The sequence below is a fragment of the Azolla caroliniana genome, unplaced genomic scaffold (genome assembly GCF_043228905.1).
Source record: "Azolla caroliniana isolate FFs.n. ecotype wild unplaced genomic scaffold, voAzoCaro1.0.p SCAF_20, whole genome shotgun sequence".
NCBI lineage: Eukaryota > Viridiplantae > Streptophyta > Polypodiopsida > Salviniales > Salviniaceae > Azolla > Azolla caroliniana.
In genome coordinates, this window is record NW_028230455.1 from 3,463,209 (window position 1) to 3,607,387 (window position 144,179).

At 44.6% G+C, this 144,179-nt stretch overlaps 4 protein-coding genes across 4 annotated transcripts; 3 read left to right on the forward strand and 1 right to left on the reverse strand.

The window, feature by feature from the left end:
- The first annotated feature begins 62,545 nt into the window (after nucleotides 1-62,545).
- Nucleotides 62,546-64,637, forward strand: LOC147850812 (pentatricopeptide repeat-containing protein At4g13650-like). The gene has a single exon (XM_087335852.1). The coding sequence runs from the start codon at nucleotides 62,561-62,563 to the stop codon at nucleotides 64,529-64,531; it is 1,971 nt and encodes a 656-aa protein (XP_087191978.1). The 5' UTR covers nucleotides 62,546-62,560; the 3' UTR covers nucleotides 64,532-64,637.
- Nucleotides 64,638-69,991: 5,354 nt separating this feature from the next.
- LOC147850813 (peroxidase 29-like) lies at nucleotides 69,992-77,865 on the forward strand. Its single transcript, XM_087335942.1, has 3 exons — nucleotides 69,992-70,268; nucleotides 71,780-72,137; nucleotides 77,228-77,865. The coding sequence occupies exons 1-3, from the start codon at nucleotides 70,017-70,019 to the stop codon at nucleotides 77,614-77,616; spliced, it is 999 nt and encodes a 332-aa protein (XP_087192068.1). The 5' UTR covers nucleotides 69,992-70,016; the 3' UTR covers nucleotides 77,617-77,865.
- A 6,956-nt stretch (nucleotides 77,866-84,821) lies between these two features.
- Nucleotides 84,822-86,967, forward strand: HDA08 (histone deacetylase 8). Its single transcript, XM_087336076.1, has 3 exons — nucleotides 84,822-85,251; nucleotides 85,418-86,007; nucleotides 86,491-86,967. The coding sequence occupies exons 1-3, from the start codon at nucleotides 85,002-85,004 to the stop codon at nucleotides 86,794-86,796; spliced, it is 1,146 nt and encodes a 381-aa protein (XP_087192202.1). The 5' UTR covers nucleotides 84,822-85,001; the 3' UTR covers nucleotides 86,797-86,967.
- A 3,320-nt stretch (nucleotides 86,968-90,287) lies between these two features.
- On the reverse strand, nucleotides 90,288-92,905 carry LOC147850815 (uncharacterized). The gene is made up of 2 exons (XM_087335934.1): nucleotides 91,325-92,905; nucleotides 90,288-91,294 (listed from the first exon to the last, which is right to left on the reverse strand). Exons 1-2 carry the CDS (start codon nucleotides 92,888-92,890, stop codon nucleotides 90,575-90,577), a joined length of 2,286 nt encoding a protein of 761 aa, XP_087192060.1. The 5' UTR covers nucleotides 92,891-92,905; the 3' UTR covers nucleotides 90,288-90,574.
- Nucleotides 92,906-144,179: the final 51,274 nt, after the last annotated feature.

A 144,179-nucleotide genomic window follows, 5' to 3' on the forward strand; every position in this document is an offset into this window, starting at 1 on the left:
ATCTACTGGTTTATTCAAAGACCCAAGAAGAACATGATTCTCATGTACTATTAGTACTAAAACGACTTCGAGAACATGGTCTGTATGCAAAGCTAGAAAAATGTAGTTTCGGGTGCAACCAAGTGGAATTTCTCGGCTATATCATTTCGTCAGAAGGCATCTCCATGGACCCAACTAAGGTCAAAATGGTGGTAGAATGGCAGACTCCGCGTTCGGTACGGGATGTGCAATGCTTCTTAGGCTTTGCCAATTTTTACTGGAAGTTCATACAAGATTAGTCAAAGATCGTTCTACCTCTCACACAACTTACCAGGAAGGGACAACCGTTCATCTGGTCTGAAGAAACGGACATGGATTTCGAGAGTCTTAAAAAAGCATTTACATCGGCTCCAATTCTAGCTCATGTCGATCCGGAGAAACCATTCATTATCGAAGCTGACGCATCGGATTTTGCATTGGGGAGCATTCGGTCACAACAGGGGAATGATGAAAAGCTACATCCTGTGGCTTTTCACTCACGCAAGTTTGATGCCGCCGAAATCAACTACGAAATTCATGATAAGGAGCTATTGGCAATAGTGGATTCTTTTATGCAATGGAGGCATTTTCTGGAGGGATCCTCTCATCCAGTCACCGTATTTAGTGACCACAAGAATCTTGCCTACTTTCAGGATGCTCGTGTGCTGAATCGACGTCAAGCTCGGTGGGCCCACTTCCTCACGCGTTTCGACTTCAAAATTACATATCGTCCGGGGAGGCACCAAGGGAAGGCAGATGCATTATCACGGCGTTCGTATCTAGCACCCCGTCCTGGCAAGCCAGCTTTCGATAACCAAAAACAAGTCATCTTGGGACCGGCACGACTACAAGCAACACAAATCTTTGACATGCCTATGGATTCCCGCGTTATCGATACCATACGTGAAGACTTGAAGACAGATGCGTTCGCCCAAGCTATACTAGCACAAATTGATCCCTCTCGAGCGTCGTGTTCACAGTCGCAACCACCAGGTACGGACTATCGACAATTCAAATACCATGATGGATTACTCTTCTTTAAAGAACTTTTGTATGTTCCTAATGGTTCTTGCCGCCTTCGAGTAGTACAAAACTGTCATGACACATATACAGTTGGGCATTTTGGCAGTACTAAAACATTACATTTAGTACAACGATCATTCTGGTGGCCCTGTATGCGACAATTTGTCGAGGATTTTGTTCGGACTTGTGATACATGTTGCAGAGCGAAAATGCCAAGGCATCATCCATATGGTTTATTAGAACCATTACCAATTCCAAGCAAGCCGTGGCAATCCATTGCTCTAGACTTCATCACAGATCTTCCAGTCTCTAAGGGGTTCAATGCAATTCTAACGGTGGTCGATCGATATACGAAGATGGCTCATTTCTTGCCATGTACTAAGGAGATCTCTAGTGAAGACACTGCCGAAATTGTCATGCGTGAAGTATGTCGGCATCATGGACTCCCCGATAGTATCATCAGCGACCGTGGACTCCAGTTCGTGTCAAAATTCTGGAAGCACCTTTTTAACATGCTCAAGGTCACTTGTAACCTCTCTTCCGGCTACCACCCACAAACTGACGGCCAAGGTGAACGAACAAATCAAACGTTGGAGCAGTATCTACGGTGCTTTCTCAGCTATCATCAGGACGACTGGGCAGATATTCTCCACTTCGCCGAATTTGCCTATAACAACTCTATCCACGCATCCACTAAAGTTACGCCATTTTATGCTTATACGGGATGTCACCCCCGGTGGAGTGTACTTGAAACCCCAGAGGTGTCCACAAATCCGTGCGCGGAGGATCGTTTGAAGCGGTTACGCAAGATACAAGCGGATTTATCTACTCATCTCCAGCAAGCTCAACAAACACACAAGGTCTACGCGGATCGTCATCGACTTCCATCTAGTTTTAATATTGGAGATTGGGTGTGGCTGCTACGACGACACATCAAGACTACTCGCCCATGTCAGAAGTTGGATTATCGGTGATTAGGTCCTTTCCGTATTATTGGAAAGATTAATGATGTCGATTTTCGTCTCTATCTACCTCCTCAACTTCGGATACATCCGGTGTTTCATAGTTCTCTCTTCGAACCCTACCACGAGAGCACCATCCCAGAACGTCTTATCCAACCTCCACCCCCGATCGAGCTTGAAGATGGGCCGGAGTACGAGGTTGCCGCCATCCTTGATTCCAAGATTGTTCGCAACAAGCTCTACTATCTAGTCGATTGGCTAGGCTATAGTCCCAGCGAACGTACTTGGGAACCGATCGAGAATGTAACCAATGCTCGTGCTCTTCTTGAAGACTTCCATCGTCAATATCCACACAAACCGGGTCCTCAATCCAAGACGACTCGTGACGCTCGTCGTTTTAAAGGGGGGATAGTGTCATGATATGGCAAGACTCGAACCCATGACCTTAGGTTATATGGGTCGAGCTCTTGACCATTAGACCATCTATTGTAATACGTAGGATATTATTTTCATTTACATTTTATTATAGGAAATTAGTGTATATTCCAGATTTCTCTGGAACATTCTAGAAGCTTCAGGATTACTCCTGAAAACACTATAAAAGAGGGCACTAGGCATTATGTTGAACCAAATTGGTTCAACGCCAGTCTTAAGCCTTTTAGCCGCCGTTGTATATTCTCTTCATATAATAAATATCTTTCTTATCATCACTCTCTCTCTCTCTCTCTCTCTCTTTCTCTCTGTCTCACTCACTTCTCCCTTCTCTCGAAGAAGTTCACACCTCTCGTAGTACTACTCCTTCGTTTAGTACTGATTCCTTCTCTGTCTCAGTACTGTCATGACACAAGGTAGGAATTTGTGTATTGCGTGGAACGTAGTGGCTTAGAGCGTGTTCACTAAAGGCGTAAAACTGGAGACGGCTACAACCAAGCTCCTAATGTGCGTAACCACGCAACACGTATTCACCTTACACGCTTACGCTTATACAATCCCATAGAGACAACAGAGACGAGACAAGAGATAAGAGACAGAAATCAGAGAAGACAGAAACTATATTAAACGACTGTGCTCAGAATTGCGCCAGCTCTTTACAATGTTCATATGCCCTTTATATACACAGGGCCTAGTCGGTTACGCTTCCCGCGTGAACCCTTAGATGCGTTACTTCAACGCTTCTATTATAATTAATATGCTTCTTTATCATGCGTTATTTACGTTTGTCCTCTTATGGTGGACAACACCTAACACGTTTGTGGGACAGTGCCTTGGCACGTCGGACCCCTCCTCCCTTTACTCGTCTTCCAAAATATCGAGGATATTTTGCTCTGGCCACTCATCGTTACTTGTCGTGATTGGGGCGCCTTAACGTGGTTGGGCTCGTCATTTTGTGGTTCAACCGGCGCTTCCGCCTGTAGTCTCTCCGTGGGTGGTTCCGACCGTATCTCTTCTTGTACTACTTCCTCCGTAGTGATTGTCATGGCTGGGATTGTGTTGTTGGGTACGGTTGTCGTAGTAACCTCTGGAGTGCCTACCTTTTTGGTCGGGGTCTCGTTCTGCTCCACGGAGTCACTATCCTGTGGGATTGTGTTGTTGGGTACGGTCGTCGTAATCACCTCCGGAGTGCCTGCATGTTCAGTCGGGATCTCATCCTGCTCCGCAGAGTCACTATCCTATAAGGTGATGGCTTTGCCTTCTTCATCTCTTCCATCCTTTGATGTTCACTTTCGATGTCACATAGATGGCGGAACACTTCTTCTTGACTTTTACCGAAGTCTTCCAAAAGTTGTGCCATTTCTTTAGTGTGATGATTGGCCAATGTTTGGTAATCCTGCATAAGTTCTTCGCGCACTGTAGCGATGCTTTCTTCGCTTAGTTTATAGAAACCTTTCCCCTCCTTACGCCGACTTTCCCAGCTTGCTCTATAAGCGTGGAGTTCCGCTGCCTGCCCTGCCCATCCGGCCCATCCTTTATCTAATGCGGCTTGTAGTTGGGCCGTAAACCGTTCATGCTTTGTTTGGAGGAGGGTGCGTATATGATCCATGCTCCAAGTCGTGCGGGCCTGTAAGTCCTCCAGAGCCTTCTTGAGGTTCTCAATTTTCCACTTGTTGGTCACCGCTGCTTCTTCATAATGCGTCTTCATTTGGGGCCATATTTTCGACTCCTTGTCATGGAGCTCCTCTACTCGGCCCATCTCGTTGTTGAGGCGAATTTCGACATCCCGATGGAGTTGGCGCTCGTTGTCGATTTGTTCGTCATACCACTCGCGCTTTTTCTGGGCCGCTTCTCGTAATGCCAAAATGATGTTATCTTTTCTGGTTCCTTCTTCGTGAAGCTTGTCCCTCTCTCCTTTGTTCGGCCATGTGATGCTATTTCGATGTTGAGCTTGTCCTGAATCATCTTAGCCGCCTTGCATCCTTTTTCTTGGATGTCCCCCTCTCTGTCTGACCATTGCCAGAGTTTTGATCGAAGGCGGTCAATCTCCTTTTCGGCTAGTTGTGTAGCCTTTTTAGCCTTTGCCACCATTTCTACTTGAACCTCTACCTCCTCCCGTAGAGTCGTCACTTTGGTGTCGTGGGAGGTAGTACTCGGAGGGTGTTGCATAGTAGTCGCGTTATTCTCCAATTGTGTGATGCACTCCTATGCCTTATTTAATTGGTCTTGGGTTATTTTGACGGTTTTCCACACATTTTTATTCTTAATCGCCAGGTCTTTGGCGCCCAGACTGACCCTTTTCAACTCCCTATGGACCTCCACTAAGGTAGCAGTTAGTAGAGGGAGTTCGATTCTGACACAGAGGACCTCCGTGTTGCGCTTCCTACCAACTTTTGCTAGTGGTTCTTCATCCTCACAGTCCACCGTCTGTGTTAGTGCATGCTCAATCATTTGTTGTTAGGCATGCTCCTCGACCATTCGCTGGGACACTTTTATCTGTTGTGTCACAAGGAATTACATAAGTTCGTATGTCGTACCAAATTGCAACAATGTGTTGAACTCATGGGCCGTTGTCGCGTTGTTACGCGCGTGCGTGGAGAAAGGCGGGACCACGGGGGTCTTGGACGAGAGAGTGATGGAGCGTAGGGATTCGTGCTTCACTGTTTCTAGGGCATCCCAGAAACACACCGGAAGCAACCGAAGGGAGAGAGAGAGAGAGAGAGAGGGAGAGAGGGAGAGCGTGCTTAACACCGACTCTCGCACACGCACACGCACACGCACACGCACACGCAGCTCAACCCGACTCACGCCTTATGTACAGAAAACCCAGGAGAGGGTAAACACCTGACGCCAACAACGACGCGAATATACACAGACAAACATAAACGTATATGTATGTATATATATATGAAGAATACATTCCCGGCTTCGAGCCGGACTGAGGTAGGTTACAGTAGTCGTCTGCTGCCAAGCCGCCGTCGGGGAGCTCTCAGCTCGTCGCGCCGAGCGGGGTCTTGCACAAGAGGCCTAACCAAAGCAAACCCTAAGCAAAACACGAAGGAGAGAGAAGAAGAACCTAACTCTAAACCTAACGGTATACCCTCTAATGCAAAATGGGCAACCCTTTTAAAAAGGGCGTTCCCTTCCTTTTATAGAACAAGGAAAGGGAGGCATTACAATGCGGGACAAATCCCGACTTACATGGGATCACGACCCACGACCGGATCACGCTCCACCCGTATCGGAATGCCGATCTCCACGTGTCGTGTCCGTCCTCGGCCTTCCCACATGCCGTCTCCCATCCGTATTCGCTGGCATCATGCCAGGACTCCTCGGTACCGCCATCCATCTCCTCGGTCTTATATGGGCATACGGGCCCGAATGCCGAGTTCTCCTGAATTGGGTCCGTGGGCTTTTGTCCGCTCCTTCCCCGTATCGTCTCGCCGGTGATTCTTGGCCTTTCGCCGCCGCCTTCCTCCGCTTGGGACTCACGTGGGCACTCGGGCCCGACTGCCATCGCCTCGGGAGTAAGTGTGGGAAGACACAAAGAATCGCCCGTCCGTTTTACGCCCTTGTCCGTAGCCACCGGCTCTCCGTGGTCAGCGGTCGTCTTCTTACCGATCGCGCAAGCCCTGTCTGGGCTTGCTTCTCCAATGACTGGGATCTCGCCCTGTTTCACATCACAATGCATGTGAGCTAAGTCGCATGGAAGCAATGGTTCGAATGGCAGATAACGGTATGGGCTCTAACATGTATGGATGTGTACGATTTCCCCGTTCCGCAAAGAATATGGTTTTGTAGTTAGGTGCAACATGTGTAGTATAATGTGTGAAGCGTGAGCCTCCACATTTGTCCCATGTCATGATACATTGGCGTTGCAAAAATGCCTCATTTACAGAGGAATCTAATGATGCATCATGAAGCAAGTGTCTCGCATCCCATCTACCAAACCATTTTTCTGTATCTTGCATCCAACCGGAACACAAAATTTTGCTTTTATGCGTCTTTTGGATCTTTTTGCTTGCTTCCCACGCAATTCTAGGAAGTCGATGTGAGGGACTTTTTTGAACCTTAAGCATGTATTCAACAACCCTTTCCATGGCCATGATCTCAATGGGAAGCGATCCCATCTCAAGGAGGAGGAGGGTGTAGGGCGTTTGTTTCTTAACTTGTAGAAACTTGGTAAGAAAATGCTTTTGGACATTTTCAAACTCTTTCCACATAGACTTAGGGATGCTACCGCCCCATACTTCCACCCCATAGAGAAGAACTGGTGTCACCAAAGTGTCAAAAAGATATTTCTTGAGGACCCAACACTTAATATCTCCAAGATTGCATGTGTTCTCAAATGCATAGTATGCTCGTTTGCCCGCCTCTAAGCGGCGTGTAGCACATTCATTCCATCTATGATTTGAAGGAACTTCAAGGCCAAGATATTTGAAGCTTTCCACACATTCAAGTGGCTCATTGTTGTACATAATGCATGGTTTATCTCTTTTTTGGCTCTTCACAAGCATAATCTTTGTTTTAGAGCTATTGACACTTAATTTAGTATGCATGCAAAATTTTTCCAATGCCTTCGTAAGCTTTTGTGCATCTCCTAAAGTATTTGCAAAAAGCACTACGTCATCTGCATATAGCAAAAGCATAATCACAACATTCCCAATGGCAACTTCTTCAACACATTCTTCCTTTGCAAACTTGGTAACCATTTCTTCCAATTCATCAATGCATAGACCAAATAGTGTTGGTGAGAGTGGGCATCCTTGCTTAACACCAATAGTGCTTTTGAAAAAATCTGAAAGTTTATCTCTCATGCGCACACAACATATCACCTTCTCATAAATTCGGGAAATTGCAAGCATATATTCACTTGGCACCTCAAGTTCTTCCATTCGCCTCCAAAGATGCTCACGAGGTACCATATCAAAAGGTTTCTTGAAGTCTACAAAGCAACAATATAAACCTTTACCTCTAAGGCGACTTTCCTCCATTAATACTCGAAGGGTGATAAGGTGATCAATGGTGCTATGGTGTTTCCGAAAGCCAGCTTGTCCATAAGCTCTCTTACCACTTTTTTCAGCCCATACACTTATCTTTGATTCCATTATACATCCAAATAGTTTTGCCATTAATGAGCCAACCATGATGGTTCGATAGTTGTTTACATTATTTATATCTCCACCTTTATGTAAAGGTTTGATCCAATTTGTAGTCCAATCGTACGGCATACCATGTTGCAATGCATCATTAAACATATCGCTTATCCATATATGTGCTTCCTTTCCCGTCCATTTGAGCATTTCAGCCTTTATACATTGAAGATCGCTTGCCTTTCGAGAGGCCAATTTCTTAAGTCCTATGCATATATCTTCAATTGTAAAGAAGGAAGGCATATGTGAAAGAGAACCATAACACATCATCTTTCCGGCAAGAGATAACTCATATAAATTCTTACAATGCATAGACAAGTCGTGAAGAGTTAAGTCACCATAACTCTCAACACGTTTTCCCTTTAGATTTCCCCAAAATTTAGCACATGCATGTGCTTTCTCTTGCGTTTGGATAAATTGTTGAGTAACTTCCCATATTCTTCTCTTTCTTTGAATAAGCCTTTTATACTCATGCAAATGCTTTTGGTAATTCTCTTTATCCTTAACTACATCCAAAACCATAAGGCACTTTCGAGCTTCACGACATTCTTTATCAAACCATTTTTTCCTAAGTTTCTTGGTGCATTTCCAAGATGTGCGGTTGGTCGAAAAACATTTGTTTGTACATGAGAGAATGACTTTCTTGAAAGCTTCCCATTTGCATTCTAGTGTGGCACCATGTTGTATCTTTGTCATTTGTAACATATCCTCAACCATCTTGGAATACATGGGTGCTCGATTAAGGTTCATGCTCAAGTGCGGTTGTTTATTATCTTCAATAGCCTTCTCACAATCAAACCTATGCATACATTTGAGATCAATACATAAAGGCCTATGATCTGATTCCAGTGTCCATTCACCAAGTGAGAATTTATGTATACGATCCAAAATACCTTCGGAAAGTAGCACATAATCAATCACACTATTTCCGTTGTATTTTCTACATGTAAAACCATTAGTGTTGGGCCATAAGGAAATACCATTTGCAATAAGCAATCCGGTACTATTGCACATTTGTAGGAGTAACTTCCCAAATTGGTCCGGATCTTTTTCATCGCTAGAAGAGCGGTTATACATTTGCATATCCTCTTGCATCCTTGAGATATGTGGCATGAAAGATTCTTGTGAATCAAGTTGGAAACTTCTTGTACGAGCATTCATGTCACCAAAGACAATAACTTCCCCTTTGGATTTGAAATAAGCAATATCATCTTCTAGATTGGCAAACGGTTGATCTTTATCCAAACAAGCATAAAAGTTAGAATCTTGATGAGGAATGTAACATCCAACAACAAAAGTGGGCAAATCATTAGGTGTTTCTATTTTGAGCCATATGTAGCATTTATTTTCATCATTTTTTATGATTGACACATATTTCTCTGTTTCCTTCTTAATCAAACATGCCACCCCTCCTTGTCCTCTTCTTTGTCTTGGATTTTTCTTCCATATCAAAGAGTGTACATTATAGTTTCCTAAACCTTGAATCCTTTGAGTATCATGCTCCCATGTTTCAACAAGAAGTGTGATATCCGAGTCATTGGTGAACTCCTCTATGCCAAATCCCGCATTCCATGGGTATCCATTGCAATTCCAAAAGCATAGTCGTAAAAGGCGTGGGTTAGTCTCATAGATCACGTGTCCCTATTTGCCTACATTTCCATCTTTAGGCACATCCTTAACCTTGTTTTTCAATCTTTCTTCATATGCTTTACGACGAGCATTTTGTTGTGAGATAGTACGATCTTCACTCACAAAGCATTGTGTACCTTTGAGGTATACCCAACTATTTTCGAGTATGATCCGCCGCTTTGTATCATCTGTCATTGTGCATACAATAGGCCTTTCTCCGGAGCGAGTAACACCATGTTTCCCAACTCGGTGTGCCCCATATACATTCACATCTGACATCCCATAATGCATGCTAAAAAATTCACCAATGGCCTTTCCAAGGGATGCGGGTGTTTCCATACTCTCTTCTTTAATCCCACGGACGACAATGTTCTTTGATCGTCGTTCGCGTTCTTTCAATTCTCGGACATCTATGCTTTCTATATTCTTCTCTTGATGCATCACATGCATATTATATGAGTTTGATAACACATCCCCACCACATACATCGGCCCATGACTTCGTTGTACATACATTTTTCATCTCACTTACATCCCGCCTCATTGTATCCAATTTTTCTTCTTTTAATGCTTCCTTTAACTCAATCTTGTTAAGGCGCTCATTTGTTTCAAATGAAGCTCTTTTACATTCTTGAATCTCTTCTTGAAGTTTTGCAACCACTTGTTTAAGACTTTCATTCTCAATGACAACACTTTGGAGCTTAGTATTCTCTTTCATTAACATCCTAATCTCTTCACCTTGCTTGTTTATGGTTTCTTGAAGAGAAATCAAGTGACTCATAAGCATTTTGTCCATTGCATTAGAATCGAGATTTGTTGGTGATCTCGGCTCATTATCAATCATACCCCCAAACTTTGCGGCGGTTTTACGAGTATTTGCCATTGTAGGGACAAACCGTACGGGAAAAGAGAGACAAAGAGGGAAGGAGAGAGAATGTACCTTTCACTCGATTTAGGGCTTCAAAATCTACCTTCCGTTTGAGGAACCGTGGGGCAAAGATGGCTGCGGATGAAAATGCTCATAACTTCTCGCCACGGTAACGGAATTCAGTAAATGAACATTCTTTAGAAAGCTCTCTCAAAGAGCTTTCCAACGAGCTATAGAACGTAGAAAACGATGGCCGAAGTGAACTTACAGAGAGCTTTGAAAGAGAGAGAGAGAGAGAGAGAGGGGTACAAGTGATGAGAGTGGTCGGCTATGCACACTTTGCCCTAAACAAGTTCGCGAGTCTGAGTATCACACTTTGATACAATGCTCTGCCTTTGACCATATTCGACCATGCTTTCCACATCTCTTCGATCGAGCCCAATCTTTGCATGAATTCCTCTCACAACCACAATGTGCACTCTCGATTGCAACATTCATTGGTAAAGTTCTTGAACATCGAGAGTCACTACTCACTTTCACACGTATCACGTGAAATGTAATATTTTTGGTCTCATAGGTCATATTTGATCTCCGAAGACGATAATATAATCTATCTATCTATCTATCTCGGGATGACACACCCGAAACCGCTGGTCCCAACGTTCCAGTTCCGCGATCGGTATCTCGGCCTCGTCCTTGGTCGTTCTATCTCCGCAAGTCGAGAGGGCGTTTTATTCTGCACCCTCTCCCGTGGTACCATCGTACCGATCTTCCGCCGTCGCGTGGGGCAAGTCCGTCTCCTTGGTCTCAGCTTCCGGCCTTGATCTTCCCTCTTCCTCGAGCATCGCTTTGAGAGCTGTGTACGCCTCCACAATCCTGGCCCCAACGCCGATCCTTGCCAACTCCCTTTTCCGTTCGGCCTCTTCCTGCTGTGATGGCACGCCGTCGCGTACCTTCCTCGTAGCCTTCTCGGCTCGCTCGTTGTCTAGCCGTTGGCACACCCTTCCGACCTTCGCCCAGTCCTCCGTAAGCCCATTCGCTCCATCAGCGTCTTCGAGTTCAATCCCGATGGCTTCCCGTTCCGCTCGGTCGATCGACCTGACGAACAATAGGACCTTGTCTGCCCCCACCAAACCTTGTTCCCGCTCCGGGAGCCGAGCAAGCCGCCGCTCGAACTCTCGGAACGCCTTCGTTGCACCCCGATGGGTTTTTGCCGTTGCTACCCACTGGTCGAAATCGTGTTGTCCCCGGCTCTTTCGCCGTGCTCCGTATGCCTTCAAGAGCGCCTCTTCGAAGGCCTCCCACGAACTATGAGCCTCACAGAGCTCCTTCACTTCCGCATGCATTCGGACAGCTACGACCCGACGAAAGAACTCCAGCCTCAACGCCTTGTCTACGCCACGCTCCTCCATTTCCGTGTTGTAGGCTTCTAGGTAAGATGGGACTTTGTCCCCGTTGAAACGGCCGACTCTTTCGACCACTCGCTCAACCGCTTGTTGCGCTGCTTCTCGCCTCATCACCACTCGTGCCGACTCCAACACCACTTCGGCCACCATCTCCGCAAGGTCGTCGTCTTCCGACTCCATCCTCCCTTGCCGCCTTTCACGTCTGGTTCACCAAATATGTCACGTTGTTACGCGCGTGCGTGGAGAAAGGCGGGACCACAGGGGTCTTGGACGAGAGAGTGATGGAGCGTAGGGAGTCGTGCTTCACTGTTTCTGGGGCATCCCAGAAACACACCGGAAGCAACCGAAGAGAGAGAGAGAGAGAGAGAGAGAGAGAGAGAGAGAGAGAGAGAGAGAGAGAGAGAGAGAGAGAGTGCTTAACACCAACTCACGCACACGCAGCTCAACCCGACTCACGCCGTATGTACAGAAAACGCAGGAGAGGGTAAACACCCGACGCCAACAACGACGCGAATATACACAGACAAACATAAACGTATATGTATGTATATATATATGAAGAATACATTCCCGGCTTCGAGCCGGACTGAGGTAGGTTACAGAAGTCGTCTGCTGCCAAGCCGCCGTCGGGGAGCTCTCAGCTCGTCGCGCCGAGCGGGGTCTTGCACAAGAGGCCTAACCAAAGCAAACCCTAAGCAAAACACGAAGGAGAGAGAAGAAGAACCAAACTCTAAACCTAACGGTATACCCTCTAATGCAAAATGGGCAACCCTTTTATAAAGGGCGTTCCCTTCCTTTTATAGAACAAGGAAAGGGAGGCATTACAATGCGGGACAAATCCCGATTTACATGGGATCGTCTGTCCCGACTTAACTACTCTTCGGCGCCATAAAGGCGCCCTCGACATTCACACTAAATGTACACGGGTGCGTACACACGCTGCACCCCGCCGATGTAGCCAATGTTTCCCGGTTTCCACCTTTGGCCGAAATTCTTCACGACACCGTATCCGGAATGTCCGAATAGTTTAACACTTCACTTTCCGCCATGAGCACAACTTTACTACATTGTGATTGTACGGTTATGATCGGCCGTGGCACGTGAATGAGTTCCAATGTGGAAGTGGGTTCCGTGGGGGCGAAATCTTCGACCCGCACAGTTGTATCTTTTACCAGTCCGCACCCGTCCTTCCTGTCCAGTCGTCAACACTTAGGCCTAGGACTGCCTCGATTCGGCTCTTGCTCATCCTGCTTGGCCGTAGTTGGCGCTTCCGCGGAGTCGACATGGTTAGTCTATAGCTCCTCTTGTGTCGGAGTTACTTCGGTGGTGGAAGGGTTCGGTTCTTCCTCCCATTCCATTTCGCGGACCGAGGTGGAGGCGTGGGTCTGGTTGTGTCCAGGGCGGGAAGTCCTCGGGGAGGGAACAGTACGGTTAAGTACTATTGTATTGTTGAACGCAGCTTTTTCCCAGCCTGAAATGCGTGAAGGCCTTCCCTTAGCATTGGGCCCGTGATTACCCCCTAGTCGACAGAGCGGCCTTCAAATGTGTCAATGACGATGCCGGCTTTCTACTTTGGCATCTGGTAGGCGTTTACGTGGACACAACCGACTTCCAACAAGAACTTCGCTACCTCCTGAAAAAAGGAATTCGGGATATCCTTTGTCCTATACACCTTGGTGGAGGTTGAATACTCTCCGAAATATTTCTCCAAGGCTTATGTGGGGGGAATTTCGAAGTGTTTTATGCCTGTTGCGGTCAAGTCCTGTCAGGAACTCAACGCTCCTTATGTGCAACGCTCGGCCACAACCGAGCTTCTTTTCATACACAGAAAATGGGAAACAAATGCACGACACAAAGGAGAGAAAAAAAAAGGTAGACAGGATGTTTACGTGGAAAACCCAAACTGCGGGAAAAAACCACGGCAGCCCACAGGCTGCAAACTATCACTATATTGGAATGTACAAACAGTGAGTTCACGGAGGCAACGACCTCGTGCTCACGATCTTCGCCACAGGTGGCGGTTACAACACAGGCAACGACCTCGTTCTCTCACTCTCTCTCTCTGTACAGTTACGCACACTAATCTCATGCAAAAATAGGAAAAAATGACAACAACAACAAAAAAGTTTGCCCTAAGTCATATTATACTAATATGACTTTTCGGCTATTTACAAATATAGCCTCGATGAACTCTCAGAAAACATATTTACGAATATGTCTCTTCATCCGGTTCATACCGGGTCTGCACCATCCGGCTATCCGTAGCCGAGTACTCCTCATCCGGCTCTCCGTAGCCAGGTACTCCTCATCCGGTCTTCACCGAGTCTGTATCATCCGGCTCTCCGTAGCCGGGTACTCCTCATACGGTTTCGGCCTCGGCACTGTTCATCTCCCTTCCCATCCGGAGGGACCTGTCTCCCAACAAACTCCCCCTTCACTCCGACATGGGGTGTCTTACCAGTCTGATCCTCTTCCGGCATGCGTCCAGCTTGTCGGGTGTCAGCACTTTGGTCAGCATATCTGACCCGTTCTCGGCCGTGTGGATCTTCGTCAGTGCGAACTCCTGGTCCTCTACTCTTTCCCGGATCCAGTGATATCTCCGTTGGATATGCTTCGTCCGGGAATGGTAGGCCGCATTCTTAGCAAGGTGGTTGGCACTTTGACTGTCGCAATAGAGTCGGTATTCATCTTGCCGGATACCGAGCTCTCCGATGAAGTCCTTCATCCATAAGATTTCCTTGCCGGCTTCCACAGCTGCCATGTACTCCGCCTCCGTGGTTGACAATGCAACCGTCTTCTGCAGCCTCGACTGCCACGAAACACCTCCCCCTGCATACGTCATTACATACCCGGATGTAGACCGGCTGGTATCCACATCAGCCGACATGTCCGAATCGGTGAAGCCGTCCAGTTGAGGTTTTCCGGAGCCGAATCGGAGACACATATTTGAAGTGCCCTTCAAATACCGGAGTATCCATTTGACCGCGTTCTAGTGCTCCTTGCCGGGATTGCTCATGAACCGGCTCACCACTCCGACTGCGTATCCTATATCCAGTTGGGTACACACCATTGCGTACATCAAGCTCCCGACGGCAGAGGCATATGGAATCTGTTGGGATTACGGTCCCTTCGGATGGGATGGTCAGATATCGGAGATGAATGCCGACCAGCCCGGTTTCGGTTTCGGAACCGGATGATGAAGACCCCGACTTCGGAGCCGGATGACGAATGTACCCGGAGAGAGATCCGGATGCAGGGACATATCCGTGAATATGTCCGCTAAGGGCCCCTGAGGCTATAGTTGTAAATAGCCCCAAAGTCATATATGTATAAATATGACTTAGGGCAAATAGTTTTGAAGCTGCTAATCATTTTTCTGTTTTTCCACTCAAGAGGAGTGAAGAGGGAGCAGCCGTGAGAGAGAGAGAGAGAGATAGAGCGTGAGAGAGGAAGAGGACTACGCCTCTGTGTATTTCCGCCGCCTGTGGCGAGGACAGCGAGCTCAAGATCGTCGCCTTGCAGCTCGCCATTGTGTACTTCTCTTTGTATAGTGTTGGTTTGGAGTCTCGTACTCCCGTGGTTTTTCCCATCTAGGGTTTTCCACGTTAATCCCTGTGTATACGTGTGTTTCTCTCTGTGGTTCCTATTTTCTGCTGCATTGATTCGCGATTACTCGGTTGTGGCCGAGTGGTGAAGGTCAATCGAAGCGTCGATTCCCAACAAACTGGTATCAGAGCGGGTTGCTGCAGAAAATGGAAGGCGGCGGCAGCGGGCAGCCGGGGATGATGGTGCTGACTGCGCAGAATTACGCCGACTGGAAGATCAAGATGGAGGATCTTCTGATTGTTCGGGACCTGTACGAACCGATTGACAGGTCGGAAATACCGAAAGGGGTACTTGAGTCGGAATGGAGGCTTCTGAACCGGAAAGCCGTTGCAACCATTCGGCAATACGTCGACGTGAGCGTTCTACAACATGTGGCGAACGACACCAACGCATATGAGATGTGGCGGAAGCTGTCGAGCCTCTACGAGAGGAAGAATGCGTTGAACCGGACCTCCCTGATGAGGAAGATAGTGAATCTCAAGTACCGGGACGGCGAGAGTATGGTGGAACACGTAAGCACGTTCATGGGATTCGTGAATCAGCTTGCGGCGATCAAGTTCCCGTTGGAGGATGCAATGCAAGCCATCATCCTGATGTGTACATTGCCGGAAAGCTGGGAGAACTTGGTGGTGACTCTCAGCACCTCCTGCACCGAAGACAACTTGTCCTTACAAACGGTAAAGACAAGTATTTTGAACGAAGAAGCGCGTCGGAGAGACAAAGAACCGGCCTCCGACTCGAAGGCGCTGCTTACCGAATCGGATCGGGGAAGACAATGGAACCGGAGTCCGCAAAGACGGGAGAATCGGGGACCCGGTCGCAGTCAAGAGGAAGGCCCACATGCTTCCACTGTGGTAAACCGGGGCACTTCCGAAAGAATTGTCGGCATTACCGAAAAGACAACGGAGCCGACGACACCGATTCAAAGAAGTCACCGGAGAGAAACGGTGCATACCGGGGAGCCACGGACCGGAGAGGTTCGGATCGGCGAGGGCAGGACCGGAAAGGAACAACGGCACTCGCGGCAAGTGAGGAAGAAATCATGCTCATCACCGAAGAAGGTGAACTAAACGTTGCCGGCGATGAGACGACCTGGGTGGTCGATTCCGGAGCATCGTTCCACCTGACCCCGGAGAGAAGATACTTCTCATCCTACACAGCCGGTGAGCATGGCTGTGTTCGGATGGGAAATGAAGGTACGTGTCGGATTGCCGGCATAGGAGACGTGTGGTTGACAACCCCGACCGGATGCAAAATGCTGCTGAAGGATGTCCGACACGTTCCGGAGGTTCGATTGAACCTGATTTCGGCCGGGAGGCTAGACGATGAAGGCTACGCAGGTAGCATCCGGAACGGCGTAATGAAGTTCAGCAAGGGGAGCCTGATAGTGGCTCGGGCCCGGAAAGACAACACACTGTACCTGATGAATGCCCGGTTATGTCCGGAAGAACTGAATGTGGCAGCCGACACTGCCGGTGAGCTGTGGCACAAAAGACTGTGCCACATGAGTGAGAAGGGGATGAAGAGGCTTGCAGAAGACAACCTTATCCCAGTGAAGCATGTGCACCTGGAGAAGTGCACCGATTGCCTGGCCGGTAAGCAGAACCGAACCTCCTTCCACTCAAGGCCACCGACGAGACGTAGCGCACCATTGGAGTTGGTGCACACTGACGTGTGTCAGGTAGAGACGAAGTCACATGGCGGAGCCCAGTACTTCGTAACATTCATCGATGATCATAGCCGAAAACTGTGGACGGCACCGATGAAGACAAAGGACCAAGTGTTGTGCGTCTTCAAAGAACTCCACGCGAGAGTGGAAAGGGAATCCGGCAAGAAGCTGAAAGCGATACGAGCGGATAACGGAGGGGAATACCGGGGGCAGTTCGCGGAGTACTGTCGCTCGAAGGGAATCCGACTCGAGTTTACTGTGCCGAAGACGCCGGAACTGAACGGGCTGGCCGAGAGGATGAACCGGACCATAATGGAGAGGGTCCGGAGTATGCTGGCGCATGCGAAATTACCCAAGGGATTTTGGGCTGAGGCAATGTCGACGGCGACATATGTGATAAACAGATCACCCTCAGTACCTTTGGACGGAGACACGCCGCAGAGAGTGTGGACCGGTAGGGAAGTATCCTACCGGCATCTGAAGGTGTTCGGGTGTCTCGCATACGTGCATGTGGCAAAGGACCGGAGAGGAAAGCTAGATCCAAAGACCCGGCCATGCATATTCCTCGGTTACGGCGACGACGAGTTCGGCTACCGAGTATGGGACCCGGTCGACAAGAAGATATTCAGGAGTCGAGACATCATCTTCATGGAGGACGAGACCCTCGCCGACTGGGAGTCGGAGAAGAAGATGAAGAGCTCCAAGTCGACCGGTGAGGATCAACTCTACGAGGAGCAGTCCCGACCGGCAAGGGACCGGTTAGCACTCGAGGATCCGGCCGAAGACGGTGAAGAAACAGAACCGGCCGAAGAAGATGAAAATGATACCGGAACCGGCCCCGATCCCGAAATGGATTCGGATGAAGAAGAATCGGAAGAACCGGTTACCGAAGCTCCGGAACGGAGATATCCTCTAAGAGAGAGAAGGGCCCCCCGGAGATTTCCGGATCCAGAGCACGTGCTGCTAACCGACGAGGGGGAGCCGGAGAGCTTTGAAGAAGCAAAGCACGACACCCAGAGCCGCAGGTGGTTGAGTGCCATGCAGGACGAGATGGATTCCCTGCATGAGAACCACACATATGAACTTGTGGAGTTGCCGAAAGGAAAGCGGGCACTTCGAAACAAGTGGGTGTTCAAGCTGAAACCGGGAGATGCCGGAAACCCCCCGAGATACAAAGCCAGGATCGTGGTGAAGGGGTTTCAGCAGAAGAAGGGCGTCGACTTCGACGAGATATTTGCCCCGTTAGTGAAGATGACCTCCATCCGGACGGTGCTGAGCATAGCGGCAAGCATGGACCTCGAGGTAGAACAGATGGACGTGAAGACGGCATTCCTTCACGGTGACCTCGATGAAGAGATCTACATGCAGCAACCGGAAGGATTCGAGAAGAAAGGGAAGGAGCACCTGGTATGCCGGTTGAAGAAGAGCCTTTACGGACTGAAGCAGGCTCCCCGGCAATGGTACCGGAAATTCGACTCCTTCATGACCGACGAAGGGTACCTCAAAACGCAGTCCGACCACTGCGTGTTTGTGAAGAAGTTTGAAGGAGGAGACTTCCTAATACTCCTCCTGTACGTGGACGACATGTTGATCGTCGGACGGGACCAGGTCAAGATACGGATGCTGAAGAAGGCTCTTCACCGAACCTTCTCAATGAAGGACTTGGGTCCGGCGAGGCAAATACTAGGGATGCACATCATCCGGGACCGGAAGAAGAAGCAGTTGTGGCTGTCACAGGAGAAGTACGTGACGAAGGTGCTTCACCGCTTCAACATGTCGGAAGCAAGACCGGTCGGATCGACCCTCCCGGCTAACTGCAAGCTGTCCAACAAGCAAAGTCCCAAGACAAAGGCTGAAAAGGAGGATATGATGAAAGTGCCGTATGCCTCAGCCGTCGGGAGCTTGATGTACGCCATGGTGTGTACGAGACCGGACATCGGATATGCAGTCGGAGTGGTGAGCCGGTACATGAGCAATCCCGGCAAAGAGCATTGGAACGCGGCCAAGTGGATACTCCGATACCTGAAGGGCACGGCAAATGTGTGCCTCCGATTCGGCTCCGGTAAGCCCGAACTCGACGGCTTTACCGATTCGGATATGTCGGCTGATGCAGATACCAGCCGGTCCACATCAGGGTATGTGATGACGTATGCAGGGGGAGCTGTTTCATGGCAGTCGAGGCTGCAAAAGACGGTTGCGTTGTCAACCACGGAGGCGGAGTACATGGCGGCTGTTGAAGCCGGCAAGGAAATAATATGGATGAAGGACTTCATTAGAGAGCTCGGCATCCGGCAGGAGGAGTACCGACTCTACTGCGACAGTCAGAGTGCAATCCACCTTGCGAAGAACGCGGCCTATCACTCCCGGACGAAGCACATCCAGCGAAGATATCACTGGATCCGGGAAAGGATAGAAGACAAGGAGTTCGTGCTGACGAAGATCCACACGGACGAGAACGGGTCGGATATGCTGACCAAGGTGCTCACACCCGACAAGCTGGAAGCATGCCGGAAGAGGATCGGATTGGAAATACATCCCATGCCGAAGTGAAGGGGGAGTTTGTTGGGATTACGGTCCCTTCGGATGGGATGGTCGGATATCGGAGATGAATGCCGACCAGCCCGGTTTCGGTTTCGGAACCGGATGATGAAGACCCCGACTTCGGAGCCGGATGACGAATGTACCCGGAGAGAGATCCGGATGCAGGGACATATCCGTGAATATGTCCGCTAAGGGCCCCTGAGGCTATAGTTGTAAATAGCCCCAAAGTCATATATGTATAAATATGACTTAGGGCAAATAGTTTTGAAGCTGCTAATCATTTTTCTGTTTTTCCACTCAAGAGGAGTGAAGAGGGAGCAGCCGTGAGAGAGAGAGAGAGAGATAGAGCGTGAGAGAGGAAGAGGACTACGCCTCTGTGTATTTCCGCCGCCTGTGGCGAGGACAGCGAGCTCAAGGTCGTCGCCTTGCAGCTCGCCATTGTGTACTTCTCTTTGTATAGTGTTGGTTTGGAGTCTCGTACTCCCGTGGTTTTTCCCATCTAGGGTTTTCCACGTTAATCCCTGTGTATACGTGTGTTTCTCTCTGTGGTTCCTATTTTCTGCTGCATTGATTCGCGATTACTCGGTTGTGGCCGAGTGGTGAAGGTCAATCGAAGCGTCGATTCCCAACATAATCTTCATCATATCCGCCTTCTCTGCTTTCGTCTTCGGGCTTTGCTTACCGGATAGCCTGCAGTTTGCCGGAAGTGTCGATCCGACCGGTTTCGCCTCTGACATGTTGAACCGGTGAAGCACCTTTGTCACATACTTCTCCTGTGATAGCCATAATTGCTTCACTGACCGGTCCCGAATGATGTGCATCCCCAACATCTGTCTTGCCGGACCCAAGTCTTTCATTGAGAAGGTCCGGTTGAGAGCCTTCTTCAGCATCCGTATTTTGACTTGGTCCCGTACGACGATCAACATGTCATCCACGTACAGAAGGAGTATTAGGAAGTCGCCTCCTTCGAACTTCTTCACAAACACACAATGATCGGCCTGTGTCTTGTGGTACCCTTGATCGGTCATGAAGGAGTCGAACTTCCAGTACCATTGCCGGGGGGCCTGCTTCAACCCGTAGAAGCTCTTCTTCAGCCGGCAAACCAGGTGCTCCTTCCCTTTCTCCACAAATCCTTCCGGTTGCTGCATGTAGATCTCCTCTTCGACGTCGCCGTGAAGGAATGGCGTCTTCATGTCCAGCTACTCTACCTCAAGGTCCATGCTTACCACTATACTCAGCACCGTCCGGATGGAGATCATCTTTACTACCGGGGCAAATATCTCGTCGAAGTCCACGCCCTTCTTCTGCTGGAACCCCTTCACCACGATCCTGGCTTTGTATCTCGGGGGGTTCCCGGCATCTCCCGGTTTCAACTTGTACACCCACTTGTTACGGAGTGCCCGCTTTCCCTTCGGCAACTCCACCAATTCGTACGTATGGTTCTCATGCAGGGAATCCATCTCATCTTGCATGGCACTTAACCATTTTCGGTTGTGGGTGTTATGCTTCGCTTCTTCGAAGCTTTCCGGCTCCCCCTCATCGGTCAGCAGAACATGCTCTGCATCCGGAAATCTCTGGGGGGGCGTTCTCTCTCTGAGAGGATATCTACGTCTTCGGGCTTCGGTAACCGGCTCCTCCATTCGCTCTTCATCCGAATCCGATTCGGGGTCTTGGCCGGTTCCGGTTTCAGCTTCCTCTACTTCTTCTTCTGCCGGTTCGGTATCCTCACCGTATCCGGCTGGTTCTTCGAGTGCTAACCGGTCTCTCGCCGGCTGGGTTTGATCATCGTAGAGTCGATCCTTACCGGTCGACTCAGAGTTCATTATCTTCTTCTCCGACTCCCAGTCGGCGAGCGTCTTGTCCTCCATGAAGATAATATCTCGACTCCGGAATACCTTCTTGTCGACCGGGTCCCACACTCGGTAGCCAAACTCATCGTCACCGTAACCGAGGAATATGCATGGCCGGGTCTTTGGATCTAACTTTCCTCTCCGGTCCTTTGCTACATGCACGTACGCGAGACACCCGAACACCTTCAGATGCCAGTAGGAGACTTCCTTACCGGTCCATACTCTCTGTGGCGTGTCTCCGTCCAAGGGTACTGAGGGTGATCTTTTTATCACGTATGTCGTCGTCGACAATGCCTCAGCCCCAAACTTCTTGGGTAGTTTTGCATGCGCTAGCATACTCCGGACCCTCTCCATTATGGTCCAGTTCATCCTCTCGGACAGTCCGTTTAGTTCCGGCGTCTTCGGCACGGTAAATTCGAGCCAGATTCCCTTCGAGCGGCAGTACTCCTCGAACTGCGCCCGGTATTCTCCTCCGTTATCTGCTTGAACCGCCTTCAGCTTCCCGCTGGTTTCTCTTTCCACTCTCGCGTGGAGCTCTTTGAAGACAGATAGCACCTGATCCTTCGTCTTCAATGGTGTGGCCCACAGCTTCCGGCTGTGGTCATCTATGAACGTCACGAAGTACTGCGCTCCGGCATGTGACTTCGTGTCTACTTGACACACATCCGTATGCACCAACTCCAGTGGTGCATTACGTCTCATCGGGGGCCTTGGTCGGAAGGACGTCCGGTTTTGTTTACCGGCCAGACAGTCAGTGCACTTCTCCAAGTGCACGTTCTTCACTGGAATGAGGTTGTCGTCTGCAAGCCTCTTCATCCCCTTCTCGCTCATATGACACAGTCTCTTGTGCCACAGCTCACCGGCAGTGTCGGATGCCACGTTCACTTCTTCCGGGCATAACCGGGCATTCATCAGGTACAGTGTGTTGACCTTCCGGGCCCGAGCCACAATCAGGCTCCCTTTGCTAAACTTCATGACACCGTTCCGGATGCTACCCGTGTAGCCTTCATCATCTAGCCGACCGGCTGATATCAGGTTCAGACGAACCTCCGGAACGTGTCGGACATCCTTCAGCAGCAACTTGCATCCGGTTGGTGTTGACAGGCACACGTCTCCTATGCCGACAATTCGGCATGTACCTTCATTCCCCATCCGGACACAGCCGTGGTCACCGGCTGAGTAGGATGAGAAGCATTTCCGGTCTGGGGTAAGGTGGAACGATGCTCCGGAGTCTACCACCCAGGTCATCTCGTCGCCGGCAAGGTTTATCTCACTCTCCTCGGTGAGGAGCATCAACTCTTCTTCACTTCCCGCGATTGCCGTCGTTCCCTTCCGGTCCGCCCCCTTCCGGTCTTTACCGTTCCAATCCGGGGTCCGCTTCGAATCGGTACCGTCGGTTTCCTTGTCTTTACAGAAGTGCCGACAGTTCTTCTGGAAGTGTCCCGGCTTGCCGCAATAGAAGCAAGTGGGCCACCCCCTTGACTTTGACCGTGTCCCCGACTTCTCCCGGTTCTAGGGACTACGGTTTCTATGTCTTCCGCGTTCCGACTCGGTAAGGAGCGCTTTGGAGTCGGAGCTCGTATCCTTATCTTTCCGACGTGCCTCCTCATCTAGCAAGCTCGACTTTACTCTTGCTAGGGATAACGGCTTTCCTTCCGGCCCGGCGTTGCCCAAAGTGACAACCAACGTCTCCCAGCTATCCGGGAGGTAACCGAGCAGGAGTAGCGCTAGTACCTCATCGGCGAGAGGTACTTCCAATGAAGTTGCCTGGTGGATCAGCCCCTGGAAGGCATTCATGTGCTCCGCCATGCTGGAGCCATCTTGGTACCGGAGTCTTACTAGCTTCCGGAATACCGACACCTGATTGACAACATTTTTGTTCTGAAACATTATGCCGATCTTCTCCTAGAGCTCATGAGCCTTGCTCTCTTCATTGAAGTTGTTGTATAGGCTCATGTCGATGAAGCACCGTATGTACGTCGTTGTCTTCATGTGCATCACCTCCCATATTGTGGCATCAATCTTGTCCGGTCTCTTGTCCCCGAACTGAACCGGTAGCCAAAGATCTTTAACCACGAGCATGTCTCTCATCTTCGACTTCCACACTGAATAGTTGGAGCCAGTGAGCTTGAACATGCCGCCAAACGATTCGTCCATTTTCTGTGTTGTTTCACTCTGATACCACTTGTTAGGAACTCAACGCTCCTTATGCGCACCGCTCGGCCACAACCGAGCTTCTTTTCATACACAGAAAACGGGAAACAAAGGAGAGAAAAAAAAAGGTAGACATGATGTTTACGTTGTCGTGAAGAATGTGCTTCACGATATAAAAATGAGCTTAAATGTTGTATTTAATAATATTTGAGAGACTTGAACCCACATCCTTATATACAATGTACATATTTGTAAAAGTGTGTAATAAATGTGCTTCATGATATAAGAATGAAGCTATATATCGTATTAAGTAAAATTGAAGGACTTGAACCCTCAACCGTGTATACCAAGCACCAAGCATACACCACTAAGCTAGGTTAGTTATTTTAGAATACATTTTCATCATTATACTTATCTCATATCTATTTTCATACATAGCCATCATTCATCACATTCAATGCATGTGCGCCAAATGGCGATCATGCATTACATGTAACTCATGCATTGCATGCATGCCATGCTCCCATACATTACCATATGCATGGCAACACTTATATAAAGAGGGGAAAGGGAAAACAAGGAAGGAATCAAGAGAGAGTGAGAAAATAATATAATCAATTAAAGAAGACTAGCTCATTGGGTGGAGAACCTCTCGTTTCGAAGTTGAGGTCGTGGGTTCAAATCAAGGGTCGATAGAGAATGTGTTCAGTTTGCGATCGAGGATTGTAAAGTTGGTAAATTATTATATTTTTAATATACATCATGTTTATATTGTTAGGAACAGTGCTCGGCCACAACCGAGGAATAGGATCAACTCTCAGAAAACAGGAAATATAAAATGCACGAAGACAATAGAGAGAAGAGTACACAGGATGTTTTACGTGGAAAACCCTAAATGGGAAAAAACCACGGGAGTCCTCAGACTCCAACTATCACTATAAGCAGAGATGTACAATGGTGAGGCTACAAAGCAACAACCTTGAGCTCACTGTCTTCGCCACAGGCGGCGGTAGTACACAGAGGCAACGACCTCTTCGTCTCTCTCTCACTCTCTCTCTCTCTCGGCTGCTCTCTTCACTCTTGCACACATAAGAGTGAACAATACACAGTAGGCAACAACATACGTCCAGCAACACTAAACAGTTTGCCCTAAGTCATATTCATACACATATGACTTTCGGACTATTTACAAGTATAGCCTCAAAGGGCTCTTGGAAAACATATTCACAAATATGTCCCCGCATCCGGATCTCTCTCTCCGGGTACTTTTATCATCCGGCTCCGTAGCCGGGGTCTTCATCATCCGGTTCCGTAACCGGGTTCTCTTCATCCTCTGGTTCCGTAACCGTAACCAGGCTTACCGTCATTCATCTCCGGACATCCGACCATCCCATCCGGAGGGACCGTAATCCCAACAAACTCCCCCTTCACTTCGGCATGGGATGTCTCTCCAATCCAATCCTCTTCCGGCATGCTTCCAGCTTGTCGGGTGTGAGCACCTTGGTCAGCATATCCGACCCGTTCTCGTCCGTGTGGATCTTCGTCAGCACGAGCTCCTTGTCTTCTATCCTTTCCCGGATCCAGTGGTATCTACGCTGGATGTGTTTCGTCCGGGAATGGTAGGCCGCGTTCTTCGCAAGGTGGATGGCACTCTGACTGTCGCAGTAGAGCCGGTACTCCTCCTGCCGGATACCGAGCTCTCCAATGAAGTCCTTCATCCATATTATTTCCTTGCCGGCTTCAACAGCCGCCATGTACTCCGCCTCCGTGGTTGACAACGCAATCGTCTTCTGCAGCCTCGACTGCCATGAAACAGCTCCCCCTGCATACGTCATCACATACCCTGATGTGGACCGGCTGGTATCTGCATCAGCCGACATATCCGAATCGGTAAAGCCGTCGAGTTCGGGCTTACCGGAGCCGAATCGGAGGCACACGTTTGTCGTGCCCTTCAGGTATCGGAGTATCCACTTGGCCGCGTTCCAGTGCTCTTTGCCGGGATTACTCATATACCGGCTCACCACTCCGACTGCGTATCCAATGTCCGGTCGGGTACAAACCATTGCGTACATCAAGATTCCGACGGCAGAGGCATATGGTATCTTCATCATATCCTCCTTTTCAACCTTTGTTTTGGGACTTTGCTTGCCGGATAACTTGCAGTTTGCCGGGAGGGTCGACCCGACCGGTCTTGCTTCCGACATGTTGAACCGTTGAAGCACCTTTGTCACGTACTTCTCCTGTGACAGCCACAACTGCTTCTTCCTCTGGTCCCGGATGATGTGCATCCCTAGTATTTGCCTCGCCGGACCCAGGTCCTTCATTGAGAAGGTTCGGTGAAGAACCTTCTTCAGCATCCGTATCTTGACCTGGTCCCGTCCGACGATCAACATGTCGTCCACGTACAGGAGGAGTATTAGCAAGTCTCCTCCTTCGAACTTCTTTACAAATACGCAGTGATCAGCCTGCGTTTTGTGGTACCCTTCGTCGGTCATGAAGTAGTCGAACTTCCGGTACCATTGCCGAGAAGCCTGCTTCAGTCCGTAAAGGCTCTTCTTCAACCGGCATACCAGGTGCTCCTTCCCTTTCTTCTCGAATCCTTCCGGTTGCTGCATGTAGATCTCTTCTTCGAGGTCACCGTGAAGGAATGCCGTCTTCACGTCCATCTGTTCTACCTCAAAGTCCATGCTTGCCGCTATGCTCAGCACCGTCCGGATGGAGGTCATCTTCACTACCGGGGCAAATATCTCGTCGAAGTCGACGCCCTTCTTCTGCTGAAACCCCTTCACCACGATCCTGGCTTTGTATCTCGGGGGGTTTCCGGCATCTCCCGGTTTCAGCTTGAACACCCACTTGTTTCGTAGTGCCCGTTTTCCTTTCGGCAACTCCACAAGTTCATATGTGTGGTTCTCATGCAGGGAATCCATCTCGTCCTGCATGGCACTCAACCACTTGCGGCTCTGGGTGTCATGCTTTGCTTCTTCAAAGCTCTCCGGCTCCCCCTCGTCGGTCAGCAACACGTGCTCTGGGTCCGGAAATCTTCGGGGGACCCTTCTCTCTCTGAGAGGATATCTCCATTCCGGAGCTTCGGTAACCGGCTCCTCCGTTTTCTCTTCATCCGAATCCATTTCGGGATCGGGGCTGGTTCCGGTATCAGTTTCATCTTCCTCGGCCGGTTCTGTTTCTTCACCGTCTTCGGCCGGATCCTCGAGTGCTAACCGGTCCCTTGCCGGTCGGGACTGCTCCTCGTAGAGTTGATTCTCACCGGTCGACTTGGAGCTCTTCATCTTCTTCTCCGACTCCCAGTCGGCGAGTGTCTTGTCCTCCATGAAGATGATATCTCGACTCCTGAATATCTTCTTGTCGACCGGGTCCCATACTCGGTAGCCGAACTCGTCGTCGCCGTAACCAAGGAATATGCATGGCCGGGTCTTTGGATCTAACTTTCCTCTCCGGTCCTTTGCCACATGCACGTATGCGAGACACCCAAACACCTTCAGATGCCGGTAGGACACTTCCTTACCGGACCACACTCTCTGTGGCGTGTCTCCATCCAGGGGTACTGAAGGTGATCTATTTATCACATATGTCGCCGTCGACATTGCCTCAGCCCAAAATCCCTTGGGTAATTTCGCATGTGCTAACATACTCCGGACCCTCTCCATTATGGTCCGGTTCATCCTCTCGGCCAGCCCGTTCAGTTCCGGCGTCTTCGGCACAGTAAACTCGAGCCGGATTCCCATCGAACGGCAATACTCCTCGAATTGCCCTCGGTATTCTCCTCCGTTATCCGCTCGTAGTGCTTTCAGCTTCTTGCCGGATTCTCTTTCCACTCTCGCGTGGAGTTCTTTGAAAACGGACAATACTTGGTCCTTTGTCTTCAATGGTGCCGTCCACAGCTTCTCGCTGTGGTCATCAATGAATGTCACGAAGTACTGGGCTCCGCCATGTGACTTCGTTTCTACTTGACACACGTCAGTGTGCACCAACTCCAATGGTGCGCTACGTCTCGTCGGTGGCCTTGAGTGGAAGGAGGTTCGGTTCTGCTTACCGGCCAGACAGTCGGTACACTTCCCCAGGTGTACGTGCTTTACCGGTATCAGGTTGTCTTCGGCAAGTCTCTTCATCCCCTTCTCGCTCATGTGGCACAGTTTCTTGTGCCACAGCTCACCGGCAGTGTCAGCTGCCACGTTCAGCTCCTCCGGACATAGCTGGGAATTCATCAGGTACAGTGTGTTGACCTTCCGGGCCCGAGCCACTATCAGGCTCCCTTTACTGAACTTCATGACACCGTTCCGGATGCTACCCGTGTAGCCTTCATCGTCTAGCCTCCCGGCCGAAATCAGGTTCAATCGAACCTCCGGAACGTGTCGGACATCCTTCAGCAGCATCTTGCATCCGGTTGATGTCATCAGCCACACGTCTCCTATGCCGACAATCCGGCATGTACCTTCATTTCCCATCCGGACACAGCCGTGCTCACCGGCTGTGTAGGATGAGAAGTATTTCTTCTCCGGGGTCAGGTGGAACGACGCTCCGGAATCGACCACCCAGGTCATCTCTTCACCGGCAAGGTTCAGCTCCCTCTCTTCGGTAATGAGCATTATCTCTTCTTCACTTGCCGCGAGTGCCGTCGTTCCTTTCCGGTCCTGCCCTCGCCGATCCGGACCTCTCCGGTCCGTGGCTCCCCGGTATGCACCGTTTCGCTCCGGTGACTTCTTCGAATCGGTACCGTCGGTTCCGTTGTCTTTCCGAAAATGCCGACAGTTCTTCTGGAAGTGCCCCGGCTTCCCACAGTAGAATCACGTAGGTCTTCCCCTCGACTGCGACCGTGTCCCCGACTTCTCCCGTCTTTGCGGACTCCGGTTCCGTTGTCTTCCCCGTTCCGATTCGGTAAGCAGCGCCTTCGAGTCGGAGGCCGGTTCTTTATCTCTCCGACGCGCTTCTTCATTTAAAATGCTTGTCTTTACCGTTTGTAGAGACAAGTTATCTTCGGTGCAGGAGGTGCTGAGAGTCACCACCAAGTTCTCCCAGCTTTCCGGCAATGTACACATCAGAATGATGGCTTGCATTGCATCCTCCAACGGGAACTTGATCGCCGCAAGCTGGTTCACGAATCCCATGAACGTGCTCACGTGTTCCACCATATTCTCGCCGTCCCGGTACTTGAGGTTCACTATCTTCCTCATCAGGGAGGTCCGGTTCAACGCATTCTTCCTCTCATAGAGGCCCGACAGCTTCTTCCACATCTCATATGCGTTGGTGTCATTCGCCACATGTTGCAGAACACTTACATCTACATATTGCCGGATCGTCGCTACGGCTTTCCGGTTCAGGAGCTTCCACTCCGACTCTATTACCCCCTTGGGTATCTCGGCATTGTCGATCGGTTCGTACAGGTCTCGGACGATGAGAAGGTCTTCCATCTTTATCTTCCAGTCGGCGTAGTTCTGTGAGTTCAACACCATCATGCCCGGAGGCCCACTACCGCCGCCTTCCATTTTCTGTGTTAACCGTGCTCTGATACCAGTTTGTTAGGAACAGTGCTCGGCCACAACCGAGGAATAGGATCAACTCTCAGAAAACAGGAAATATAAAATGCACGAAGACAATAGAGAGAAGAGTACACAGGATGTTTTACGTGGAAAACCCTGAATGGGAAAAAACCACGGGAGTCCTCAGACTCCAACTATCACTATAAGCAGAGATGTACAATGGTGAGGCTACAAAGCAACAACCTTGAGCTCACTGTCTTCGCCACAGGCGGCGGTAGTACACAGAGGCAACGACCTCTTCGTCTCTCTCTCACTCTCTCTCTCTCTCGGCTGCTCTCTTCACTCTTGCACACATAAGAGTGAACAATACACAGTAGGCAACAACATACGTCCAGCAACACTAAACAGTTTGCCCTAAGTCATATTCATACACATATGACTTTCGGACTATTTACAAGTATAGCCTCAAAGGGCTCTTGGAAAACATATTCACAAATATGTCCCCGCATCCGGATCTCTCTCTCCGGGTACTTTCATCATCCGGCTCCGTAGCCGGGGTCTTCATCATCCGATTCCGTAACCGGGTTCTCTTCATCCTCTGGTTCCGTAACCGTAACCAGGCTTACCGTCATTCATCTCCGGACATCCGACCATCCCATCCGGAGGGACCGTAATCCCAACATATATCATATACTCTTGTTCCTTGAATCATACTTTGTCTCAATCTTCTTTCTAGAATCATCTCTCTCTCTCGCACACACAGACACACATTACTCGTAACTCTTCTTCTTACTATCCTTAACCACTCTATCATCACCATACAAGCCTTATTAAAAGTTAAGTTTCTTCAACTCCCCTTAACCTTAGTCCCCGCGACTTCGCCGCACGAACCACAACTACCCCGACACATTTGGTGAACCCGACGTGAAGGCGACAACAAGGGAAAATGGAGGAGCAAATGAGGCTTATGTGTATGATGGTGGAACGAATGATGCGAGAGCAAGGGATGACGGAAAGCATCGACAAAGCCGTCGACAATATTCTTGCTCAAGTAGGAATCTTCGAAGGTATAAATTTAACAAAATTTCTGAAGATTTACAATGAAGAAATGCTTAAACGTGGTGTCGACGAAGCTGCAAAAATTAATAGCTTTAGTCGAGTCGGTGCGATTGGGCTACAAGAGAGGATCCAAGAGCTCCAAAGGGAGAATCAGACATGGACAACGTTCGAAAGAGCATTACTCAATGAATACAACCTCAACGATATGTCAAGGATGACAAGGCGAGCTTTCATGGATTGGGTAGAGTCTAATAAACATTTAAGTGTTTTGGAAGTATTAAAACAGTTTTCTGAAATATTTGAGCAACTAAATGTTAAAGATAGAAATATAATAGTGCCAGATAAAGTAATATTGTTTCTACAAGATACTAATATTAAAGACAGGAGGGACTTGGGAATGCTTTTAGAAGATCAGAATAGTCCAAGTGGACTTACCGAAGACTGGGAGGAGGTGAAAAGGGCGTGCGCTCATTTCTGCAAAAGAAAGTTATGGTTTATGGAGTTGCCCGACAGAAATGATGAAGAAACAGGGAACGAGTCGGGAGAAAAGAAAGTAGAAGAATCACTCTTACACGAATTGGTGAAAGGTATGAAAGACTTGTCGATCAAAGTGACGAAGCTAGAATCGGGACAAAGCTCGACTTCATCAAGTCAGGGAGGTGGAATGGTCCGAAGGTGTATGTGGTGTGATAGTATGGACCACCAGAAGAAAGATTTTCAAGAGCATAGGGATGCTCTTAATCATAATAAAATCTACTATCAAGATGGCAAGATTCACTCGACAGAGACTCGACAACCACTTCAACTCAACTTCGGGCGAGGAGGAATGAAAAAGCTAATGGAAGATGCCGAGAGAGAAACGACTCAAGCGATACAATCCGTGGCAACCTTAGGACTGCGCGTAGAAGACTCATATGGTGGATCTGGCTTTTGGCAAGATGTGATGGATTATGCAAGAAAAGGGAAGGTTCGAGTGGATGAATTAAAAAGAGCGGGAGATGAAATACGAAACTTCACTGGATGGAATGATCCAGTAGACGCGTTATCAGCATTCGCCCAAGTGAATGCACAAGATGTGCTAGTGGAAGAGAAGCAGAAGAGAGCTAAGGAAGCTGATCCGACAAAGAGACATGAGACACGAGAACAGAAGAGAAGGGACATGGAAAAGGGTGCTACTGAGCCGAAGGAAGCTGATAAAGTAAAAGGAAAGACAGGCCCATCTTTCAAGCTTGCCTCAGACATAGAAACTACGACGGATATAAAAAAGGTACTAGAAACAAGAATACTGAATAGTAAGGTAGAATTTACTTTAAGAGAAGTGTTGGGTATAGCAAAGAAATAATTTCATGAAGTTATCATAGATATTATTAGAAGGAAGAGACAGGTGACAGAGGAAATTACGGGAGGGTGTGCAACAACACTCCAAGATTTGTATGGTGGCACCATCAATGCTGCAAGTGTAAAAAACCAGAATGATGTTGGCGTCCATGAAGGGGATAGGAGTCACTATACAAGGGACCATTGGGCTCGAGCAACAACGGAGGCACCTGCAAAAATTGGGGAGCAGCAAATTCCATGTATTGCTTTGATTGATCATGGATCCGAGATTAACATGATGTCATCAGAATTTTACGCTCGAGGACGGTGGCCGATCGACAAGAATCATGGGTGGAAAATAAGAGCTGCCACAGAGACTACGGAGGATCTATTTGGAGCATGTCCTAGTGTGAAGGTAACAATTGGTGATGTGTCGGTGAATCAAAATTTCTTTGTGCAGGATCGATCAACCTACCCCATCATCCTTGGTCAGCCCTACATCACTGCAGTGAGGATGGAAACAAAGGTTATTGATGATGGTTCGGCTTTCGCGAGAATCAAGAGTCAAGATGGAAGAAAGACTGTCCAATTCTTAACCGTGAGGCCCAACCATGAAAGAAACAAAGAATGCTTGAGGGAACATCCAATTCAAGATATGGATGAAGAGTTTTCCCAGGATTTTTAGATAGGGCTTTTACAGGTAGGGGCTGTGATAGCCCGAACATAAAAGAAAACCCCATAAATAATAATGTAAATAAAGATATTCCTTGTACAATCTCATCTAATGGTGCTACTTTTATACTAAAAGTAAATAATAATAAAATACAAAATGCTTTCGAGTACTTTAAGTGTTCTGGATTAATAGAGGATGATGAAGAAATTCAGGATATGTTTGAAGAATTAAGTTTTGAAGATACAATAACTCATTTGGAAGCAATGGAAGAAGACAACGAAATCCAAGTTCCTGTCCATTCAATCAAGATGTACGAGGTCATTGAAGAAGTTGCTCGAAAGGATCATGAAGCACATGTACTAACAAAATACAAGACAGTGGAGAAGAAGGTTCGTCCTATTGCTGCTCCACTTCAAGGGGATAGTGAAAAGGAAATCAAAGAAGCAGCCACAGAGCCAATGATCAGAGACCCACGAAAGGTAGGACATGTGTTTACTCCGGAAACAATACAAGGGATGAAAATAGGAGGGGGTGACTTCCTATTACCCGCTGAAGAAAAGCAGTTCAGGGAGATGTTAAAAAGGCATGGAAAGGCGTTTGCATTCCAACCAGAGGAAATAGGGTGTGTGGATCCAGAAATTGTGGAGCCCATGGTTATATTCACTATCCCTCATATTCCATGGAACTTTAAGCCAATACCCATGCCTAGGGCTAGAATCCCTCAACTATTAGAACTTTTGAAAGAAAAGATAAGGATGGGTATCTTAGAACCATCGAATGCTCCTTACTCGAGTCAATGGTTCACTATGTTAAAGAAAGATGGGCGACTCCGATTTATCCAAGATATGCAACCCGTGAATAAGGTAACAATCCGAAACTCGGGAGTAGGGCCAATTGTGGATGAGTTTGCTGAGATGTTTGCAGGAAGAGCTATATATTCAATGGGAGACCTTTATTCTGGGTATGATCAATTTCAACTTGCTATCAAAAGTCGAGATATAACTTCTATCAAGACACCTATAGGGTTAGTACGGATGTGCACCTTGCCGCAAGGAGCGACCAACTCAGTGGCGCATATGATGAATGGAATGAACAAGGTACTTCGTGATTTTATTCCTCATATTACAATGCCTTTTCTAGATGATGTTCCAATTAAGGGATGCAAGGAGGAAGAGAAGAACGAGGAATTGGACGAAAGTGGTTGCCGTCAATTTGTTGCTTATCATATCAAGGATTGTGAGAAGGTGCTATCAAGGATGGAAGAAGTGCATTTAACCTTATCAGGGGTGAAGTCAATATTTGGGGCAAAAGAGATATTAATAGTTGGTCATATGTGTGGCCCATATGGGAGAAAGTCATCCCCAACCAAGGTCAATGCAATTCAAAATATGCAAGAGGAATGTACATCCGTCTCAGAAGTACGAAGGTTTCTGGGGGTATGTGTTTTTTACTGTAAATGGATTCCGCATTATGCCCATTAATCTGAACCTTTATATAGACTCCTAAGAAAAGGAGAGATATTTGAATGGAGTGAAGAGCATTCAGAGGCAATGAAGAAATTGAAGTACTACTTAGCACAAGCTCCACCATTAAAGCAACCTGACTACACCCGACCCATATATCTCACAGTAGACTCTAGTCCCATTGGAATTGGATGGGTGATAAGCCAACAAGATGGGGAAGAAAGGTATCTGGTCCGATTCGGAGCAAAGGTTCTTAGTGGCCGACAAAGAAAATATGCACAGGTGAAAAGAGAGCAATGGGGGATAGTAACAGCAGTAAAGACAGACAAAGATTACTTAATTGGTGCTGAAGTAATAATAGAAACAGATTGTTTGCCTATTCTTGGTATCATAGCTAATTGTGATATTCCAGATCAAGCCATGTTAAGATGGTGTATCTATATTAGATCAGTCAACCCTGAAGTTTGACATATCTCTGGGAATAGAAATGCAATAGCAGATATGTTATCAAGAGCAAGGTATGAGGAAGAGGAGATTCCAGACTCGGACGATGAGGACAAAGAACAAACAGTCCTTACCACAAGCATTTCCCGAGAAGGAGGAATGCAGTTTCTAGAAGAGGAGTATGAAGAAGAATTCAAGGAAATAGGGAAATACCTACAAACCCCTGACAAGTACAAAGGTCGATCTGGAAAAGAGTTCGCACAGTTTCGCAAGAAAGCCCATAAGTTCTTCCTGCATGAAGGATATCTATGGCGACATCCGAAAACCAAGACTGGAAACCCGCAAAGAGTAATAGGTTCTGAAGGGCAAAGAAAGGAGATAATCAGAGAACTGCATGACAAAGAATGGGCTGGTCATCGAGGAGTGTGGGCCACTTTCAGTAAGATTAAAGAACGATTTTGGTGGCCTCGATACTATGAGCAAATAAAAAAGTATGTGGAAACTTGTCCCACTTGTCAATATTATTCAAATGTAAAATTTTGTGATGAATTACACCCAACATACTCACCGGGGGTGCATTACAAGTGGATGATAGATTTGGTAACAATGTCACTTGGAGTAGGACAAAAGAGATACTTGGTTCTTGCTAGAGAAGATCTAACAAATCAAGTGGAAGGTCGTTCATTGCGAACAAAAGGGACATTAGGAGTATGTCAATTCATCTTGGAGGACATTGTTTGTAGATATGGATGTATCGGGAAGATAGTGGCAGATAGGGGAGAACTCAATTCTGCGGAAGCTCAAGATTTTTTCGACAAAATAGGAATTCGGCTTTCTTTGACAACGGCGTACAATCCAGAAGCTAATGGAAAGGTAGAAAGGGGACATGGGCCAATAGTCAAAGCTTTGGCAAAGGCATGTCGAGGACGGGTTAGTGATTGGCCAAAAACCTTACCCTATGCACTATGGGTTGATAGGACAACTCACAACACTATTACTAGATATATGCCCACAGAATTAATCACAGGACAGAAGCCAATAATGCCAATTGAAGAAAAGATAACTACATGGGCTGTGTTGCCTTGGGAATCGGAAATGAGTAGGGAAGATTTACTTGCGGTTCGAATACGACAACTTCAATCAAGGATAGAAGACATAGAAAAAGCAGCTACTAGATTGAAAGAGGCAAGAATCAAGAATAAGGACAGATTTGACAAGATGAAAAGAATACGACCAAGAAAGGTGCAAGAGGGAGATTGGATATTAGTATATGATAATAGCCTAGATAATCAATACAGTACTATTCAGAAGTTTGCAAAAAGATGGTTTGGACCTTATGAAGTTAGGAAAATAACAGATAAAGCCACAAATTTCCTCAATGAATTAGATGGGACAGAAATTCGTATCCCAATTGCAGGAAAAAGGATTAAAATATTTAAAAGGAGGGAGTCATTAGAGCCTGAATTTTATGAAGAAGTAGAAGAACTAAAAGAGTCGGAAGAAGTGTTGGATGAACTCTGCACAACCAATGTGCAAGTTCAGAGGGGGTGGGTGTCGTGAAGAATGTGCTTCACGATATAAAAATGAGCTTAAATGTTGTATTTAATAATATTTGAGAGACTTGAACCCACATCCTTATATACAATGTACAATGTACATACCACTAGGCTAGGCTATTTATTTGTAAAAGTGTGTAATAAATGTGCTTCATGATATAAGAATGAAGCTATATATCGTATTAAGTAAAATTGAGGGACTTGAACCCTCAACCTTGTATACCAAGCACCAAGCATACACCACTAAGCTAGGTTAGTTATTTTAGAATGCATTTTCATCATTATACTTATCTCATATCTATTTTCATACATAGCCATCATTCATCACATGCAATGCATGTGCGCCAAATGGCGATCATGCATTACATGTAACTCATGCATTGCATGCATGCCATGCTCCCATACATTACCATATGCATGGCAACACTTATATAAAGAGGGGAAAGGGAAAACAAGGAAGGAATCAAGAGAGTGTGAGAAAATAATACAATCAATTAAAGAAGACTAGCTCATTGGGTGGAGAACCTCTCATTTCGAAGTTGAGGTCGTGGGTTCAAATCAAGGGTCGATAGAGAATGTGTTCAGTTTGCGATCGAGGATTGTAAAGTTAGTAAATTATTATATTTTTAATATACATCATGTTTATATCATATACTCTTGTTCCTTGAATCATACTTTGTCTCAATCTTCTTTCTAGAATCATCTCTCTCTCTCGCACACACACACACACATTACTCGTAACTCTTCTTCTTACTATCCTTAACCACTCTATCATCACCATACAAGCCTTATTAAAAGTTAAGTTTCTTCAACTCCCCTTAACCTTAGTCCCCGCGACTTCGCCGCATGAACCACAACTACCCCGACAACGTGGAAAACCCAAACTGAAGGAAAAACCACGACAGCCCACAGGCTGCAAACTATCACTATATTGGAATGTACAAACAGTGAGTTCACGGAGGCAACGACCTCGTGCTCACGATCTTCGCCACAGGCGGCGGTTACAACATAGGCAACGACCTCGTTCTCTCACTCTCTCTCTCTCTGTACAGTTACGCACACTAATTTCGTGCAAAAACAGGAAAAAATGACAACAACAAAAAAGTTTGCCCCAAGTCATATTTATACTAATATGACTTTTCGGCTATTTACAAATATAGCCTCGATGAACTCTCAGAAAACATATTTACGAATATGTCTCTTCATCCGGTTCATATCGGGTCTGCACCATCCGGCTCTCCGTAGCCGGGTACTCCTCATCCGGTCTTCACCGGATCTGTATCATCCGGCTCTCCGTAGCCGGGTACTCATACGGTTTCGGCCTTAGCCTATCGGCCGAGGCCGAGTTTGTTCATCGGCACTGTTCTTCTCCCTTCCCATCCGGAGGGACCTGTCTCCCAACAAGTCCAACTTCTTTCTAATATTGGCGTTCGTGTCTGTGTTGACATTGAGCTTTTTTCACAATTTCTTGGGCATCAGGGGTGTGGAGGCGCCTTTGCTACCCGAATGTAACCTTCAAAACCCTTTCCAAGGAGCCATCGTCGCAATGCTAAGGATATGGAAATCGGCATATTCTCCTGGCAAGGATCGTAAGGGAAGTGGTTATGAGGTAGAGTACGCAGGGTACTCCAATCGTGGTGTCTGAGATAGGTAGGGGAGCGAGGAGAGCGAGGAGCACGAGATAAGCGAGGAGAGCAAAAGGCTTGAGTTTGTTTTCTGTAATGTGCAGAAATCCACTTGTTCTCCTCTTTTTGTGACTTAGGGTTCATGGGTCTATGCATCATTGCACCAACATGTGTTCCTTTCTTTGGAAAGTGTGCTTGCAAGTACGGCGTGAAATGGATTTGGCGGCGTAGGTCCCAAGTACAGTACTATGCGAGTTGGATGGAACAGTACTACGGGTGCCTATAGCGGGGAAACGGGTGAAGATTTGTTGGGAGACAGGTCCCTCCGGATGGGAAGGGAGAAGAACAGTGCTGATGAACAAGCTCGGCTGAGGCCGATAGGCTGAGGCCGAAACTGGATGAGGAGTACCCGGCTACGGAGAGCCGGATGCTACAGACCCGGTGAGAACCGGATGAAGAGACATATTCGTAAATATGTTTCTGAGAGCCCATCGAGGCTATATTTGTAAATAGCCGAAAAGTCATATTAGTATAAATATGACTTAGGGCAAACTTTTAAAAATGGTTGTTATCATTTTCTTGTTGGTGCAAGAAGAAGAGTGAGCACGTAACAGTGTATAGAGAGAGAGAGAGAGAGAAAGAGGTCGTTGCCTTTGTTGTAACCGCCGCTTGTGGCGAAGATCGTGAGCACGAGGTCGTTGCCTCCGTGAACTCATTGTTTTGTACATTCCAACATAGTGATAGTTTGCAGCCTATGGGCTGCCGTGGTTTTTCCCTCTTTGGGTTTTCCACGTAAACATCCTGTGTACCTTTTCTCTCCTTTGTGTCGTGTGTTTTCCGTTTCCTGTTTTCTGTGTATGAAAAGAATCTCGGTTGTGGCCGAGGGTTGTGCATAAGGAGCCTTGAGTTCCCGTCAAGATTTTCAAGAAGCGGACTAACGAAGAACCCTATGTAAACCTAGACAAGACCGACATCGAGGAGCAACCGAACAAAGATCGTGGTGATACGAAAAGCAAAGAATGTGGACTACAACTCGTAGTCGACATAAGGGGAGAATCAAAGAGTGCTACGGATGAAGACGAATAACATGCATCGAGAACTTCGGCACATACCGGAGGATGTGCGGGTTCGGAGGGGGGGAGTGTTGTAGTGTAGTCCACACACTACATGAAAAATGTAAAAAATAATATATCTGATTTAAGTACATATATATAAATAAAAGAAAATATTAAAATATGTATTACATGCATAGGGCAAGATTTAAACCCTGTACCTCCATGTAAATAAACGAGAACTTTACCATTATATTAACTTATCATAAGTGTTATAAATATAGATTTAATAGGTATAAGACTTTTATTTATTCCTACCTTTATTAAAAGGTAAATCATGCATTTTTTGAGTGCGTGAATACTTTATTTACAAGAAAAATATAAAAATAAAAAATAAAATACTCATGCACATCTAGCATGCATGAGCACTAAATTTAGGAAATAAAAGTATAGTGAAAAAAGCAACTCATGTACATTTAGTGTGCATGAACACTTTAGAAAAAGGAGGAAGTTATGCTTAGTCTCTCCCATCCTTATATAAGGAGGAGAGAAAGATGTATATGGGTGTTGATTATTTTTGGATTGACCAATATAATATACTCGTGGGATTCACGAATTTGTCATCAAAATTGTCTCTTACTATCTAAATATTGATAAAATACACTAAACTCGTGCGATTCACGAGATTCATAACTTACCTCGCTTTCTACCTATGCATTACGAGCCTTATTTCATATTCTTCTTTCTCCTAGTCCAAAACCTCAGTGGTTCCCACCCGACTCACGCAACAATCCGGAGCCGAAAGGCATGACACCGTCGCTTCTCGTGTTCCAAGATTGCCATACTGCGGACTCTCGCTTCGCCTAATTCTAGTAATTGTTGTAGACAAATATGTTCGGACTGGCCTTCCGACAGTCTTTCGCAGATTTGAACGCTAATCGGAAGGGGATTGATTGTATGCTAGTCTTATAGCTCGTGTGGTAAGCCCACAAGGCGTTATGCAACTATGTGTCCTAGTCCGTTCTATTCTCATTAACGATCTTTTTCAGTATATTCTGCAGTGTTTTGTTCGTCAATTCCGCTAATCCATTCGCTTGGGGATAATACGGCGTACTCTTCATATGTACTACGACGTAATGAGCTGTGAGGTCGTGAATAACCGCATTCAAAAAATCACTTCCTTGATCGTTGATGAGTTTTATCAGACAGCCAAAACGGCACCAAATATGTTCGTATAAAAACTTTGTTGTGGACGTCGCGGTGTGATCTCGTAATACTTTCGCTTCTACCACTTCGTGCAATAATCCGTGGTGACTAGGATATATTTATTCCCTGTTCGTGTCGTTGCTGGAGCAAAGGGACTGACAAAATCGAGACCCCATTTTTGGAGAGGGTCGAGCGGAAGCATTGGTTGGTGCGGCATTCGTGCGAGCTCCGTGGGTTGGCCCATGCATTGGTAGAGGTCGTACTCTTTACAATATTGATACCAAAGGCTTGCTTGCCACACTTTTTGTTACCCGACCGGCAAAGGAGCAGAGACCAGAATGTGAAAGGGATGGTTATTCGGAATATATTTAATTAAGTAAAGTAGATTATAATTATGTAGTGAACGGACAGACCTGAATCGGTATGCCGATCCGGATCCGGACCGATTCCGAACAGGTGCCGGTTGGCACTGTTTTGTACGCAACACCGGTAACCTATATAAAGGCCCAGTTACAATGTAAAACTTTAACGGAGAATTAATATAAGAGTCTAGTTTTATCTTCATGTATTGATTACTGTTCTGTCTTAATTGTTATATCTTACGCGTGTATTAAGTGAATGCCTTATTGCTAAGTAGCCAATTAAGTCGGATTAATCGTTGTGTCTTAAGTTATCTCGCCGTAACACCCCTTTGGTGAAGTGTCTTCCAGGGACACCCTATGTTAGGCCATTGTCCGGCCCTAAGGATTAACATAGTTTTTAGCGACCACGATTCCTGCACAATCGCAGCGAACAACGACGGGAATGGATGACACAACCAACAAACGACCCGGTTACGGAGCGAGCAAGGCGACTTGCTAAACGGCTGAGGAAGTGAGAGACTTTCCAGCAAGCGGCAGAAGAAATCAGAGCGGATCACTCATTTTCGAAAGTGATCCGGAGAGTGGCCAAGGAATCACTTCGGCTACCACAAAACGCCTACCCGGACAAAGGAAGCAGCCTAAGCAGCCTCCGGGAAGCGGAATCCCTTCTCCAGGCATTGGTAGCGGGGGAAGGCGAATCCGAAGCATTTTTGGCATTTGAATCAGGTTCGAATGGGGAATACAGCGCGCAGACGAACTACCGCAACAGTAACGACACCCCAGGCGGACCAAAGGACGAGGAGTCGGATACTTTGCTGACACCAGAACCCGAATCGACAAGGCTGGAAACTCCGATACCGGAAGTCGACTACACTTCGGAACCAAAAGTCGAGGACGAGAGACCTCCGACACCGGAAGTCGAGGACGAGAAGCCTCCGACACCGCAAGAGGAGCAAGAAAGACCTCCGACGGCGACAGAAGACCGGGGAAAACCTCCGACACCACCATAGGAGGAACGACTACCGACACCACCAGCCCGTGTACCGACACCAGACGATGATATGCCGTTCCAATATCCTAGACACCGGGATTATTCGAACATGGAAGCCCACGTCCATGCGTTTCAGCAGACCTGGGAAGCGAACCATGTGTCCCAACGCTTAAATGCAGTCGAAGAGGAACGCTCAAAAGGGGCAGAGTTCGGCATGACCTTGGAGGGACCGGCCGCCAGATGGCATCGAACACAGGATCCCAGCACCATCCCCACGTTTGAAACATTAAAGACAAAATTCTTGCATTTCTTCCACAAGGAGATGGACCAGCGGGAAATGGTCGGCTTATTTTACAGTATCCGGCAGGAACCAACGGAGAACATCCAACAGTTTGTCATCCGGTTCCAACGGATCCACAATCAGCTCAGCCGGACACCACCGGAGGAAGAAACAAAGGCCATATTCTTAGCAGCACTCTAGGAACCCTTACAGACGGTGTGCGCCGTCATCGATTTCCACACCAGCAACATAGATCAAGTGATTGACCGAGTTCGGGAAATGGAAAACTCGAGTTCATGGCTAACCATGGGCGCACTTAAACGTACGCTACCGACATAAGAGGACCTCCGTTTCCGACAAGCAGTTCAATGTATGATATGCCTGAATGCTGGACATTCGGCGCTGGAATGCACCATGCGTTCCCAATGCTTGCTCTGCCACTCCAGAAGTCACACAATGGAACGGTGTGAGTATAACTTGTTAAATCGACAAGCACCACCGGTCCGGCAAATTGAACCACAGAGCAACCGGGAGGAAGAAGAATAACGTTGGCGGCGAGAGGAGCACTACTGGCCGGCACAAGATGTCTGGTATAGCGATCGAAGAGACGCGTATGACCGGTATGATAGACAAGATAGATACCGGGACTATAATGGACGGTATGAAAGATATAATCGGGATCACTCCCCTGGTTACAACCACCGACAGGACGACTATGGCAAGGATGACGACCAACCCCGACAAGGATACCGCAACAAAAAGAATTTCAATAAGAAACGTCATTTCAACAAAAAGGGGGGTCATCCACGAGAATCGGAAAAGGGCGCTCCGAGCAGCCAACCAGACCAAAACCAAGCACTTGCCCCCGGTCCGCCACCAACCACACACGCCGAATCCAACAACACCTGGAAGCCGTACTGCTATTATTGCCGGCAAGAGGGCCACTATAGTAATCAATGTTCGGCGAAGAGCTACGAAAAGCGACCAACGGTGAACATGGTAGACGCGGAAGTCGCGGACATACAACAAGTCATTACAAGATCAAAAGGCAAAGCCACGTAGTGGGAAACTCAAGAAGCCATCCGGAAGCAGGCAACCGAATGGGTGAAGAAGGCAAATGAGCGGAATGCGGCAGAGCTCGAACAACAAAAGGAGAATGCCGAAGAGCTCGCTCGCCCGGGGCAACCCGAAAACCCAACATGGCAGGCGTTACAAGAATGCCAAATCACGCTGCCGTTAGGCCGGCTATTGCAACTGGTACCACGGTTCACGGAAGGACTGAAGACCGGAAGGACGGCAGCTGACACACCACCAACTCCGGCATTCTCTTCAAATCCGGAGGAACGACCGACAGTGGTGGGCACAAGCAGTCCAGCAATCACAGCCATCGTGAAGGGAAAGGAGCTACCCGGCACGATTATCGATGGAGGATCCGACGTGAATATGATCAGCCTCCGAACATGTAACACTCTAGGAATCTAGGACTGGGAACCGTGCCCATTTTGGCTTCGGATGGCGGACACTAGCTCAGTACAGCCGACCGGATTAATACGCGATCTGGAAGTGACCATCGGGGGTCACACATTTCACATTTCCGCAATAGTTCTCCAGCTACAGGCTCAAGGAGCTTACCCACTATTGTTGGGTCGGCCTTGGTTAAAAACAACACACATAAAGCAAAAATGGAGGAAGAATATAATTACGTTCCGACATGGAAAAGGGAAAGTACGAGTAGCGACTCAACCACGATCCGGTACCAGCAAGGAATCAACGCCGCTATATGTGGAATGTGTCAACATGCTGGAAGGATTGGCGGACGAAGAGGTCGATCAATACTTACAGGAAAATCCGAAGATCGTACCTCTGTTCGAGATTGATGTAGCCGAAGCAGTATCACCATACGTACTGCAACCGGACGGGACTTACGTGGAACCGGATAAAGAGGCAATCCGGGAATTACGGCAAGCACAGGAGGCACTGGAAAAAGAAATGGCAGTATCACATCGCGTGAAAGCATCCCAACTAGAAGAGGTAAACCTAGGTACCACAGAGGACACAAGACTGGTGCACATCGCCAAGGAAATGACTTCGGAGAACAAAACAGCAATGATCACACTTCTAAAAGAATTTCACGATGTGTTTGCCTGGTCCTACGAGGACATGCCGGGACTCGATCCTCAGTTATATCAACACCAAATACATCTGAGTAAAGACGCCAAACCGGTAGCGCAACGGCGTTACCGAATGAACCCACATTACGCAGCAAAAGTTGCTGAGATTGCGCTTCATCTAACCGGTAAAGAAAGCCACATGGCTCAGCCCGATAGTGGTAGTACCCAAAAAGAACGGTAGTGTGCGTCAACTACTGGAAATTGAATGCGGCTACGGTAACTGACGCCTTTCCACTTCCATTCATGGATGGAGTCCTGGATGCGGTCGTCGGTCATAAGGTGTATAGTTTTTTGGATGGTTTCAGCAGCTATAATCAAATCCAGATGCACCTCGCTGACCAGGAGAAAACCGCTTTTGTCACCGAATGGGGAGTCTTTGTTGCCGTAGTGATGATGTTCGGACTGAAAACGGCACCGGCAACCTTCCAACGGATCATCATGGAAATTTTCGGGGAATTCATTCCGGCATTCATGCAGGTGTTTTTGGATGACTTCGCTGTTTATAGCCAGGAAGGGGATCACCTTCAGCACCTCCGACTATGCCTAGAAAAATGTAGGGTTTACCGACTAAGCCTGAACCCGGCAAAATGTGTGTTCGGAGTAACCAGCGGAGCGTTACTGGGCCACATAGTAAGCAAGAACGGTATCGCAGTGGATCCGGACAAAGTAAAAGCAATCCTGGAGGCACCGGCACCAGCCACGGCGAAGGCACTAAGCCAGTTCTTAGGACAAATTCGGTGGCATAGTAGAATGCTCCGATATCTGGCAGACTTGGCTACACCACTGCATGCCGCAGTACATCGGACACAGAAGACCAAGCTTACCGGGCACTAAAAGTATTGTTGTCACAAGCGCCGGTGGTGCAACCTCCGGATTGGTCCAAAGAGTTCCATGTGTTCATTGACGCGTCCGACATTGCAATCAGGAACGCACTGATGCAACTGACAGAACCGAAATGGTGCCGGCAAATCTATTATGCCAGCCGGAAGCTGTCCCAAGCGGAACGGAATTATTCCACAACAGAAAGGGAGGCCTTGGGTATGATCTACAGTGTCACCAAGTTTAGACACTATCTGTTGGGAAGGAAATTTTCCTTTCACGTAGATCATTCGGCACTTCTCTACTTGGTGTCCAAAGCATCACTCACCGGTAAGTTGGCCCGATGGACGTTACTATTGCAAGAATTCGAGTTCGAGATATTCCACCGACCCGGCATACAACATGCGGTAGCGGACTATTTAAACCGGTTGGATTCCGGCGAAACCGGTGACAGAGTCCCAGATGACTTTCCAGATGCGGAGCTGTTTAGAGTCACAACAGAAATGGCAACGGATAGTTCGGTCGCAGAGGAAGACAAATGGCTTACCAACATGCACCAATTTCTGAGCACCGGCCTACCTCCGGAGGAGATGAACAAAGACAAGAGGAAACACTTAGCAGTTCAAAGCTGACACTTTTGTCTATTACAAGACACCCTATACTACAAAGGCGCAGATGGCATATGGCGGCGTGCAATGCGCAGTGACGAAAAGGAAATAATATTGCGTGAAGCACACTGCGGCGTGGCTAGAGGACATTATGCCGGAGACGCTACGGCAAGGAAAATATGCCAGAGCGGACTATGGTGGCCGACAACATTGAAGGATGCAGTCCGGTACAGTAAAGAATGCGACCTATGTCAACGAATGGGCCAACCAACCGAACAAGCCAGAATGCCTCACCAGCCCGTGCTACCGTTAGAACCATTTCAGAAATGGGGGCTAGATTTTGTCGGTCCGTTCAAACCACCGGCAATGAGAACCGGCAACTGGTACGTGATCGTCGCTACGAATTACTGCACAAAATGGGTGGAAGCGAAAGCACTACGCGACAACACCGCGGCATCCACAACAAAAATTTTATATGAATGCATTTGGTGCCGATATGGATGTCCGATAGAGCTCATAAGTGACCAAGGTGGGCACTTCTTAGGGCAAGTAGTGGAAAGTTTGATGACATTTTATGCGGTGGTGCACAAACAGAGCACTCCCTATTATCTGCAAGCCAACAGATTAGCAGAGTCAACAAATAAAACACTACAGAATATCCTGCGGAAAATTGTCAATGAGAACCGGACGGATTGGGATACAAAGCTACACTGTGCACTCTGGGCCTACCGAACGGCATATAAGACAAGTATCCGCACAACACCGTTCTGCCTAGCATTCGGATTGGAAGCAGTGATGCCGGTAGAGTTCCAGGTACCGAGTCTACGAATACAGATTCGGGAACGCCTAAATGAGAAGGAATCGGAAGCTATCCGGTTAAACGCGTTGTGCGAATTGGAAGAACACGGGCTAGCTAGCATCATGCACCTAGAACTAGAGCAGCGGTGAAGGAAGGCGTTCGTGGATCGTCACCAAAAAGGGAACGAAAAGATGTTCGGCATCGGTAAGCCGGTACTCGTGTTCCAGACCCGGATGGGTAAGATGCCGGGAAAGCTACGGTTTCGGTGGACCGGACCATACTGGATTACGCGAGAGTTCAACGGTTCCTACCAATTAGGGACACTTGTCGGCGAGCTTCTGGGTAAATGGGTCAATGGGTTCCGACTCAAACCATACAATGGACCCATGCCAAGAAACCCATTTGAACAAGTGAAAGGCGACACAGAACCGGACATCGGTAAGTCGGAAGCGCCGGCAAGCGGTCCAGCGTCCGGCAAGGATCACAATCCGGATAGGGGTCCAGTGGGACCGGATAGGGGTCCAGTGGGATCGGTTACACAAAAAAAAAATCAAAAAAAATCAAAAAAAATCAAATTAAATCAAATCAAAGTAAATCATGCAAGGGCGAGGGATGAACGGACACATGCAAAAACAAGGAGTGAACAGGAACTTTGAAAAGGTACGTAGTGGGCTATTAATAGGGTATTAAACCGCCGCCACATGGCACGTCATTCTATTTTAGTACACGACGTGCACACGCGCGGGTAATGAAAAAAAAAAAAAATAGGCGCCAACATGCAACAAGAAGACCCCCGCCACATAGAAACCCTCACATTTCGCGAACAGAGGAGCACAAACGCAGACAGGCGATTGAAGATCAGCAGACGCGAACCCACACACACAGAGACTCCTCACACACAACCCTCACCAGCGCTCACCGACCTCGACGAAGCCATGGACTGCCAAGCACTCTCTGAAGCAGCCAAGAAGTGGCTAAGGCAACACGGCTTAGAGGGTTTCCTCACCATCATGGAGGCGCCACCGCATCGGGAGGCGGAGAAGATAGTCAAAGAAATCGACATGGAGCTGATTATTGAGGAGGCCATCCATGCGTTGATTGGCCTTCTGGAAGGGGGAATCTTCAATATCGACAACCCTACCCCGGAACAACTCCGAAAATATTTTGGGGAATACTCTCTGGCAAGCAAGGCCTACCGGACACAGGGCGGCGAAGATCCTCTCTTTCGAGAGATTGCCCGTGTGCTCCATGAATTCGGACATGTATACCCTCGACCCCCGTGCATGCCCCAGAACCAGGCCGGCTTAATCATAGCCACATATGAAGGCGTGAAGGTGGACTGGGCGGTACTGATTGCGGATGGCCTCTATGCGGCCATTGACTCTGTCAGAGGCAAAGAGGGTCGGAAGATATGGACGGCAGTGGCGCAATGGCTCACCCTATTGGCGCCACCTATCGAGCCCGTCAAGACCACGAAGCGGGGAAGGACAACTGAAGGCACCCCGAAAACGGCCTCGAAACGGCAGCAGTTGTTGGCTTCTAAGGCAACCAAAGGGAAGGCGGCCGACACGGACCACGCGGCAAAGGAGCGCGCCAATAGGAAGCGGCAGGCAGAAACTCAGGAGGAGCCACCGGTGCGGCCTATCAAGATCACGCTTAGCCGACCGGTTCAACAAGAAGAATTGGCCAAAATGGCCTTAACCGGACCACAGCTCCAAGCACCGGTGATGACTCCGGTAGATGTACAGAATAAAGAAGCATCGGCACCTATACATAGCAATAAGACCCCGGAGACGGAACCAATCCCGGAGATAGTGGTGGCGTTGTAGCGAAGATGCGCGTGCGAGCGTGCTTCGCTTGAGCGGGACCACCGGGGTCTTGGACCAAGGAGGATGTCCGTCAAGGTATTGAGAAGAGGACGATGTGAATGTAAGATTGGAGGAAGACCTATTACACTTGAGAAGATTGAAGATTGTACACTTTCAGAAGTAGATAAATAATTACAAGATAGATGCGAAGAAGAAGAAATAGAAGCTTATATTATTGATGGTGATGATGATGGTCATATCATATTGAGCCCCCCCATTTACACAAGCCGTACTAGGGGTTTTATAGGTTTGTCCATGCACAAAACCATGGGCTTGGAGCCATGGTTTCTATGCACACAGTTTTGCTTTGTGACATGCAGGAAACCATGGGCTTAAAACCGTGGTTTTGTGTACACGGTTTTGTTCGTTTGTTTCCTACGGAATACTGAATATGAGAAAGAAATATAGAACATCTAAAGCACTTAGTAGTAGCTTTAGTGGTAAGGTAATTGCCTCTTATCTTAGAGGTGCAAGGTTCAAATCCTACTTGCAACCCTCTACATGCACTCAATGCCATTGTGACCTAGGTTTATTTATTTTCATTTTTACAAGTATTCGTGAAATGTGTGTGGATCCTCAATTTTTGACTTTTTCTCGCACTAGACATGCCACATCACGACAGCGCAAGCAAAAGAGCTTGTTGAATTAAGAGATGAACTGGCCGCACAGGAAGCATTACGCACCCAAGAGCGGGACTTGGAGAAAGCGGCAGAAGAAGAACAACAAAAGATTGTTGAGAACCTCCGCCGAGCAGAAGAGAATCTACGGCCCCGGAGACGGAACCAGTCCCGGAGATAGTGGCAGCGCAAGCAAAAGAGCTTGCTGAATTAAGAGATGAACTGACCGCACAGGAAGCATTACGCACCCAAGAACGGGACTTGGAGAAAGCAGCAGAAGAAGAACAACGAAAGACTGCTGAGAACCTCAGCCGGGCAGAAGAGAATCTACGGCCCCGGAGACGGAACCAGTCCCGGAGATAGTGGCGGCGCAAGCAAAAGAGCTTGCTGAATTAAGAGATGAACTGACCGCACAGGAAGCATTACGCACCCAAGAACGGGACTTGGAGAAAGCAGCAGAAGAAGAACAACGAAAGACTGCTTAGAACCTCCGCCGGGCAGAAGAGAATCTACGGAAAGGACATCAGGCCTACGACCGGCTGAAGGAGGAGAAAGAGAAGGCGTTGCAAGAAAAGGAGAAGCTGCGACAGATGGCGGAAATAGAGATCGAAAGGCTGAAAGAAGAACTCCGTCAGCAGAAGGACCGGGAAGACCGCGCTCGCCGGCAACTCAACCAAAAGCTGAAGCAGAAGACCGATGAATTTGAGCACCTGCACTAGGACTACAAGCACCTGGATACGGAGCATAAGAAATAGCAGGAGAAGATGGCAGAGCTCCGGTAGGAGGTACATCGAGTTGAGACGGCGTTGGCAGAGGAACGGGCTGAAAGAACCATGTTGCTGGAGGAAGCCGTGCAAGAACAGATGGAGTTGCATAAGCAGCATTATGAAGAGAAGGAAAGAGCGACGATGATCTTGCAAAGGTTGCAAAACACTTATCAAACCCAACTGTCACATTACCGAGAGCAGGAGGTGGATACGGTGGCACTCATGAGGCAGTTGAAGGACGAACGGCAAGCCGCGGAGGACAAATCAAAGATGGGATTGGAGCGGATCCAGTTCATTGTCCAGGCATGGAGGAACAAGCCCAAACGCTTGATTGACGAAAGCTCTGCGCAATGGTGGGACAAATGGGCAAAGCACACAACCGAGCTCCAGTTGCTACGAGCGGACGCGGAAAACTAGCAGAAGGAAGGCGACGACTATTACATGCTAATGAAGGAGGACTGCACCGCCGTAAGAGATGAGTTAGCCGACGATTTTGTAACTCTGGCAGAGGAACAGGCAGCAGTGGTCCAGCAACTTGTAGCCCAGCTAGATGATGATCGACTGGATGCTCAAATCCAGTTTGAGAGCTATGAGCGGACCAGGCTACGGAGAGAAGAAGCAAAGCAGGCGGCGACCGTCAACCTCAGCGCTGAGGAGCCATCACCGGAGTAAGGACCAGACGGAGACAAGGCCGGGGCGAGTCAACCGGAGTCAAATCCGGCGGAGCAGCTAATGGAGGAATCACCGCCACAACCGTCGGTACCGGGAGCCGAACAAACGCCCTCTTGGGCGCAACAGTCGGAGGAGCCACAACCACCGCAGCAACAGCAACCACAACAGTGGCCATAGCAACAACAACAACAACAACCGAATTCCGAACAACCATTAGATACCCTGGAGCAGAGTATTCTGGATATCTTGGATGAAGGCTAAGGGCCGGATAGTGGAATTCGACGTACAAGGTACTATCCCACAGGCGTGCCATGTGTTACTCGGCCGGCAAAGGAGCAGAGACCAGAATGTGAAAGGGGTGGTTATTCGGAATATATTTAATTAAGTAAAGTAGATTATAATTATGTAGTGAACGGACAGACCGAAATCGGTATGCCGATCCGGATCCGGACCAATTCTGAACAAGTGCCGGTTGGCACCGTTTTGTACGCAGCACCGGTAACCTATATAAAGGCCCAGTTACAATGTAAAAATTTAACGGAGAATTAATATAAGCGTCTGGTTTTATCTTCGTGTATTGATTACCGTTTTGTCTTAATTGTTATATCTTACGTGTGTATTAAGTGAATGCCTTATTGCTAAGTAGCCAATTAAGTCGGATTAATCGTTGTGTCTTAAGTTATCTCGCCGTAACACCCCTTTGGTGAAGTGTCTTCCGGAGACACCCTGTGTTGAATACAAATGTAAAATGGACGTATTCACACTATCCTCTTAGAGAGCCCAAGTTCGGGCTATTTCTGTAAATAACATAAAGGGCAGTTGCCCTAAGTGAGTCACTTTATAAAGTGACTTTGTAACCTTTTGTAAAGGTTGGTTGTTCATTGTTGTAATGGTTGCCCCTTTATGAATATAGATATATTCTTTGTGCCTCTCTCTCTCTCTCTCTCTCTCTCTCTCTCTCTCTCTCTCTCTCTCTGTGTACGTAATTTGTTCTTGCCTCTCTCATACGCAGGTATTTCTTCCTCACAGATTCATACTGTGTGATCTCTTCCGCACTGACAGCCTTGTTCATTCCCTACATTTGGTATCAGAGCTTGGATGTCCTTCATCCCGTTGCCGGCCGCCATTCGAATCTTTGGATCACAACATTCTATTTTTTTTGGTTTGTATTTGAAGAAACAGAGAAGAGAGAAGAAGAAGAAAAACAAGGCTTGCATCTCATCGCGTTAGATCATCTTCACTTGGAGTAAGCCAGCCGGCTGTACTCTATTCCTGGTGATCGTAACCGCTCGAGGTGAAATCCCCTTGTGCAACATTGACACGATCATGCTCCACTCGGTTAAACGGCATCCGAACAGGTCACCGAACGCTGCTCGCCGCCTGTTGTAACCACTCGGTGCAGATCGGTCTCAAGACAACAACCCCAATTCGTGCTTCATCCGCCTGATCGACATTCGGGGGGATCAATTGGATCCGTCTCTCTTGTCGCTGCAGTCACCCGAAGCAGAATCAGTCCAGATAATTGGTTTCAATAATCGGTATCTGGCATATATATTCGGAAGCGAACCGGGCTCACTCCGACTCGGTAACATTCGGGAAGACCAGTCAGTTCTGTCCCTCGAGTTACCGGAGTCAATTCGAGCAAGTTCAACAATACATATATCCGAAACCGAACCGACTCGGGTTCAAATCCGACTAGAACGATATCGGATGAACCGACTGGCTGCACTCCAACAAGGTTCGTAGTCAACTCCGAACCGAGCTGCGTCAACCGAAACCGATTCTGATGGCATCAACATCCGGCTCATCGGAAATGAGTCTAAGGAGGTTTGATGGTTCGAACTTCAATTTTTGGAAGGAGCAAATGCAGGGCTATCTTATAGTCAAGGGTCACATCGATCCGATTGAGAATGAAACTGCTCCAGAAATATACAAGGCAAATGAGTGGCAGAAGCTGGACAGAATCGTCCACGCCACGATTCGGATGCACCTGTCGGAGTCAGTGTACTTCACAGTGCAATCGTGCACGACAGCCTTCGAACTTTGGAAGAAGCTATCGGAAACCTACGAAAAGAAGGTCGCCTCAACAAAGATGTATTTGATCCGGCGCCTCTACAACCTGCGGATGAAAGACTCTGATTCGCTTCAGGCACACCTTAACGAGTACGAAAGTTTGAGCTCCCAAATCTCGTCACAGGGGACGACAATCGAGGATGAACTCAGAGCAATGATACTCATGAGCAGTCTCCCCTCCTCTTGGGAAACCTTCGTTACAACTGTGTGCAACGCTTCTACGACTGCCATCAAGTACTCCGAAGTCACAAGTGCAATCCTGACTGAAGCAGCTTGGAGAAAGTCTTTCACCAAAGACTCGGCAGAAGAAGCGTATGTAGTACAAGGTTCGACCGATCGATCGAACAACCGGGGAAGAAGTTCTTCCCGACCGCCGACAAATCAGCGAAGCCGCAGCAAGTCCCGGGAAACCCGAATCTGCAACTACTACAAGAAACCGGGACACATCAAGGCCGACTGTCGGGTACTCAAGTCAAAGGCAGACAAAGCTCAGAGAGCTTATCAGAGGAGTAACCGACATGAGGAAGTCAACTACGTCGGCTCTTCAGCCGAGATATTGACGACCGACCCGAACATATTGTCCATAGAGAATCCAGTCGAATTAGAAGTTCTGCTTACGACTGAGGAATTGAGCACATGGCTTCTGGACTCGAGCGCGTCGTATCACGTGACACCTCACCGATCACAGTTTCGGCAATATTCGGACCGGCACTCCGACTCAGTTCGAGTCGGAAATTCGCAGCATTGTGTTATCATCGGAATCAGCACCGTAGAGCTCAACCTTCCGGGTGGCTCTACACTCGTACTACACAACGTCCGACACGTTCCTGAGCTCTCACGACCCTTGATCTCAGTCGGACAACTTGATGAAGCTGGCATCCGTGTTGGTTTCTCATCAGGAGGGTGGACACTCCATAGAGGGAACCTCCTGCTTGCTAGAGGACCAAAGGTACACTCATTGTACCCTTTGTATGTCACACTCAGAGAGGGTGACTTATTTCTGGTAGATATCCCTGTGTCATCCTTATGGCATGGACGACTTGGACACCTCAGCAAGACCGGCATCACGCACCTATCCAGAGCCGGATACATCCCGAAACTCTCCTTCTCAGAACATCAGTTCTGCGAGCATTGCCAGTATGGCAAACAGGTAGCCGCATCACACCCAACATCAGCACCAAGAGAGTCGAGCCCGCTCGATTTGGTCCACTCGGATGTCTGTGGCCCGATGCCACATCAGTCACTCGGTGGTGCCTTGTACTTCGTCAGTTTCATTGACGACTCGACTCGGAAGGTGTGGGCTTACCCCATCAAAACCAAAGATCGGGTGTTCTCGATCTTCTCAGATTGGCTCGCAATGGTCGAAAACCAGACCGGTCGGAAACTGAAGTGTCTCTAAACCGACAATGGAGGTGAGTTCAAATCTGATGAATTCGTCAAATTTTGCAGAGAACGCGGCATTAGACGTGAATATACAGCACCATATAGTCCGGAGCAGAACGGAATCGCAGAACGCATGAATCGGACAATTCAAGAACGCGTTGTATCCATGCTCCAACACTCCGGACTGTCCGATGGCTTCTAGGCAGAGGCTCTACTCACGGCAGTACACATAATCAATATGTCGCCAAGTAGACCTCTAGGAATTAAGATACCTCAGGAAATATGGACCGGTAGAAAGCCAAATTATGATAAGCTGAGGATTTTCGGTTGCGAGGCATACGCCCTCATACTGAAAGACGACGGCCGAAAGCTCGAACCGAGATCAAGGAAATGCGTTTTCCTCGGGTACGGACCCGACGGCGAGATCGGATACCGACTCTAGGACCCCAAGCACAGGCAAATCGTCCGAAGTTTGGACGTCGTGTTCAACGAGTCGACTATGCACAAAACGGCCGAAAGGCCTATTGAAGTCCGAAGGGTAACCGAAGTGCCAACCCTTCATGCCGGCCCAACACACAACACGAGACTGGTTTCACAGGTAACCGACTTCTCTCGCACCGAATCCACAGATTCAGCACAGGCGAATGGCTCGGCTTCCGACCATCCGACATCGACACCCGGTGCGACCAGTCCAGTCATACCTCAAAGATCTGAGAGACTGTCGCAACCTCCGGAGAGGTACTCTCCCAGAATTTTCTTCACCGACGATGGCGAACCGACGTCCTACGAAGAAGCATCGGCAGCTGCTGATTCAGCCACCTGGCATCTGGCAATGGAGTCGGAAATGCACTCCATCCGCACCAACAAGACTTGGGATCTAGTCGACTTACCGAAGAATCGACGTGCTCTTCCTTGCAAGTGGGTCTATAGACTAAAGGAGACGTCCGACTCGACCACCCCAAAGTACAAGGCCAAATTAGTTGCAAAGGGATTTCGACAGGAATATGGCGTCGACTTCGACAAAATCTTTTCACCAGTGGTGAAAATGACAACCCTTCGTTTCATGCTCGATGTTGTGGCCGCCGACAATTTGGAGCTAATTCAGCTAGATGTGAAAACAGCATTCCTCCACGGTGATCTAAAGGAGGAAATCTACATGGAGCAGCCGAAAGGCTTTGTGGCCACCGGTCAGGAACATCTAGTCTGCCGACTTAGGAAGAGTCTTTACGGCCTGAAACAGGCACCCCGACAGTGGTACAAGAAGTTCGACGATTTCATCCAGTCGGTCAACTTCTCCAAGAGCGATGAGGACCACTGCCACTTCACCAAAACAACTCAAGATGGTTCTCCCATCTTCCTCATCGTCTACGTGGACGACATGCTACTCTCCGGTCGGCATACCGGAGAGCTCACCGAACTCGTTCGGAAACTGCGATTGAAGTTTGCCATGAAGGACCTCGGTCCGGCAAGACACATACTCGGAATGAAGATTAGTCGGAATCGCGCCAAAAGACAGCTTTTTCTGTCTCAAACCGACTACATTGGACGTGTCTTGGAACGCTTCAACATGCAATCGGCCAAGTCTGCTTCGACCCCGCTCCCCATTCATCTTCGGCTTTCTCAGCGAGACTACCCGACATCCGGTCCGGAGGGGGAAGACATGAAGTCGGTACCGTATGAACCGGCAGTAGGCTCTCTGATGTACGCGATGGTCGCGACACGGCCTGATATTTCTCACACCATAGGAGTCATCAGCAGATTTATGCACAATCCCGGCCGATCTCACTGGAACACAGTCAAGCATGTGTTCAGATATTTAGCTGGCACAAAAGACCACGGCATCCTTTTCGGTCCGAACTCAACTTCAGGCGTAGCCGGTTACACCGACTCGGACTTCGCCGGCTGTGTGGACAGTCACAAGTCAACAACCGGATATTGCTTTAAATTCGGCAATGGAGAAATCTCGTGGAAGTCGAAACTTCAGGAGTGCACAACCACCTCAACGACCGAAGCAGAATATGTAGCTGCCTCCGACGCAGCGAAAGAAGCTTTATGGCTCGGTCGGCTGGCGCACACGTTTCGGCAAGTCGACTCCAACTCGGCTCTAGTTGTCTACAGCGACAGTCAGAGTGTTGTTGCTTTGTCAAAAAATCCGGTTCATCACAACGCCTCCAAGCATATCAAAGTTCGATATCACTTTGTTCGGGACTATGTCATTTCCGGGAAAATCGGTTTAGAGAAGATATCCACAACCGATAATGTCGCAGATGGAATGACCAAGTGTCTTTCGGCAAACCGGTTCCGGTCTCTTCGGCAACAGATGGGCGTAACAACATATCGGTCTGGTTGAAGCCGGACATAGTGCAGGATGGTTTCGGACAACAGACATCGGTTCACTGACGATCGGCTTCAGCTTTTCCGACCCGACCAATTCGGTCTTCTGTCTACGGATCATGCCGATTCGAACAAAACCGACTTGTCCGAGAACCTATGCCTATACCTGTATTTTTTATCAAAGTTCGATATCACTTTGTTCGGGACTGTGTCATTTCCAGGAGAATCGGTTTAGAGAAGATATCCACATCCGATAATGTCGCAGATGGAATGACCAAGTGTCTTTCGGCAGACCAGTTGCGGTCTCTTCGGCAACAGATGGGTGTAACAACATATCGGTCTAGTTGAAGCCGGACATAGTGCAGGATGGTTTCGGACAACAGACATCAGTTCACTGACAATCGGCTTCAACTTTTCCAACCCGACCAGTTCGGTCTTCTGTCTACGGATCATGCCGATTCAAACAAAACCGACCTGTCCGAGAACCTATGCCTATACCTGTATTTTTTAGATAACCCATGTATACGCCCATTACGGGGGAGTGTCGAATACAAATGTATAATGGACGTATTCACACTATCCTCTTAGAGAGCCCAAGTTCGGGCTATTTCTGTAAATAACATAAAGGGCAGTTGCCCTAAGTGAGTCACTATATAAAGTGACTTTGTAACCTTTTGTAAAGGTTAGTTGTTCATTGTTGTAACGGTTGCCCCTTTATGAATATAGATATATTCTTTGTGCCTCTCTCTCTCTCTCTCTCTCTCTCTCTCTCTCTCTCTCTCTATATATATATATATATATACGTAATATGTTCTTGCCTCTCTCATACGCAGGTATTTCTTCCTCACAGATTCATATTGTGTGATCTCTTCCGCACTGACGGCCTTGTTCATTCCCTACACCCTGTGTTAGGCCATTGTACGGCCCTAAGGATTAACACATTTCAGGCCAAACATCTCCTGCATAATGGCCTCCTGCCATACCGCAGTGAGCATCACGTAAAACGGCATCCTTCTCATCTTGCCGTATACCGCGCCTCCAGATATCGTCACTCCCCTTATGGTATAGTACTCCCTCAACTACACAGAAATTCCGGCTCCGTACTTGAGACACCGCAAAGGTTACAAAGTGGATGAGTAAGTTGGCCTATTGTTACCGATTAGGAACACTGTCTACGCTCAATCCTTCGAGGTTGACCTCAAGGTGACCGTGTTACAAGGAATGGAACCGTCCTATCGTAAATCATAATGAGATACCACCTCGTATCCTGGCAGCGTCTAAGGGAGACGGCTACAACCAAACTCCTTAGGAAGTGCACTAGTATCCGCACTTACGCTTATACACACTTACAAATTACAGTACGCACAAAGAAACAAAGTACACAACAGAGAAACAATGGGCGACCACACCGATAACCACAAATATGCATAGAGATCAGAGAAGATAGTGTTCTATTAGAAAAATTCCCTACACTCTCAATTACACGCTACCTCTTACAAAGGATTTCTGCCCTTTATATACCCATGGCGTTTAGCCGTTCACGCTTCCCGCGTGAACCGTTACATTTGTTTCTTAACACTTTACTATATTATAATATTTCTATGCTTCTGTCCGTCGGTTACGATTCCGGCGGACAACACCTGGCATGCCTGTGGGATAGTGCCATGGCACGTCGGACCCATCCCTCTATTCCTCCTCCAAAATATCCCGGTTGTTTGGTTGCGCTCCTACGTATTGGTCCGGGGACGGCATAGTGCCCATAGGCGCGTCATTGCTCGGTTGCACGTCTTGTACTTGCTCGGTCATCGTGGGGGTTTCCATGGCATCAACTTCTCCCTGCGTGGCCGGACCCGGCTTTGTTGGCTCATTCCGTTCTACTGTGGCTAGCTTTTCCATTTGCGGGCTCTTGGTAGGCTGAGGCTCTGTCCTATTCGTATCGTCCTCAGTGTTGTTGGCTGTAGTTGTCATCTCAGGTGAATTGGGCTGAGGTTCCTCTTGTTCAGCGGTATCGTTGTCTGATATCGCGATGGGCTCCGCTCTTTGCCTCGTGTTGCCTGCCTCCATGATTCAGTGAAACATATCCTCCTGATTTTCGCCGAAATCTTCCAGTAGCTACACGAGTTCCTCGGAGTTGTGGTCCGCTAGCATGCGATAATCTTGTGCTAGGTCCTCGCGTACTGCCGCAATGCCTTCCTCATTGAGTTTGTAGAAACCTCGGCCTTCTTTCCTACAGTTCTCCCAGTCCGCCCAGTAGGTATGCAACTCTGCCGCTTGTGTTGCCCACGCCATCCAGCCTTTGTCTAGCGCTGTTTTTAATTGCGCCGTAAACCTCTCTCGATTTTTTTGAAGAAGTGTGTGTACGTTATCGGTTATCACTTGGCAACGGTTTTGTGCTTCTTCCAGGGTTTTTTTGAGGTTTTCGATTTCTTGCTTATTAACCGTAGCCGCTTCCTCATAATGTTTCTTCATCTCTGCCCATATCTGGGATTCTTTCAAGTGTAATTCCTCCAGTCGGCCCATTTCATTGTTCAAGCGGACTTCGACCTGATGCTTCACCTCTTGTTCTCGTACGAGCTGCTTGTCGTACCACGCTTTCTTCTTTTCCAACAACACCCGGAGTCCTGAGATCGCAGCTTCCGACTTTTGGGCTTCCTCCCATAGCTTAGTGTTTTCTTCTTTCGTGCAGGTGTGCGTTGTTGCCTCCGCTTCGAGTTTCTCTTCGAGTGCCTTCACTGTCCTTCGGCCTTTGGCCCGGATGTCCTTTTATCTGTCAGAGGATTGGCGGAGTTCGGAGCGGAGACGATCAATCTCAGACTCCGCAAGCTGCGTAGCCCTTTTTGCTTTAACAGCGTTGTCGCGCCTTTCGGCTCCGGATCGTTGCGTGAGTCGGGTGGGAACCACTGGTGTTTTGGACTAGGAGGAACGAAAATTCTAAGGCAATTAAGAATGTGAAATATATTGTAAGAAAGAAAGATATGAAAAACTCGTGAATCCCACGAGTATAGTGTATTAGTGAGTACTCAAATTAAGAGAGAAAAATGGTTAGCAAATTCGTGAATCCCACGATTATATTATATTAATCAACCCTTGTAAAATAATCAACAACCTCTATACATCTTTCTCTCTTCCTTATATAGTGTTGGAAGAGTCTAAGTTTATCACATGCAAGCATCATGCTTTTCCTATCTTTAGTTTTCATGCACACTACATGTGCATGACTAGCTTTCTATCTCATCTTTTCTTTTAACTCGAGTGTCTATGCATGAATAACTTTTTGTACCATGTATGTCTAGAAATTTTACATGGGATAAAGTTTAGTATAACTTTAAAATTCATAATACGCTAGTATATTGATAAGGCTTAACATTATTAACATGGAGGTGCAAGGTTCGAATCTTGCCCTATGCATGTAATATATAATTTTATACTTTCTTCTATTTACAAATATGTCTCTTCATCTGGTGAGAGACTCTCGCCGGCCTTCTTCATCCGGCTTTTGCTGGTTTTGCTTCATCCGGTTCTCACCGGTTTTCTTTATCCGATTCTTACCGAATCCTCCTTACCGGCCCTCTTCGTCCGTTTCTCACCGACTCTCACCGGCCTTCTTCATCCGGCTCTTGCCAATGTCCTTACCGGTTTCGGTCCTCATCGGTTCTTCCTTCCGGTTCTCACTGGGTACTCCAAATCCTATCCGAAGAAACCAAAAATGTAATTTTTCACGTAGTGTGCGAATTACACTACGACAACGCTGGCCTGTTGTGTTGCAATCTCCTCTTGTAGGGTTAGCGATGGGTCTTCACCTATTGCTGGTTCGGGGTTTTGCGGTGCCCTAGTGATGCTCTGTTCAAGCTCGTAATGCACTCTTGGGCCTTCTGTAGTTGGGCTTGAGTCAACTTGACTGTTTTCCACACGTTTTTATTCTTGGTAGCCATATCCTTGGCCCCCACACTAACTCTAGCCAATTCCCGATGTACCTCGACCATGGCCGCATTCAATGGAGGTAGTTCAATACCCATACACTGAATCCCCGCATTCCATTGCCTGCCTACCTTGGCTAGAGGCCCTTCATCCTCGCTTTCTGCTGTTTGTGTGAGCGCACGCTCAATCATCTGTTGTTCCGCGTGCTCCTCCGCCATTCTCTGTGATACCTTAATTTGCTGCGTTGCCAAAAATTCCATGAGTTCATAAGTTGTTCCAAATTGTAGTAGCGCACTGAACTCATGGGTTGCATCCAGGATGTCCAGGTACTTTAGGACTTCGCTTGCAGCCGTGAGTACGCCTTTCCCACGCTGCAACTGGGCCGTAATGATCCGTCGTGGTTCTCGGATTATTTCTAAAGTGGTGTTGGACTCTGTAGTTGCGGAACTGTCGACCAAGGTGGTCGTGTCTGTGTCCGCAGTTGTGTCTTTGACCAGTCCGTGCCCATCTTTCCTGTCCAGCCTATGCCGTTTCGGCCTCGGGCTTTCTTGGCGTTGCTCAGCTTCCTGCTCATGTGAAGCTTCCTCCTGGCTTGCCAGCCGTTCTTCTTGTGTTGTCTACGTGTTGGGTTGGGAAGATTGTGGTTCATCTTCCCATTCTGTGGTAGCCAACTCTGCTAACCGTTGTTTTGCGGAACGTGGCGGTGGCGTGGGTTTACTGGGTTGTGGTGCGGGCAGACCTCAGGGTGAAAATAGTATCGTTAGATATTGTTGTATGATTGGCCTTAGCTTTTTGCCGCCCTGATATGCGTGCAGGCCTTCCCGTAAAGCTGGTCCCGTTTTTACCCCCCAATCGACCGCGCACCCTTCGAAGGTATCAATGATGATGTTTGCCTTCTGTTTTGGCATCATAGGCATTTACATGCACGCATCCTACCTCCAGCAAGAACTTGGCTATTTCTTGAAAGAAGGGGTCAGGGATTTCCTTCGTCCTGTATGCTTTGGTGGACACTGAATATGCCCTGAAATATTTCTGCAAGGTTTCTGCAGGAGGGATGTCGAAATGTTTCTCCCCAAGCGATGATAAGTCAAGCTTCTTCCGGATGGTAGTGTTGGTGACCGTGTCTATGTTGAGTTTCTTGGCAATTTCCAAGGCTTTAGGGTGAGCAGGTGCCTCGGCGACATTGATGTATCCATCCGGTCTCTTTTCAAGGAGCCATCTATGCAAGGTGGCGGAAATAGTGATCGGCATCGTAGGTGGGTGAGACTCGTGGGTAGTGGGTGAAGTTTGATGGCTATGGAGGACGTGTGTTCTGTGGTATGATGGGGAGTAAGGTGAGTGAGGAGAGCGTCGAGAGCGAGGAAGGTTAAAGGCTGAAGATTGTTTCCTGTACTGTGCAGAAAACCTTATATTTTCTTCTTTTTGTGGCCTAGGGTTCATTGGCATGTGTGCCATCGTGGTGCCGCGTGTTCTTGCTCTAGAAGTTTGTGCATGCATCAAGTCCTTTTAATAGCGTCACTATCTTCTCTTTCTTTGTTTTTTCTTTCTTTTTTCTTGTAATGGTTAAATACAATATCATTGTTACATTATAATACAGGTGGGTTCCTTTAATTAATCCGCAGATTCTTCGGCTGTGTCTCTTACGGCGGGAAACGGGTTTGGTGGCACACGTCCTAGGTAGGGTTTCAATTGAAACCCATTCACCTTTTGTCGTAAGACTTCTCCGGCCAGGGTGCCTAATTGAAACGTGCCGTTTTCCACGCCAACTATCCAGTACGGCCCCGTCTAGCAGAATCTTAATTTACCTGGCATCTGCCCCATCCGTGTTTGAAAGACCAAGACCGCTTTGCCGACCGCAAAAAAAAAAATCACGCGCATTTTGATGCCGGTCCACGAATGCTTTACGCCGATGCTGCTCTTGTTCGAGTATGGCCATGTTGCGTAACCATGTCTCGCCTAGTCCAAGCAGTTGTTATAGTTGTATTTGTTCGGACTTGTCTTTTGATAGCCGACCTCGTACCTGAATCCGCAGACTGGGTACCTGAAATTCGACTGGGATTACGGCCTCCAGCCGGAAAGGCGTGGATTGTATGCTAGTCTTATAGCTGGTTCGGTACGCCCATAACCCGTTGTGTAATCTGGTATCCCAGTCTTTTCTGTTCTCATTGACGGCGTGCCAAATGTGTTACCGATTAGGAACACTGTCTACGCTCAATCCTTCGAGGTTGACCTCAAGGTGACCGTGTTACAAGGAATGGAACCGTCCTATCGTAAATCATAATGGGATACCACCTCGTATCCTAGCAGCATCTAAGGGAGACGACTACAACCGAACTCCTTAGGAAGTGCACTAGTATCCACACTTACGAATTACAGTACGCATAGAGAAACAAAGTACGCAACAGAGAAACAATGGGCGACCACACCGATAGCCATAGATATGCACAGAGATCATAGAAGATAGTGTTCTATTTGAAAAACGCCCTACACTCTCAATTACACGCTACCTCTTACAGAGGATTTCTGCCCTTTATATACCTAGGGCGTTTAGCCGTTCACACTTCCCACATGAACCGTTACATTTGTTTCTTAACACTTTACTATATTATAATATTTCTGCGCTTCTGTCCGTTGGTTACGATTCTGGCGGACAACACCTATACTTGCAAATTACCAACGTAAATGTGACCAATGCAATCTTCAATACATGTATCTCAATGAACATGGAATCACTCTGATATATCGTTGATATTCTCCATGATAATGCCCATTTATTAATTACTCGAGTAAGTGAAGTGAGGCTCTAAAATGCAATATACACCACTAGAGGATGTACAAATGTGTTGTTTCTTGAAAATAAAAGTTTCGTTAGAACTTCGAGTTACATAAAGTTGAAAGATGAATATAAAGCTAATGCAACAAAATCATCATCCAGTGCCTAGCCCATGCTTAGGAACAAACGAGCAGAAAGCCATGTTATTAATACCTACGGCAACATGTCAGGTGCATTGACATGGTGCCAAATGAAAAAGCTTGGTACATAGTTGTGGTGTTATTACCAACAACAAGATGGGGTTGCATGCTACCTTAGCAAGCAAGCTCAGAAGGAAGGAGCAAATTCTCGGAGTTGTTTGGTTGGGATGCAACGAGAGGAGCGATGAAGTTGACTCCATTCGTGACCTCTCAGTTGAGCAAGTTCTTGGCGGCAGCATGAGGGTGGTTGGTGTCAGGCTTGGAGTAGTCATGAATGCTCTTATTCTTCTAGTAGTGGTGGTGGTAGTGGTAGTACATCTAATATTAGCAGTAGAAGTTAGTATGTACATCTAATCTTAGTAGTAGAAGTTAGTATGTACATGTGATTCTAGTAGTAATACATAGTAGGACATCTAATTCTAGCAGTAATAGTAGGACATCTAATTCTAGTAGTAGTAGAAGTACACAATCCAATGTTTGTACACAATCCAATGTTTGTTTTGGGTAGCTCAGAACTTAGAAGAACCCAAAAAGAAGGAGGGGAATGAATGAGAATGAGAATGAGAATGAGAATGAGAGCTTCTTCTCTAGCTCTGAACCAACAGATATGGTGTGATGGGCAGAGCAGAGCAGGGCATGGCAGAGCTCTGAGCTCTGGCTCTCCACGCGCTCAGCCTACCCATTCTGCTAAATGATGGCAAAGGAGGGATCCCCAACAGATTTGGATGGACATCACCCCTCTTCTGCTTTCCTCCTATGGCCATGGCCATGGCCATGCCCTGAGGCGGCCAGACCTCCTCCCCTTCTTTGAGGGCCTTCTCCGCAGATGCAAAACTCTGGCCCTTGGGAGGTGCTTGCATGCCCGCATTCTCGAAAGCGAGTACAGTCAGAATGGGCTCCTCACCAACTTGCTCGTACAAATGTATGGGAAGTGCCAGGCATTGAATGATGCCAAAGCTCTCATGGACATAATGAAGCATAGGGATGTGTATACTTGGACTTTCATCATCGCTGCTTTTGCTGAACTCGGGCAGAGTAGGAATGCCCTTTTCATGTATGAAGACATGCAGAGAGATGGAGTAAAACCTAATGAATGCACTTTCGTTTACTTGCTATCATCCTGTGATGATAAGGCAGCTCTCGAAGAAGGTAGGCATGTACATATGCTCATTTTAATCAGTGAGTGTGAAGCATATGCAGCTGTCTCAACTGCTTTGATTTGTATGTATAACAGATGTGGAAGTCTCGATGATGCTTGGCATGTGGCCAATAGTACGTATGTAAAGGACACAATCTCCTGGAATGCTCTCATCGCTGTGTCTGCTGAGCATGGTGATGGAAACAAATCTATGCAACTATTCCTTCAAATGCAGATTGAAGGTTTCACACCGAATGAAGCTACATTTTTGAGCATTCTCAGTGCATTCATGGATAGGCCAGGACCTTTGGCCGTCAAACGGATGCATGCACTGATTAGGATTTATCGGTTTGATGTTAATGTTGCGATAACTAACGCTCTTATTACACTTTATGGTAAATGTGGTAGCATTGAGGATGCTCGACTTGTTTTTTATAGAATGCCGGTACAAAATGTGATCTCTTGGACTGCCATGATAGCTGCAACCGCAGAGTGTGGATGGAGCAAAGAGGTTACCTTGCTTTTACAGAAGATGCAATCTGAAGGAGTTGGACCGGATAAGATAACCTTTGCAAGTAGTCTTTCCTCATGTGTCAAACATGAAAGTCTGTTGGATGGCTTATGGCTACATGCATGTATCAGCCGAAGTGGATTGGAATCCGATGTGGTGGTTGGAACAGCCCTTATCACTATGTATGGGAAATGTGGTAGCATAGAAAGTGCTCGTAAGGTCTTTGAAAGGCTCCCCAAGCGGGACGTCATATGCTGGAATGCAATGATTGGATCATATGCCCAATGTGGACATAACCACGAGGTTTCGGAGTTGTTGCGTGAAATGGAAATGGTTGACCTTAAGCCTAGCAAAATCACATTCGTGAGCATTTTGGATTCGTGTGCCAGTGGATCTGCTCTTGATGAAGGAAGATGCATCCATGCATGCCTGCTGGAATATGATTTTGAATCAGAACTAGTTGTTCTGAATGCCCTTGTTAATATGTATGGAAAATGTGGGAGCCTCAAAGATTCACAAACACTATTTGACAAAATGGATGAAAAAAACGTAGTCTCGTGGACAGCTATTATAGCAGCCTATGGTCAACAAGGGCAAGGCAAGGAGGCTATGGCTTTTTTTGAGAAAATGAAGGAAGAGGGAGTTGTTCCCAATGGGATCACATTTATCAGCGCCGTTTCTGCTTGTAGCCATGCAGGCATGGTCGAAGAAGCTTTTTATTGTCTATTCTCAATGGTACAGCAATCTGAGATTATGTTTACTGCTGAGCATTATGATTGTATGGTGGATCTTATATGTCGGACTGGACTGTTGTCTCATGGGCAAGCCATGATAAGTAGTATGCCATTCCAACCAAATGCAACCACATGGATGGCTTTTCTCGGTGCTTGCAAAATGCATTCAAACATTAGTGAAGCTGTCCAGTCTTCAGTATATGTTTTGGAAGTGGATTCTTATACTGCTGCTCCATATGTTCTGCTTTCCAACATTTACAGTGGCACTAACAAACCTCCTGAAAAAGATTTTGAGGAGCTGATAAAATGCTAGCAGTGCATTTGACTTAGCAGATGGGCTGGACAGTGTAATAAAGAAATGGTTAATTAGTTATGGACTGAGGAAGGGGTTTAAATGAACTGTTTATCATGGCATAGCACACCTGGTGATTTATTAGTGTGATATCAGAAATTTTCATTCTCTAGATCATCCCACAAGGGCGAGAGTACAAAGAAGTGATGAGAAATCCCTTAAGAGAACTCTGTTCACACAAAGAGTATGACTTGGCATTCAGCAACTATTTATGTATATTGATGCTGCATATATATATATATATATATATATATATATATATATGGTCAAAAATCACTACTATATAATGCGTCAAAAGGAAGATTATGTAATATTTGTGAACTGATGATATGCTTGGTATGCATGTCTGTGTACATGGATATGTACATGTAGAATGTAGATATACATACATGTAGATGTATGTGTATGTGTATGTGGACATGCACATGTAAATGTAAATATGTGTATGTACATAAATAAATCTGTCTATTTATCTATCTCTATATACATCTATTTAGATGTATGTGGACGTGAACTTGATGATGGCATTTGGGTCTTCAGAGAGAGGAGCACTCCCTTCAAATTAACATGTCATGTAGAATGCAGAAGGCAAGATCAGAAGTGAGTAACCTTTCTTATTCTATGCATCTTTATACCAGTGCATGTGGGAAAGGCTTGGAATGCTATCAGCCATTTTGGGACCTCTTTCTCTCATTGTTTGCTAATGTGCATTTCTTATGCACAACAAGTGTTTGATAATGTGTTTGATATGGAATGAAAGGGTCATCGAATTCACTCGTTACAAGATATGGTAAAGCAGGGAAATTCAAAGACAGGTTTACACGTATAACACAAAATGAGAGAAAGCTGTTTAGATGCTTGTGCTTTTTGCTTCATGAAAATCACTTGTGGTGACTTTTATAGCTCCTCTTCCCTCCTGAGTTTTTCTCTTCCTATATAACCTAAGCTTGATTTCTCTCCTCACCGCCCGCTTAATCTTCCACTTAAGTGAGTAGAGTGATTAAGGCTAACCACTAATTAGGTATACCCTAATCACTCCTTTCTGTATGTGTTGTTGGGAACTCTCAAGTTAATTGAGATGGGTCGACATTATTACATATATTGTTTGTCTTTACTTATATGTGTGTATGTTACATTCTAAGTTCTTCTAGTGTCTTTATTAACACAAGGAAGTGCGAGTGAGAGTGATTGACAACCAGTCCTGCATGGTTCATGACATATCCGAATGCCTTGGCTCATGACATGAACAAGGAGGTAGAAATTTGTCTCTCAAACGACATGCACTTGGTGGTGTGCATGTTGAGACGACACAAACACCTTTGACATCCTCAACATATGCAATCTCAAAGTAATCTACAAGGTATTGTGACCCTTTTATATTGCCCAATATTATTTGAAATGGTGACATTACAAGTGAACTTTCTTGGTGACTTCAAATATTCATCCATAGTTTTAGTCAATCAATTGAGGAAAATGTTGGCTGAAATAGACAAACTCATTGCGTCTATATGTTTTTTGAGTTCCGTATCAACCAAAAATATTCTTCAATTCTAGCAACAAAAGAATGAGGCATTTTGTTTTTAGACACGTCCTAGTGAAGTGGGGAGATAAAGCCAATGAGAAGTGGGAAAAATGTATGCCACATTCCAAAACAATTTTTGAAGTTTGATATCTAGTTTTCATAGGTAACGCCTCAATGGGGGAAGGAAGCATATTTTCTTTACACTTAATACCAACTCTAGTATATAGCTTGCATAAGTAGAAACCAAGAGGTTTTCATAGAAGCCAAGTAGTATATGTGTATGTAGGTGATGGGGTTTAGGAGGATTGGTGAAGGGTTGGGAGGAGTTGGCTTACAAAACATTGGTTGATGATGGGTTTCACGGGGGTTAATGAAGGATCAGGAGGACTAAGGTATAAGAATGGGGTAAGCACTAATTATCTTGTAGTGCATCATCAAGAACTTTCTTCTCTTCATAGGTTTTATTCTCTTGCACAATTTCCTTTAAATTCAAATTGTTATCTTGCTCATTGATTTTTGTTGGCCATGGAGAGAGTGATTTTACATGGTTATGATTTTTTGGGGGGGTTTACACAATTGTGATTTTTTGAACTACTTGTTCATTGTTCGCAAATGGATAGGAATTCAAAATTCAAAATGTATAGACATATATTTTAACATTATGAATGCGTGGTAAATAATTAACATTGTTAACTACAAAGAATTGCCTCAAGCTTTAACATTGTTGGCAATAGGAAGTGTGAATTTGTGAGGGTAGAAAAGCATACTAGTAGTAATTATGCTTTTAAAATACAAGGGATTGACGTAAGGGAGAAAGTAATGTATTACTTCAAAGAGATTCAATTGACATAGGTAATGATCAAATTAGTTCATTAAAATTTCTTGCATCTCAACAATGTTTGTCATTTTGTCCAACAGATTTCTTCAACAATTAGCTTATCATTGGTGCACTCATTGTGAACATGCTAGATAGCGTCCAAGATATTACATGAGTTATCAATATTTGTGTCAAGAGTATTCATTTCAATGACTAGGTTCAAACTATACCTCCACAAACGTAGTAAATTTCACCCCTCATTTAGTGTGAATATTGGCACTTTAATTTTCTTTTGACAATTTTGTCAAATCATACTCAAAGGCACCACCTAGATCAGAGTAATATTTTAACCTCGGGTCTCTAGTCTGAAGTGTTTGTATCACATTTGGAGTCAATGAGAAAGTTGTCGGGTTTGCAAGTGGTATTGTATCTTTAGAGGGTCATTATCGAGAGAAGCAAATGATTCCAACAAATTCTCATCATGCTTCAGATAAAACAATAAAACAGTTGAAAACTTTAATAACAATATAGATGCATTGAAAGCCCAAATGCAAGAAGAGCCTAATAGAACATAGCATTATATAGGCAACTATAATACCTTTAGTACGTATATATATCATCATGTGGATGTGTTGATATAGATATATGAGTAGATGTAGCTAAAGATACATGAGTCGATGTAGCTAAAGATACATGAGTTGATGTAGCTAATGAATGATAAGGCGACCTTTAATGTCAACCACTTTAGAATGTCTTTCCTTTTATATTAGAGAAATCTTTTGTATATAGTGTTGATTGATGCATTATATGATATATCATTCATATAGATGAAAATATGATAGTTTTTGTGAAATATACTTGAAGTCGTTTTTCTCAATATCCCTCAACCAAGTGGATATGTTGATGCATAATATCTATAGGTGTGTTTTCTTTTCATCAACTCCCTTCCGATCACACAAGTACAATTATTAGTGATAAACCATTCATAGGCAAATCAATTCAGAAACAAGACTTCTTACATCATTTTCCTATTTGGATCGATGAATTAGGTTCACCGACACATTAGGATTTCCTTCCAAATTCTTTTGCAACCGATCATTTAGTAGCCTCCATCATCATTGATGTTCCTTAATTATCCTCCAATGAGTAAAATCTTGAGAACATGTGTGCTCAAATTACGTAGTGTATGTCAAAGTTAAACTTACATTTGATTCACATGTCTCTTGTACATATGTTAAGAATGATATTAATGCCCAAATGGTCCCTTGGAATCATCTTTATTAGTAGTAACTTTCAACTCCTCAATGGTCATCCTTTTAGGTTTGCCACAAAATGTGGTTAAAGACAACTTTCTCCATCCTTATTATTACCAATGTTTTTTATATCTTATTGTTTTGTTCTAAAGTTGCCTGGAGAACAAATTGTACATGATTTGACTCATGCATTTGTTAGTGTCCTCCAAAGGTAGATAATTGGAGGACAATAATATCTCTCTCTCTATATGTGTGTGTGTGTGTATTGTATGTGCTGAAACATAACACAAATGTCTCTTTTACAACGTTTTGGAAAAAAAATTAAACACTTTTTTTTTATGACGCCCATCTTGTAGAGTTTTTCTTTGGACTTGAATAATATGAAAACTTATCTACTTGCGAGGTTGTAAAATCCTTAATTTTGATCATGAGCAAGCAAAAAGTCGTTTTTGTATAGGAATACTCCATAATAAAACCCCATATGCGTGGAAGGTATACATGAAAAAGACAACTTACTCTAATATTATTCCATAACCACTTTGTTCGAGAAGAGAATAAAATAAGAGAACACATGTTATAAGAGCTAAACATTTTGGGCAAACCAAGTTATTCATTAATGTCCTAGTGAAAAACCCCAATCATTGTCAATTTTGTTCCACGTTTAATCCCAAATCCCAATAATTGCAAATGACAATGGGATAGGCCTAGTCATTTTTCAATATATTAGAGAGAGAGAGAGAGTGTGTGTGTGTGTGTGTGTGTGTGGTTACAATAACTTCTTCTAAATTCGATTTTGGTTTGCTCATTAAAATCAGCAATGGTTTGATAATATGGAGTTATGATAAATATTCATGTCCCTAGGGTACATTTGTGTGTCATTGCTACCAACCTACTTCGTGATGTGTAATAGAAGAATGGTTAGACTAGCATGTCTTTATCAAATTGTTTTCTTGCATCCTGATTGCCCTATCATATAAGATATTAGGCTATCAAGCCAATGTTTTAGGTTCAAATGCACATATATTCTCATCATCATGTTTTTTCTAGGTGTTGAACATTATCCCATCACACTACGGAAGTTGGCCATGCACAAAGTCGTTAGCTCAATTGCAAGCATAGGGATGCCTAAGGTAGGGCTAGTGACTACACTGAAGTCGTAATACAACACTCTTGGTTTCCATTGAGATTAATAGACAACCTTACTATGGGTTAAATGCACGATCACCTCTTCAACATCCTTAAACACCGTTAGCAAGGTTGAATACATGAACTTGATGGGACAAAATTGCCAATTGAGCTAAAAACAAATGTCTAGGTTTTTTTCCCCAAAAAAACACTACTTCGCATTAGTTAGCAAACCGAATACAACAAAGTTCAACTCAAATCCACAATGGGATCAGTATATACAAGACAGATGAACAACTCCAAAACCAACAAAAAAACCACACACAGCCCTTATCCCCAACAAACTGAAAGAAATGTCTTATTTTCATTTGGGCTTAATAAAAAGAAGTAGATATGGTTTTAATTTATAGAGGAGATTTTAAAGGGGTAAGAAGAGGAGGAAATAAACAATGTGTACCACGGGCATATGCATGATGAGATATACATTGCATTACATAAAAGGTATATGGAGTGACATGTGAACCAAGCATTGGACTACAAAAGGTTAAAGTGTTTGAATAAAAATATATAATGTAGTAACTCTCTTTCACAATTTTCATTATTATATGCAGCGGTAGTCGTTGGTAAAAAAAAGTACTTGAAACTCCATATATAAAGAAAATACACCCACACCCACACACCATATACCAAAGAGGTAGGAGAGAGAGAGAGAGAGAGAGAGCAAGAAAGATGAAACTATTATGTGTTAATCTCGTTAATCTTAATAACCTATTCAGTGGCACCATCATTTGTTTGTTATTGTGGATACATTGTGCCCAACAAATTGCTCATTGTCATGCCCAATTGAGCACAAGTTTTTATGCCAAGTCATGCCCAAATGTTGAGCTCATTGTGCATAGTGTCATAGCTACAGATGTGCTTGTCAACCCCACCATTCCAGCGGCTTTGCTTCGTCTCTTCTTCCATGATTGCCAAGTTCAGGTAAAAATTGTGTGCTTGCTATAGCATGTACATGTATGAAGTCATATGTGTATGTTACATTATAATGTCTATACACATTTGTAAGTGTTTGCTCTATGTGTATGTGCATAGAGAGAGAGATGATGATGATGGTGTGCATGTTAAAGATTTTATGTGTGTTTAAACAAGAAACCGTTAAGTGCAAAAGACTAAGAGATACATTTAAAGGATCTATTCACATCCATGAAGACATCATTTTAATGGGAGATTATGATTCATGAATGTTTCATAGTGGATCGGTGATGTTGCAGGTGAAGGAGTTTCGTGAGATTTGATAGAGTGATTCAATGAAGAGGAAGAAGAGTGTTAAGATTGTGTGTGTGTGTGTGTGTGTGTGTGTGTGTGAGAGAGAGAGAGAGAGAGAGAGAGAGAGAAACAAATTCACCATATTACCTTGCAAAATGTTTGGGTTGCATGCAACAAGATTTTAGTAACTAAGCTAGATCTATAAGGTCAGACTCACCTATATATAATTATGTGTAACCCCTAAAAATTTGGGTGCATGTCTTACTAAATAAATGGCTTATTACTAGGACATAACGTCCCGCTAATTGAGAGAGAGAGGGAGAGAGGGAACAAGCTTGTTTTTTATATACATTTAATGTCATCGCTAAAACTTTATCATAGAGTAATAGACATGAGATAAATAGAAGACATCTGAACTACATTGTCCCTTTTGAGAAATTCATGGTGTGACAACTAAATGTATTGTACTTGAATGAAATACCTGGCGAGGTGTGTCTATAGTTAAAGAGCATACTTTGTATTCCAAAAAGGTTCATGTCTCGGAAAGAGAGCCATCGATAAAGTTTTTGTAAATATAAGAGAGCAAATGTGTTTCTATTGGGAAAGAAAAATCGTAAGTGTTATGCAAATGATGATGGATTATCCCCCAATGTGCCCAAATTGCACTATTATAAGAGAGCAAATGTGTTTCTATTGAGAAAGAAAGATTGTGTGTTATGCAAAACGATGATGGATAATCCCCTAATGACCCCAAACTGCACATTGTTCAAAACATATTAATAAAAAATTTATTGGATTTAATGTCTAGAGCTCGTGAAGAAATTTTGGAAAGATGACAAGTGAATTTGATTGCATTACTAAATCAATGATGTCGTCAAAGAGAAACATCCAACACACGAGAGAAACTAGACGCATACACAATAAAGTGAACATGATGGTGCCATTAAAGGAAGTCAAGAAACATTTACAATGCAAGTAAAAAATATCTTGTTAACTTCTTTTGCCATGCATAAAAGCTTAATTAGATGTGTTCACATAGATGTAAATTTAGCAAATACAAAAAGATGGTTAGCAAGAGACCAAAAATGTGCTATAGAGATAGATAGTGATAAGTGACAGATTTATACAAAAAGGTCAGGGGGAGGGGATGAGAGTAGTACATGTTCTTCGCATAAATACTCTTGCAAAATGTATCGATTTTAATTTTGAAGAAGTGAAATGTGCAGGGATGTGATGCATCAATCTTGCTTGACTCGCAACAAGGAATAGTGTCAGAGAGAGAATCTCCAGCCAACTTTGGTATCAGAGGCCTTTGGTTGATTGATCACATTAAAGAGGCTCTTGAGTTGGCATGTCCAGGCACAGTGTCATGTGCGGATATTGTGGTGTTGGCTGCACGAGAGGCTGTGCAAGTTAGTGGGGGGCCTTTAATACGAGATGTGCCATTAGGCAGGCGTGATGCAATCATCGCTAGTAACTATCAAGCCACTAAACAACTCCCACCTTCTACAAGTGGTTTCAATGAATTTTACCAAATTTTTACTTCTAAAGGAATGACCCTCGAGGAAAGTGTTGCAATACTAGGTATCTCTCTCTCTCTCTCTCTCTTTTGGTGAAAACACATAATTATATTAATAAATGTGTGTAAAAAACACTACTTACAATGGGTGTGACAATGGAGTATGGTCACCCACTAACTACATTACGTGGGTAGTGAAACATGTTGAATTGCCAATAGGAAAGACATCTCTCTCTCTCTTTTCGTAATTAGCTTACCCTAGTGGTAAGTCATTACACACACACACTCTCTCTCTCTCTCTCTCTCTCTCTCTCTCTCTCTCTCTCTCTCTCTCTCTCTCTTCGTAATTAGCTTACCCTAGTGCTAAGTCATTATGCACTCACTCACTCACACACACTCTCTCTCAAACACACAATTATATTAATAAATGTGTGTGAAAAACACTACTTGGGTTTCACCATGGAGTATGGTCACTCACTAACTGCACGGGTTGTGGAACATGTCGGATTGCCAATAGGCAAGAATACTCTCTCTCTCTCTCTCTCTCCGTAAAGAATAATGTATTAATTATGGAAATAGACTACCAGACAAATAGAGGACCAAAAATATGACCCCAACAAGCTCATAACACCCGAAGATATATGTGGTCAATGGGCTAATAAAAAAGACGAGTATGATAGCCAACAATGTTATACAATTACAAACCCTCTTCATCTATAGTGGGAAACATGAAATGATCCATTGGTAATATTACCAGGGAAAGAATAAGACACTGATAGAGTATTAGTTTTTTGTAAAATGGAAAAACAAAAGATTTAAGCTATTAGCTTTCTATAGGGAGGGGGTGTTAGAATAAAATTAGTAACAAATGTCTTTGTGTCTTAGTAAAATGGTAAATTCAAGATTTGAACTCTTTACTTTTCATTTGGGGTTGGGGTAAAGAACAACACTCAATATCTAGATTTCAATATTTGAACTCTTACTTCCTTTTATCTAGGGGTATATATGGATATGATTTACAACTAGATGGTGGCAACTTGCTCCCCCTCACACTTGCAGATATTTTGCAGTGTTACCCCCTCCATTTTATGTCTCTAGAAAGAACATCATAATTTTTCGAATGCTATTTGTCTAGAAAAAAAATCAACTATGTTAAGAAAAAACTTTGAATATACCCATACGACATATATATATGAGATGGACAAAGGCTAAAGCTCTCTAAATACCCCTATGTATTTTGTTGATTCCTACAATGCTCTTATTTTTTCGTTATTTCCCTATATGCTCTTGGTCAAACCTCCCTACAAAGTAATATTGTGTGATTGCTATGTAAGCAATTAACCAGTCATCTCATTCCTTTCTTCTCAACATTATTTTCATTATTGTAGCTATTATATGGTTAATTCATTATCTTTTCTTCTTATTTGGGGTATTAATTATTGTGTTTTGGGAAAATAACGAAAACCTATTAGGGGATTACGTGAAATAAAGAGGAATCGTGTAGGTTTTTGAAACTATCAAGGTGTGATGCCCCTTTCTAAATAAGCTAAAGAGTTAATTCTACACTTAACTTCTTCTTCTTCTTTTCCAAAAAAAACTTCATCCATTAGTTATAAAATTTTACATATGAGATTAATATATACAAATCCCTATGGGGACGCGATAGGTCCATCTTATGTGGATGCCCACCGACTCAATAAAGGGGGAGGTCGACCATTGTAGGATGAAGGCTAGTCGTTGTCTTTCAACTCCATCAGAGTCGCCCTTGAGGCCATCATATTGGCTTTTTAGAGTGGCTACAACTTCGCTCCATATCTTTTGCATTAACACTATTGGTTGCGCGGTTTGGTGGGAGAAGACCCGTCTACACCGTTGTTTCCATAGAGTCCAAAGAGTTATTGACATTGATAGGAGTTGAGTGGACATTGTTGATGGTGGAGAAAAAAACCTCTTGTGCTTTTATCACCAAAACCATCCCCTCCTCCTGATGCTTGTATTTGTCAATTGGGGCCTGCCATGATAGCCAACATATATTGCACCACTTAATTAAGCCTTACATCTGGCATAATTGCAATAAGCGGCCAACCCCCTTCCATATTCGATGGGACTCTGGGCAGTCCCATAGAGCGTGTCAGATTGATTCTATTGCATTTGGGCACGCTACACAATTAGGAGAGTTAAGGTTCCCATGCTGCCATGCACCAACTAGTAGTGACCTATGAATTAATAGCCATTGGAAGGTGGTGATTCGCCGTGCGTGTTGTTGTTTCTAGATTTTTTTCCAAAACTTGATGATAATTGTGTGAGGAACATGATATGTGTGCCAGACCTTTGCAACAGCCGGCTCTCGGGCAATTTGAGCAACTAGAATATGACGACCCAATCTAGTTGTGAATTGGAAGAAAGGGATGGGTTTGCTTCCTTGCCCCGCGTAAGGATCATGCCATGTCCATTGCAAAGGGTCCTAAATAACCTTACGTAGCCATGTGTTTTCATGAGTACATATGTGCCAATCTGGTTGTACTTTGATAGGATCAGGATCTACAATCCATTTATGCCCAGTATACACTAGTACTTGAATTGTCTTATTTTGTGTTGGTGTCTCATTGTCTTGCAATTCAGAGCTTGCGATCCTGTCTAGTGTTTCCCTACCTCTTGGGAGCAAAGAGCCCTCCTCCTCATAGCTTATCCATTTCCCTATTGTCGTCCTTTGATTAGCAACTTCCCTAATTAGTAAAGCGTTAATGATTTCATATCTCATAGCTCATCCGCCCCTGATTCCATGAAGTATGTTGGCTTGGTCTTGTATTGGCAATGACATAAACCGTCTCCAACATTCTATACTTTTTCCTGAACCTTCCGCAATGTATCCCCATGACAACCCCTTACTTGATCCAATTAGTTGATTAGATTCATCTCTGATACATGGGTTCCATAGGATACGTTGATTGAGCCAAGCAGGTTTAGAGTTTGGTTGATCGCACTTGAGCCCTCGTTTAATGTCACACCATGCCTTCCACATGGATGCACTGAATTTATCCTCCAATTGGTGGGAGAAACTAGGTTTGAGCTCCATGTTTAGAATCCATCCAGTTTAGGGGTCCCAATTGTCCCCTTTTTTGGCGTAAAGTAAGCGAAACGTAACCGCAACAACATTTTCCAGCAATCATTCCCTGGTTGGAGTCCTCGCACCACAAATTTGGTGAGTAGGGCTTTTGATTGTGAGAGGGGATTAATAAGACCCAATCCCCCTCTCAACTTAGGTGATGTGAGTATAGGCCACACCACCTTGGCTCGAGTTGCATGGTCTTCCTTACCAGACCAAATGTAGTTGCGGACCAGTCGTTGAATCTGATGTATACTTTCCTTGGAGATTGTCCAGCATGATAGATTGTACCATGCTGTTGCGAGGAGTACCTGATTTGCCACTATGATGCGACCTGCTAGCGACAATTTTTTAGAGCTCCAATGTATCAACTTTTGTCGAATGGAGAGGATAACATGTGCAATCATAGTCTCCGGAGGTATGTTGAACCCAATTTGGAAACCCAAATATTTGGCGCTCGCTCCTTGATTGATCCACTTGAACGCGGGATGGGGGTGCCATGCAGGATGTGCGTCAGGAGAAAACCATATTGCACAGGATTTGTGCCAATTGATCATGGCTTTGAATCTCTTGCAAAATACGTCTAAACCACTTTCTAGCTTTTGTAGATTTTCCAAGTCCCCTTGTAGGTAGACTGCGGTGTCATCTGCGAATTCTATATCCAAGAGGCTTTGGTGAGAATGGGACACACGAAGACCATGTAGGTTTAGTTGTCACAAGTTGAGAAAGCTAGAGAGTGCTTCGGCGAATTCTACACTTAACTTCTATCCACTATTCCAATTCTTTGAGTTAATAAAAGACCCCTACATTTTTCATGTTCTTCATAGAGCCCATTGCCTAGACACCCTTACTCATACAAAGAGCAAGTTTAAGGCATGCGATGACTTCCTTTCTTTCAAACCAAGTCCTATTTTGTGAACGTATATGACATAAGTGTACTTTCGAAATATCTAGGGTACTACTTTTCATGTATCCATACATCTTTCTTATATTGAGCATATTTTTTTTATATCAAGGGTGTTGTTGTGTATTGAGGTTCCGTATGTATGTCAAGGGTATTTCCCAACAATTGCTTTTCAAATATCAAGGGTATTGAGTGTATTGAGTGTTTGTTATGTATGTCAAGGGTGTCCTGGATCGCCTCATATCCTACAAAAGCTTTTCTTTGTTTTCATATTTTTTAATTTGTGTGTTATGTCATCCTCACAAGCTTTAATCAATTTTTGGTTAAGTTCAAAAACAGAGTAAGGTTCACGTCTCACATTTGACTCCTTTGCTTCAAAATTTAAAACAGATAATGATTCATGCATTGTGAAAACATCAAAATTTCAAGACAATTCTACATATAATAAACTTTTGGTTAAGTGTGCGTCCATTTAAGTGCACCATTCTGTTAAGCACTTTTTTTTGGAGGCTTACATCTATGGATAAAAAAGATTACATTGTTTCATGACAAAATGACGTCAAATCAAATTACATTGTTTCCCTTAAGCATGCATGCATTGCTTGCATCTCATCATATGCAAGTGGTCCATTGGTGTTAGAAGCTTTGTCTTATAACTTCATCAATCTCTTCAAGGAGAATTTGATTAAGTTTTTCTTATTCATTTGTATATGCATTGACATATTCCATGTTTTCATCTTGAATTACTTCTACATTAGAGTGGGAGTGATTAGAGTGGTTGTGGGGGGTCTGATCATAGTTATGGAGTGAATAGGGCGGTTGTGGGGCTTGCACTTTCTTGAACAATGCAGATAGAAACTTTGCACACAAAAATCCCGAAGTGTGCACTTTGTTCCCAAGATCAAAGCGCACACATCGTAGTCACATTATCCTCTATAAGCCACAATGTCTAGCATAAAACAAGTATAGTATTAAAAGTGGTGAGACTTATAGTAAGTTGTTTACTCTCGCCAATGAGTTTCTTTTCTCATAAATATTAATGCATATTAAAATCAATGTTTATTTTTGGGAATAAATAAATAAATCAATGTTTAGTAAGTTTTATTGTATATTGGATGTCTAACTCCAAGAATTTGATTGTATAGGGGCACATACACTTGGAGTGGGACATTGCTCGAGTGTTGTAGATAGACTCTACCCACAAAAAGATAAGAACATGGGTTTCCTCTTTTATAATTTATTGAGATTGAGATGCCCTACGGAGTACAACCCAGAAACAATAATTTCTAATGATCCCACTCCATTCGTTTTTGACACTCAGTACTTCACCCAATCTCTAGCTCTTAGGGGTGTTTTCCAAGTTGATTCCGATGTGGCAACAAATCCCATTACAAGCCCCATTGTAAACAATTTCAATTCAAACCCAAACGCATTTTACCAAGCCTTCTCTTCTGCTTTCATAAAGCTCTCTCTCACAAATGTCTCTAGTGGAAATCAAGGGGAAATTCGTCAACATTGTCACTTTGTTAATTAAACCATTGCCATGGAAAATGGGTGTATTGGATATGATCCAAAAGTTTCAAGCAATTCAATTTTCTATCACAGTATGTGAAATTCAAATTTAGCATCAATTAATGTTTGTGAATGGATTTATCATCAAGCCCCTCTAACAATGTTTTCACCAACAACCTCTAACATCATTTGGAATGTTTGTTGTTCAAATATAAATTGTACGTTTGTAACTTTGTATGCCTATGTCTAGTACCACTTATCTTCTTCTTTTTTCTTTTTCTTTTTCTTTTTTCCAAAAAAAACTCCTTCCATTAGTTATAAGATTTTACAAATGAGGCGATTATGTACAAATCCCTAAAGGGACGCGATAGTTCCATCTAATGTGGAAGCCCACTGACTCAAGAAAGGGAGAGGACGACCATTGTTGGATGAAGGCTATGCGTTGTCTTTCAACTCCCTCGGAGCCACCTTTAAGGCCATCATATTGGCTCTTCAGAGTGGCTACAATTTCACTCCATATCTCTTGCAGTAACCTTGTTGGATGGGTGGTTTGGTTGGAGAAGACTCGCCTACATCGTTGTTTCCATAGAATCCAAAGGGTTATTGGGCTGACCAATTCCAACACCTCTTGAGATTTGTCATTAAGAGGAAAATAGTGGACATTGTCGCTGGAGGAGAAAAGAACCTCTTGTGCTTTTATCACCAAAGTCATCCCCTCCTCCTGATGCTCGTATCGGCCAATTGCAGCCTGCCATGATAGCCAACATATATTTCCCCACTTGATTGAACCTTGCACCTGGCATAATTGCAACAAGCGGCCAACCCCCCACCATGTTCTATGGGACGTTGGGCAGTCCCACAGAGCGTGTCATATGGATTCTACTGAATGTGAGCACTCTACACAATTAGGAGAGTTAAGGTTCCCACGTTGCCATGCTCCCACCGGTAGGGACTTATGTATTAACAGCCATTGGAAAGTGGTAATTCGCCTCGCGTGTTGTTGCTTCCAGATTTTCTGCCAAAACTTGGTGATTATTGCGGAGGGAACTTGCAATGTGCGCCAGACCTTTGCAGCAGCCGGTTCTCGGGCGGCTTGAGCAGCTAGAATGTGGCGACCCAATCTAGTTGTGAATTGGAAGAAAGGGATGGGTTTGCTTCCTTGCCCCGCGTAGGGATCACGCCATGTCCATTGCAAAGGGTCCCAACTGACCTTACGCAACCATGTGTTTTCATGAGTACATATATGCCAATCGGGTTGTACTTTGATCGGATCAGGATCTACAACCCATTTATGACCAGTGTACGCGAGTACTCAAATGGCGTTATTCTATGTGGGTGTCTCAGTGTCTCTCACTTCATGGCCTTCAAGCACGTCTGGTGATCCCCTACCTCTCGGGATCAGAGAGCCCTCCTCCTCATGGCCTATCCATTTCTCCATTGTCGTCCTTTGAGTAGCAGAGTCCCTAATCAGTAGCGCGTTAATGATTTCCGATCTCATAGTCCATCCGCCCCTGATTCCATGGAGTATGTTCGCTTGATCTTGTAGTGGCATTGATATAAACCGTCGCCAACATTCAATACTTTTGCCTGGACCTTCTGCAATGTATCCCCATGACAACCTCTTACGTGATCCCAGTAGTTGATTAGATTCATCCTTGAGACATGGGTTCCATAGGATACGTTGACTGAGCCAGGCAGGTTCGGATCTCGGTTGATCACACTGGAGCCCCCGACGAATGTCACACCATGCCTTCCACATGGATGCACTGAATCTGTCCTCCAAATGGCGGGAGAAACTAGGTTTGAGATCCATGTTTAGAATCCATCCCATTTGGGGGGCCCAATTGACCCCTTTTCGTGGCTTAAAGTAAGCGAAACGTAACCTCAGTAGCATTTTCCAACAATCATTTCCTGGTTGGAGTCCTCGCACCACAAATTTGGCCAGTAAGCCTTTCATTGTGAGAATAGGCCACGCCACCTTGGCGCGAGCTACATGGTCTTCCTTACCAGACCAAATGTAGTTGCGGACCAGTCGTTGAATCTGATGTATACTTTCCTTGGAGATTGTCCAGCATGATAGATTGTACCATGCTGTTGCGAGGAGTACCTGATTTGCCACTATGATGCGACCTGCTAGCGACAATTTTTTAGAGCTCCAATGTATCAACTTTTGTCGAATGGAGAGGATAACAGGTGCAATCATAGTCTCCGGCGGTATGTTGAAGCCAATTTGGAAGCCCAAATATTTGGTGCTCGCTCCTTGATTGATCCACTTGAAAGCGGGGTGAGGGTGCCATGCCGGATGTGTTTCCTGAGAAAGCCATATTGCACAGGATTTGTGCCAATTGATCATGGCGTTGGATCACTTGCAAAATAAAACTAGCCCACTTTCTAGCTTTTGGAGGTTGTCCAGGTCCCCTTGCAGGTAGACTGTTGTGTCATCTGCAAATTCTATATCCAGGATGCCTTGGTAAGAATGAGGTATGGGAAGACCAAGTAGGTTGAGATGCCGCGAGTTGAGAAAGCAAGAGAGTGCTTCGGCGTATAATAGAAATAAGGATGGAGCTAGTGGACATCCCTACCGTACAGAGCGGGATATTCGAAAAAAGGGGCCCCTTTCACCTGCCAGCGAAACACAACTGCTGCCATTCCTATAAAATCCTGCAATGCCTTTGATCCATGTCTCTTGAAAGCCGAGTTTCCTCATCACACTTTCTAGAAAGTTCCAGCATACCCTATCATAGGCTTTGTCAAAATCTAGTAGCACCACCACTACCTTCTTGTTGGTCTGCTTGGCAAGGGCTACTGCTTCCCAAAATGAGAAGAGGTTGTCTAGGATGCTCCGATTTCTAACGAAACCTGTTTGTGACGGATGAATGAGTTGAGGAAGAAGTGGAGTTAAACGGCGTGCCACGATTTTTGCGAGCAACTTATAGACAATATTGAGAAGAGTAATGGGCCGCCATTTGTGAATGTTGTTGGCATTCCCACCACTTTTAGGAATGAGATGTATCATCCCCTGTCCAAATTCCTCCGGCATGCTTCCAGAGGTGATGATCTCCTCATATGCCTGTAGGAGGTCTTCTTTAATAGTGCCCCAACGGCATGTGAAAAAGTGCGGGGTGAGACCGTCAATTCCGGGGCAGCTCTCAGCATCTAAATCAGTGAGGGCCTCCCATATCTCAATGAGACGCACAAGCCATGTATTCATTTCCGGTGTGACTTTCTCAGGTATGCTTTGGAGGATAATATCATCGCTTATGTCTTCCTCTGTAGCTATCATGTCTTCGGTAAGTAGGCAGCTATAATACCTTGTGGCAATATTCCTCATTTCGTCGCCATCCTTAGTGGTTGTTCCATCCTCCCGGTTGAGGCTACGCATCACAGTTCTAGCGTGCCTCGGGCCTTTGGAGCGGAAGAATTCCTTTGTGGTTTTGTCCCCTACTCGAATCCATCGCGCCATGCTGCCATGAAACTCCATGTCATATATTGCCTTTTCTGCCATGCTAAGTTCCTCTTTGGCCGTGGCGACTTGTCCTGCGATCCAACTACAGGATGGGTATCTCTGTTGGAGGCGTTGTAAGGCTATTAGTCCCCGTTTTGTCCTCTGTCACTTCTCCTGAGCATCCTTGCGTCTGGTCTTGACAATCTCATGTAGGAGAGTAGAGGATCTTGTTAATTTAGCTAAAAGTTTGTCTGATGCTGATGAGCCATTGACGGGTAATGACCATTGGTTGGATAGTTGGTCCGTCACGTCTATAAGTGTGTAAATAGTGTGTGGGATGCGAGTCTAGAATGGGCCCCATTTTCGGTGCAATTGAAAATGACAGCTACCGGGTAATGGTCAGAAAAAGTCGTGCCTGGAGTTATGCGACACCACCCTCCCTTCGCTTCTAAAGCCTCCCCCACATAAATGCGGTCAATGCGAGATAGGGTGGGTCCACTATTCCGCCCGTCTGAGCAAGAGAATAGGAGAGAGTCCCTTTTTCGTTGGAAGTTGGCAGAATGCCAGATGTCTCGCAGGTTAAGGTGGACACATAGCTTCTCCCATTGTTTGCGTTCCCTTCCTTGTAGGACTATGGGGTTGTTGTTGGAGCTATCAAGAATGGATTCGATCATATTAAAATCCCCTCCAATGCACTACTCTTCTGCACCCACTACTTGTAGGCGGATGCGGTCCCAGAATGTTGCTCTTTCTGTTCTGTTGTTTGGAGCATAAACATTCATGAAGTTCCATCGTTTCCCTTGGATGGTCAGCGTGCAAAAATGTGCCCTACCAAGTATAAGTGATTCTTGGTGTATTAATCCCTGGGCTAGATGTTCCCGAATCAGAGTGCAAATACCACCATGATTTCCATTCTCCCCAATTGTTGGCTCCCAAATCGTTCGCCATGATCCAGGTAGAAGGTCTCCGACTTCCTTTAACTGTGTGCTATCGAGGTGGTGTTCCTGCAACATGATGATGTCAACACCACTCCCTAGTAAATGTTCTTCAAGATCCCTTCTCAGTTTCCATCTATTTTGTTGGTCTAGTCTACTTCTGAGTCCTTGCACGTTCCATGTTATAATCTTCATACTCATGGAATGGGGTGGGAGGTTGCCAGTTGTGCCTGGTGCTTTGTACAACAGGTCGTGAGTGGGGAGCACTCACCATTTAGACATCCAGACATTTCCAGGGATGGAATAGTAGTCCACATCCATGAGTGGAGTTTGTGGGCTATCTTGTGTGCTTCAATCGCCCCTTCATGCTTCTCATATAAATAGACAAAGCTTGGAGTTAGTTGGGTGTTTATGATAGTCCGCAAGTGGATGTGGCAAAGATGGGGGTCCTCTTCATCCATGGTGCACCAGAATTCAGTGTTATGCCAATGTTGCTTTAGTTCATTCATGAGCTCTTCATCTCTTATTTGTGCTACAAAGCACGCTGCTTGGTTACATAACATATCTTTAATCTTGGATTTCGACCAATCTTCCTGAGTCGAAAGCAAGAGTGGAAAGGAGATTGAGGTCGTCGGAACTCCGTTATTGTGCATCGCTGATACATGTACCCTTATTTTTTCCACTGCCTTGGGCCCTATACCTAGCCATTTCAAGGCGTTTTGTGGGTGTGGTTCAAGGTCTTGGCTAGAGGAAGCACACTCATTTGTGTCCAGGATGACTATGATTTGAGGCGTGACATTCACACTTTTGCCTTGGGTTGCTTCTTCTGCATTGGGTGTCGTTCCACTCAAGCTCCTTATTAGGGTCTTTACATGACTTATTCGTCTGCGTTTCCCTGTTTTGTAAGCTTTAACGAGAACTTTCTCTTGGGTGCTTGGTGTCACCTTAGGTCGTTCCTTTGGGCTTACGAAAGAACTAGGGGAATGCTCATCTGTGGAGGGGAGCTCTTGTAGTAGATCAAAGTGATTGGGGCTCATAGGCGATGGAGGATTTTGTGCCGGTGATGATTTCCGAAGGACATGGGTTTTTTCCACCACTCGCCATTCCATCACAGCCTTGTTGGGTCGTGGTGGGGGAGGCTTTTGATGTCTTATGGTATCCTGGCCTTCCAAAGTCTCCTTTGTAGGATCTTTAATACGTCTTGTGGGGCAATTCTTTTTTAAATGACCAAGTTTTTTGCATGCAAAACATTGCCCCGGTGCGCCAATCACTTCTATGCATTGTTCAATTCGCATTCCGTTTTTCCCGGGAATGAGGATCTTGGAGGGAAGTTTATTGATGTCCTGCACCAAGAGGCGGATAGAGGGAGGGCCTAGGTGCTTCTTTAGTCTGTCTGTTAGCGTTAGTTCCTCGTCCAACATCATCCCAAAGGAGTTGCCAATAGTAGGAAGTAGCATGTTGTATTCTAAGGATAGTCCAGGAAACAACATTGTTACCTTTTTCATGGAGTCATCCTGTTGTGCGGCTTTCTCTGGGTTAAAACCATGTGTCCATTTACGCATGAACAACCATGTATTACGGACCTGGCAAGGGGAAAGTGCTATGAGGTTCGTTGCAGACTCCGTGTCTTCTAGTATGATTTGATAGAAGCCTTTACCAAGCGGTTGGACTTCTTTTATACCACGGAGTTGTGAATGAAATTGAGCTTGCAACATATCTCGCAACAACCCTCTGTTTGGTCGTGATCCCATCACTCGGCATATGACCGCAATTCGCTCAAGGCGCTCTATCTCTTTCTCAAGTAGAAGCATCTCTTCGTTGTTGAAAATAATCTCAACAGGACCCCCGTTATCGGAGATGTTTTGTCCGTTATCGATCGAGGGGCCTGTTGGTGCAATGTGTTCGACAATGGCGATGTTCCCTCCTCAAAACCTGCTCCTCCTCGAACAGTGGGGGAGGTGTGAGAGGAAACCCTAAAGGATGGCCTCCTCACGAAACTGAGGAGGGTGATGCAGCAGCGGCGGGGAGGAGAGGCGCTCCGGCTCCAGCTCTTGCTCCTGCTCCTGCGCTTGTGATCCTTTAGTGTCACAAAGAGTCGTCTCTCGGCCCCTGCTCTGGCTCCGGCTCAAGCTCCTGCTCCGCAGCCTACAGGCGCGAGTCAGCCCTCCTGCGCCGCTGCTCTGCTGTGCCGGGCGGGTCTCCTGGTGAGACGCCCACACCGCAAACCTCCGCCGGGGATTGGCGCGCCGCTCTACTGCACCTGCTGCTGCACCCGAGTTTTGGTCCTTAAGAGAGGAACTTTTGCATAATATTATATGTTAGTACCACTTATCTTCTATTTTTAGTGAGTCTCGTGTCTCATTATTTAGGTGTGATACAACCTATGTATATATGAACAAAGAATAATAATTTCTTTTGTATTAAAGAAATATGGATGATGCCCATTTAAAAATCATGATGGGAATGGGGGTACCTTAGACTTAGATGGGAGATTTAGCATCTCCCTTATTCAAACTCGATCAAATGATGAGAAGTTGAAACCAATGTGCTCATTTCAGTCTTGCATCCCTAAAAATAATTTCTATGTCAATTAAAAGATATCCAAATGTATGATCACATATTGCTTTTGTTCATGAAAACCCGAAGATGCAATTTTGCATCTGGTAAAGGTAAACTTATATAAAGTTGAAAGTTGTAAGGGACAACAAACTCTCGTATGGATGTTCTAAAGACTAGATACATTGAGCACAAATTAAAGGAACTACTAGTCTAACATAAAAAGCAAGCACAAAAAACGAGCTAATGTTCTACCCAAGAGAACAGCGAAGCTAAGTGACTACGATCTAACATAAATTGAGTGTGTGTTTTGCCCATTGTAAGTAGCCAAGAGGACATTTGAAGCAATACAAATGTGTATATAAGTTGGATACGTCTTGTTTAGTAACAAGGATGTATGTATATGTAAGCTTTCCTTAACCTTATAATAGTAGCTTTAGAGGAGGAAGTTGTTTGGAGAAGGGCCAAGAGATGGGGGATGTGGATAGGGTAGTTGTGTTTTGGCATGAAGACATGGTGAAGAAGCATGACCTAGGGAGAGGGGTTTTCGATACTTTCCTGGATCCAAAGTTCCTAGATGTGTTGGAACCACACCCGGAGAACGGTGAAAGAATACGGAACATGCGTTCTATACTGTTGAAAGGACCAATCTCACCGCACATCGAGTGGAAGGAAGGGACACCCGCCCACATACAAGATCTCCTCTCTTTCCACACCCAAGGTTAGTGAAGTAAATGTCACTAGAGGGGGGGTGGGGGGGATGATCCCTTCATTAACATGCTTAGCCAATATTTCCTCTCTTTTTTTATCATCATAGATCCTTTTATGTACATTTGTTTCTCTAAAGACATCCCCTTCTGTAATTGATGCCAAATTTTGAACTCTAGACTATATCGATGAATTAATCATGGCCGACTCTAATGCTGATGTCCCAAGCGAGTTTTGCTCGGGTACGAGATTCGTGGTGGGGTCATGGGACACCGCCCTTCTAGCCGCGGGTACTACGCTCGATGCCATGAGAAGCATACTCGACGGACAAAGCAAGCTTGCATATGCCCTTGTCCGGCCGCCCGGGCATCACGCCCAACCGACCCATGCCGATGGCTATTGCTTCCTCAACAATGCCGGCTTGGCCATTGAGCTCGCGATATCTAGTTACCGCATAAAGCGGGTCGCGGTCGTGGATTTCGATGTGCACTATGGGAATGGCACGGCAGAAGGCTTCTACCAACGAGATGATGTGTTGACAATATCCCTACACATGAACCATGGGTCGTGGGGCCGTTCGCACCCTCAAACCGGGCGCGTCGATGAGGCCGGGATGGGTAAAGGGCTCGGGTTTAACATGAATGTCCCATTGCCCAATGGTACCGGGGACATGGGATACGAGCTCGCGATGCGGGAGTTGGTTGTCCCCGCACTAGCAAGATTCAAACCCGAGCTCATCGTGATGGTGATCGGCCAAGACTCGAGCGCGGTATGTCTTTTTGTCCATTCCTAATGTGAATAGTGCTCTCTCTCTCTCTCTCTCTCTCTCTCTCTCTCTCTCTCTCTCTCTCTTTGCCATATCAGAAACAAATCATTGTGCACAATCGTCTACTTCTATGTTGTCCATGGAGATCCGCGAAATCTATACACCATGTGTTTTGAGTCTTTCGGGGTCATGTATACATACATATATGATATAAGCATTCTCGATAACGTGACTTGAATGCCCAAATACTATGGGAGTTTTTTCATGAAGGTCACTAGTTGTGTACAACCCCTTGAAATGGTGGATATAAATAGTGTAGGGCTTAGTTAGCTAGTAAAGAGACAACTTTCCATGAACTCACATGCTATGGTTACATATTTATGGGTGTGCAAAAAAAGGCCCCCAGAAAAAGTTACAAAGCCCCACATCAACTTTGGTTATGCATATTATTTATGAGTCCTTCCTTCGAATATTCTTTTTCTACAGTTTGATCCTAATGGGAGACAATGCTTAACAATGGGGGGGTATCGTCGACTCGGTCAAATTATTCGCAATCAAGCAGACTTATATAGTGATGGGCGAGTGTTACTTGTGCAAGAGGGTGGTTACCATCTCACTTATTCGGCCTATTGCTTGCATGCTACATTGGAGGGTATATTGAAGCTTCCATCACCTCTTCTCCATGACCCCATGGCTTACTATCCCGAAGATCATGAGTTATCCGTGGCCGCTATATCTAATATAAAGATCGAGTGGACCAAAATTTGCATGGATCCAAATGTAACCCACTAGTCCACCCTACTCATTTTAGATGTTTTTGTTAGGAATGACTTACCAAGTTTATTTCGATGAATTATGTAGTGGTTTAGTTGAATTCAAGGACATCGAGCTTCCTTGATTGGATTTTTGTACTGGTGATTGAAGTTCACTTAATGCATTAAACGGAATGGACATTCAATGTTATGCTCTTATGTGATGTATGAAATGTAGTCTAAAAGTAGATGATCAAGATCACTTTGCACACTAATAACACATTGCAATCCTACCCATGTGAAAGGCATGAATTCTTGTTTTTATTTGAATATGAGAGTTGTTCATTCTACTCACGTAATCACTTTATTCGTGACAATGCCCATTGCCCTACATCATCTTGTCATATACAGTTTTATCTTGCGTCTTGTGCTCGATTTTCAAACTCACCTTGCATTTTTCCCTGCTTAAATATTCTACTTGTCGATAGTTAATAACACTTATGTTGCGTCAATAATCATAGCTCCTTGTTGCTTAATACACAATAATGAGTCATGAGGGAGCTCCTTTTTTTTATTATGTTTTTATATAGTCGGGAAATCATGAAAACCCGACCTTTTGTTCATGTAAACTTAATAAGGTCTCATAAATGTTCAAAAAGTGCACATATTTAGGCTGCGGCCAAAATGTCACTTTATATTTGCTTTACAAAAAGCTCACCCTTTTCTTCATGTAAACAAGAAAAAGTCTCAAATGAAATTGAAAAGCACATCGCCTCTACCAAATGTTGGGTTATATATTGACGTTACAACCTTTATTTTCATGGGATCATTCATTAAGGTTTGATCGTTGTGAACAAGTTTCGATTTGGAGCATGCTCATTTCTTTATTTCTTTAGAATTGGGAGTAGTTACATTCTTCCTTGAAAACGAACATTATTTTAATTTTGATAAGCTAGTTTGTCCGAGTGGTTAAGGGGAGCGACTTAAGATTGCTTGCACACACAAGTGCACGTGGGTTCGAACCCCACTACTACCCACAACTAGCATAGTATAAGATAGGTAGCATTGATTGATGGTTGGGGCTTCAAAGGGCATATCATTTGTAGCTATGAGAAATTTTTAGTTGGAAGTATCCTTGTAGCATTTGAGTAGAAACTCCAATATAAAACTAAATCATGATGAGCATTACTTGTTTTATTTTATTATTATTCTTTTGCCATCTTTGGGTCGAGTTCATGATATGATATTTGTGCTCTCTTTTATTCATGCGAGAATGGTGGGTCATTAGTCGAGTTTTCAAGGATTTTTTGTTACAGTTAGTTAACGGGGGCCCATATCTCATAAATCTCTTGAAACCGAAGTTACATGAATATTGTCTCTTGCTTCCTTTAGCCCATTGAAGGTTCGACAACCTAATCACGTGTTTCATCTTTTGTTTGGCCAATTGTAGGTGCATTGTTTGTTGGGTACTTTTGGGTGGCCAAGGCACATTGACAAAGCACATTTATGCCTATTTTCAAGTGTTCCTAATCTAGCACATTGTAAATTATCACCTCATTATGATGTTTTCCACCATTAATATGATGATTTCATAAAGAATTGTTTGTCTGTATGTTGAGTTCAACCAATTGTGTGTCTAAATAATGCGAGAAGCTAAGGGATCAAAGGTCAAAAACCTAATTGATATTCTTTAACCTAAGAAAGGCTAGAAAGAAGCTTAACTATACAAATCCTATAATGTCACCACTACTAAACAACTTTAATCGATCTCATTACCAAACTATAGTTCACTTTTTCTTTATGCAAGCATTAAGCAAACATTTGGCTTGAGTGTTATGATTAAGGTTGAGTTTGAGAATATATTTTCCCATATAGTTTTTATATATTGTGACCCAGATTTGGTGGTCTCAATGGGATATTCTAAAGCCATTTGAAGACTTGATAATTTGGATGTTCGACTTGACAACTACCTAGAAACGAAATAAGTTGTGGATGGATGGAGATAACCTTGTATTTTGCTTAGGAATAGTGTTTCTAAAATTATGTGATGGAAAGTTTTTTTTCTTTTTCCAAAAAAAAACTCCTTCCATTAGTTATAAAATTTTACAAATGAGACGATTATGTACAAATCCATAAAGGGACGCGATAGTTCCGTCTTATGTGGATGCCCCCTGACTCAAGAAAGGGAGATAATGCATGCTAAAACTTGAGCAAATAGATACTTATAGAATGTTCATAGGTGCATTCCATAATACAATGAAACCACATAAAACTTCGTGAACCTAGGAAAAAAGAAGACATGGTTCTATAAAACAATTATTAAACATCAACAAAATCCAAGTGTTTATTACTTGAATTTACTCGTGTTGAGAATGAGTTTGCGGATTATAAAATCCATTTTAACATTTAAATGGCATCCCATTATGTGCAAGTAGTAAACGTAAAATCCCTCTTACAACCTTATTAGAGAAGAATGCCATTCTAGTTATGTCAATGATTTTGATGCCTATCATTCCTTTTATTGAAGCTCCAAAATCCCAACATGCAAAATCCATGATTTTGATTTTTGTGGCTCCTAGGACCATGCATTTTTCATTCATTGGCCTTAAATTTACATTGATACCTTAAAGATTTAGAAGAAGTATGGCTAGGTAAAACCTTGAAAACGTATGTATATAAGACCTATCCAATTGGGTCATGGTTAGAAACGTTACCATTGAATTGATATCTGTGTGCATGTGATATAGACTCGTGGGACCAAAATACTTGTAAAGACTAAAGTAAAAGCAACCCCCACCAAAATAGAATCAAAGGGGCCTTTTACCCTTGGTCGACTACGGTAGCACCACAATTCATAAATAGTTGCACCAAGAGGTAGTGTATATGTGCTCAAATGAAATGGGAACCCTTCTTAGAGAAATTTGCTTGGCCCTACAACCCTTGCCGATTCCACTACTTTTAGGCCTTGCATGGTGAAAAGAATGTTCAACACAAAACAACATATTTCTCCTTTCTTGCAATATTGTCTCTCTACGTACTAGAAGCAAAGTGAGCACAACATATTTCCCACTCTCCATTGCTTGGAATATATCAACTATATAGGCATATCCTTTATTTTATGAATAGAAGCATCGATTCTATATATGTTGTCCAAACCAAGATGATTTCATCATCCATGAAAATATTCATTTAGAACTTATGAATTTTGTAGCAAATATTAACCCAACTTAGCCCAAGACAATCAGAAGTATCCATCCCACTCTCGCCACTTCAAGAGCGTATTTAACCAAAAATAGCCACGAGAACATTTGATTAAGTTTTGTTAACCGTTCGAAGCTTCACCTCATAGCTATCCAAACATAGCCCTCATGAGTTCAAACACTTGGATAAAGTTGTTTGAATTGTTGAAAAAATAGGTAGCTATGAGGGACAACACTTGCTAATTTAGTTTTTACATTTTGAAGGTTTTAGCACACACTTAGCAAACTTAGAACACACATGGGAGCCTCTAGAATAAACACTTTGGACCACTTGAAAAAATAGAAGTTCCATCTATAATGTTATAGAGTAGCTTCATTGGATTATTGTTATTCCCATATGGGAGCACAAATGTTTATCACTTACAAGACCCTATACATTGCCAAATTGTTCTGCGGTGACGTGTTTGTGTGTGTGAACCAAAGGGTTCTGTCCCTCACATAAATAACCTTACAAAGATTTGTGTATGTGTGTGTATGTGTGTGTGTGTGTGCGTGTGTGTGTGTGTTTGTCAACAAGGGGTGGACATCCCTTTATAAATAACCTTACAAAAGGTATCCTCACACTTTGATGAGGTTGTATGTACATAAGAGGCCATTGTTGTAGCCAATTTCATCATCTTCATCTAAGGAAGCCGGCAAGTTGAGATCTATCATTCCATCCACCTTCCGATCGGTGCGAGATTTGAGACTTTTATTAGACGATTCTCCGGGAAGAAAACCTTGTTCTTGTTTTTGCGCTCTTGAACAATATTGCTTGATGCAACTATTGCCATCATTATTGTTGCTTGAAGCGACACTCGAAGCTTCTGGAAGCTTCTCACCATTCCAATGGCATCTCTTATGTCCACCAAGAGCTTGCCCGGACGCGAAGACCTTGTGGCAAATGGAGCATTCATGACCTTTCACATTCCTAGAATTGGAAATCACTTTACTTTCTTGATGTTGTTGATCATGTGACAAATTAGGTGTGGCTTGCATTGTAGATTCAATCATCCCACGCCGCCTCGGCAATGGGACACTAGTTAGTTCGTCATCTTTCACAACCTTGTCATGCACCTGCCTAACAAAGTAGTTACTGGCTCTTGCAAAGCATCCTTTAGTTTTCCTATGGCTTGCCCTATGCCCTCCAAGTGCTTGATGAGACTTAAAGCACTTCTTGCAAGTACTACATTCATACTTAACCCTCCCGGCCTCGGCTTTGAGCTCGGCTTCGAGCTCAGCATCATCATTTAGCTCTAGCTCGGGGTCCTCCTCCTCCTCCTCCTCATCCTCCTCCTCCTCCTCCTCCTCCTCCTCGGAGTACTCAACAGTCGTTGAAGAAGAAGAATCGATGGCATTAAGCTTCCTATTAGTCAAGCTCGACTCTTGTGTTGTAATCTCCGTTTCGACATCATCCCCACTTGTGCCGACCACATGGTTTCCTCCATTAGAGAGTAAGACAAGGCAATTGGCCATGTCATGGAGGTCTTCTTGGTCCTTGGTACTAAGATCATCGCTGGAAGTAGTGGTCTCGGAAGTGAGACCGGGGCCATAATCCGATGGGGTGGTACCAATGATAAAACTAGGGCTACCTCTAGGGGCATTGTTGGAATTCATACCTGGATTCATCCTCCTCGATCGCTTCCTAGTGGATGGCCATAGATTCGAAGCAGCTCGGGTCCGTGTCCGAGTACCAACCCTTACTAATACTCCCATGTCTTCTCCTTCAAGCTTCCCTTCCTCTTCTTCTTCTTCTTCTTCTTCTTCTTCTTCTTGGGGCTTCTTATGCTCTAGGGCTTGCTCGAGTTGATCTTGTGCTTGATCTGGCTTATGTATGCCTCTCCATTCTCTCTCGGGATGAGATCTCATGTGGCCGAAGAGAGCTTTACACGACCCGAAAACCTTACCACATTCCGAGCACCGGAACCGGGAAGCCGGGCCGTCCTGATTAAGGCCGAGGCCCGGTGATGATCCCTCTTCTTCTTGCCTTCTTCTACTTATGTCCATGGATTCACCCCATTCTTCAAGTGCTTTCAATTCTCTGTCATCATCATCATCATCATCATCATCATCATTAGCATCAATCTCATTGTCTAATCTTACCGTGGATTCCTCAGACTTAATCCGGTTCATCACGCCTTGCGAAACTGTACCGATCCTGTTAGGGTTAGGGTTAGGGTTATGGTTAAAGGTCGGAGGAGGAGGAGGGTTGTTAAGTGGTGGATTGTAGTGATTAAGCCATGGCTTTGGAGACTTGTGGAGAGCTAATGCATCCTCCTGATTAGTGACCATTGCTTGATTGTTATTGCTGCTTAAGGCGCCATGGATTCTCATGTGTCCGCCTAAAGCTCGGCCTGATGGGAATTCTCGATTACAAAACCTACAAATCCGAGCACTTGTATTACATGGAGGAGGATTAGTAGCACTAATCTCACCACTAAACATTCCCTTCATCCGCTTCCTCTCTGGAAGATTAGCACTAATCACACTCTTCTTGTCGCCAGGGGGGTTAGCACTAATCATAGTCTTCTTCTCGGGTGGATTTGCACTAATCCAACTCTTCTTTTCGGGAGGATTAGCACTAATCACAGTCTTCTTCTTCTTCTTCTTCTTCTTCTTCTCCTCCTCCTCCTCCTCAAAGCACCCATTATGGCTACTCTTGAAAGCTTGAGTTAGCATAGTTACAGATTGTGAATCACGGCCACTAGTATATTGAGCTCTAAGAAAAGCAGAAGGAGAAGAAGAAGAAGAATACTCTGTGTCTCCATAGCTTTTCCTCGCTCCATCTGATCTGTCGAATAGCCCTGGCTTCGACTGAGGAGCAAGACAGTGACGATGAATCACACTACAATTCTGTTGATCTGAAGAAGACGACCCATTATGGGGAACCTCCATAGCTAAGAAACCATGGAGGTTATCCCGAGCAGGATCCTCGGATTTGGGCATAGTACTCTGTTCCCCTGCTAATTGGCCAGGAGAGGTGAGAAGCTCTGCTCTGCCATAGCCAGTTACAGGGGAATCAGTGAAATGGTGAAGAAGATCGGGATTAATAAGTGTAGGAGGAGGAGGAGGAGGAGGGTGTGGTTGGACCTCCATGATGATGAAGAATCAATGGAAAAGCTTGAAAATGAGTAAATAGTGTTATATATAAAATGGAGGAAAATAGGAAGAAGTTGAGCCGACATGCAAAGCATGCATCCATAACAGCCCAAAAAATGATAGAAATAAAAATCCTTATTTTATTTCTTTTGTCAAGCAACCCAAAGAAACTCTCTCTCTCTCTCTCTCTCTCTCTCTCTCTCTCTCTCTCTCTCTCACCCACACACACACACACAACTCACTCACTCACTCTCACTCTCTCACTTAGAGTAGAACAAGAGCCATACAAGTGAGTGACTACATGGCCTTCTAACATGCATTCCTGTGTGTGTGCGTGCGTGCGTGCGTTCGTTTGTGTGCACATGTGTCGATATGTATATAACCCGACCGATATCCTGCCTGTTAAGCTTGTCTCGCGCCTAACTGATCGATCATGCGAACTATTGTATTTTATTGGTTCGTTGAGCTAGAAACAACGCCCATGCCATAAGAAAAACGATTGCCAGGTTATTGCAGCATATATATATATATATTCATTCACTTCGAAGCTAATGGCTTTGGTGCATGAGCCCGTTTCTCCTTACATGCACTCAAAAACCTTTCAAGTCGTTAGTACAATGACCCGAAACATATTACCTGTATGGCCTTTTTACAAAGTGCTCGAGCTTTCAAGCTCTTAAGATGACAATCCAAACATTTGGCAATCAGGTCTCGTGTTGTGCTCATTCGTTTATGCTTTCATATTATGGGAAGCCAGAGTTTCTAGTACATTGAATGGCTAAGGGGGCGTCAACATATAACCAAGTGAACCCGTGCCGACAATGTATGCTATTTGTGGGCTCAAGCCAAATAATAGAGTGTCTCCTAGAATAGCATGAGGGCTATGGATCGGATGATAGTGTGAAATCTCAATGAGAGCTTTCTCATATCATCTTCAATGTTCTTTGTCCATAACATACCACATGCCCCAAATGTCCAAAGTCTTGGAAGCATGTTTCATTTCTCTATTGGTCTTATAGTCAAGAAATCACAGGCTTTCAAAGCTTGATGCTTATATTGGGATGCATGCTTATACAATGGGAAAATACATGTTCATGATTTGTGACATGGTCACCTATGGAGAAGAAACAACTGAGATTATCGCTCATCCTCTCTACTTAGTGGGTAGAGCTTCTCGAGAATGAACAAACTTTTCACAATCAAGTGTCGCAACTTTCTTCCCTTTCAAATGATCTTTTTGGTGTGCACTTATGTGGTTCTCACTTTTGGGTGGTGAGCAGTTGTCTTAGGAGAAGGATCCTTGTCATAATCAAGATTCACGCTTTACAAGTCGCTTGATTCTCAACTAAAAAGTATTATTTGTATGCAAATGTCATGCCTAGGTGGTCGGTTTCATGACTAAGTTTATGAGGGGTGATGTTCGCCTCATGCTTTTTTGAGTGCAGAGCATGGATACATAGAATAAAGTCCAAAGTCCAAGGTTTGTATGCATAAAATCGTAGGTCATGGGTCTCACGATTAATTCAGAGAGTTGAAATGCTCCCCCTTGCTTATGTGCGCGTGTGTGACCAAGAATAGAGATCAAGATCTTTGTGTGTAGTATAATTTTACCAACCCAACTTAAGGGATGAAAATGGACATTATCTTATGTAAATTAGAAATAGTTAGTGTTTTCTACGAGTGTAGCTTAAAGAAAGAAAATTATGTTTCATAGAATTATGGCCATATGCAAGCTTCTTTACCATAAAGACTCAATCAAGCCTCATAACATCATATCCAACACCAATATATAATAAAAAACCTTGCATAGAACACTTGTAAGATTCAAATGAACAAAGTCTTTGGGAAATTAAACTATAAATAGAGTAGGATCTCTTCGTTTGAAAGAGAAATGGAAGGGGAAAAAAACAAGGTAGACATAAAAACATGACATCACAACAATCTTCAATCAATGCATTATGTGTGATCATGTCATCTAAGGTTCACACCATAAGTTACTCCTAAATCACTACCTACATGTGTTAGAAGCCCACAACAAATATTGTTTGGGAAACCTTCTTTATTGGAAATAATCTTGGGGCAGTTTCACAACTCCTTTCTACCTCAATGGTAATGTGCCATGATTACATCCTTCATAAATAGTCATCATGGAGCAATATGCACGCATGCACATTTGGGTGTGAGTGTATATTTGTGTATCAAGTCAACTCCACCATTGGGCGTATATCAATTCAAACAACTAATCATGGTCCCTACTCATAATAATTAAATTTAATCATCTTATCAAACTGCTTTATTCCAAAGTTTCCCTTTTATACACACTTGGTGTAGTGGCTCCACTATCATTTATAAAAGATCGGAGACTATCTACGAAAACATGAAATTCACTTGACAGTTTGAAGACAAGTTGATAGTCATCAATAATTCACACATTAGGTAATTTAGGTAATGTGCAATTCAAGATTTAATTTGTGCTAGGTAGTTGATGTTGGACTGAGATGTTTACTAAATCACCAAGTCATGATAGAAGCAAAGGAGTTGCAAGTCCTTGAACAAAAGAAGAAGATATTGGAGAAGTTGATCACCTCAAAGGAAAATAAAAATGATGTAGAACTTGAGGAGGTAAAGTATAATATGGAGAAACCTTGAAGGACATTGAAGAGAGTTGGCTTGAAATGCGTGCCAATATGGAAGAGGCCATCGCCGACATCAATACATTGTTGGTTCCAAACGTATGATGTACATAATTTGAAGTTTTATTTTCTTAATTTGGATCTAAATCCCACTTACAAGCAATAAATCATAGAGTGGCCGTGTTTTTGGACTGGGAGACGGGTATGCTTTCTAGGCTAAAAAGTGTGTAACCATGGTTGTCTACTAGTTATGGCAGTGATGTGCATAATTCATTTTTCTAACATAATATCATTGTTTATTTAAAAATCTAAACGAATAAAAAATAAAGAAGAAATTCCACATCGAAAGGAGAACACTTGGGCTGCATTGGGCACTTACTTTTGTTTTCAAGTTTTGGCAAAGTCAACCTTCTAATAGGAGTTTATATCTTTAGCACTAGCAGTCTTTACATGGATTAGATATGTATGTGTTGAATTCCTTTTGTATTGTATGTTTGCATATAGTAACTAACATCAACTGCATTGCATCGTGACCATTAGAAACAATGTCTATTTAATTACCTTCTTTAGCCCCATGTATTCGTGTCGTTTAGCTCCATGGCTCCATTATAATCATTGTCGATGTTAGGTAAAGGTACATGCTTTTGAGGAATTTTTTGAGACAATTTTTCAAATATTCTTTCATGAAGTCATTGGTAACCCTAGAAGAGTGCTTTTTTGTCAAGCTTTTTCAACAAGATGGTACAAAAATTCTTTTGATTGTGACAGGGAAACAAGTAAATCTTTAATCATACATTAAGGCGCACTATAATTTGAGACATAAATACATGGAGTTTAACCTTAATTTATCATATGGCTACTATTACACATGTATTCTTGCAACAATGTGCCATTTACATATTGTGAACTCAATAGTCTCCATTAGCTTTTAAAAACATTGGAATAAATATGTAAAGTTGTAGTTTTAGTTGAATCTATGCAACATGCATGTAGACCCAAGTATATTAGCAATTGAAGCTTTTCAAAGTGATGGGATCATACCATGTCATAGACCATTGGAGAATTATAACAACCTTAACTTCTACGTTCGGTCACCAAATTCTTAGCAACTTGAAATAATGTGTAACTTTTGTGGTTTAAGGTGAAAGTATGCAACATGTATTAAAATGAGGGTTGGATTATCAATATCTAGATTTTAGCTTTCATTGCAAATGGGAGGATTATAACTTGCTTATGTGCAACTCTCTTTTCTTGTATCTTTCTTTCTTTAATGGCTTGACAAAATAGCCTTGATTGAATTTGAAGTCACTTTGACATCTTTACTTGGGCATTGAAAATGATGTCTAGAAACACATGTCAACAACATCATGAAAATGTTACTATGTATCAACGGTATTTTTAAGGAAAAGTTACATAATGCACTTAGGCTATCAACAAATGTTTTGATAAATTTGTGGTTCTTACATGAACTTCAATAACACTTCTTCTTGATGTAGATTTGTCTCAGTTAATCGTCTTTGTATCTCTCTCACATGTTGATATGTTTACGACGAAGCATGAAAACTGTGAATTTGAGAAAATCTAAAAATCCTTATCCCAACTTCACAATTTTCATGAGTCATCTTGAACATATTGAGCAACTCCTAAGATAGAGCCATAGACACAATACATTCAATGTTTCAATTGGGTTAGTTTTTCTAGATTATGAACTGTATGGATAGCACGTAACCACATAACCGTCAATTAACATGCTCTTCTTCTTCTCACTTTCTCTCAAGCAACGATTGCATGATTGTCTCTTGCTCCATATTATCCCCCCTTATGAATTTCAAATTTTATTTGAATGTTTCTAAGTATAGCTTTATACATTACTATATTTTGTGGGTTTTCACCACATCTTGATGTTTCCCACTAGTAATAAAAAGCCTTACTAAGAAAACACTTGTGCCATATAGAGTTCAAATGGTTGCATCACATTGATCAAGAGAGATGGTTATGGATGATAGATCAATGATGCTAGTCATGTGGAGAATATTGGTGGATCTTTTGAATGAGACTGAGACAATCGTTTTTATGCATGTGATAACTTCTATTGCTATGGAACATGCTAGTTATACCTCCTTTCTTTAGTTGCTCTTTCTTTCCACGGGTACATTAAATCCTCACTCACTCATGTACCACTTTTGAATGGTCTATATTACAAAGACAAACTTCCACTTCACACATGTTATGGTTACACCGATGCATTTGCAATTACGACTATTATGTTTGTGTGTGCGTGGGGGTGTTCCACATATGTACATGCATAGATGCAAGAAAGAAAAAGAAAGCAAAAGGTGGCATTGAATAGAAGGTGTGAGAGAGAGTTATGACAAAGAATTTAGACATAAAGGAGGCTTTTTGAAGAATAAATTTTAATTTACAATAAGATTCAAAAGACAAAATTAGTGTGTGTGTGGGAGTAGGGGGTTGGTCTGGCAATATGCTCATGGGGTGGATGAGTTGTGAGGGAAGCAAAAAATAGAGGGAATATAATAGCAAAGTAAGAGGAAATAATCATCGATCCAGGAAGAAAAAAACAAAATGAAACCAACATGACACAAAATCTCGACTCGAAAGTATTGGCTTTACATTATCAAATTATGTATTATAATTAGCATTGAAAATTTGTACATGACATCGTCCAATCGTGCTAGATGACCTTAACATCATGTGCTTTGAGTCTAGAGGAATGGGTTTTTAATGATATTTTCAATGCGAAAAAAGAAATCATGTTTCAATTACACTAACAATTAACTAGAACTTTTCCCCTAAAAATGGAACTACAAATTTGTTCTCGACAACCCAAGATACCATTGCTTGATAAAATGCAATACTAACAAAAACATGTTATGTAGTAAATGGTAGCGAATGGATATTATTGATCACATGATATATGCACACTTATGTACACCAAGTCCCTACTTTTTTGGATGAATTGTTTCGCATTATGATGGAAATGGCAATAAATGGTTGGTTAAACTTAGAACCTGAATTGGTCAATATTTATTATTAGAGTATAGCATCACATGAAAGACTCCCTCAAATGGGATGTCGTGACACCTGTGAAACAACTCTCTCTCTCTCTCTCTCTCACACACACACACACACACACACAACAACAATTTAGGACTAGGAAATGATACTTGTTTTATTAACTATAAGTTCCAAATTACATATAACCTCTCGTAAAAAAAATATTACCCACTATGCCATACCCATTTGTTTTTCTCGCAAAACATTTTTCATCAAATTGCCACATGAGTACTAGAATAATTTCAAATCAAGATCTTGTATTGCTAACTAATGTAGGAGTGCCTTCTTACTACAATGAGGCTATGGAAGTAGAATATACAGTTAAATTGAGTATTGCCATAAAGAGCGAGATGGAGTTCAGTCAGATGAACTAGATGTGAAAATATGTAATCCTATTTTTATATGGCATTGGGTGAGTCTTTATTGTATCGTTCAACTTTAACAAGTTCATTGTTAGTTACTTGATCAATGATCACTATCATCCTAAATTAGTGTTGTGACCACTTAAAGTATATTTGCTTTCCCGATATACACATTAATTTATACATTATAGCCTTCTAGCCATTTCACACATGTTGGATGAACGACAATATGGCATGCCTCTAGGACATAAATAGATTGTGCAAATAAACCCTTTGCAATAATGGAGAGTGCAAGACTAAGTGGGGGATGAGAGCTTGGTGATAACTACGATTACTTCATCTTGTGGTGGTGGGGAATTGACAAGCTTACTAGATCTTGAAATCTCAATTTACGTGATTAGGTGAAGGCTTACTGCATCGATCATCCATTCATACGATGACTCTACACGCAAACTACTCATAAAATATCTCACGAAAATAGAGCTTATGACATCGTAGTTATGAGTCAGATATATTTTCCAACATGTAAAAGATTTTATTAGCTTTAACTAATGTCCAAGAGATTGACAATAATTCAAGCAAATTGACATTTTCTAGATTATTCATGTGTGTTCTACCCATGTTGTGATCTCACCCATTGGATTGACACAATCCTCACGTGAAATTTCTTAAACAGAATAAGAGTATTTGTGATCAATGTGGTTATCATTTTCGAATGAATAATATCGAAATAATTGAACTTCTAATTGATCACGACACTCGGATTCGCATGGATGAACACAAGATCACAATGAATGTTTTGGGTTTCTTTGATGAGAATTTCTACCACAATCATATCACTGATTCTGAAAAGGGGACATGTTTGAAATATGGCGTTCAAATAGGTATAGGACATCTAGATGGAAAAAGTATTGCACTTGGTGTTATGGACTTTACTTTCATGTGAGGAAGTATGGATTCCACATTATTCTTGAGCCTTCTAATGTTGGTCTGATGCCTTGTCCAACTTTAAGATCTCAGTAATCTCAAATACTCAGTAATATACATTATCTCTTGACCTTTCATCCATTCTCTTGTATATTAAATAAAACTTCATTTACATTGTCATGTTGCCGTTTGGACACTGTGAACTGACACTAAAACAAAATGTTCTATTGTTGTGACAATATGAATATAACAAAGAAAATATCAATTAGCTTAACGTGTGTACATGTGCACGTCATGTATCGATCTTACAATTGACTTATCTTATACAAAACCTAATATAATATCTTCTTTGCACATCAAGCTTATATTTCAAAGCTTCACTAAATCTTAATTATACTACTCGCTCATGACATTTTAATCCATATCTATGAACTCTAACGGTTCCACCCATAATCCATAATAGAAGTAAATCTTCATGACAACATCCCTACTTCTTATGAATTACCATAGTTTTCGCTTAGGCTCATATGGAAATCTCTTGCTAAACTAGCCCAATTAAATTTGAGCCTCTCTTAATCTCTTTCTTTCACCTTTGATATTTTCGGATTTAAACGCATCACCCATTGTTTACCAAAGAGTGTTCCTTACCATTTGTGAATAAGAATAACAACGAGTCTCCAAAAACATTGAAACAACAAACTCCTCAAATAAGATAGTTATTCCTACAATTATGGGTAGAGAATTGATCAACTTCAATGTTTTTACAATATTGGCAACATTATGGCTTTACTAAAAAAAAGAGACCAATTTTCGAAGCTTTGAACTTCGATGGTTGAGCACCACCCTTGCCACAAATATCCATGCCAAGGTTAAGCTACGATAGGCTTTTGATGGTACAAGGTCTAAGTTATGAGAAATTTTAAATTAGCTATGACTTGTGAAGCATTGCATTCTTATGCATATCCTATGGAGGAAGCATGAATTGGTCTAGTTGAAACCTTGTTGAGGGGCCCCACGTTGAATCCATTTTCCCTACGCTTGGAGAATGATTTTCTTGAGCTCCATATTTTTGGAGCTTTTATTGAAGAATTAGAATCATAGTTTGGAGAAATTGACAAGAAAAGACTTGCAATATCTAGTCTTAGGAATACGAAACAAGGTTTTCAACATGCAATTGTGTATGCCTCACTACACCATTATGTAGCCTAGACATCTAATGGGAAGTCGTAGGTTTACAAGATTATTCTAGGCATGGAATATGAGATGATGTCACAGACATCTTATTCACAATGGAGGATACAACTTACAAAATCACGTTAAAATATCATTAACTTTGTTGTTTGATGCGACCATTGCTTTTTTGAGTTATGATAGGAGTGTTGGGGTTATGAGATTGTTAGGCCACCATCATACATCACATGACCAATTAAGACATTGAACCAACAATAACACTAAGGACCCCATATGGGAATAAGGAAAAAGGGGGAATGGAACAAAATACATGTAGAGCTTTTAGGCCAAATGGTGACCCCATTGTGAAATGGGACAAGCCTTCGACATAAAGCTATAAAAGTCACATTTTATAACATTTTACCTTCTCCTTGATATTTAGTTTTTCTCCCCTCTTGATCTTAAGCTAAAGGTCTATTTTGGTGCTGTTGTCGAGAACTATAGATGTTTGACACTTGTAGCCGTTTGTAAGATTCCAAAGCAAGTTTTGCCAACCTTGGGGGAAACTGGGTCAAGAACTGGAGGTAATCAAGAGAGATAAGAGTTTTCTTTTTGGCGTGTTGTTTTATTTTTCATTATTTTGGTTGCTAATTGGAGAATTATTTTCTACTAATTGCCCACCCCAACTTTCCTGATGATTATTGTGCATATCGTCTCATTAATTTCTAGTTGTTGGCTTGTCCCTATTAGATCACCCTCCTCTTTCTCTTGATTTTGTCACAATCCTAGAATGTAAGGTACAAAACATTTAAAGCTACTAGTATTTCCACTAGCAAGTTCCCGATCTCGTGAAGGCCATCATGTGAACCCCAAAACACGAAGGCCCAGATCCACAAAGTCTAACATGCGTGCCCCAAAGCATTAAGGTTGGAACACATGAACATCATCACAAGATGTCACCAATCCATGACAGCCAAACCAATCCATGACTATGCAAAGGTCCCAACCCAATAAAGCATGGAGGTCATCACACCAACCCTGAACTATGAAGGCCCTAATCCGCAAAGGCTATCATGGGAGCTCCAAAGCACTCACTAAAGCGTCGACCCCAAAGAAAGAAGGTGGCTTCCACTTGTGTGGACATTCCGTTGACAAAGTGACGAAGGTTAACTCATCGACACAAAGAAACACGGGCCAATGCCGAGCCAAGTCCAGTAGCGGATAAAGAGTTGGCATAAAATCAATTGGTGGAGGTCGTGCAAGAAACGGTGTCGAGGAAATCCTCATATGTTCGTGAAATGAAGCAGGACCACCGGGGTCTTGGACCATAAGGATTTGAAGTTTGTACTAGCTTTGGCGAGAGAGAATTGAAGATAGATAGATTGATGGAGAGATATTGAAAGACGAAGATTCCAATTTTGAAACAGATTGAGAGAGAGAGAGAGAGAGATTCCAATTATGAGATAGATTGAGATAGAGATTGAACCCTTGACTTCAAATTTTGGAGACAAGATACATCATCAATAAGATAACTAAATTTTATTATTGTTTCCTTGATTCAGTACATAGCTTTTTCCCTTTGATTTTTTTTCCTCCACTCTTTTATAGATGCCCCCATGCATATGATACATGTCAGGGTGCAAGACATGCATGAAATGCATGCGATGCATGTTTGCCACTTGGCGTTCATGCATTACATGTGATGCATGATGTCCATGTCACTCATCGAAACTCTCATGTATGAGAATTTACATGTGAAGAATATAATGGAAAATACAACTTTTAAAGGAATGACTTGGCTTAGTGGTAAGTCAATTGTGTTATGTAAGATTGTCCCTCCTTGTGGGGGAGTTAGCTGGAAAGCCCAAACGAGAGTCGGTTGGCCAAAATCGACCAAAAAGCCGAAATGAGAGTCGATTGGCCGAAATCGACTAAAAAAACTGAAATGGTATTCAATCGAATGGAAGTCAGTCGAATAAAACTTCTAACAAATACACACATACATATATATACATAGTCATACATATATGTGATATAAGTTAGTATATACATAGAGAGAGCTGTATTAGCTGCATATGTATGTGGGATAACTCACTGAGAAAAAACATGAGAGAAGCACGAAAGTGAGAGAAGCGCGAAAGCGAAAGCGAACCTGTAAGGTGATGTCAAGAAAACAACATGTATAGGAAAGAGGAGTAGAATGTGCACGATAAGAAGCAAGAGAACTTAGTGAAGCTCTAATGGAAACTTGTTATTCTCTTATGTAACTCTCTCTATACAATGTTACATTTGGGCTTATATATACCCAAGCCTAACTTGAGGTCGTGTTCACACTTAAGGATACAAATTGGAAGGAGTCGGCCTTTTATGCCAACAAACTCCCCGGGCTCGTAAAAGGGCTACTCTTCCTATATATACAAATAATTGGGGTTATCTCCCCTGTGAACCTAGATTACAATTTTAATCTATACTTACAATTGAATACGTACAAGGTAGTCAACATTTGGCCGAATTTGCGGAGGTCTAGTCAAAATCTAGCCTAATTCGGCTGGTCATCCAAGTCGGCTTATCTAAAACGGTCAAATCGACCGGTTGGGATCATCTTTCATTCGAATCGGCTTGTTCATTCAGATCGACTCGTGTCTGATTCCGTCTCTCGACCTCTAGTCGATTATCTGCTTCTTGCTCAAGCTTCCTCTTGTGCTTCTTGTTGGGTCCTTGATTTGTCTTGGGGTTCATTCGTGTTGAGCGGACAAGCTCAACCGGATCCGGATAGCTGAATAAGCTAGAGCTGGATCGGTATTAGGAATGGAGAACCGGATAGGCATCCAGAACCAAGAGCCGAATCGGATTGTAACCTGTAGGCCGTTAGAGGCCTATAATCCTAGCCTAGTACGTAGGCATATTCCTTTGAGTTAGTGTCAGTTGCTCGTATGAGCATTGAAGTACTTGTCAGTCCTTTTAAGGACTTGTATAAAAAGTGTTATGTAAGACATTTGTATGTATAGAGTGTTATTATTTTGAATTGAGTTTATGTTGTTCTGCTCTCTCTGTCTATCCCGTGTACTTTGTATTCTTAAGCTTCCATTAAACCATCATTTCTGTTTTACTGTTGTTATCCGGCTGAGCCGGTTTGTCTAGAAGCTCCCATATGCTATTCTTTTCATGGTATTAGAGCGCGAGTTTGAGATTCCTTTGTTGTTGATGAGTGATGCACACAAACAAACCCTAACACCCGGTAAAGATAAGGAAGGACGATATGGATAGAAGCATTGCGAGCTCGCTTCTAACAGAAAAGCTCGACCGGAGCAACTATGCATCTTGGTATTATAAAATGCACCAATACTTATTGGGGCATGGATTCTGGAGCTACGTGGAAGGAGCAAATGAAGCAGCGCCGGATTCGGCACACAAGGACTTCCTGGCATGGGAGAAAGGAGCGAGCAGAGTGTTGTATTGCCTTGCGTCTTGTGTGCACGACCAAATGCTTGACTACATTAGGGATGCAAAAACACTGAAAGAGGCCTGGGAAAATCTCTGGAAGGTTTTCGCCACAAGTACCACGGCTCGAAAGTTGCAGCTCCAACAAGAGCTCAACAGTATCCGGGAACGAGACATGTCGGTCACCGACTGCACAATCAAGATAAAGGAGATTTGCGATGCGCTCGATTCCATCAATGTGACGATGGATGAAGATGAGATGGTCCAGATCTGCCTAGGTGGTCTAGCACAATGGTACGGGCCAATCTGCACGACGATTTGCACTCAAGAGAAGCCACAGTCCTTCTTCGACCTACAATCGATGTTGATAGTTGAAGAAAACCATGCGAGTGGGTCAAGGACCACTCAATTAGATAACTGGATGTTGTATACAGAGGCGGATCGGCCTAGTGGACGTGGAGGACAAAGTGGGTCGGCACGCAATAGCAGTCGACAAGAGCAAAATCGGAGGCACGGAGATAGTGCCGACAACAATTCCGAACCCTCCACAAGCAAGGGGAGTCAAAATGGCACCGGAAACCGGTAATCGAAAGCTGACACAGAATGATGGTATTGTGGCAAGAAAGGGCACCGGGAAAGCGAGTGCTGGAAGAAGCGTGGCGATACGGATAAATCCGGATCCGGCAAGGCCGAACAAGGGAACTAGCAAAGCTCGCACTACGCAGAAGGATCGGAAAGATCCGGAACCGGAAAGACCGAAAAAGGGCCAGCCTTCATGATGAAGCACAAGGCGAACTTGATGAAGAAGACCACTTCCGGATCGGAGGAAGTGTGGTATGTTGACTCTGGAGCGTCTAACCACATGACGAGCCACGAAGAGTGGTTCTCATATCTGGAAAAATTGGAGCAATCGGGAGTTCTCGAAACCGTAGACGATACTCCTCACCCGAAAGAAACCGGAGTTGTAACAAGCTCAACTTGATACATTCAGATGTATGGGGACTAACACAAAACATTAGTCTTGATGAGAGTCGATATTTTGTCTCCTTCACTGGCGACTACAGACGGCACACGTGGATCTATCTCATCGAGAAGAAAAGCGAAGTCTTCGAATATTTCCGGAACTTGCAAAGTCTTGTCGAACGAGAAATGGAGAGAAATATCAAGTGCGTATGGTTGGATGGCGGAAAAGAATACTTTTTCGGCCAATTCAATAGTTATCTACAATGGAAAGGAATTCGGAGTGAATTCAGTTGTAGAATCATACACACCGGAACAAAACGGTGTGGCCGAAAGAAAGAACCGGTTGATCGTCGAGGCGACACGGACGATGCTGGAAGAGAAGAGCATGCCCAAGTTCTATTGGGCCGAAGCAGTCCTGACGACCATCTACATCCAAAACCGGATCGGGGATAAGGTGTCAGCACACGAGTTGTATCTCGGGAGAAAGCCGAATTTAAGGCACCTTAGGATATTCGGTAGTATAACATATGTGCATGTGCCGGATGAGAAGCGGAGAAAGTTGGACTCGAAGTCGGACAAGTGTATCCTTGTCGGCTACTGACATGAACGGAAGGGGTATAAGTGCTACAACCCCTAGACCAAGCAAGTACGAGTAAACCGAGATGTCAAATTTGACGAGTTGGCATCCTGGTACTCTTTATGGACTCCGACCCGATTCCGGAAGATGAGGCTAGTGAGCCCGAAACGATCTGGGCAGAAGATGAAGAAGGATTCGGTACTCTGGACAAGAGTCCGATCTCATCCTGGCTAACTGGGTCGAATGACTAGTCAGATGAAGAGCCGGCAAGTAGTGGTGACTTGGTTGTGCCCTCCCAGTACAAGGAACCGAGGAGATGGTTCACGCACAAAGAAAAGGGGAAGAAGAAGATGTCGGAGTATGACACTACCAACGACGAGTCGGATCGGAGCGAATACGACTGCGGATAGAACGAAGAACTTCAGAGACAAAGTCTGGGTTGACCAAGGGGGCCTTGAAATCGGGTAACGAGAAGTTATGTTGATCCACCCGCCAAAAGAACCCTGTAAAGAGGTACAAATATAATGAGTACATGGCGCATTGCTATGCGTACATGAAACTGTCATGATATGGCAAGATTTGAACCCATGACCTTATGTTACATGGGTCAAGCTCTTGACCATTAGACTATATATTGTAATCATAGTTCCTAATATTCGCGTACGTCCAATTTACTGGACGTACGCGAACGTTTGCAAACGTACGCGTATGATACGCGATATTCGTTTGGCTTTTTTTATTTTTTTGACTTTTTTTAGTTTTTTTAATTTTTGATATTCATAATATTTTGTGAATAGAAGTGACATCTGACACACATACACACACACACTCTCTCTCTCTCTCTCACACACGAGAACTGACAGATTTTCTCTCTCTACAAAATCTAGATATCTAATATACATATTACATACTCCCTCACACAGACAAAACCCATAGCTCCTCTCTCTCTCTCTCTCTCTCTCTCTCTCTCTAGAGTCTAGATATACACTCAATCACTGTCTCCTCACACATGCAAAACAGGGCTTCTCTCTCTAGACCACACACGCTCTCTCTCTCTCTCTCCCCCTCAAACACACACACACACTATGTACACGATATACACCATATGTATATATAATATATCTATGTACCGCGTATGGATTTCAATCATACTTGGAGCCTTTTCACGTATGAGTATGATACGAATATTGGCGTTTGAGTATGACACGAATGGGACGTATGGCTAGAACTATGATTGTAATACGAAAAACAATATTTTCATTTAAGTTTTACTATAGAAAATTGATGTATATTCCAGATTTCTCTAGAACATTCTAGAAACTTCAGGAGTACTCCTGAGAACACTATAAAAGGAGGCACAAGGCATTATTTCGAACCAAATCGGTTCAATGCCAGTCTTAAGCCTCCTAGCCATCCTTGTATATTCTTTCACATAATATATCGCTGTCATCATCATTTTCTCTCTCTCTCTCTCCTTCTCTCGAGTGTTCTACACCCTCTTTTCCCTCTTAGTACTAATATTCATCTCTTAGTACTAATTTCCTCTCTGTCTCAGTACTATTCCTGATAGTTTGAACCGATTCTCCTTCCTCTCATTTTCCTTTTATCTTCTTACGTCTCCCTCCCTTCATACTAATCTCTTATTCCTATTTCCTCTCATCCTATGGCCACAGTTAGCGTGCAGGAATATCAATCCGTTTTCTCGGATTTGGAATGCTTGAAAGAGAAGTTCCTTGCTTTGGAACAAGAAAATCAACGGTTTTGGGGGATCTTCAACAAATCTTCTTAGAAAAACAACAGACACAACAACAACATGGAGAACTAGCGTTACACGTGCAACAACTCGAAGCAACCATTGTAGCGATCCAACAACAAGGACCCAGTACGTAAGGGATTCATAAAGAACCCAAGATCGGCCTTCTCATGAAATTCAATGGAACGTGATCACAGTTTAGAGGATTTCTTAATCAGGTACGATTAGTCATTCAAATGCATCCTTCCCAATATCCCACCGATGCATCATGAGTGGGTTTAGTAGGCACGTTGTTAAGTGGCTCAGCTTTGGCATGGTTCGCTCCGTTGTTAGAAAAGGAATCTCCATTACTAAAGAAATTTGAAGAGTTTATAAGTGAGTTTAAAGCCTGTTTTGAAGATACTGACAGCATAAGGACAACAATCAACAAAATCCGACGATTACGTCATGGTGATCGTCTAGCCTCCGCATATGCTACAGATTTCCATCTACTGGCCTCAGATATCCCCTGGGATGACCAAGCATTAATAGAGCAATTTTGTTATGGTCTACGTAATGATGTCAAGGATTTACTCTTGACCTTCCCCAAAGAACCAAAGTCATTGACAGAAGCAATCAATTGCGCGGTGAGATGCGACAACCGCCTTTTCGAACGACATACGGAACGTTAGTCCCAGATGCCAAGGGCAAGATTAGAGCCTACCTATGCCTTAGTGGTAGCAAAACCTTTTCCAAGGGAGTCATATAATGCGTCTCCAGTGAATACTCCAACTCCGATGGAAATTGACACTACGCGTTGTTGCGAACCATTATCGGAAGAGGAAAAACAATGACGCCGAGCAAATTGACTATGTCTTTATTGCGGTGGACCAGGGCATATTGCAATGAACTGTCCCCATAGGTGAAGAAGACAGGTAAACCAAATAGTTGCTAGTTGTAATTGTACTAAACCCGAGTCTATTTGAGTAGGAATATCTGATAGTCCTAATAGTACTAATAACCCAAATCTATCGAACAAATTTGATGTCCTTAGTCAGTTAGAAGAAGAGTTAAACGACTAAGTCCAGCCAAAATAGGAGCCATTTGGTTGGACAACCCTAGATCTGTGCAACCCATTAGTGGTTCCATTCCCTCTAAGAAAGTTAGCAATGTGTTCTTAGCTCAAGTAGCCGTTAATGCGAAAAGTACCCCTCCAGTATATGTCTTAGCACTCCTAGATTCCGAAGCTAATTCTTGGTTTATGGATAAGAATTTTGCCCAAGCTCATCAGATATCCCTAAGAAAACTCTCGTGTCCAACCCCTGTAGTAGTCATTGATGGTCGTTCCATTGCTTCCGGAAATATCATAAAAGAGTCAGAGCTAGTTAATATTGCCCTAGATAACTTAGCATGTGTAGTATCATTTAATATAATTAGTATCCTAGATCATCCCATTGTTTTGGGATTACCATGGTTTGAATTACATAACCCAGACATAGATTGGAGAACAAGAGAAATCCGGTATCGACAAACCGGAGGATCTACTCATAAGATTGCAACCATTTCGCTACATCAATTGCGTGAGGAAGGACGCAAGGAAGAAATGTTTCTCTTCGCAGTATTAGTAAAACCCTCCAACTCCACTAAAGAGGAGTCCACTGTTCAACTTCTAGAGAAATATCGTCATTATGGCGATGTGTTCGATAAAGTACAAGCCAATACGCTTCCTCACCATCAACTGTATGATTGCCCCATTGATTTACAACCAGGAAAAGAGCCACCATGGTGACCAATCTACAACTTGTCACCAACTGAGCTAGAAGTCCTTCGAGCCTATATAGAGGAGAATTTGGCAAATGGTTTCATTCGACATTCGAAATCTCTAGCCGGCGCATCCATTTTCTTCGTCAAGAAAAAGGATGGATCACTATGTCTTGTCGTAGATTACCGTGGCTTGAATAAGGTCACCATCAGGAATAGGTATGCACTTCCCCTTATCTCAAGTCTGTTAGAATGGATCAATGGTGCAAGGTTCTTCACAAAGATTGACTTACGAGGAGCATATAACCTCATACGGATCCGACCAGGAGATGAATGGTGCACAAGATATGGGCATTTCGAGTATACGGTCATCCCATTCGGTCTCACTAATGCGCTAGCAGTCTTCCAGCACATGGCAAATGATATATTCCGAGATCCCGTGGATGTTTGTTTGATCATCTATTTGGATGATCTACTGGTTTATTTGAAGACCCAAGAAGAGCATGATTCTCATGTACTGTTAGTACTAAAACGACTTCGTGAACATGGTCTTTATGTTAGAAATATTGAGAATCGATTAGATAGGTATATAGAGTTACAACTACAGAGATGAGATATATGAAAACAAAACTTCTATTACATATGAGAGTAGCTCACAATGGTAGTTTTACCATGCACTCACACCTTAGAGCTTAGATAGGATATGGACTAACTCACTACAAAATTAGTGGGGACTGATAATCAAGCCCACCACTGTGAAAGGAAAATGGATTGCTTTCTATGTTTGGTCTATGTATAACATTAAATGTGCAAGTCAGTTGATAGTAGTGGAGATATTCATTTTCTGTCAACTGACTTGTCATTTAATATGACCAACTCCCTAGGTACAGGCTAGTGCTAGATAGTACTTATCTTGAAGTCAATGACGCATACTTCAAGACTAAGTACATCGTAACTATATTCTAGTTGACTTGATTAGCCAATCCTATTACCTATTTCTCTCTTTCCTAAATACATTGTGTCCTACGCATCTACGGTTTCCTAGATTAACACCTTATCTACCCATATGGTCGAGTTATACACTAGCCGCTCCTCATTTGGGGTGCTATCACAAAATGTGCACTCTAAGAGCACATATGGGGATAGATTTACAACTTGGGGCTGATCATTGATTATATCTAACACGCCCCCTCAATGATCAACCCATTGAGTTCACTTGGAATTGGGCCAACTCCTAGTCGTCGAAGGTGTTGTTGTAATTGTTCTGCTCCAAGCGCCTTTGTGAAGATATCCGCAACATTTTCTGATGTCGGACAATACTCAAGCTCCACAGTCTCATCATTTATTAGCTCCCGCACATAGTGATATTGAATCTCTATGTGTTTAGTACGTGCATGAAATGCGGGGTTCTTGGCAATGGCCATGCAACTCTGATTATCACACCTCAATACCGTTGCCGTCCTTATTGGAAATGCCACATCCGTAAGTGTGAAAGTGTTTTTAGAATTCAAGGTATTGAAGTCTACAAGAATATAAGGTATGGTGTGTTCACATCCGGAGGACAAGGACATGAACTAACATCTCGTGGATAAGTCCAAATAAAAGCAATAAAGATGGAGAAAAGTTAAAAAGAGAAAAAGCAGACCACCAAAACGCAGTCAGAAACAAATGCTCATAACTCTCTCGTTTGACACCCAAATATCACGTGTAAATATGGGTTAGAAAGCTTATGACGAGAGTTATCTGTAGCTTTTTAAAACTCTAAATTTGGAGCATGGATGAGGGAGATATGACGATTAGAAGATCGTTGTGTCATAGCTAAGAATAGGAGATGGAAAAGCTCTAAAAAAAGCGTGGAAAAGAAAGCAAGCGAAACTTATCTACTAGAGGAGAACTTCATATAAAGCAAGAAGAGTGAGGTGGTGAGGGGAGCTTTTTTCTGGTGGTGTTTTTCTTGCCTATTCATGTAGTGCGTTTTTCTAGTGATCAATTCATCCTTGTAGGCTTGAGTTTATGTATCTTCTTTCTCTTGTTTCTATGATCATCACTCCTTATTAATATATCTTTGTAGATTTGGGTTTCTATATCTTCCTTCTCTCTCTTTTCTATCATCATATCTTGATAGAAGTAAGCATGTTAACATATGAATAAATCTTTCGAGCGAGCGAACCTTTTGTACAAATACCTTCAAAGCTTCGAGACTTGTCAGAATTGTCATATTTTGAATTATGTCAATCTTTGCTTCATCAACATGACTTTCTTCTTGGCACACCACATTCTCCACATTACCTTGTTTTTTATGTATGACCATTTCATCTAGAATCTCATCTCGAAAAGGAAGCAAAAATAAATCTCGTTTGGTTGAATCATTCAAGGATTGGAAGTTGACGTCTTTCTCCTTTGGAACAACCACAATAAGTGAGACAAACTTCAAATTCTCCAACTTGATGTGGTGCTTGATGCCTTCTACTCTTATCTGTGAATACTCATTTATGAATAACTTTGTAAACTTAAAAAAGAGAGAAATAAACCTTAGATCCTCTTCTCCTTGGACATCGTTTGAAATCATCTTCTTTTGCCCCTTTAGGGTGATAATACTTTTCTCTTCAATGACTTCTTCTTCCTCCTTAGACACCATGTGGAATGATTTGTTTTCCCTATCCCACGAATATTCATCAATTGTTATGCTTTCCTCTTCTTGCTTGCCAATGTCGATAGATGATTCCTTCTCCTTTATACATTTGATTAGTTGTGGTGGATCCTTTGATGGTGATAAGTTAATGATACTCCAATCATGCATTACAAGTAAATCTCTTGGCTCTTGGTCAAATTGTTGTTGAAGAGTTGATGCCCACATAACTTTGTTGCTACTCAATGCAAATCCAAAACATAAATCATGCACGAACACCTTCATACACTGCAACTTGGCACTTACCAATGCTTCCTTACACGCATTGATCTCCAAAAGCCAATCTCTAGCTATCACTTCTAGGTTACCTTCTTCATCTTGCAACTTCGTTGTGGGTACTTCACCATCAACAACTTCTTTTGTCATATCTTCCATTTCATCTTGCACATATTCATCATCAACCACCATATCACTTGTTGTATCAATAATGTCCTCAACATGAGGTACATTGGCATCACCATCCATAACATCGCTTCTCATAACTATCTCCTTAGATTCGTCTTTCACATCATCATTCTTTATATCATGGTTGTCCTCATGAACTAGATGGGGATCTACCGATTCATCATCAAACTAATGGCACGATATGGAGTTCGCGATGCAACAGATCTACGAAGAGAACTTTTCCAATTGCGTATGGTTTCACCAATGTGCTACCTCGAGTATGAGAAGACGTTTTTGGATATATGGTCCACTTGGATTGGACTTGTTGGAGGCGTTGAAGATGTATACTTCAAGATGGAAAGATTCAAAGCAGGGCTAGATCCATATTTTCAATATGAAGTGCATATGAAGTACCCAAGGTCTTTCCATGATTTGCTTCGAGTATGTCAAAGTTATGATCAACAATTGAAGAAGTTGTTATTCGGTGAAGCATATGGATTATCGGCGTCATATACCATAAATCCAAGCTATAATAATTGTGGATCGGTCATGAGCCAACAACCAGCCTACTTGCAATGTCCGATTCAACAGGTTCCCTCATATCATTATTATAATTTTTGGAGTTATAATGATGTCTATGAAGGTGATTCCAGAGACAATGAAGAAGAGGTGATGAATGTGGAGTCCCCCCATCTAGTTCATGAGGACAACCATGATATAAAGAATGATGATGTGAAAGACGAATCTAAGGAGATAGTTATGAGAAGCGATGTTATGGATGGTGATGCCAATGTACATCATGTTGAGGACATTATTGATACAACAAGTGATATGGTGGTTGATGATGAATATGTGCAAGATGAAATGGAAGATATGACAAAAGAAGTTGTTGATGGTGAAGTACCCACAACGAAGTTGCAAGATGAAGAAGGTAACCTAGAAGTGATAGCTGGAGATTGGCTTTTGGAGATCAATGCGTGTAAGGAAGCATTGGTAAGTGCCAAGTTGCAGTGTATGAAAGTGTTCGTGCATGATTTATGTTTTGGATTTGCATTGAGTAGCAACAAAGTTATGTGGGCATCAACTCTTCAACAACAATTTGACCAAGAGCCAAGAGATTTACTTGTAATGCATGATTGGAGTATCATTAACTTATCACCATCAAAGGATCCACCACAACTAATCAAATGTATAAAGGAGAAGGAATCATCTATCGACATTGGCAAGCAAGAAGAGGAAAGCATAACAATTGATGAATATTCGTGGGATAGGGAAAACAAATCATTCCACATGGTGTCTAAGGAGGAAGAAGAAGTCATTGAAGAGAAAAGTATTATCACCCTAAAGGGGAAAAAGAAGATGATTTCAAACGATGTCCAAGGAGAAGAGGATCTAAGGTTTATTTCTCTTTTTTTTAAGTTTTCAAAGTTATTCATAAATGAGTATTCACAGATAAGAGTAGAAGGCATCAAGCACCACATCAAGTTGGAGAATTTGAAGTTTGTCTCACTTATTGTGGTTGTTCCAAAGGAGAAAGACGTCAACTTCCAATCCTTGAATGATTCAACCAAACGAGATTTATTTTTGCTTCCTTTTCGAGATGAGATTCTAGATGAAATGGTCATACATAAAAAACAAGGTAATGTGGAGAATGTGGTGTGCCAAGAAGAAAGTCATGTTGATGAAGCAAAGATTGACATAATTCAAAATATGACAATTCTGACAAGTCTCGAAGCTTTGAAGGTATTTGTACAAAAGGTTCGCTCGCTCAAAAGATTTATTCATATGTTAACATGCTTACTTCTATCAAGAGTTATGTATCACATAGACCTACTTCTGTTTGGAAAGTTGATGAAGATATACTAATTGTTGTAACCTCTTTCTTTGTGTTGACAAGGAGAAAGATGGTGATGGCAATTGTCAATGTGTATGTGTGTGTGTTTAGAAGTGTGAGGTTTTTCCTATCGACTAGCGGGGGTTTTACTCACATCAGTAAGGATTCTTCTTAGCCAAACTACCTCGCATGCCGCTATGCATGCTGCTTTGTATTCTGACTCCGTTGAAGATAGTGTCACTGTTGGTTGTTTTTTACTACTCCATGAAACAGCTCTAGAACCTATTGAAAAACAATATCCAAAAACTGATTTTCTGGAATCACTATCTCCAGCCCAGTCGGACTTGCAATACCCACTAAGTTCTTCAATTGTTGGCTTGTAGAAGATTCCGTAATTTAAAGTACCCACAATGTACTTTAATACACAAAGAGCAGCTTTCCAATGAGTCTCCTTTGGCTTGTTGCTGAATCGACTCACCACACTGACTGTAAAACAAATATTTGGCCTAGTGTTGCATAGGAAAATTAGACTTCCTACTAGTTGTCTATACTTCCTTATGTCAACCATTGGTGATGGGTCTTCTTGGGATAGTTTGTAGTTTGACTCCATTGGAGTTGACTTCAACTTGTTGTCCATCATCCCAAAGGTCTTCAAGATCTCTATTGCATACTTTCTTTGTGACATGAAGATGCTAACTGAAGTTTGTCAAACCTCAATTCCAAGGAAGTAGTGTAGAATCCCCAAGTCTGTCATTTGAAACTCAGTTTTCAAACACTCTTGTGTTTGGCCAATGCACTCTTCATGGTCACTAGTAAGAACTAGGTCATCCATGTAAATGATGATGATGACTTGTTTCCCGTCCTTCATTTTGACATACATACTTGCATCCGAAGCACATTTCTTAAAGTCGATTGATCATAAGAAGCTGTCTATCCTCTTGTTCCAAGCTCTTGGTGCTTGCTTTAGACCATACAACGCCTTCTTCAGCTTGCATACTTTGTTTTCTGAATTCGGCATCTCAAACCCCGGTGGTTGCATCACGTATACCTCCTCCTTGAGATGCCCATTCAGAAATGCCGATTTGACATCCATTTGGTAAATCAACCATCTTCTTGAAACGACCAACGCTATGAACATTCGAATTGTTGTCATGCGAGCTGTTGGGGCAAATGTTTCTTGTACATTGAACCCTTCAATTTGGGAGTATCCTTGGGTTACTAGCTTGGCCTTGAATTTCTCCAAAGAACCATCAACTTTATACTTTACTTTCCACACCCACTTCGTGCCTATCACCTTGTTCTTTGTTGGCCTCTCTACCAACTCCCATGTGTCATTTTTCATGATGCTATCATATCCTGATATCATCGCCTCTTTCCACTTCGGGTTGGCCATGGCTTCCTCCACCAAGGTCGGCTCACTCACTGAGCCGATGATGTCCATCATCAGATCCATGTTGACAATGTGGTCAAAAGTTCTCCCTTGCTCCTGTATTCTTCTTGATCTTCGCAATCCATCAGTTGAAGTTTCAGGAAACTCAACTTTAGGAGTATGGTCATTGATGAGTTGTTGAGCCCACTTAGGTATTTTCTTTACATGTGGGACTGGCGTAGGCTGAACTAGTGAGCCATTACCATCAGATGGTTCAGCTTCCTTTTCTAGACAATGGGTCGGGATTGGGTAAAATACCTCTTCAGTTGATGAGATAACTTGAGAATCGTTGTTCTTAGCTAGCTGTGGTTGTTCTTCATCAAACACCACATCGCGGCTTGTCAATATCTTTCTTGCCTCTAGATCGTAGAGTCGATAGGCCTTTGACTCTTCACTATATCCGAGAAAGATACACTTCTTGCTTTTAGCATCCAACTTCTTTCTGCTCACATCTGGAACATGTGCGTAGCACGTACACCCAAAGGTTATGAAGTGCAGCACTAAAGGTTTCTTGCCTGAATAAGCTTCGTGGGGTGTTTTCCCTTGAAGTGCCTTCGTGTAGATCCAATTGAGGATGTAAACTGATGTATTCACTTCTTCTGCCCAGAATGGGTCAGGTAGCGCTTGTGCCTTCAACATACACCTAGCCATCTCGACAACTGTTCGGTTTCGACATTCAACAACACCATTTTGTTGTGGGGTGTAGGTAGTTGAAAGTTGGTGCGTAATTCCATGCTCTTTGTAATACTCACAGAATTCTATTGATAAGAATTCTCCACCTCGATCAGAGCGTAACTCCTTCACTAACTTTCCGGACTCTTGCTCAACAAACTTATGCCATCTTTTGAAGATTTTAAAAGCTTCAACCTTCTCCCGAAGGAAGTAAACCCACATCTTTCTACTGAAGTTATCGACTAGTAGCATATAGTAGAGAGATCCATCCATTGCAGGAGTCACCATTTTTCTAGAGAGGTCGATGTGTATTAGCTGTAGAGGAGTCTTTGTCCGATTTTGACTCTCTTTTGGAATAGCTGATCTTTGATGCTTGCCCATCATACAAGCATCACAAACATGACTTAAGTCAGATAGGGTTGGCAACCCAACTACCATATTCAACTTCTTCATCTCCTTCAACACAACAACATTGAGATGCCCAAATCTCTCATGCCATTGCTTTGTGTTAGTACTTGTGCTATGGTCAGTATAAATGGTAAGTGCGCTCAGCTCATAGAGATTGTTGCGTCTTACCCCTACCTTGCCAGTAGAATTTGTTATTTCTGCACCCGACTTCTTGAATCGAACATCAAGACCCTTGTTGGTCAGTGCAGAAATGGACAATAGATTCTTCTTGAGATCTGGCATGTACAACACTTGAGAGAGATGCTTTGTCCCGCCGATCGTTGCTTTGAGCGAGACGGTTCTAGTTCCTTTGGCTGGACATCGAGCATTGTTCCCGACCACAACATTGATGAGCTCTTGTAGAGGTGTCCAAGAGCTATACCAATCACGATTACTGGTCATATGTCAGGACGCTCCACTATCGAGAATCCAAGAGTCGTTGACAACTTGGGTGTCAATTGAAGAACACACTTCTTCAGTTGCGACCCATAACTCAAGCTCATCTACGACGTTGTTGGCGGACTCGGGCTCTCTCCAAGAGGTCTTACTAGAACCATACTTCTCGTCCGCCATCTTCTTCCGACAATCCTTGATTGTGTGACCCTTCTTGTCACAATAGAAACACGATCCATTGAACTTCTTTGGTATCCTATTCGCATTGTTACTAGAACCATACTTCTCGTCCGCCATCTTCTTTCGACAATCCTTGATTGTGTGACCCTTCTTGTCACAATAGAAACACGATCCATTGAACTTCTTTGGTATCCTATTCGCATTTTTTGAATTGGATGCCCCTTTACCCTTAGTCCTAGAGACAAATGCCGAATCTTCCCTTCCTTCTCTTGTCTTCAGCCAAAGCTCCTCTTCAAGCAACATCACACTTAGTTCATCAAATTTTAAAGGAGTGGGTCGAACCTGAGTGTTCAATGCCGTCACAATGCCATCATAATTGAAAGGAAGTACTCGAATGCAGCGACAAGCCATATCCTCTTGAGAGATGACTACTCCAACAACCACTGGCTGATCTCGAAGATCCTTAATCCTTTTTACAAAGGATTCTACTTTCTCTCCATCGGCGAGCTTCTCTGCACCAAGCTGATTTTCAAGGTTTTGTATCTTTGTATAGTTTCTGGTCTCATACTGGCTGGCCAATATGCTCCAAGCTTCATGTGCCTTGGTTGTATGTTGCACTAATGTTAGTACAGAGTCACATACACCAGTGACTATGGTATGTTACCGGCCGGCAAGAAGGCTTAAGGAGGTCCAAACCAGAGTGTGAAAGGAATAGTTATTCGGGAATTGTTGTAATTAGTAGTCTGAATATATATTAATATATAAGAAGATGTGGACGGACGGACCGGAATCGGTATGCCGATCCGGATCCGGAACGATTCCGTAAAGGTGCCGGTTGGCACCATTTTGTATTTCGCACCAGAGACCTATATAAAGGCCCGGTTACAATGTAATCAGGAGCAGATAATTAATTAAGCTTATTGTCTTAATCTTCCAGTGTTGATTACCGTTATGTATTCATTGTTATATCTTACGCGTGTTAATTACGGATTGCTAAGTAACCAATTAAGGTCTAATTAAGCGTTGTGCCGTAAATCATTCTGCCGTACCACCCTTTGGTAAAGTGTCTTAAGTGGACACCCTGTGTTAGGCTGTTGTCCGGCCCTAACAATAACACAGTTTTTGGCGACCACGACGGGATTAATACGGAACTTGGAAGTAACCATCGGGGGCCACACATTCCGAATCTCAGCTGTAGTTCTCCAGTTGCAGGCTCAAGGAGCATACCCATTATTGTTGGGACGCCCTTGGTTAAAGACGACACATATCAAGCAGAACTAGAGGAGGAATATGATTACGTTCCGACGGGGGAAAAGCGAAGGTACGGGTACCAACACAACCAAGGAAGGGCACCGGCAAGGATCTGACACCGTTATATGCGGAGTGTGTCAATATGCTGGAAAGATTAGCAGATGAAGAAGAAGACTAGTACTTGCTGGAAAACCCGAAGATTGTACCCCTATTCGAAATTGACGTCGTCGAAGCGGTATCACCCTACTTACTACAACCCAACGGAACCGGATAAAGAAGCAATCCGGGAGTTACGGCATGCGCAGGAGGCGTTGGAAAGGGAAATGGCTGTATCCCAGCGCGTAAAACTGTCCCAATTAGAAGAGGTAAACCTAGGAATGACAGAGGAGGCACAACCGTTGCACATCGCCAAAGAAACGAAGGCAGAGAACAAAACAGCGATAATTATAGTCCTCAACGAGTTTCGTGACATCTTTGCCTGGTCTTACGAGGATATGAGAGGCCTGGATCCTCAGTTGTATCAGCACCAGATACATCTGAGCAAAGTCACCAAACCGGTAGCACAACGTTGGTACCGGATGAACCCAAACTACGCCGCCAAAGTCAAGGAGGAGATCGAAAAATTGTTGAGGGTTGGCTTCATCCATCCCGTAAAGAAATCCACATGGCTGAGCCCGATAGTAGTCGTACCGAAAAAGAATGGCAAAATTAGGGTTTGTGTCGACTACCGGAAGCTCAATGCGGCAACGATAACGGATGCATTTCCACTTCCGTTTACGGATGGAGTTTTGGATGCCATCGCCGGCCATGAAGTCTATAGTTTCTTAGACGGATTTAGCGGGTATAATCAGATCCGGATGCACCCTGAGGATCAAGAGAAAACGGCTTTCGTTACCGAATGGGGAGTGTTTGTTGCGATGGTGATGATGTTCGGGTTGAAAACGGCACCAACAACATTCCAACGGATCATCATGGAGATCTTTGGCGAATACATACCGGCTTTTATGCAAGTGTTCCTTGTCGACTTCACCGTATATAGCAGAGAAGAAGATCATTTGCAGCATCTCAGACTATGTCTAGAGAAGTGTAAGGCGTACCGGCTAAGCTTGAATCCAGCGAAGTGTGTATTTGGAATGTCCAGCGGAACGTTACTAGGGCATATAGTGAGCAAGGAAGGCATTGCCGTAGATCCGGACAAAGTGAAAGCAATCTTGGAAGCACTGGCACCGGCAACGGCAAAGGCATTGAGCCGTTTCCTATGACAAATCCGCTGGCATAACCGCATGCTGGCATAACCGCATGCTCCGATATTTGGCAGACCTGGCTACACCTCTGCATGCAGCAATACATCGAACACCATTCTAATGGACCGACATCGAAGACAAGGCGTACCGGGCACTAAAGGTGTTTTTATCACAAGCACCGATAGTGCAGCCTCCGGATTGGAGTAAAGAGTTTCATGTGTTCGTGGACGCCTCTGATATCGCAATCGGCAGCGCACTCATGCAACTTACTAAGCCAAGGTGGTACCGGCCAGTGTACTATGCCAGCCGGAAGCTATCCCAAGCGGAACAAAATTATTCTACCACGGAAAGGGAAGCTTTAGGAATGATCTACAGTGTAACAAAATTCAGGCATTATTTATTGGGAAGAAAGTTCTCCTTCCATGTGGATCATTCGGCACTCCTCTACCTAGTATCCAAAGCGTCACTTACCGGTAAGTTGGCTCGGTGGACTTTGTTGTTACAAGAGTTCGAATTCGAGATATTCCACCGACCCGGCATACAGCATGCGGTAGCAGATTATCTAAGCCGGTTAGATTCTGGGGAGACAAGTGACGGAGTACCGGACGAGTTTCTGGATGCAGAGCTTTTTCGAGTCACCACGGAAACGGCAACAGATGAAATAGTGGCACAAGAGGATAAGTGGCTAACTAATATGCACCAGTTTCTGAGTATCGGATTGCCTCCGGAGGAGCTGAACCAGGACGAGAGAAAATGCCTGGCGGTACAGAGCCGACACTTCTTTTTATTACAGGACACGCTATACCACAAAGGTGCGGATGGTATCTGGCGACGAGCGGTGCGTAGCGACGAGAAGGAGGTAATACTACGGGAGGCACACTACGGAGTCGCCGGAGGCCATTATGCCGGAGATGCGACGGCAAGGAAAGTATGGCAATGTGGCCTATGGTGGCCGACCACATTGAAAGATGCAGTCCGGTATGCGAAGGAGTGCGATCTATGCCAACGAATGGGTTAGCGAACGGAACAAGCTCGGATGCCACACCAGCCAGTCCTACCACTAGAACCATTCCAGAAACGGGGGCTGGATTTTGTCGGGCCATTTAAACCACCGACAATGAGAACCGGCAACAGGTATGTGATCGTCGCAATGGATTACTGCACTAAGTGGGTGGAAGCGAAAGCCCTACGAGACAACACCGCGGCGTCAACGACAAAATTCTTATACGAATGCATTTGGTGCCGGTACGGATGCCCCATAGAGCTAATAAGCGACCAAGGAGGGCACTTTCTTGGGCAGGTGGTAGAAAGTTTGACGACGTTCTATGCGGTAGTACATAAACGAAGTACACCGTACTATCCGCAAGCAAATGGGTTAGCTGAGTCGATGAACAAAATGCTCCAGAATATCCTCCGGAAGATCGTCAATGAAAATCGGACAGATTGGGACACGAAGCTGCACAGTGCGCTCTGGGCTTATCGGACGGCGTACAAAACAAGCATCCGAACAACACCGTTCCGGTTAGCATTCGGATTAGAGACAGTCATGCCGGTCGAGTTCCAGGTACCAAGCTTACGGATTCAGATTCGGGAACTATTGAACGAAAAGGAATCGGAGGCAATTCGATTAAAGGCTCTGTGTGAACTGGAAGAACACCGACTGGTGAGCATTATGCACCTGGAATTGGAACAACGGAGACGGAAAGCATTTGTAGATCGGCACCGGAAGGGAAATGAAAAGATGTTCGTAACCGGCAAGCCGATACTCATGTTCCAGACCCGGATGGGAAAAATGCTAGGTAAACTACGGTTTAGATGGACCGGACCGTACTTGGTCACACGCGAGTTCAATGGGTCCTACCAGTTGGGGACACTTGCCTGAGAAGTGCTGGGCAAATGGGTCAACGGATTTAGACTAAAATCATACAAAGGACCTATGCCTAAGAACCCATTTGAACGAAAGGCCGCCACCGAATCAAACGCTGGCAGGCCAACCATAACGGCAACCGGTGAAGATGACGACTACCACCAGGCTAGTAAGGAGGAGCATGAGTTGGCAACCGAGGAGAGCAAAACGATGACAAACTGTCAAGAGACCGGCAAGTTGCACGTTTCAGGTAAAGGTCTGACAGGACTGGAGAAAAACTAACTACACAAGTAAGTTGAAAAAAAAAAAAGAAAAAAAAAGAAAAAAAAAAAAAGAAAAAAAAAGAAAAAAAAAGGAAAAAAAAGAAAAAAAAAAGGAAAAAAAAAGAAAAGAAAAGAAAAAAAAAGAAAAAAAAAGACAAAAAAAGAAAAAAAAGGAAAAAAAAGTAAAAAAAAGGAAAAAAAAAGAAAAAAAAGGAAAAAAAAAACAAAAAAAAGAAAAAAAAAGAAAAAAAAGAAAAAAGGAGCAAATCAAATAAATCATGGAAAGGAGTGGTGGAAACGGCCATGCACACGAGGAGTAAAGAGGCACGTTGAAAAGGTATGAGGAGCTATGAATAGGGCATTAAACCACCACCACATGGCACGCAATGCTATTATAGTACACGACCTGCACATGCGGAGGCTCGAAAAAGGCGCCAAGATGCAGAGAGAAAAACCCCCACGCATCGAGACCTTCTCCTATCGCGAACCAAGGAGAACAGACGCAGAGCGACGTGTGAAGATCAATCGTAGAGAGCTCGCACACAGAGAACCCCCTCCCTCAGAACTTTCTCTCTCACACCCTCCCCACCATCAAACCTCGCCAACGCTCTCGAACCTCGACGCAGAGATGGACTGCCAAACGTTGTCGGAAGCCGCCAAGAAATGGTTACGGCAACACGGTCTGGAGGGTTTCTTAATGATCATGGAGGCGGCGCCACACAAGGAGGCCGAAAAGATTATAAAAGAAATCGACATAGAGGTGATCACGGAGGAGGCGATCCGTGCATTAATAGGCATTCCGGAGGGAGGTATCTACACGATCGACAATCCTACCTCCGAGCAACTCATCAAATATTTCGGTGAGTACTCTCTAGCCAGCAAGGGCTACAGGACACAGGGCGGCGAAGATATGCTATTCTGCGAAATTGCCCGTGTGCTCCACGAGTTCGGCCACGTGTACCCTCGACCCCCCGTCATCCCTCAGAACCGAGCAGGCTTGATCATCGCAACCTACGAAGGGGTCAAGGTAGATTGGCCGGTGCTGATCGCCGACGGGCTGTGTACGACCATTGATATAGTAAGAGGAAAGGACGGTAAGGAAGACCGGAAAATATGGCATGCGGTGACACAATGGCTCACCCTGTTGGCGCCACTGGTCGAGCCTGTCCAAACCAAGAAGCAGGGGAGAGCAACAGACGGCACCCCGAAACCTGCTTTGAAACGGCAACAACTGTTGGCCTCAAAGGCCACTAAGGGGAAGACTGCCGACGCAGAGAAGGCGGCGAAGGAGCACGCCAGCCGGAAACAGCCAACGGATACAAGTGAGGAAACACCGGCACGGCCTCGGAAGAGCCCACTCCACCGACCGGTGCAACAGGAAACAGACACCTTGGCGGCAATAATGAATGCCGGGACTTAGGTGGAAGAAATGGAGGAAGAACCCACGGAGCACCTCCAGTGGCGGCCGGTGAAGAGCACCACTGAATCAGCCGGGAAGCGTTCAGACCCACAGAAAGATGGAACGCCCGCAACTCACGCTGAGCAACCCACGCCAAGGGAGGCACCGGAACCGGTTCGGATGGAACCGGTCACAGAAGTGCCGGCACAACAGGCAGCACCGGCACGCCCCGTCACCCAAGAGCCGGATATACAAAGGCCAACCACCCCAGCCGGCCAAGAACAAGCAGACAAGGGGCGGCGAGCCGAAACACACTCAGAGCCGGAATGACAAAGTGGTCAATTGGCAGAACCAGAAGCGCAGCTCAACGTTGTAAGGCGGGACCAGCCATTGGCGAGTGAACCCATCAACCAACTCTCCGTGCAAGCGCAACAACAGTGCACGACAGCCAATGGCTCCGGTGGGTAGGAGAACAAATTGCCGGAGTAGTCGGATGCATAGAGGCGGAGGAAAGAGCGCAAACGGAACGGTTGCTCGTCACAACCGATGAACTGGAGACGGCCCGGTCAAGGATCCGGTGCCTCGAACAAGACTTGGATCATATCACAGGAAATATGGCCAAAATGGCCTTAACCGCAACGCAGATCCAAGCACCGGTGACTTCGGTTGATGTACAGAAGAATAAGACCCCGGAGACACAAACTGCCCCGGAGAAAGATGCGGCGCAAGCCCAAGAACTTGCGGAATTACGAGATGAGCTCGCCGCACAAGAAGCATTACGGAGCCGCGAACGCGACTTGAAGAAGGCGGCCGAAGAAGAATTAAGAAAGACTGTTGAGAACCTTCGCCGGGCAGAAGAAAACCTACGTAAAGGACATCATGGTTACAACCGGCTGAAGGAGGAAAGAGAGAAAGTGCTGCAGGAAAAAGACAAGCTGCGACGAATGGTAGAGACGGAAATAGAGAGGCTGAAGGAAGAGCTCCGTCAATAGAAGGACAGGGAGGACCGCGCGCGCCGGAGATCAACCAAAGCCTGAAGCGGAAGACCGATGATTTCGATCATCTGCATCGGGACTACAAACAGCTGGAGACGGAGCATAAGCAACAACAGGAACGGATGGCCGAGCTCCGGCAAGAAGTTGATAGGGCCACAACGGCACTCGCCGAAGAACGAGTGGAAAGTTCCAGGCTATTGGAGGAAGCGGCGAATGACCGGATGGAGCTCCACAAATAGAACCATGAAGACAAGGAAAGAGCGACAATGGTACTACAGAGGTTGCAAAAAACCTATCAAAATCAATTGTCGCATTATAGGGACGGACCAGGAGGCGGACACGGTTCAGATCATCAAGCAATTGAAGGAAGAGCGACAAGCTGCAGAAAATAAATCACAGATGGGAGCCGAACGGATCCAGTGCATCCTCCGGTCATGGCTCACTAAGACCAAAAGCTTGATTGATGACAGCTCTGTGCATTGGTGGGCGAAATGGGCGCAGAATACGGCGGAACTCCAATTGCTTAGGGCGGACGTGGAAAATCGGCGAAAGGAGGGCGACGACTGTTATATGTTGACCTCGGAGGACTTCACCACCATAAGGGATGAGCTGGCGGAAGATTTCACAGCCTTGGCGGATGAACAATTGGTGCAGGTCCGGCAGCTCGTAGCTCAACTGAACGACGATCGGCTGGAGGCTCAAATACAGTTCGAAAGCTATGAGCGGTCCTGGCTCTGGGAAGAAAAAGCGCGAAAGGCGGCAACGATCAACCTTAGTGATGAGGAACCGTCGCCGGTGCAAGGACCAGACGGGGAACAGGCCGGGGTCAGTCAGCCACAGACAACTCCAACGAAGGAAACACCGGTGCCAGAGTGACAAACAGGGCCACAGCCACAAACGGAACAACAGCAGCAGCCAGAGGAGCAACAATAGATTCCCGACGAGCCATTGGAAATTTTGGAGCAAAGCATTCTGGACATTTTGGACGAAGCATAAAAGGGTTGGATAATGGGTTCGACGTACAAGGTACTGTCCCACGGGCGTGCCATGTGTTACCGGCCGGGAAGAAGGCTTAAGGAGGTCCAAACCAGAGTGTGAAAGGAATAGTTATTCGGGAATTGTTGTAATTAGTAGTCTGAATATATATTAATATATAAGAAGATGTGGACGGACGGACCGGAATCGGTATGCCGATCCGGATCCGGAACGATCCCGTAAAGGTGCCAGTTGGCACCGTTTTGTATTTCGCACCGGAGACCTATATAAAGGCCCGGTTACAAGCTTATTGTCTTAATCTTCCAATGTTGATTACCGTTCTGTATTCATTGTTATATCTTACGCGTGTTAATTACGGATTGCTAAGTAACCAATTAAGGTCTAATTAAGCGTTGTGCCGTAAATCATTCTGCCGTACCACCTTTTGGTAAAGTGTCTGAAGTGGACACCCTGTGTTAGGCTATTGTCCGGCCCTAGCAATAACATGGTACACAGTGCATCAACATTCTTTCTCTTCCAGGCTTGAAGTAGATCAACATTTGGAGGGATTGATGTGGTAGGGTGTGCAGGGTCAAAGGTCGTCATGGGCTTAGGGTCTCTTCCTGTGGGTCCCATGATTGTCTTCAACAACTCGTAGGAGTCCAAAATGGCAGACATTTTGAACTTCCATAGAGTATAGTTGGTTCCATCTAGCTTTCCATCAGACAATGGAGGTGGGCGAATGCGCAGTGGAGCAGCTGCAACATTCATGGACAAGGCCATTGATACTCTCTCTCTCTCTCTCTCTCTCTCTCTCTCTCTCTCTCTCTCTCTTTGTCTCTCTCTATTTCTTTGTGCTGCCAGACAACAACTGCCCGTATATACACAATCTAGATCAACCTCTCAGCTCTAATTCCATGTTAGAAATATTGAAAATCGATTAGATAGGTATATAGAGTTACAACTATAGAGATGGGATATATGAAAACAAAACTTCTATTACATATGAGAGTAGCTGACAATGGTAGTTTTCCCATGCACTCACACCTTAGAGCTTAGATAGGATATGGACCAACTCACTACAAAATTAGTGGGGACTGATAATCAAGCCCACCGCCGTGAAAGGAAAGTGGATTGCTTTCTATGTTTGGTCTATGTATAACATTAAATATGCAAGTCAATTGATAGTAGTGGAGATATTCCTTTTCTGTCAACTGACTTGTCATTTAATATGACCAACTCCCTAGGTACATGTTAGTGCTAGATAGTACTTATCTTGAAGTCAATGACACATACTTCAAGATTAAGTACATCGTAACTTGCCCACAAAATATTCTAGTTGACTTGATTAGCCAATCCTATTACCTATTTCTCTCTTTCCTAAATACATTGTGCCCTACGCATCTACGGTTTCCTAGATTAACACCTTATCTACCCATATGGTCGAGTTGCACACTAGCCGCTCCTCATTTGGGGCGCTATCACAAAATGTGCACTCTAAGAGCACATATGGGGATAGATTTACAACTTGGGGCTGATCATTGATTATATCTAACACTTTATGCAAAGCTGGAAAAATGTAGTTTCGGGTGCAACCAGGTGGAATTTCTGGGTTATGTCATCTCCTCGAAAGGCATCTCCATGGATCCAGCTAAGGTCAAAATGGTGGTAGAGTGGCAAACTCCACGTTCATTGCGAGATGTGCAATGCTTTTTAGGCTTTGCCAATTTCTACCGCAAGTTTTTACAGGATTACTCAAAGCTTGTTCTGCTTCTCACACAACTTACTAGGAAGGGGCAATCGTTTGTTTGGTCTCAAGAAGCGGACATGGCTTTTGAGAGTCTTAAGAAGGCATTTACATAAGATTCTATTCTAGCTCATGTTGATCTGGAAAAACCATTCATCATTGAGGCAGACGTGTCAGATTTTGCCTTGGTTAGCATTTTGTCACAACAAGATGATGATGAAAAGCTACATCCTGTAGCTTTCCACTAACGCAAGTTGGACGCCGCCGAAATAAACTATGAAATTCATGATAAGGAGCTATTAGCAATAGTGGAGTATTTTACGCAATGGAGGCATTTTCTAGAGGGATCTTCTCATCAAGTCACTGAATTCAGTGATCACAAAAACCTTGCCTACTTTTAGAATGCTCGTGTGTTAAATTGACATCAAGCTCGTTGGGCCCAATTCCTCACTTGTTTCGATTTCAAAATTACATATCGTCTAGGAAAGCAACAAGGGAAGGCAGATGCATTATCACGACACTTGTATCTAGCACCGCGTCCCGGTTAGCCAGGTTTCGACAACCAAGAGCAAGTAATCCTAGGATCGGCACGACTGCAAGCAACGTGGGTATTCGGTATGCCATTAGATTCCCATGTTATCGATACCACACGTGAGGACTTGAAGACAGATGCTTTCGCCCAAGCCATTCGAGGACAAATTGATCCCTCTCGAGCATCTTGTTCACAATCGCAACAACTAGGTACGGACTATCGACAATTCGAATGTCATGATGGATTACTATTCTTTAAAAAACTCTTGTATGTCCCTAATGGTTCTTGTCGCCTTCGAGTAGTCCAAAACTGTCATGACACATATACAACTGGGCATTTTGGTAGTACTAAAACATTAGATTTAGTACAACAATAATTCTGGTGGCCCCATATGCGACGATTTGTCGAAGATTTTGTTCGGACTTGTGGTACATGTTGTAGAGCAAAAATGCCAAGGCATCATCCATATGGTTGATTAGAACCATTACCAATTCCAAGCAAGACGTGGCAATCCATTGCTCTAGATTTCATCACAGATCTTCTAGTTTCTAAGGGACTTGATGCAATCTTAATAGTAGTAGATCGATATACGAAGATAGTGCATTTCCTGCCATGTACTAAGGAAATCTCCAGTGAAAAAACCGCTGAAATTGTCATGCGTGAGGTATGTCGGCATCATGGCCTCCCTGATAGTATCATCAGCGATTGTGGACCCTAGTTTGTCTCAAAATTCTGGAAGCACCTCTTCAAAATGCTCAAGGTCACTTTTAACCTCTTCTTCGGCTACCACCCGCAAATAGACAGCCAAGCAGAACGAACAAATCAAATGTTGGAGCAGTATCTTCGGTGCTTTCTAAGCTATCATCAAGATGACTAGGCAGATATTCTCCACTTCGCCGAATTTGTGTATAATAACTCTGTCCACTCATCGACAAAGGTTACACTATTTTATACTTACACGGGCTGTCACCCCCTGGTGTATATTTGAAACCCCAGAGTTACCCACAACACCTTGCGCAGAGGATCGTTTGGAGCAACTATGTTAACTCTTAGGGCCGGAGAATGGCCTAACACAGGGTGTCTACGGAAGACACTTTACCAAAGGGGTGTTACGGCAACAGGATTAGACTCAACGATTAATCTGACTTAATTAGGTTACTTAGCATGATCGTCTTTAATAATCACACGCGTAAGATATAACAATGAATGTAGAATGGCAATTAACACAGAGAGATAACAACACTAAGCTTTATTAATTAACCCTTGTTCATTACATTGTATCCGGGCCTTTAAATAGGTTTTCGGTCTGTATTACAAAACGGTGCCATCCGCACCTGTTCGGGATCGGTCCAGATCCAGAACGACATACCAATTCTGGTCCGTCCGTCCACACTCATAGCTTACTTACAACGATTCCGTCTAATTAAATAACTCCCCGTTTCACACTCTGGACTCCTTTGCCGGCCGGTAACACATGGCACGCCCGTGGGACAGTACCTTGTACGTCGAATCCACAACCGACCCTTGCTATTCTTCGTCCAAAATATCCAGAATGCTTTGTTCGAGAGTCTCCAATGGTTCATTTGGAATTGGTTGTTGTTGTTGTTGTTGTTGCTGCTCTGTTGATGGGTGCTGCGACGGGTCTGTTGGTGGCTGCTGCGACTGCTCCTCCGTTTGTTGCTCTGACACCGACGACTCCGTCGTTGCTCCCTCTATCGTAGTGGTCTCCGGTTGACTGGTTCCGGGCAGGCCCTCGGCCGGCGACGGTTCCTCATCACTAAGGTTAACCGTTGCCGCTTCCCGTGCTTTTTCTTCCCGAACCCGGGACCGCTCGTAGCTTTCAAACTGGATTTGAGCGTCTAGCCTATCATCGTCGAGCTGAGCTACGAGTTGCCGGACCTGCGCCAGCTGTTCATCCGCTAGGACTTGGAAGTCGTCGGCCAGCTCGTCCCGTATGGCGGTGAAGTCCTCGGAAGTCAACGTATAACTATCATCTCCTTCCTTCCGCCGGTTTGCCACGTCTGCCCGTAGCAATTGGAGTTCTGCCGCATTTTGTGCCCACTTTGTCCACCATTTTACGGAGCTTTCGTCAATCAAGCGTTTTGTCTGATTCAACCATGCCCGGAGGATGCACTGAATCCGGCCCGTTCCCAATTGCGATTTGATTTCTGCCGCTTGCCGTTCCTCCTTCAGTTGCTTGATGATTTTGACGTTGTCTTCCGCCTGCTCCTTGTAATGCGTCAATTGCCTTTGATATGTGCTTTGTAATTTCTGCAATACCGTTGACGCTCTCTCCTTTTCTTCCTGCTGTTGCCTCTGGAGCTCCATCCGAACCTTCTCCGCCTCGTCCAACCGTCTTGTATTTTCCGCACCCTTGTGGTAAAGTGTGTCTTGCAGTAAGCAGAAATGTCGGCTTTGCACTGCCAGGCGTTTCCTTTCGTCCCGGTTCATCTCTTCCGGAGGCAGTCCTGTGCTCAGAAATTGGTGCATGTGTGTGAGCTACTTGTCTTCCTGTGCCACCGTCTCATCTGCTGCCGTTTCCGTAGTGACTCGAAACAGCTCTGCATCCGGAAACTCGTACGCTACTCCGTCACTCGTCTCTCTGGACTCTAATCGGCTTAAGTAATCTGCTACGGCATGCTATATCCCGGGTCGGTGGGATATTTCGAACTCGAATTCCTATAACAGTAAGGTCCACCGGGCCAACTTACCGGTGAGTGAGGCTTTGGACACCAGGTAAAGGAGTGCCGAATGATCTACATGGAAGGAAAACTTCCTTCCCAATAAATAATGCCGAAACTTTGTCACACTGTAGATCATCCCTAGAGCTTCCCGTTCCGTGGTAGAGTAGTTCCGTTCCGCTTGGGATAGCTTTCGGCTGGCATAGTACACTGGCCGGTACCACTTTGGCTCCGTGAGCTGCATTAATACGCTTCTGATTGCGATGTCGGAGGCGTCCACGAATACATGAAATTCTTTACTCCAATCCGGCGGCTGCACTACCAGTGCTTGCGACAATAGTACCTTGAGGGCCCTATACGCCCTATCCTCGGTGTCGGTCCACTGGAATGGTGTCCGATGTACGGTGGCATGCAACAGTGTAGCCAGGTCGGGCAAGTATCGGAGCATCCGGCTGTGCCACCGGATCTGGCCTAAGAACCGGCTCAATGCCTTTGTCGTTGCCGGCGCCGGTGCTTCTAATATGGCTTTCACTTTGTCTGGGTCGACTGCAATACCTTCCTGGCTCACAATATGTCCCAATAAGGTTCCACTGGACACGCCAAATACACACTTTGCCGGATTCAAGCTTAGCCAGTACGCTCTACACTTTTCTAGACAAAGACGAAGGTGCTGAAAATGGTCCTCCTCCCGGCTATAGACGGCGAAATCGTCAAGGAAAACCTGCATAAAAGCCGGGATATATTCACCAAAGATTTCCATGATGATTCGTTGAAATGTTTCCAGTGCCGTTTTGAGTCCGAACATCATCACCACGACCACAAACACCCCCCATTCGGTGACGAAAGCCGTTTTCTCTCGGTCATCGGGGTGCATCCGGATCTGATTATACCCGCTAAATCCGTCTAGGAAGCTATATAGACCTCATGGACGACGACGACATCCAACACTCCATCTGTGAACGGAAGTGGAAATGCATCCGTTATCGTATCCGCATTGAGTTTCCGGTAGTCCACACATACTCGAATTTTTCCGTTCTTCTTTGGTACGACTACGATCGGGCTCAGCCATGTTGCTTTCCTTACCGGACGGATAAAGCCAACTCTTAGCAGTTTGTCGATTTCCTCCTTGACTTTGGCGGCATAATTGGGATTCATCCGATACCGTCTTTGTGCCACTGGTTTTGCGTCCTTGCTCAAGTGAACTTGATGCTGGTATAACTGAGGGTCGAGTCCTCGCATGTCTTCGTATGACTAGGCGAACACATCGCGAAATTCCGTGAGAAGTGTGATCATCGCCGTTTTGTCTTCGGACTTCATCTCCTTGGCGATGTGCACCGGTTTTGCTTCGTCCGTGGTCCCTAGGTTCACCTCTTCCAGTTGCGACGCTTTTACGTGCTGTGAAACGGCCATTTCCCGTTCCAACGCTTCCTGCGCTTGCCGTAACTCCCGGATTGCGTCTTTATCCGGTTCTGCTTCAGCCTCTTTCGGTTGTGGTAAGTATGGTGCTACTGCTTCAGTAATGTCAATTTCGAAGAGGGGTATGATCTTCGGGTTTTCCTGCAAGTATTGAGCTTCTTCTTCGTCAGCTAACCCTTCTAGCATGTTGACGCACTCTGCATACAATGGTGTACATTCCTTGCCAGTGCTCGTCCTTGGCTGTGTTGGTACCCGTACCTTGGCTTTTCCTCGCCGGAAGGTAATTATATTTTTCCTCCAATTCTATTTGATATGTGCCGTTTTCAACCACGGTCGCCCCATCAATAGCAGGTATGCGCCTGTGCCTGTAATTGTAGCACTACTGCCGAGATGTGAAATGTATGACCACCCACGGTGACTTCTAATTTCCGTATTAATCTTGTCGGCCACACTGAGCTTGTATCGGCCATCCGTAACCAGAACGAACACGGCTCCCACTCGTGGATTCCTAGGGCATCACACGTCCGGAGGCTTATTACATTCACCCCGGAGCCTCCGTCTATAACTGTGCCGGGGAGTTCTTTCCCTTTTACAATGGCAGTGATTACCGGACTGTTGGTGTCCACCACCGTTGGTCCCTCCTCCGGATTCGAGAAGAGTACCGGTGCCGGTGATGATTCTCCTGCCGTCATGGCCGTCTTCAGTCCTTCCATGAATCTTGGCACGAGTTGTAGGAGTCTTCCTAGTGGCAGCGTAATCTGGCATTCTTGCAACGCCTGCCGTGTCTCGTTCTCGGAGTGACTGCCGCCGGCAAGCCCTACGGTGTTCTCCTTTTGCCGTTGTAAGTCTGTGACATTCTGCTCGTTTGCTTTCTTCACCCATTCCGTCGCTTGCTTCCGGATGGTCTCCTGCGTCTCCCATTCCTTGGCCATGCCCTTCGACCTTGTGGTCACCTGCTGCAGATCTGCCACCTCAGGGACCACCATATTTACCGCCGGTCGTTTTTCATAGCTCTTCACCGGGCATTGATTACTATAATGGCCTTCCTGTCGGCAGTAGTAGCAGTAGGCTTTTCGGGTATTGCTGGATTCGGCATTGTCTGTTGTACCCGAGGCAGGTCCTGTGGTAAGCGCGGGGTTTTGGGCCGGTTGGCTGCTTGAAGCTCCTTGTTCCGGATCCCGTGGGTAGCCGCCTTTTTTGAAATGCCGTTTTTTGTTATAGTTCTTCTTATTGCGGTACTCTTGATGAGGTTGCTTGTTATATCTGCCGTATTCCTCCTGTTGTTGACGATAACCAGGGGAGTGCTCCCGGTCGTAATGTTCGTATCGTCTATTGTAATCCCGGTACCGATCATATCTATCATGCCAGCCATAGTTATCCCGCCGATCACCGTACCGGACATCATTCTCCCGTCGATCACCATACCGGACATCCTGTGCCGGTCGGTCGCGGTTCATTCGCCGCCAGCGTTCCTCTTCCTCATCCCGGCTGCTGCGTGGCTCTATTTGTCGGACGGGCGGTGCTTGCCGGTTCAATAGATTATACTCGCACCTATCCGTCGTATGGCCCTTGGATTGGCAGATTACACATTGTGTCCTCATAGTGCATTCTAGAGCCGAGTGTCTGGAATTCAAGCAGGTTGTGCACTGTATTGCTTGCCGAAACCAGAGGTCTTCATCAGACGGTAACGCTCGTTGGAGTGCTCCCAGTGTGAGCCAGGAGCTTGTCTTTTCCATCTCTCTCACCCGGTCAATGACCTGGTCGATGGTACTTGTGCGGAAGTCAATTACCGTGCAAACCGTGCGTAGGGGTTCCCGAAGCGCATTTAGGAATTTAGTCCGTAATTCCTCTTCTGGGGGTGCGCGGGCAAGCTGACTATGCATCCGTTGAAACCGGATGACAAACTGGGGAATGCTCTCCCCTGCCTCCTATTGGATGATATAAAATAAGCCCACCATTACGGTCTGGTCCACCTCCTTTTGGAAAAAATGCAAGAATTTAGCTTTTAAATCTACAAAGTTGGTGATGGTAGACGGGTCCTGCGTTCGGCGCCATCTTGTTGCCGGTCCCTCCAATGTGACGCCAAATTCCGCTATCTTAGAGCGTTCCTCTTCTTCCGGGGTCAATCGCTGGGACACATGGTTGGCTTCCCATGTCTGTTCAAAGGCGTGCACATGAGCTTCCGCGTCCAGATCATTTCTATACTTGGAGTACTGGAACAGCATGTCGTCGTCCGATATCGGTGCGCGGGCTAGCAGTGTTGGTGGTCGTTCCTGGATTTTCTTCGGCGTCGGTGGTCTTTCCTGATTTGTTTCCGGCGTCGGTGGTCTTTCTTCTTCTTTTGGTGACAGAGGCCTCTCCTCCTCGACTTCTAGTGTCGGAGGTCGCTCTTTGTTTGCTGGTTCCGGAGGTTCTAGCCTTAGTAATTCCGGTTCCGGTGTCGGTAAGGTGTCCGATCCTTCGTCCTCCGGTCCGCTCGGGGTTTCGTTGCTGCTACGGTAGTTCGTGTGCACGCTGTATTCCCCTTCGGAATCCGATTCATACGCTGAAAAGGCTTCTACTTCACCTTCTCCGTTTGCCAACGCCTGGAGAAGGGATTCGGTTTCCTGGAGGCTGCTTAGGCTGCTGCCGTCGTCCGGGTGCGATGTTTGCTGCAACTAGAGGGAGTCCTCCGGATTACGTTGGAAAACGAGCGATCCACTCTAATTTCCTGCGCTGCTTGCTGGAAAGCCTCACGTTTCCTTTGCCTTTTGGCAAGGTGTCGAGTTTGATCTGTAACCAGGTCGTGCGTTGATCTAGTCATCCATTCGTGCCGTCGTTCGCTGCAAAAACAGGAATCGTGGTCGCCAAAAACTGTGTTAACTCTTAGGGCTGGACAATGGCCTAACACAAGGTGTCTACGGAAGACACTTTACCAAAGGGGTGTTACGGCAACAAGATTAGACTCAACGATTAATCTGACTTAATTAGGTTACTTAGCATGATCGTCTTTAATAATCACACGCGTAAGATATAACAATGAATGCAGAACGACAATTAACACAGAGAGATAAAAACACTAAGCTTTATTAATTAACCGTTGTTCATTACATTGTATCTGGGCCTTTAAATAGGTTTCCAGTCTGTATTACAAAACGGTGCCATCCGCACCTGTTCGGGATCGGTCCGGATCCGGAACGGCATACCGATTCCGGTCCGTCCGTCCACACTCATAGCTTACTTACAACCATTCCGTCTAATTAAATAACTCCCCGTTTCACACTCTGGACTCCTTTGTCGGCCGGTAACAAGCTACGCAAGATACAAGAGGATTTATCTACTCATTTACAACAAGCTCAATAAACACACAAGGTTTACGCGGATCATCATCGGCTTCCATCCAGTTTTAACATTGGAGATCGGTTATGGCTACTACAACGACACATCAAGACTACTTGCCCATGCGAGAAGTTGGATTATCGGCGATTAAGTCCTTTCCATATTATAGAAAAGATTAATGATGTTGCTTTTCATCTCGATCTACTTCCGCAACTACGGATACAACCGATGTTTCATAGTTCTCTCCTAGAACCCTATCAGGACAACACCATCCCAGGTCGTATTAAACCACCTCCACCCTCGATCGAACTTGAAGATGGATCTGAGTACGAGGTGGCCACCATCCTCGATTCCAAGATTGTTCGCAACAAGTTCTATATTTAACGATCACCCGACCCGACATTAGCTATCCCGTCGGAGTGAGCAGTCAATTCAGGTAGAAGCCAACCGTGGAGCACCTTCAGTGCGCGCATTGACTACTGAGGTATGTTAGCGGCACTAAGGACTGGGGACTTCTATACCAACATAGTATAACTGAGAAGCTAGTCGGATATACGAATGTCGACTGGGCTGGTGATGCATCAGATCGGCGATCAACATCCGGATTTATGTTTTCTCTGGGTAGCATAGCTGTTGCGTGGAGCAACAAGAAGTAGCTGACAGTGGCTCTTTTGAGCACTGAGGCTGAGTATTGGGGCGCTACCGTTGCCACCTATGAAGCCATTTGGCTTCGGCGGCTACTGCAAGAACTCCGGATTGAAGAACTGACTCTGATCCTGATCCATTGTGACAACATGAGCAACATGCAGTTGGTCAAGAACCCCATGTTCCATGCTCGAACGAAGCACATAGAAGTGCATTACCACTTTGTGCACGAGCGGGTCCTCAGTGGTGAAGTCGAATTCCCGAATGGATCAACAGGTTGCCGACATCTTCAACAAGGCACTTGGAACCGACAAGTTGCAACATTTTTCAGAGATGCTTGGTCTTCAACATCTTGACATGCCACAATTGAGGGGGAGAACTAGGAATGATATGGGGAGAACCAGAACCGGAACAGAAACTGGAAAAGCAGGAAATGGCACCGAACAAGCGGTCGGAGAGAAGGAAACAAACGAAGCAGGGGGAGACAATAACAAAAACGGAGCCGAGTTGACTAAAGAAGTCGGCACATCCAATAAAGTTAGAACAAGTGGTGATAGCGGCAGAGTCAAGAAGGACAGAGCCGACCGGAGGAAGAATGCCAAGACCTAGACGCGGTCCGCCGTGGTGAAGGGCCTGAAGATTGGAGAAGAATTGGAGACAACCAATTTGGACAAGAGTTGGAACGAATCGGAGGCACTCGATTCAAAGAAGCCGAATCAATTGAAGGTCAAACAGAGGAGATCGTAGATGAAGTCGACACCGACACGAAGGAATCGACGGGTCAAGAAGCGCCGAAGTCGCAACAACGATAAAGCTGAGATGGGCCTTATGAGCAGACAAGTCGACTGAGAGGGTCGAGAGGCGCAGAACCGGACGGGTCGAGGAGCGTGAGCAAAGCAGGAAGATGCTAGGAGGAGCCAGAGGGAAGGACCGATAGACACTGACACCACGATTTGACCTCAAGTTGAACTTGACGGGCTGTGTTGAGCGGACAAGCTCAACCGGATCCGGATCAGTATTCGGAACGGACAACTGGATAGGTATCCGAATGGGTATCTAGAACCAAGAGCCGGATCAGATTGTATCCAATAGGCCGTTAGAGGCCTACAATCCTAGCATTGAAGTACTTGTCAGTCCTTTTAAGGACTTGTATAAAAATTGTTCTGTAGGACATTTGTATGTACAAAGTGTTCTTATTTTGAATTGAGTTTATGATGTTCTGCTCTCTATGTCTCTCCCGTGTACCATGCATTCTTAAGCTTCCATTAAACCTTCATTTTTGTTTTACTGTTGTTATCCAACTGAGCCGGTTGGTCTACAAGTTTCCACACGCTATTCTTTTCAATTCGTGCCTTGATCGTCTCCTCTCTAGTTAGTGTCCTTGCACTTAGTTGTCTCTCCCGTGTACCATGCATTCTTAAGCTTCCATTAAACCTTCATTTTTGTTTTACTGTTGTTATCCAACTGAGCCGGTTGGTCTACAAGTTTCCACACGCTATTCTTTTCAATTCGTGCCTTGATCGTCTCCTCTCTAGTTAGTGTCCTTGCACTTAGTTGTGTCCCTGGCTTCTCGATTCTTTGGACTTTGCCTTTTCGGCTCGACCGATCCGATCATTCTTTGACGTTCCTTCTCCTACTATTCATTCGGCTCCTTTCTGCTCGGTTCCTTGTCGCAGTGTTGAGAATCAAGCTCAACCTAGTCTAGTGTGTGAACACACCCTTGAGAGTGTGCACTCAAAGGTCAAAAGTCACCACTCTTATCTACACATTAACTATGTGTCATAGAATCATATTCTATGACACATAACTAATGACTTTTCACATTCCCCATGGCCCATGAGCTTTGGTAGTTAATGAAGAGAGAGAGTGACTATATAAAGCACTCTCCTCCTACTTTGTAATTAGTTCAGTTAATCTCCTTTGAAATATACATTGTCTTGAGTATTCTATTAGTCTTCAAATCTATCTATCTTGTGTTTCTCTCTCTCTCATACACACACACACACACACACACACACACACACACACACACACACACACTCACACACTCACAACACATATCTCTAGTCTATTCCGTTGCATAAGAATCACCATCGATTCTTTACATGGTATTAGAGTGAGGTTGGTAGCTTGATCTCGCCCATCCGCGTGTGTTGAGCTCTACGCCGATGTTCAAGAAGAACCGGCTCATCGCCTCATCGCTATCGTAGTGCGACTACATAGCTCGTATTCAAGAGAGAAGAAGAAGGAAGAGATCTACATCGAACACCATGTATACTCAAATGGGGAGCGCTCTCCCTAGCGAGAAGTTGGACTGAAACAACTTCGCATATTGGGAGTACAAGATGCATCAATACCTTGTCAGTACATCAAAGGAGCACAAGAAAACTTGCCTGACCCGGAAGACGCTATCGTGAAGATTTTCGGCAACGGTGTGAAAATTGCGTGAAATCAAGAAGGTGTAATGTGCACACGAATGAAAGGGGTGATGGTTACACTCATACGTTAGCATGTTGTAAATATAAATGTAATGAGAACACCTAAAACCTATTTGCATTTTCAAGCATGCACATACGAAGGGGTGCAAGTATTGAACCTTGCACTTCCAAGATAGAAGACAACTGACTTACCATTAGGCTAATCTATTTCTTTAGATCATCATTATGTTTTTCATATATGAATGCTCATACATGAGAGCTTGGATGAGGTACATGGTCATCATGCATCACATGTGATGCATGAGCACCAAATGGCAATCATGCATTGTATGCATATCTTACACCCTCAAATGCACATATGCACAACTGACTTACCATTAGGCTAATCTATTTCTTTAGATCATCATTATGTTTTTCACATATGAATGCTCATACACGAGAGCTTGGATGAGGTACATGGTCATCATGCATGAGCGCCAAATGGCAATCAAGCATTGTATGCATGTCTTACACCCTCACATGCACATATGTATGGGGGCATCTATATAAGTGGGAATCGATCAATGAATCAAGAGAGCTATGTATCAAGCAAGCTATGGATTAAATCAAGATATCTTAATAAGAAAACCTAGTTATTTTATTGGTGATGTGTCTTGTTTCTCTAAATTAAAGTCAAGGGTTCAAACCTAGAATTGGAATTTCAATCCGTCAATCAATCAATCAATCTATCTTAAACACTTCCTCCATTTCCGTTTTTCTCTCTCTCACTCTCAACCACATTAGTGAGTCACTTCAGCTGCCTACACGTCAATCCACCGCATTGTTGAGTTGGGTTTGGGTGCATCTTCGACAACAAAGGACGACCCGGCAATAAACGAAACGGCCAATTCCTTAGAAACAAAACTCACCCAATTCGTTCTCCTTGGTCAAAGACTTTAGTTGTCCCATTCGACCGACCCGTAGGCGCCAAAATCCCATCATCAATCCTCCATAACCACTAACGGATAGAGACTTGGTGCTTGTCCGTGTTTGTGATGTGCACATCCTGATGTTTGGCACATGTGTCACGTGCCATGCGGCATCTATTTGGTGAACCCGACATGAACAACACAAGGTGGTAATGGGGGCATCGCGAATGATGGATGTGATCTTGGATGCATACGACTTAGAGGAGTCGATAATAATAGAAGGTGGTCCGCGGCTTATGATGCTTCCATTTGTAAGGAAGGCCATCGAAATGATGTTTCATGATGATAAGGATAGAGCGTTGGAGTATCTCAAGTTTGTAAGGTAAGTCGAAAGACTATATCTAGAAATTCCGGATTGGTACGAAGTGGTTCTGACGTCAAGATTTGGGCCTCAACCTTTTATGGTTTGCTCGATGGTGACGACGATGAAGATGATCGAGATTGGCATAGTTGCGGTTGTGAAGAGACATGTGACGAAGAACAAGGCTTTGAAGAGAGATATCGAGATCGACATGCCTATGGTCGTTACGAGGATCGTTGCAATCTCGACAAAGGAGAAACATGTGACGAAGAACGTGGACTCAAGAGGGAAGATCGAAAAGGATGCGATAATGAAGAGACATGGAACAAAGAACATGCGTTCGAGGGGAATGGCCAAGATACTCAAGGATGTGATCATGAAGAGATGTGCCACAAAGAATGTGGGTTCAAGGGAAAAGACCAAGAACGTGGGATGGAGTGGAAGGACCAAGATACTCAAGGATGCAATCTTGAAGCGAGATGTGACGCAGAATGTGGACTCAAGAGGGAAGATCGAGAAGGATGCGATAATGAAGAGACATGGAACGAAGAACATGCGTTTGAGGGGAAAGACCAAGATACTCAGGGATGCAGTCATGAAGAGACATGTGACAAAGAGCGTGGGCTTGAGGAGAAAGGTCAAGATCTACATGGTCATGACAAAGACAAAGATCATTACAAACTCACAAAGAGTGCTCGAGATCTACAAGGTTATGATCGTGACAAAGATTACTGCAAACACAAGAGGAGGAATCAATGTCGAGCTCTTCATGGTTGTGCTAATGAAAGAGCACTCGACGAAAGTCATGACGGTGATTGTAGTTGGGATCAAGACTCTCATGGTTTAGATTTTGATGACAAGTATGATAGGTTTGATGAGAGCCACGAACAAGAGAAGAGGTTAGGAAGAGACGAAAACTTTACATTTAAACGTAATGACGGTGATGATAATAACGATATGTATGATTTAGGGCTAGATGATAGTAAGGAAGAGTGTATTATTGAGGGTGAGAATGAGTGCCATGAGAAGAATGAGGGTTATGATGATAAAAAGTTGTGCACTTTCTATGGATATGGTTACGATAAGGGTAATGATGAGAATGTGAGTGACGAAGAGGAATTGTGTGTTTTAGGTTGCATTGGGTTTCTTCGAGATAGATTTTATAAGAGTTTCACTAGATCAAATGGTGACATTCATGCGGGCATCCATTATGAAAATAGAGTAGGGGTTTGTGATGATGAGGACGTTTTACAAAAATATGTACATGATGATGTGGGGTTACATAATGATCACATGGGTATAAGTAAGGAAAATCTAGAAAATGTTATTTGGGACGTGTCTAATGATGATGTTGATGTTGTGAGTTTATGTGGGAAGGATAAGAGTAATATTGAGGATAATCTAGAAAATGCTATGATGGTTTGGGACGTATATGATGATAATGTTGGTGTAGTGAGTGTGTTCAAGAAAGATGAGTTTAGGGTAGATGATATTGAATATGATGGTTATCTCGTGATAAATGATTTGGTGATTAAAGATATACTTAACTCAAAGGATGATGATGATGTAAGTACAATTAACATTGAGGTTGGTATCGAAGAAGATGATATTGTGTTAAAATGGATGGTTATTACTTATAAAGAAGAAAGGAAAGAAGTGATTATGAGGACTACCCATGGGAAGGAAGGGAAAGATGCATCAAGATGGTGGGATGTCCAACTAAACAGAGGAGGTTGTATTGCCAACATTTTCATATCCCATCTCAAAGAAAAAGATTGGCTAATTAGAAGAAGCACTCGGTTTTTGGATTCGGTTTGACAAGCCACATCAACTGCGCTCCAAGAAGATCAAAGAAGGAGGCCGGGTCGGGTATTGGTCTACAAAAAACTTCGGCAACCAACACAAGACGGCAATAAAGTTCGCAAGAAGTTGGTTCAGATCATATGTGGAGCTAGACGGATCAAGGTTGGCCATACCCATTACCAGGAAAAGATCTTCCAGAAAAGACTAGTTGAGGGTCCCGAGTTCAATGACCTCAACAATGAAGATAGTAAGGTGGAACCCACAAATGTGAGTGAGGTCAATGAAGATGTGGAAGAATCTCACACCGTAGTTGAAATCTCACACTCTTTTCTTGGCACGTACCAGAGGACGTACGGTTTGGTGGGGGTGGATGTCGTGAAGATTTTCGGCAACCGTGTGAAAATCGTGTGGAATTGAGAAGGTGTAATGTGCACACGAATGAAAGGGGTGATGGTTACACTCATACGTTAGCATGTTGTAAATATAAATGTAATGAGAACACCTAAAACCTATTTTCATTTTCAAGCATACGAAGGGGTGCAAGTATTGAACCTTGCACCTCCAAGATAGAAGACAACTGACTTACCATTAGGCTAAGCTATTTCTTTATATTATCATTATGTTTTTCACATATGAATGCTCATACATGAGAGCTTGGATGAGGTACATGGTCATCATGCATGAGCGCCAAATGGCAATCAAGCATTGTATGCATGTCTTACACCCTCACATGCACATATGCATGGGGGCATCTATATAAGTGGGAATCGATCGATGAATCAAGAGAGCTATGTATCAAGCAAGCTATGGATTAAATCAAGATATCTTAATAAGAAAACCTAGTTATTTTATTGGTGATGTGTCTTGTTTCTCTAAATTAAAGTCAAGGGCTCAAACCTAGAATTGGAATTTCAATCTGTCAATCAATCAATCTATCTATCTTAAACACTTCCTCCATTTCCGTTTTTCTCTCTCTCACTCTCAACCACATTAGTGAGTCACTTCAGCTGCCTACACGTCAATCCACCGCATCGTTGAGTCGGGTTCGGGTGCATCTTCGACAACAAAGGACGACCTGGCAATAAACGAAACGGCCAATTCCTTAGAAACAAAACTCACCCGATTTGTTCTCCTTGGTCAAAGACTTCGGTGGTCCCATTTGACCGACTTGTAGGCGCCGAAATCCCATCATCAATTCTCCATAACCACTAGCGGATAGAGACTTGGTGCTTGTCCGCATTTGTGACGTGCACATCCTGATGTTTGGCATGTGTGTCACGAGCCACACGACAACACCGACTATGCAACATGGGAGCAAGTGGCGAGTCGAGTAATGTATTGCTTGGCGACATGTGTTCACGACCACATGCTTGGTTACATTTGAGAAATTGAGACGCTGAAGGAAGTGTGGGAAATCTACGAAAGATTTTCGCCGCCAACAAGACTGCGAGGATGCTTCAACTCCGCCAAGAGTTGAACAACATCCAACAAAGGGATATGTCCATCACAAGCTACACCTTGAAGATCAAGGTGCTTTGTGATGCACTCGGCTCAATAAGCGTCAATGTAGAGGATGAAGAAATGGTGCAAATATGTCTTAGTGGCCTTGCACCATGATTCAGCGTGATGCGGACCGCCGTACTAACACGGGAGAATCCACCCTCCTTCTTCGATCTTCAATCTATGCTATTGGTCGAAGAGAATCATGTTCGAACAAGGAGCAACACCTTGTAAGGCCACATGCTCTACACGCATTTGAATGGAGGAAGAGGACGTGGCTGAGCAAGAAGCCGATTTGGCCAATGACGAGGCGGCGGATGACGTCCGACTTACGACAACAACTCCCAATTTCAGCAACAAGACGGAAGCCATCGAGGAACCTTTGGAAGAATTGGGAGCTTCCATTCTGGTTTGAGTCGACAAAACTCGATCGAAAGCGGATATTGCGGTAAAATGCCATCATGAAGAAGAGTGCCGGAAGAAGAAGCGCATGTCGACTTCCACAAGCCGACAACTCACAAATTATGCCACTAACTCCGATTATGGAGGCCTTGGTGGAATGATCGTGATGAGACATAGAGAAAATTCTATGCCGGCCTCTACTTCGACTAATGCCTCCAATCCGGAAAATGTATGGTTCGTCGACTCCGGTACTTCGAACCATATGACGTCCTGTCAAGAATGGTTCTGAGACTTACGAGAGCTAGATCGACCCGGTTATATCGAGACCAGGGATGACACCACTCATCCTATTCGACATATTGGCAATGTCCCATTCGGGGAAGACGACGAACAAACTTCCATAAAAAATGTATTACATGTACCCACCATAACGAAGAATTTGGTCTCGGTCAGCCAAATAGTGGAGCAAGGGATGCAAGTTCAATTCAACCAAGGTGGTTGCTTCATCGAGAAGGAGGCCGACTCGCTCGGGGTCGAAGGGAAGGTAGAAGGTCTATCCTCAAATCAAACGAGGTGAAATCATCCATGTACGCAAAGGGCCTCAAATCTGACACCGACATAGAGCTATGGCATAAAAGAATCAACCATATCAATCTCAACAAACTGAAGGC

Excerpts from the sequence above, each read along its gene's own strand:
- LOC147850812 (XM_087335852.1), top strand. The coding sequence starts at position 62,561 with ATGGACATCACCCCTCTTCTGCTTTCCTCCTATGGCCATGGCCATGGC.
- LOC147850813 (XM_087335942.1), top strand. The coding sequence starts at position 70,017 with ATGAAACTATTATGTGTTAATCTCGTTAATCTTAATAACCTATTCAGT. Across the intron at positions 70,269-71,779 it reads TCCATGATTGCCAAGTTCAG|GGATGTGATGCATCAATCTT; the intron begins GTAAAAATTGTG and ends TGAAATGTGCAG. Across the intron at positions 72,138-77,227 it reads GGAAAGTGTTGCAATACTAG|GGGCACATACACTTGGAGTG; the intron begins GTATCTCTCTCT and ends TTGATTGTATAG.
- HDA08 (XM_087336076.1), top strand. The coding sequence starts at position 85,002 with ATGGGGGATGTGGATAGGGTAGTTGTGTTTTGGCATGAAGACATGGTG. Across the intron at positions 85,252-85,417 it reads CCTCTCTTTCCACACCCAAG|ACTATATCGATGAATTAATC; the intron begins GTTAGTGAAGTA and ends TTTGAACTCTAG. Across the intron at positions 86,008-86,490 it reads TCGGCCAAGACTCGAGCGCG|TTTGATCCTAATGGGAGACA; the intron begins GTATGTCTTTTT and ends CTTTTTCTACAG.
- LOC147850815 (XM_087335934.1), bottom strand. The coding sequence starts at position 92,890 with ATGGAGGTTCCCCATAATGGGTCGTCTTCTTCAGATCAACAGAATTGT. Across the intron at positions 91,295-91,324 it reads ATTCTTCTTCTTCAACGACT|GAGGAGGAGGATGAGGAGGA; the intron begins GTTGAGTACTCC and ends GAGGAGGAGGAG.